We start from the raw sequence: 109030 nt of genomic DNA, 5'->3' as shown, positions 1-109030 counted from the left end.
CTGGAGAGGTATCCCTGTTTTCAACTACAGCAGAAAGCATGAGGAGTATGCAGCCCACCTCTTCTATGCTTGGCCCAGTGGTGATATACAGTATATTTCTTCTGCTTACAGCCCACTGGCCTGAAATGGTCATGTGGTCCCACTCAAGGGGGAAGGAGGCTGGGAAATGGAAGCTTCTATGTGTCCTGAAAAGAAATGATTGGCATACTGCTGAGCACTACTTATGTTTAAACACACCCATACAATTTTGGAGAAGCTTTCCTTTATTTTTTATCCAGTTGGAGAGACTTTGGTCTCTAAACTTCAGAGCTGCGGGTAAGACCTGATCCTCATTCTAGAGAAAGTAGCTCTACTGTCCCAGCAGAAAGAAGCCTGACTTGAAGCTCCACCACTTTGGCTATCTTCAAAAGTGTTGGGTGTTCTTCAAAAGTGAGTGCCAATTCACTGTGGTACCCGGCACCTGGCCTTCCATGCTTTCATGTATTAGGGAAACTAGATATGTAGCACAGCTACTAGAGAGTACTAGGATCCTAGTAACCTGGCTTTACAAACATGGTGTGTACTGCCTAGTTTTGCTTTTATTTCAGAAAAAATAAAATGTAAGATAATAAGAACAAATACATTTGAACTGCTGGACAACTATTCAAAAATGGTTTGCTAGAGTAACTTGTAAGCCTGAAATCTGTGTAGCCATGAAAGGGCTCATCATCAGCTTAATTCTGAAGCAGAACTTCGTGAAACACGTGGTAGTTATCTTGGAGGTAAAATGCTGGCTTTCCGATGGGAAGTGAAAGTGTCAATCAAGTTGTGTTGGGAGATGCAATAAAGGCTGAGGCAGTCTTGCAGCCCATGATTGTATGCACGGGCTAAGATGAGAAGGATGTTTCAAAAAACCAGGGGATATTATTGTAGCTTTTGAGCATGAGACAGCCTCAAAGCACTGGGAAAACTAGCTGCTAGCAGGAGGCAGTAGAAGTGCAGGTGTGAGAAAAATAAAGGCTGGGCCAGCGTGCTGGCAGGAAATGGATAAAAAAGACAGGTTTGATAAATGTTTCAGAAAAAGAGAGCTGTCAGGATGAGGTAGAGTGAGCTTGGCAGCCTGGGTGTTGGCATGCCATTGATGGTCAAGACCAAATGCTGCTTCTCCTATGCAGCCAGAAATTTTGCTTTAGAAATGATACTAGGGTTTTGCTCACAGCAACCACTGTCCTCTCTCTCATTCTCCCTGTCACTGGGTTACCTCCTCCTTGTCAATGACCTCTTCTGTGATACTGTCTCTTCAATCCACCATGGGCTTTTTCTCTGATTTTTTAAGAATAAGTGGAAATACCTAAATTGTTTGTTCTTTCAGTTGTAGAAAATATTGAAAACCAAAAGGAAAGAATTTAAAAGCACTGTAATTGCACTACCCACCAAGAAGCACTTATGTTGGTATATGGTCATGTGTTGCTTAATGGTGGGGATATATTTTGAGAAATGTTTTATTAGGTGACTTCATCATTGTACAGATATCATAGAGAGTATTTATACAAACCCAGATTGTATAGCTGACTACACACCTGTGATAGATGGTACAGCTGGCTGCTCCTAGTCTGCAAACCTGTACAGCATGTTACTGTACTGAATAAGGTAGGCAATTGTAACACAATGGGAATCATTTGTTTATTTAAATATATCAAAACACATTTTGGTACAGTAAAAGTACAATATAAAAGATGAAAAAATAAAAAATGGTACACCTGTGTGGGGGCACTTACAATGAATAGAGCTTGCAGGACTGGAAGTTGCTCTGGGTGAGTCAGTGAGTGGTGAATGGATGTGAAGTCCTAGGACACGGCTGCACACTACAATTCACAAGCACTACACTTAGGCACCTGACATTTATAACAAATATTGTTCTTTAACAAGAAATTAACCTTAGCTTACTGTAATTTGTTACTTTACAAACTTTTAAACTGTTAACAACTTTTCGATTGTTTTTTAAGCAACATTTAGCTTAAAACACGAACTCATGTACAGCTGTACAAAAATATTTTCTTTTTAAATATCCTTACTCTATAAGCTTTTTTTATTAAAAAATTATTTTTACTTTTAAAACTTTTTGTTAAAAACAAAGAGACAAATACACACATTAGCCTGGGTCTACATGGGGTCAGGATCATCAGTATCACTGTCTTCCACCTCCACATCTTGTCCTGCTGGAAGGTGTTCAGGGGCAATAACCCACATGGAGTCGTCATCTCCTATGATAACAGTGCCCTCTTCTGGGGTACCTCCTCAAGGAACTGCCTGAGGCTATTTTAGAGTTAACTTAAATAAATAAGTAGAAGGAGTACACTCTAACAATAAAAAGTGTGTAAATACATAAGCCCAGTAATAGTCTATTATGATTAAGTGTTATGTACTATACATAAATACATATGCTATACTATTGTAAGACTGGTAGTGCAGTAGGATTGTTTATGGACAACATCACCACAAACGTGAGCAATGCATTGTGCTGTAACGTTCTGATAGCTATGACATCATTAGATGATAGGAATTTTTCAGTTCCGTTATGATCTTATGGAACAACTGTTGTATCTGTGGTCCATTGTTGGCCAAAGTGTCATCAGGAGATGCATGACTGTATCTCCTTCCAGACTTGTGTTTATGTGTGTGCTTTTACAAAAATAGAATATACACACTATTCTGGGAACTCCTTTTCTCATTTAATACTCTGTGAAAAGCTAGACTTATTTATGAATGCTTATGAGACGTTTTACTGGCATTTTACACTCAATGTGACAACACCATCCTTATCATTTCTAACCTATGCCTCATTTTAAAAAATTTTTCATTTCATTAACTTATCCAACATCTTTTGAGCCCACAATAGGGGCCTAACCACTTGATAATTGTCTTAGTTTGTTTTCTGTTGCTCTAACAGAATACCATGGACTGGGTAGTTTATAGAGAAAAGAAGTTTATTTAGCTCCTGGTTCTGGAGGCTGGAAAGTCCAAGAGCATGTCACCACCAGCATCTGGTGAGGGTTGTCCCATGGCAGAAGTGGGGAAGGACGGAAAGTGGAAGCAAAGGCACAAGACAGAGAGAAAATTTGGTCAAATTCATCCTCTTTATAAGGAGCCCACTCCCGTGATAACTAACCCACTTTCACGATAATGACATTAATTCATTAATCCATATAATCACCTCTTAAAATTCCCACCTCTCAACACTGTTACAATGGGGATTAAGTTTTCAACACATAAATTTTTGGGAGGACACATTCAAACCATAGCAATGGTTAAAAATAAGCTCAGATACTCTCTTTTTTCCTTACCCTTCTCACATTTAATTATCTCTAAATCACTCATTCATTCAATAAATATTTTTTTCATCTGTCCTTACATGGCCTGTATGCAGGCTGTGCCCTCATGATTTTCTCATTCAGTAAAATTGAGCACCTACTATGTGTCAGATTTTGTTTCTGGCTCTGGGCATACCAAAGTGAACCAAATGGGGAAGGTACCTTCTATCATGGTGCTAGTATTCTAGAGGGGGAATAAATAATACTTCAATGTATTAGTTATCCATTATTGCATAGCAAATCACCCCAAAACTTAGTGACTTAGAATAACGACATTTACTATTTTGCTGTGTTTGTGGGTTAGGAATTGGGGCATGCTTTAGTAGGTCCTCTGCTTCAGGGTCTCTCACAGGCTGCAGTCATCTCAAGACTCGACTTGGGGAGAATTGGCTTTCAACGTCATTCATGTGGTTGTTGGCAAGATTACGTTTCTTGCTGTGTTGGCTACAGGCTACTGTCAGTCCTGGCCACATGCACCTCTCTGTTAGGGCAGCTCACAATGCAAGCAAGAAAAGCCAGAGAGAGACAGAGAGAGAGAGGGAGAGTGCTGGGAAGACAAGAGTCATGGTCTTTTATGACCGATCTTGAAGTGACCTCCCATCACTATGCCATCTCCTATTTGTTAAGAACAAGTCCCTAGGTGGCCCACTGAAGGGGGGGGCATTACCCAGGGTTTGAATACCAGGGAATGGGGATCATTGTGAGCCATTTTAGAAGGCTGCCTCCCACAGTCAAGAAACAAGACAATTCCAGATCATACTCAGTGCTAGAGAGAAAATAGGATGGGGATAAGACAAAGAGCATCTGGGAGTGTTGGGGAGGTAGTCTTTAGTGAGTGTTTAGAGAGGACCTCACTGAGGAGGTAACAGTGAAGGAGAGAACTAAAGGGCAAGAAAGGGCCCACCTGGAAAGATTCAAGCCTTGCAGACAGAGGGAACAGAAAAGGCAAAGTGGCAGAATGAGCTCTGCCTGTTTGAGGAAGAGCGTGGAGCCCAGTGACATGGAGTGAATGAGCATGAAGGAAGTGGGTGCTGCTGAGATGAGGCCCTGGTAATGAGCACATGAGTGCATACCGTCTGTGTTTTGAAATACTGAGCAACTTCCCTATGTCACACCTTGTAAGTGACACAGCACATACAAGGATTTGAACCCAAGTCCATCTGATGCTAAAATCCATGTTTTTGCCACACTAGTGCCTTACAGAATTTACTAGAAGGGGATGCTGCTGGGTGGTGGTCAGCCACTCCAGGTGCCCACCACGTAAGTAAGACTTTCAGGGCTAAAACCAGGATAGTCTTGAGGAAATTGGGATAGCGGGTCACCCTCAAGACACAACAGGAGCACTGAGTTCTCTGACGTGATATGAAACCCAGCATGAGCCGGCAGCCCAGAGTCAGCCTAACGAGAAGTTGGCTGTGTCTTTTGTTACCAAGAAAACAAAACTGTAGCATAACCCCACCTTGTTGAAACAAAATGTTTACATTCTTCTGTTCCGCTTTGCTTAAGTCATTCCTGTGGGACAAGCCGGCCTAACATACAGGTGTAGTCAGGGGCTAGGAGAGACCTAGACGGCCCCTGTACATTCTCAGTCACTGAAGCGAGACCTTCCTCAGGAAGGACTCCCAGCTCTCTTAGTCATCATTCCCTCTGGGCATCCTGCTTTTGGCATAATTACTGATACGAGCACTTCATGTCCCTTCCTGAATTATACCTACCCCCCCGCCTCCCCACCCCCTGTACACACTTTGCACAGTATCTGGCCCACGGAAGTGACTTCATGGAAATTCAACGGATGAACGACTGGACAATGAACAATGCACAGCAATGTGTGGTGTGGCAGAAAAGACTGCACTAGCAAAAATTGGAAGCTGAGCTTTGCGTATTTCCTTGCCTTGGTCACTTTGCAATTTCCTGGGTGCTTGAAACAGGAAGTCACTGATTCTAAGCCCCTGTGGGATCTGGGACCTCCCATCAAGGTGTCTGGAAAGTCCTCATTCTTCACTTCTCCATGCGATCCTACCCTGCAGACTAGCCCTGCTTTCGGAACCTCTCCTGTTACACATTCTGTGACCCTGAGACTCTCTTTTATTTTATTTTATTTATTTATTTTTATATTCCCATGTTTCCAAAGGCATAATAGGGCAGTTAAGTATAGCTATGACTATGCCTTTCCATAGCCCAGAAGAGTCTGGAAAACTGGGAATACCCAAAGCTCAGGATGATATTGCGTACACAAAGTACTAGGTGGAGTAATGTTTAGATAGAAAGCAGACTCAGTCATATAAAATATACACATGATAGCATGATCTGCATTTCTGTGATGCTTCTGAAGTACAGAAGCATTCAGCACTTTCATAACTCTTATTGCAAGTTACCTCTTCAATCATTTTTAAAAATGCTTTAAAAATTTTTAGCTTATTGAGGTATGACTGACAAAAATTGTATATATTTAAAGTGTACAACATGTTTTGATATATGTATACATTGTGAAATGATTACCACAATTAAGCTAATAAACATATCCATTATCTCACATTACATTTGTGTGTGTGTGTGCACGCACACACATAGTGAGAACACTTAAGATTTACTCTCAGCAAATATCAAGTATTTCAAGTATATCAAGTATGCAATATATTATTACTATACACTCACCATGCTGTACGTTAGGTCTTCAGAATTTATTTATCTTATAACTGAAAGTTTGTACCCTTTGACCAATGTCCCCGTTTCCACCATTCCTAGTGGCCACTGTTCTACTCTGTTTTTATGAGTCTGGCTTTTTTTAGATTCCACATGTAAGTGAGATTATGCGGTATTTGTCTTTCTGTGACTGGCTTATTTTACTTAGCATAATGTCCTACTGGTTCATCTATGTTGCTGCAAATTGCAAGATTTCCTTATTTTTTTGAGGCTGAATAGTATTTCATTGTGTATGTATACACTACGTTTCTTTATCCATTCATTCATTGATGGACACTTACATTGATTCTGTATCTTGGCTATTGTGAATAATGCTGCAATAAACATAGGAGTGTAGACAGCTCTTTGATATGCTGATTTCATTTTCCCTGGGTATATGCCTAGAAGAGGGATTGCTAGATCATATGGTGGTTCTAGTTTGAATATTTTGAGGACCCTCCATATTGTTTTCCATGATGGCTATACCAATTTACATTCCCACCAATAATGTGTAACAGTTCCCTTTCTCCACATCCTTGTCAACACTTATCTTTTGGCCTTTTGGTACTAGCCATCCTAACAAGTGTGAGGTGACATTTTATTGTGGTTTTGATTTGCATTGCCCTGATGATTAGTGATGTAGAACACCTTTGTATATACCTGTTGGCCATTTGTATATCTTCTTTGGGAAAATGTCTATTCAGATTCTTTCCCCACTTTAAAATCCAGTTATTTGTTTTTTTGCTATTGAATTGTATGAATTTTTTATGTATTTTGGATAGTAACCATTTATTATATGTATAGTTTACAAATTTTCTCCCATTCTATAGGTTCTTTTTTTAATTTTACTACAAAGTTTAAAATTTTGTTTTAATTTTTGTGGGTACATAGTAGGTGTGTATATTTATGGGGTGTGTGAGATGTTTTGATATACGCAAATTGTGTCACAGAAAATGAGGTATCCATCCCCTCAAGCATTTATCTTTTGTCTTATGATACAATTATACTCTTAGTTATTTTAAAATGTACAATTAAATTATCAAATAGTAGGTCTTATTCATTTTTTCTAACTATTTTTTTAAGTACCCATTAACCATCCCCACCCCCACCTCCTCCTTACCCCCCTCTATAGGTTCTTTTTATTTTGTTAATTTTTTTCCTTTGCTATGCAGAATAACATATGTTTTCAAAGCAAGTTAAAGCTGCTCTCTACTTAGATTAAGAAATCAAAACATCTGAAGTGGCTCCAGCAGAAGGAAAGGCAAGATGGGAATCAACAAAGTTTAATCTACATTCTTTCTGCTTCTCCTTTTTTACCAACACTGTATTCAACTGTATAACAATCGTACCAATAAGCACGAGAATGATAGTTTTTAGTTTAAAGACTATTTCAGTTTTAGTTAGACTACTTCAGACCTCAGACTCCACATTTCAGACTCCAGACTTTAGACAACAGACTTCACACTCCAGACAACAGACTTTTAGACTCCAGCTTCAGACTTCAGACTCCAGATTGTACACTTCAGACAACAAACTCTAGACAACAGACTCCAGTCTCCACACTTCAAACAACAGACTACAGCCTCCACACTCCAGACAATAGACTTTTAGACTCCAGAACAGACTTCGAACTTCAGACTCACTCCAGACTTCAGACTCCAGAACAGACTTCAGACTCCAGACCCAGATTTCAGACTTTAGAATTCAGACTCCAGACTTCAGACTCCAGACCAGACTTCAGATTTCAGACTCCAGACCAGACCTCTGACTTCAGACCTCAGACCCCAGACCCCAGATTTCAGACTCCAGGCTTCAGAGTTTGGATTTTGGACTACTTCAGCTTTAGTCAGACAGACAACTTCAGTCAGACCACTTTTCACCTCTACTATCTAATCTCATCTTTTAAACAACCCTCTAAAAAGGTGACATTCCCAAGAAACTGAGGCCCAGAAACACTGAATGACATACTCAAGACTAACCACCTAGTAAGGGGGAGGCCACAGTTTCCCGTGGCTTTCTACTCTACCATTCATGGTAAATATATCTATTTACCTCTTCACCCTTTGAAGGCAGGAGACAATTTGAAAAGCCTAGATTGTTATTCAAGCCCTTACCCTGGCAACATGCACACGGTAGACCCTTCACTTAGCTGGTAGAAAGAACACAGGCTTGGGAAGAAGATGTCTGACGTTCACTCTCTGACGACACTCTTGCTTGCTTGTCTGATCTCTCTGAGCCTTGGGTGGCCCATCTACTAAACAGGGATAAGTTATTTCCTGGGGATGCTAAGAGCCTTCTGCCTCATGCCTGCAGTGCTGCTCATGTTGCCCCCTTGGAATTACTTGTTCAACTTCTTTCTTCCCCACTAGACTGTGAGCTTCTTCAGGGCAAAGACCAGGACTTTGTTGCTGTTAACCCCAGCAACTATCACCATGCCTGACCAAAGGGCATGCTGAATAAACACTGATTGTTCAAAACCACATGCCTGGTCCCTAGTAGGCACTTGCTGGTTACTGCTTTCTTCCCACCCTCCCTCTGCCACCCCTACCTCTCTGAGTCTGGAGAGGATAGCCATGTACTTGGCAGGAGGCAGTGTCCATAGGAAGTTCAGGTCCTTTGCAGCAGTCAGTTTCATTTCCTATGATTAAAATTTCTGTGAAACATATTATGCAAGAGCAGAATTTTAATATAGTCATTCCCTGGACGGTCTGGGCAAGACAGACCTACCCTGTACCAGTTCCTGGCATGGCTGGTGTTGGCCCAGTTATGCAAGTTTCTGAGGTTTAAAACCGAACAACAAACTTCCAGTGTTGCTATGAATACCAAAGCAAACTTTCTCAGCAGAGTGGTTCCTCATTCTTGGAAAAGAGAGGAATGTCCTTTTCTTTTCCCTGTCTCCTCTTCTCTGAGAGAAAAGCGATAATTTATTATTGAGATTGCAGATTGGGCCTTGACCCCTTCTCCTTTGACAAAGAGGCAAAACAAAATAAAATAAAATTTTCATTAATGCATTCCTCTTTCCCCTTTCTCTGTCCCCTCCCCTTTCCTGTTCTCTGTATCTCTGCTTCTGAATGTAGCCCCAACTTGTTTCCAAATACTTCCTCCTGCACTGTCCCACCTGACCCTCTGCTAGGTAATGCCCTCTGCTCCCTTTTTGCCATCAACAGTCTCATTTCCTGAGAGACACTTAGCTCATCTAGTTGGTTAGAAGAAAACATTATGATTGATCTAATTCATATTGAAGTGTGAATGACTGAAAGCCCAATATATTTACATTCCTTCATATAATTGCCTTTTAACCAAAGGGGCTTATTAATCCAAGTGAACACTTTCCACGTAGAATTCCTGTAAAGAATCTTGGGCTGGTTATTCCTCTGAGTGTCCCTCAGGGAATGACAATTTCTTCATAACTTCTGTCTTTCTCTTCAAGAGTAAAATGAAGGGAATTGTCAGTGATCTCATATTGGGTCTACATTGGGGATTATACCCTCAGTGAGCTAGAGATGGGACAAGTTTAGGGACTGATTTTCTTAGAGGCAATCATTACCTGGTAATTTTCCTGGCAATTGAATTATGATCTTAGAAACAAATGCTTTTAAATAAAAGGTCAGCTGGGTATGGTGGCTCATGCCTATAATCCCAGCACTTTGGGAGGCCAAGGCAGGCAGATCACTTGAGGTCAGGAGTTCAAGACCAGCCTGGCCAACATGGTGAAACTCCATCTGTACAAAAAAAAAAAAAAAAAATACAAAATTTAGCCTGGTGTGGTGGTGCACACCTGTAATCTCAGCTACTTGGGAGGCAGGAGAATCGCTTCAACCTGGGAGGTGGACGTTGCAGTGAGCCGAGATTGCACCGCTGCACTCTAGCCTGGGTGAAAGAGCAAGACTCCGTCTCAAAAACAAACAAATAAACAAACAAACAAACCTTCTGGTCTTGGTGGGTGGTAGTAGTAGCCCCAAGTTCTCAGAGATCTCAGTGCTGATCTGGGACGATGCCCGGGAGGGCAAGGACTCCAAAGAGAAGCTGGTGCTGGAGTTCACCTTCACTAAGCCAGTGCTTTCTGTGCTCATGCGCCATGACAAGATCGTGATGGTGCTGAAGAACCGCATCTGTGTGTACTCCTTCCCAGACAATCCCCGAAAGCTGTTTGAGTTTGATACCTGGGACAACCCCAAGGGGCTCTGTGACCTCTGCCCCAGCCTGGAGAAGCAACTGTTAGTGTTCCTGGGACACAAGTGTGGGAGTCTGCAACTTGTGGACCTGGCGAGCACAATGCCTGGCACCTCGTCTGCTCCATTCACCATCAATGCACACCAGAGTGACATAGCCTGTGTGTCTCTAAACCAGCCAGGGACTGTAGTGGCCTCAGCCTCCCAGAAGGGTACCCTTATTCACCTCTTTGACACACCATCCAAGGAGAAACTGGTAGAGCTGCGCCGAGGCACTGACCCTGCCACCGTCTACTGCATTAACTTCAGCCACGACTCCTCCTTCCTCTGTACTTCCAGTGATAAAGGCACCGTCCATATCTTTGCTCTCAAGGATACCCGCCTCAACCGCCGCTCCGCACTGGCTCGCTGTGGGCAAGGGCCTATCACTGGGCAGTACGTGGACCCTCAGTGGAGCCTGGCGAGCTTCACTGTGCCTGCTGAGCCAGCTTGCATGTGCGTCTTCTGTCGCAATACTTCCAAGAACGTCAATTGTGTCATTGCCATCTGCGTAGATGGGACCTTCCACAAATAGTCTTCACTCCTGATGGAAACTGCAACAGAGAGGCTTTTGACGCGTACCTTGACATCTGTGATGATGATGACTTTTAAGGACCCTGGGGGCTGTGCTAGGGACCTGCGGTGGCAGACTGCAGAGCTGAGCCTTGGCAGTGGGGCGTGCTTGGAAGCCACCAGCCAGCAAGCGTTAATGGGGCCGGTGCCCACTTTCCACTCAGCAGAGCTATGTCTAAATAAAGAGCTCACTTCCCCCCAGCACTTCTTGATGACTGTGTGCCCCAAGGGCCAGGCCAGAGACCTAGGAAGGCAGCAACCCCTTGGGATCCCTAACCTGGAGAAAATTGTCAGGGACCTAGAAGGAGTGCCCTAATCCAACCTGGGGATTTTTAAAAAGCTTCCTAGGAAGAGATGATCTCTGATGTGATGAATACAAATAAAAGACCCTTAATGGCAAACAACAACAACAACAGAAAAACAACAAAAAACAGACAAACATCAGGTACTGTTGGTAATTTACATGTGCCATCTCACCAAATTTTCATAACAACCCTATGAAGTCCATTTCACAGAGACGATAACTTGCTCAAAATCATGCAGTTAGCAAGATGGCTCGGAATCTCTATTCATAACCACTATACACACTGCCTTTGTTATGTTTCATGTTATCAGAAATGTTATCACTTTGGAATGTTATTTATCACAACAGACAAAACCTAATCAACAGGCATCATCCTAACCTTCTAAAAGTCAATCTGAACAGTTTGACAAAATGAAAACTTAATGTAGACTAAGACCCCATTGTACCCAACCTTGTATACTCAAGGTTGATGAGGTACTATGCCTGCTATTCTCTAGTTACTTGGTGAGGCCATCACTAATCTCAGTAGATTCTGGGGATTTGAAGGCAGTGACCACTTGAATCAAAAAATAAAATGTTGACTACAAGCAGAGCAAGTAACTGTATGATATTCCTTTTCCCCAGGACAAATGTTTCCACTATTTTCATTCTGATCCATCAACAATGTGATTAGACTTCCTGGTCCCACTGCAAACCAGAGATGGAACTAAGTTCTCAGTTTAAATCCTAAGGCCATTCTTGAGAATAATAGCTAACACTGAGCATTTAACCAGGTTCTAGGCACTATATTCTGGATAAGAATTACCTCCATTTAATAAATATGAAAACTGAGTCTTGGGAGATCTGCTCAGTTATAAAGATAACATGTGGAAGAATTAAGATTTGAATCCAAGTCTGTCTGACTGCAAAACATTTGCCCTTGCAAACCACACTACATTGCTCCCATAATGTGGATGGTAGGCATGACTGAATTGTGCTGAGCCCGGGGAATCAGTGGACATAACTTTGGATTTGAGGCACATGGGCCAGAGTTGATGGCTGCCTTGAGACAATCCAGAAGCTGATTTATGGCAGTGATTCATAGTGGGTCCTTTACAGCAGGAGTCCCCAAGCAGGTACTGGTCCGTGGCCTGCTAGGAACCAGGCCGTACAGCAGGACATGAGAGGCAGGTGAGTGAGCATCACTGCCTGAGTTCTGCCTCCTGTCAAATCAGTGGCAGCATTAGATTCTCATGGGAGCATGAGCCCTATTGTGAACTGGGCATGCAAGGGACCTAGGTTGTGTGCTCCTTATGAGGTTCCTTATGAGAATCTAATGCCTCTGAAACCATTCGCCCCCACCTCCCTGGTCTGTGGAACTGGTCCCTGGTGCCAAAAAGTTGGAGACTGTTGCTTTAGAGCCAGTATAGCATATTTTTAAGATACTATATTTTAGTATTATGCAATAAATAAATGAAAAATTTGCAACGAAGAGTTCTTGCTATGTTGCAGGTCAGGGATGATGATGATGATGGTGATGACGGTGATGATGCTAGCTAACAACGATTGAATTCCTTCTTTGTGTCAAGCATTCTGTTAAGCACATTATATGCATAACCTCATTTAAACAGGAAAGAAAATCAACTGTCATTTGAGTGGTATCCTGTACTTGAGCCATTACTCAATCATCATTTGACTTCCTTCTTGGACTTAAAATAGTATATGGCATTATTTCAGGCAAGATTTGTTGTTCCTTAAAATTCTCATTTGAGGCAATCGTACCTGAATTGTGCAATGCATTTGGGCAATATTTGTATGAAGAAACCATGTGACAAAATGGGAACATGCACACACACACACAAAACAAACAACAAAAAATAAATAAAAATAAAGAATTCAGCCTTTTCAGGAGAATTGCTTAAACCCAGGATGCAGAGGTTGCAATGAGTCGAGATCATGCTACTGCACTCCAGCCTGGGTGAATCAGCGAGACTCTGTCTCAAAAACAACACAAAATTCAGCCTTTTGTATTATTTGAGTGTTTGGTTATGCTCTCATGGAATAACAAGATTATGAAGAATGGGAAGTTGGTTTATGGAGATCTAGTGAAATGCATGGCATGTGGGCTTTGAAATCAAGTGGAGGTTCCAATCCCAACTATGTTACTTGGCAAGTTTGTGAACTCTTCTGAGCCTCCTTGACTAAAATGCAGATAATACCTGCCTCATAGACTTCTTATAGGATTAAACAAAAACACTTAAAACAACCAGAAGAGATCTTAGCTCAAGATAGGGTCTCAACAGAAGTAATTGACTTCCACTCCTCAACCTTACTTTGGATTCTACCTGCCAAACTCTACAATGTTTACTGACTTCTCCTTCCTTCACCCTCTGTTCTAGGTCCCATTTTTACAGTTTTGTATTTCCTAATTACTTTTATTTACTCATTTATTTATTCGAAGGTATTTACTGAACAATTGCTATATATGAGGTACTAGAACAAGCACTGAGGAGGCAATGGTAAGCGAAACCAAACAAAATCCCTGGTTATGGAGAGAGACAGGCATTAATCACACAAGAAGGAAGAAAGCTACAAACTGAGCCGCATGCTTTGAAGGAAAAGATCACATCTCTAGACTGAAAAGTGAGGGAAGTGAAGTTGGGTGGGGGCCTGAAGAGAATGACCATGGTCTATAATAGGTGGTGCTGGTGCTAGTGGAGGTGGTGGTCATGGTGGAGTTGATGGTGGTGATGGAGGCAGTGGTGATGATGGAGGTGATGGTGATGATAAGGTGGTGGTGATGGTGGAGTTGGTGGTAATGGAGGTGGTGGTGATGGTGGAGTTGATGGTGATGATGGAGGTGGTGGTGATGGTGCAGTTGATGGTGATAAGGTGGTGGTGATGATGGAGTTGGTGATGATGGAGGTGGTGGTGGTGGTGGTGATGGTGGAGTTGATGGTGATGATGGAGGCGGTGATGGAGTTGGTGGTGGTGATAGAGGTTGTGGTGGTGATGGTGGAGTTGATAGTGATAAGGTGGTGGTGATGTTGGAGTTGATGGTGATGATGGAGGTGGTGATGATGGTGCAGTTGATGGTGATAAAGTGGTGGTGATGGTGGAGTTGGTGGTGATGATGGAGGTCGTGGTGATGGTAGAGTTAATGATGGTGATGGAGGTAGTGGTGGTGGTAGAGTTGATGGTAATGATGGAGGTGGTGGTGATGGTGGACTTGATGATGGTGATAATGTGATGGTGATGGTGGAGTTGATGGTGATGATGGAGGTGGTGGTGATGGTAGAGCTGATGATGATGAGGAGGTAGTGGTGATGGTAGAGTTGATGGCAATGATATGGTGATGGTGAAGTTGATGATGATGATAAGGTGGTGGTGATGGTGGAGTTGATGGTGGTGATGGAGGTGGTGGTGATGGTAGAGTTGATGATGGTGATGGAGGTGGTGATGATGGTGGAGTTGATGGCAATGATGAGGTGGTGGTGATGATAGTGGAGGTACTGGTGATGGTGAAGGGAATGTGGTAGAAAGTAGCATTCAAAACAGAGGGATTGGTATATTCAAAGAATCGGTAGAGGTGGAACCTCTGCATGTCTGAGAAGCTGAAAGACTAGTGTGACTGGCATGTGGATGGTGAGAGAGAAGGAGCAGAGATCAAAAGGAAAGTAGAATCCACACCACAGACCCTGGAGGGCCTTGTAGAATATGTTAAGCATTTGAATCCTAATCCTAAGAACTAGATGCCACAGAAAAGCTTAAACCTGCGGCGAGGTGCGGTGATCAGTTTGCATTGTGAAAAGATCATTCTAATTCTTTATGGTCCAATAATGGTAGCTACTAGCTACACATGGCTACTGAACACTTGAAATATTGCTAGTTTTAGTAGAGATGTAAAATATTCACAGGATTTCAAAGACTTAGTATAAAAAATGTAAAATATCTCATTAATTTAAAAATATTAATTTTATCTTGAAAAAATATTTCAGATTAAATGTAATTAAAATAAATTTTAAAATTATTTATAAAAACAATTACTTGGCCAGGCGTGATGGCTCATGCCTCTAATCCTAGCACTTTGGGAGGCTGAGGTGGTAGGATTGCTTGAGCCCAGGAGTTTGAGACCAGACTGGGCAACATAGGGAGACCTTGTCTCCAATAAAACAAATAAAATAGTTAGCTGGATGTGGTGGCGCACACCTATGGTCCCAGCTACTCGGGAGCTTAAGGCAGGAGGATCATTCGAGCCCAGGAGGTCGAGACTGCAGTGAGCCATTATCATGCCATTGTACTCCAGTCTGGGTGGCAGAGAAAGACCCTGTCTCAAAAACAAACAAACAAAACCCATTTCTCTCACTACCCCAAAAACCAATTACCTGTTTCTTGTCAACCTTTTAAAATATAGCTATTAAAAATTAAATTAAAAATTGGGGGTGGGTGTGGTGGCTCACACCTATAATCCCAGCACTTTGGAAGACCAAGGCGGGTGGATCACTTGACTTGATGTCAGAGGTTTGAGACCAGCCTGGCCAACATGGTGAAAACCCTCCTCTACCAAAAATACAAAACTTAGCCAGGCATGTTGGTGGGCGCCTGTAATCCCAGTTACTCTGGAGGCTGAGAGAGATTTTCTTGAACTCAGGAGGTAGAGGTTGCAGTGAGCCAAAATCATGCCACTGCACTCCAGCCTGGGTGACAGAGTGAGACTCCATCTCAAAATAATTATAATAAAAAAATTAAAAATTGCATATGTGGCTCCCATTGTATTTGAACTAGATGATGCTACTCTAAGTGCAGTGTGGAGAAGGTGCTACAGAGAAGGCACAGTAGATGAGAACATTTAGGAAGTTGTTTTTATACTCCAAGAAAGAGAGGAGGAGGTAGCTTGAACTAAGATGATGGCAGTGGGAATAAAAAGAGTTGGATGAATTCAAGGTAAAATCAGCAGGACTAAGAGCTGCAGCAGATGCATCTGGATGGATGGGGAGCTTCATGTTGAAATACAGAACACCAGAAATAAATCAGCCTTGGTGATATGATTTGGCTCTGTGTCCTCATTCAAATCTCATCTTGAGTTATACTCCCACAATTCCCAGTTGTTGTGGGAGGGACCTGTTGGGAGATAATTTGAATCATGGGGACAGTTTCCCCCATACTGTTCTTATGGTAGTGAATAAGTCTCATGAGATCTGATGGTTTTATAAGGGGTTTCTGCTTTTGTATCTTCCTCATTTTCTCTTGCCGCTACCATGTAAGAAGTGCCTTTCACCTCCTGCCATGATTCTGAGGCCTCCTCGGCCACGTGGAACTGTAAGTTCAATTAAACCTCTTTTTCTTTCCATTCTCGGGTATGTCTTTATTAGCAGTGTGAAAATAGACTAATATAGTAAATTGGTACCAGTAGAGTGGGGTGCTGCTGAAAAGACACCCAAAAATGTGGAAGCAACTTTGGAACTGGGTAACAGGCAGAGGCTGGAACAGTTTGGAGGCCTCAGAAGAAGACAGGAAAATGTGGGAAAGTTTGGGACTTCCTAGAGACTTGTTGAGTGGCTTTGACCAAAAGCATGATAGCAATGTGTACAATAAAATCTAGGCTGAGGTAGTCTCAGAGGGAGGTGAGGAACTTGTTGGGAACTGGAGCAAAGGTGACTCTTGTTATGTTTTAGCAAAGAGACTGGTGGCATTTTTTCCCTGCCCTAGAGATTTGTGGAACTTTGAACTTGACAGAGATGATTTAGGGTATCTGGCAAAAGAAATTTCTAAGCAGCAAAGCATTTAAGAGATGACTTGGGTGCTGCTAAAGGCATTCAGTTTTATAAGGAAAGCAGAGCAGAACATTTGCAGCCTGACAATATGATAGAAAAGAATAACCTGTTTTCTAAGGAGAAATACAAGCTACTACAGAAATTTGCATAAATAATGAGGAGCCGAATGTTAATCCCCAAGACAATAGGGAAAATGTCTCCAGAGGTCTTCACAGCAGCCCCTCCCATCACAGGCCCAGAGGCCTAAAAGTAAATGGTTTCGTGGGCCTGGTCCAGGGTCCCCATGCTGTGTGCAGTCTAAGGACTTGGTGCTCTCTATCCCAGATACTCCAGCCATGACTTAAAGGAGCCAAGGTACAGCTTGGGCTGTTGCTTCAGAGGGTGGAAGCCCTAAGCCTTGGCAGCTTCCACGTGGCGTTGAGCCTGTGGATGCACTGAAGTCAAGAATTGAGGTTTGAGGAACCTGCACCTACATTTCAGAAGATGTCTGGAAATGCCTGGATGTCCAGGCAAAAGTTTGCTGCAGGTGCAGGGCCCACATGGAGAACCTCTGCTAGAGCAGTGCAGAAGGGAAATGTGGGGTTGGAGCCCCGACACAGAGTCTCTACTGGGGCACTGCCTAGTGGAGCTGTGAGAAGAGGGCCATTGTCCTTCAGACCCCAAAATGGTATATCTGCCAACAGCTTGCACCATGCAACTGGAAAAGCCACAGACACTCAACACCAGCCCATAAAAGCAGCCAGGAGGGGAGCCATACCCTGCAAAGCCACAGGGGCAGAGCTGCCTGAGTCCATGGGAACCCCCCTCTTGCATCAGCGTGACCCAGATGTGAGACGTGGCATCAAAGGATACCATTTTGGAGCTTTAAGATTTGACTGCCCTGCTGGATTTCAGACTTGCAAGGGGCCAGTAGCCCTTTTCTTTTGACCAATTTATCCCATTTGGAATGGCTGTATCTACCCAATGCCTCTATCCCCATTGTATCTAGGAAGTAAGTAACTTGTCTCTGATTTTACAGGCTCATAGGTGGAAGGGACTTGCCTTGTTTCAGATAAGACTTTGGACTGTGGACTTTTGAGTTAATGCTGAAATTAGTTAAGACTTTGGGGAACTGTTAGTTTTGAAATGTGAGGGCATGAGATTTTGAGAGGCCAGGGGCAGAATGATATGGTTTGACTCTGTGTCCCCACCCAAATCTTATCTTGAATTGTACTCTCATAATTCCCACATTATGGGAGGGACCTGGTGGGAGATAATTTGAATCATGGGGACAGTTTCCCTCATACTGTTCTCGTGGTAGTGAATAAGTCTCATGAGATCTGATGGTTTTATCAGGGGTTTCTGCTTTTGCATCTTCCTCATTTCCTCTTGCTGCCACCATGTAAGAAATGCCTTTCACCTCCTGCCATGATTCTGAGGCCTCCTCAGCCATGTGGAACTGTAAGTCCAATTGAACCTCTTTTTCTTTCCAGTCTCAGATATGTCTTTATCAGCAGTGTGAAAATGGACTAATACACCTGGCAAAAAATATTTTGAGCTCAGATTGGGACATATTGAATGTGCATGCTCTGAGACACCCAAGCAGACAAATGTCTCAAGTAGGCAGTTGCCTATCTAGATCTGGAGCTCAGGTGAGATATTTGGGCAAGAGATTTAAATTGGAACGTTATTGGGTTATGGACAGCATAAATGAGATTCATTAAGAAGAAAGCAGCCCGTGAGAAGTGGTCTCGGACCTAGACTTGGGAAATGGGGCAGGGAAGGATAACCTTGAAAAAGAGGGTTTAAAGGAAAGACTAAGTATATGGGCTCATACAAGCAAAAGGAGAGAATGTTTAAGAAAGGAGTGGCCAGCTGGGTGCAGTGGTTCACACCTGTAATCTCAGCACTTTGGGAGGCCAAGGGGGGTGAATCACCTGAGGTCAGGAGTTCCAGACCAGCCTGGCCAACATGGTGAAACCCCATCTTTACTAAAAATACAAAAAATTAGCCAGGTGTGGTGGTGTGTGCTTGTAATCCCAGTTACTTGGGAGGCTGAGGTAGGAGAATTGCTTGAACCTGGGAGGTGAAGGTTGCAATGAGCCGATGAGCCAATCAGCCTGGGTGACACAGCAAGACTTTGTATCAAAAAAAAAAAAAAAAAAAAAAAAAAAAGAAAAAGAAAAAGAAAAAAGAAAAAAGGAAAAAAAAAAAGGAAAAGAAAGGAGTGGCTAATCACATCTGCTCTGAGAGGTTAAATAACATGAGGACCAAAAATTGTCTGGGGGAGTGAGCAATGCAGTGGTCCCTGGTAACCTTTGCAAGTGCTGTTTGGATGGAGTGATGGGGTGGAAGCCAGACTGGAATAGAGGGAAGACTGGGTAAAAGGAGAGGAGATAGAGACTGTAGGTACAGAAAACTCTTTAAAGGTGTTGGGCTCTGAAGTGGAGAGAGAGAGAAAGAGAAAAGCCTGAAAGAGACCAAAAAGATTTTTTGCTTGTTGTTCATTTTAAAAATAAATATGGAAAATTTGAGCATGTGTGAATATTGGTAGGAATGGTCTGGATAAGATGGAATATTAGAACACAAGAGAAAAGGGAGGGATAATAAGCAGAGCATCTAGATAACATCTACATAGGACAAGTGGGTACCAAGCATCCTGGGAGGTCCCCTCTTCTACTGTGGTAGGAGGGTGGAGGGGGTGTGTGGGTAGAAGTTCAGGTCTGGGAAGTTAGAATTTCTCTAGATGGCTATAATTTTCTCTGTGAAATAAGCAATAAAATCATTCCTGGAAAGGGTGTGAGAAGGCAGAGGCTGCTAGTGGCTGGACAAGAGTGGAGTAAGCTTGAGAAAGCATTGCAGGAATTGCAAGAGAGCTGGCTCAAGAAGTACAGTAAAGTGCCTGGTCTCCTCTAAGAAGGCAGGTCACAGGGTTCTTTTAGGTTGGGGGTTTTGTCATATAGGGACATAAGGAAAAGAGACAGTGGTGGCTCCAGAATTTCTATTTGGTAGAGCTTTAGAAGAAGCAATCTGATTTGGGTATAGGAGGGCTTGAAGCATCTTGTACAGTATTTTACGTTAGGTATATTAAGAAAACATCAATTGTTCATATAGAAGAACAGGGAAGATGTAGAAAAATTGAGAATGAGGTAAAGCCCTCTCCTGCAATCTTGTGTTCACCAACACCACTGGAAAGAGAGTTTCTGGTTTTGGCAAGGGTGATATGGAGATTCTGAAGCCCGGGAGCTCTTCCAAAAGTCAGTAGGAAGGGCTGTGCACTGTCTGAACTTCCCTGAAGTAGTTCATTCCAGCATACCTGGCAGCTGGCATTCATGTTCAGACCATCTGGTGGCAACACTCAGGATGTTTTTTCCCCTATAAAAAGGGGTCAGATATCTCTTTTGCAATTAGCAATTTGGGGGCCAAGTATGACTCCCTATAGTATGCTATGAGAATGGGAAACCCAGGGATCTGCTGATTCTTCTGCTGTGAGCTCTAACTTGAACCAAGTGTTTGAGAAGAATGGAGGTAATAAATGGATTGGAGAGAGGAGGGATCAGTGGACTCTGATCAAGATGTAGGAAGTTTGAATGAGTCGTTTTGAAGGCTGGTTAACTGTAGGTAATGACAAAGTCCAGCGCGTGGCTGAAGTGGCATAGAGGAGAAGATCCCTGCAGAGGAGGAGGTAAAGGAACTGAGCAGCCAGGGTGTTGGGTAGGTAATCTTTGGGAACACTGAAGGCATCGGGTCTCCTGGAAGATCTTGAGAAGAAGAAGACTCTGAGCAGGTCTTAAAGTCTTCAAAAAGTAAGAGGAGTAACTAGGAGGTCAGCAGATGGTGACAGAGGTTGAAGGGCATGAGGACAATGTGGTCCAATGGCATGAGACCAGAGCCTCATGGGAACTGGTTTTCTTACACCATGTTGCCCGGGCTGGTCTCAAACTCTTGGCCTCAAGTGATCTGCCCAGATGGACCTCCCAAAGTGCTAGGATTACAGGTGTAAGCCACCACACTTGGCCTATTTTTAGTTAATTTTTTTTTTCTAAGACAGAGTCTGGCTCTGTAACCCAGGCTGGAGTGCAGTGCCATGATCTTTGCTCACTGCAATCTCTGTCTCCTGGGTTCACGTGATTCTCCTGCCTCAGCCTCCTGAGTAGCTGGGAATATAGGCACCTGCCACCGTGGCTGGTTAATTTTTGTATTTTCAGTAGAGATGGGGTTTCACCATGTTGGCCAGGATGGTCTGGAACTCCTGATCTCAGGCGATCCACCCACCTCGGCCTCCCAAAGTGGTGCGATTACACGCGTGAGCCACCGTGCCTGGCTATTTTGAGTTTTTAAAGGAACCTCCATACTGTTTTCCATAGTGGCTGTATTAATTTACATTCCTACCAACAGTGTACAATGGTTCCCTTTTCTTCACATCCTTACCAGCTCTGATATTCTGTCTTTTTGATAAAAGCCATTCTGACTGGGTGAGATGGTATCTCATTGTGGTTTTAATTTGCATTTCTCTGATGATTCATGATATCGAACATTTTTTCCTATACCCATTGGCCATTTGTATATTTTCTTTTAGGAAATGTCTATTCATATCTTTTTTCCCATATTTTAATCAGGACTTTTTTTTTTTTTTTTTTTTTTTTTTTTTGCTATGGAGTTGTTTGAGCTCCTTATATATGCTGGTTATTAATCCCTTGTCAATGGATAGTTTGCAAATATTTTCTTTCATTCTGTGAGTTGTCTCTTGGTTGTTTTTCTTGCTGTGTGTAAGCTTTTTAGCTAGATAAAGTTCCATTTGTTTATTTTGCTTTGATTGTCTGTACTTTTGAGATCTTATGGAAAAATTCTTTGCCCAGACCAATGTTCTAAAGTGGTCCCTAAAGGTTTCTTCTAGAACTTTCATAGCTTCAGGTCTTAGACATAAGTCTTTAATCCATTTTTATTTGATTGCTGTATATGGTAAGAGATAGGAGTTTAGTTTCATTCTTCTGCATATGGATATCCAGTTGTCTCAGCACCATTTATTGAAGAGACTGTGCACTCCCCATTATATGCTCTGGTGCCTTTGTCAAAAATTAGTTGGCTGTAAATGTGTGGATTTATAGCTGGGTTCTCCATGCTGTTCCATTGGTCTGTGTGTCTTTTTTTTAATGCCAATATCATGCTGATTTTGTTACTATGGCTTTGTAGTATATTTTGAAGCCAGATAGAGTTATGCCTTTGGCTTCATTCTTTTTGCTCAGGACTGCCTTGGCTATTTAGAGTCTTTTGTGGTTCCATATAAATTTTAGGATTGTTTTTCTATTTTCATGAAGAATGTCATTAGTCTTTTCATTCATAAGGATTGCACTTAATCTATAAATTGTTTTGGGTAGTGTTGTCATTTTAACAATATTAACTCTTTCAATACATGAGCATGAAATATCTTTCCATTTTTTGGTGTGTGTTCTCTTTAACTTCTTTTTCCAGTATGTTATGATTTTTCTTGTATGGATAAATGAAATTGCTTTCTTTATTTCTTTTTCAGATTGTTCACTGTTAGTATATATAAATGCTACCTTTTTTTTTTTTTTTTGGAGACAGGGTCTGGCTCTGTCATCCAGAATGGAGGGCAGTGATGTGATCTCAGTTCACTACAACCTCCACCTCTGGGGCTCAAGCAATCCTCCCACTTCAGCCTCCCAAGTAACTGCAGGTGCATACCACCATTGCAAGGTAATTTTTATATTTTTTGGTAGAGACAGGGTTTCACCATGTTGCCCAGGCTGGTTTTGAGCTCAAGCCATTTGCCTGCCTCTGCCTCCCAAAGTGCTAGGATTATGAAGTGAGCTACCGTGCCCAGCACCACTGATTTTTTGATTTTTTGATTTTGTATCCTGCAGTTTTACTGAATTTGTTCATTAGTTCTAATAGCTTTTGTGTGTATGTGTGTGTGTGTGTGTGTGTGTGTGTGTGTGTGTGTGTTTAGTTTTTCCTAAATATAAGATCATGTTATCTATGTACAAGCCAGATTTGATTTCTTCCTTTCTAACTTGGGTGCCCTTGATTTCTTTCTCTTGCCTAAATTCTCTCACCAGTACTTCCAGTATTATGTTGAATAAAAGCTGTCAAAGTGGGTATCTGTGTCTTGTTCCAGGTCTTAGAGAGAAGACTTTCCATTTTCCCCCATTCAGTATGATATTGGCTGTGGGTTTGTCATATATGGTGAGTTATATTCCCTCTATACCTAGTTCATTGAAGCTTTTTTATCATAAAATGATGTTGAATTTTATCAAATGCTTTTTCAGCATCTATTAAAAAGATCATATGGTTTTCATTCTTGGTTCTGTTAATGTGACAAATCACACATATTGATTTGCTTACGTTGAACCATTCTTGCATCCCTTGGACAGATCCCACTTGATCATAGTGAATGATCTTTTTAATGTGCTGTTGGATTCAGTTCGCTAGTATTTTGTTGAGGATTTTTGTGTCTATGTTCATCAGTGATATTGACCTGTAGTTTTTGTTGTTGTTGTTGTTGTTATGTCCTTCTCTGGTTTGGGCCTCAGGACAATGTTGGTTTTGTAGAATAAGTTTGGGAGAATTCCCTCCTCATCAATTGTTTTTGAAGACTTTGACTAGAATTAGTATTGGTTCTTTAAATATTTGGTAGAATTTAGCAGTGAAGCCATCAGGTCCTGGGGTTTTCTTTGAGATAAACTTTTTATTATTACTTTGGTCTCATTACTTGTTATTGGTTTATTGAGGTTTTCTATTTATTCACAATTCAGTCTTGGTAGGTTGCATGTGTCTAGGAATTTACCCATTTCTTCTAGGTTTTTCAATTTGTTGGTGTATAATTGTTCATACTAGTCTGTAATGATTCTTTGTATTCTGTGATATCAGTTGTAATGTCCCCCTTTTCATTTCTAATTTTATTTATTTATTTCTTCTTTTTTCTTAGTCTAGCTAAAGGTTTGTTGACTTGATCTTTCAAAAAGCCAACTTTTTTTTTTGTTGGTCTTCTATATGGTTTTTTTTAGTCTCAATATTATTTATTTCTGCTATGATCTTTATTATTTCTTTCCTTCTATTTTTGGTTGGTGTGAAAGTTAATACTGAGTGTCAACTTGATTGGATTGAAGGATGCAAAATATTGATCCTGGGTGTGTCATGAGGGTGTTGCTAAAAGAGATGAACATTCGAGTCAGTGGACTGGGAAAGGCAGACCCACCCTTAATCTGGGTGGGCATAATCTAATCAGCTGCCAGTGGGCTAGAATATAAGCAGGCAGAAAAATGTGAAAAAGAGAGACTGGCCTAGCCTCCCAGCCTACATCTTTCTCCTGTGCTGGATGCTTCCTGCCCTCTAACATTGCACTCCAAGTTCTTCAGTTTTGGAACTCAGACTGGGTCTCCTTGCTTCTCAGCCTGCAGACAGCCTATTGTGAGACCTTGTGATCATGTGGGTTAAAACTTAAAAAACTTCCCGTCATATGTACAAACATAATTTAAATATATATATGTGTGCATATATATACAAATATTCTATTAGTTCTGTCCCTCCAGAGAACCCTAATACAGTTAGTTCTTGCTTTTCTAGTTCCTTGAAATGCATCATTAGGTAAATTTATTTAATGTATATTTACTTTCTTGATGTAGACATTTATTGCTATAAACCTCCTTCTTAGTATTGCTTTTGCTGTCTTATAGATTTGGATTTGTTATATTTCCATTTTCATTTGTTTCAAGAAATTTTAATTTTTTCTTCTTAAGTTCTTCATTGTCATTCAGAGCATGTTTCATTTTTATGTGTATGTGTAGTTTCCAATATTCCTCTTGTTATTGACTTCTAGCTTTATTCCATTGTGGTCAAAAACAATACTTGATATGATTTCTCCTTTTTTGAGTTTGTTAAGACTTGTTTTGTGGGCTAAAATATGGTAGACTCTGGAGAATGTTCCATGTACTGATTCAAAAGAATGTATACTCTGCAGCAGTTGGGTGAAATGCTCTGCAAATGTCAGTTAGGTCTATTTGGTCTAATGTGTAGTTTAATTCTGATGTTTCCTTGTTGATTTGCTGCCTGCATGACTTGTCCATTGAAGTCCCTTACTATTACTGAATTGCAGTCTATCTCTCCCTTGAGCTCCATTAGTATTTGCCTTATATACTTTGGTGCTCTGGTATTGGGTGCATAGATATTTATAATTGCTATAGCCTCTTCCAAAATTGACCCCTTTATTATTATATAGTGTCCTTATTTGTCCCTTTTTATAGTTTTTTACTTTATTTTATCTAAGTATAGCTACTCCTGGTTTTTGGTTTTTTTTTTTTGGTTTTTACTTACATGGAATATCATTTTTCATCACTTCACTTTCAGTTTATGTGAGTCTTTATAGATGAGGTGGGATTCTTATAGTTGGATCTTGTTTCATTATCCAGTCATTTTATGTCTTTTAATTGAAGAATTAAATCTATTTACATTTAGTGTTATTGATAAGGGCTTACTACTGTTATTTTGCTGCATGTGTTCTCCTTTTTAAACTCCTTTCTTACTGTCTTCCTTTGTGGTTAAGTGATTGTTTTGGTAGTATGTTTTAATTTGTTGCTTTTTATTTTTAGTGTATCTATTATAGGTTTTTGCATTGTGGTCACCATGAGGCTTACAAAAAATGTTTTATAGATATAACAAGTTATTTTAAAGGGATGACAATTTATCTTAGATCAGAAAAAAAGAAGAGAAACAAAGAACAAACTATCCTTCTATACTTTAACTCCAATATCCACCACATTTTGACTTTTCTTTTCTCAATTTACATGTTTTTATATTGCCTATCTCTAAATAGGTTGCTATAGCTATTATTGTTTTTCATATACTTGCCTTATAGGTTTCCTACTAGAGTTTGAGTGGATTGCATACCATAATTATAGCACTGGAGTATTCTAGGGTTGTCTTTGTACTAGTGGGTTTTATACCGTCAAATGTTTTCTTTTGGCATGTTATTGTTTTTTTTTTCTTTCAAATTGAAGAACTCCCTTTAGCATTTCTTGTAAGACAGGTCTGGTGGTTGTGAATTCTCTTAGCTTTTGTTTGTCTGGGAAGAGTTAATTTCTCTTTCATATTTGAAGAACAGCTTTTCCAAATATAGTATTCTTGGGTGGCAGGGTTTTTTCAGAACATTGAAAATGTTGTTGCACACCCTCCTGGCCTGTATGGTTTTCGTTGATAAGTCTGTTGCCAGATGAACTGGAGTTTCTTTATATGTTACTTGCTTCTTTTCTCTTGCTGCTTTTAGGATCCTCTCTTTATTCTTGACGTTTGGGAGTTTGATTATTTTATGCTTTGATGTAGTCTTATTTGGGATGAATCTGTTTGGTATTCTCTGACCTTCCTCTACATGGATATTTCTATCTTTCTCAATTTTTGGAAAGCTTTCTGTTACTATTTATTTGAATATGCTTTCCATCCCTTGCTCTTGCTCAACTACCTCTTGAACAACAATACATTTTAGATTTGGTCATTTCCATGTTTTTTAGGTAATCTTTATTCCTGTTCAATCTTTTTTCTCTTTTGACTGTGTGATACTGAATAGCCTATCTTCAAGCCAACTGATTCTTTCCTTTGCTTGATCTATTTTGCTGTTGAGAGCCTCTAATAAATTTTTCATTTCAGCAAACGTATTCTCAGTTCCAAGATTTCTGTTTGATTTTTAAAATTATTATTCAGTCTCTTTTTAAAATTTCTTTGATAAATTTCTGAATCACTTTTCTGTGTTATCCTGAAGGCCACTGTGTTTCCTTAAAATTGCTATTTTGAATTATTTGTCAGAGAGGTCGTGTATCGCCATCTTCTTAGGGCCTGTTACAGGTATCTTGCTTTGTCCAGTTAGGGAGGTTTTGGTTCCCTATTTGCTGTTGTTTTTTGTGGATATACATCTATGTCTTTGCATTGAAGGATTTGTTATTTATTCCAGTCTTTTCTGGCTTGTTTTGGTTTTTACTTGGTATATTTGCCTAGAGATTCCTTGTAATTTACTTGTTAATTTCTTATTTCCCCCACCACTAAGTTGCTCCCTCCTTTTTGATGCTAGATGATGCCTTAAGCACAGGTTTGCCTCAGCTCTAGCAAAGAATCAGAGTGCTGTGAGTCCCAAATGGAAGACGTCCCAGTGGGGATATCTTGCCAGTGTGGGAAGGCTGGCTAGAGGTTCATGCCCAAAGGACCTGTGGAAAATACTTCCTACAGTTGGTGCTGCTCAACAGTCACTCTGATTTGGCATCTCCTTAGGCTTAATTACAGAACAGAGTTTCCTGGGCTAGGCAAGGTAGTCCCACCTCTCACCTTGTCTTTTGCTGTTTGCAGGGATATTTCTCTCTTCAGGCACTTGTGATGTTTTCTGTGGGTTGAGGCAGGTACAGGTCTCCTGCTAGGGAACTCAAGGTGATGGGGAAGCTGATTGTCTACCTCTATCTCACTTTTTCCAGGGTAGAAACTGAGTTGGGAGGAATTTTTCCCATGCTTCATGACAGGCAGATTGTGGGGAGGGGCATCATGGATGTAGAAATCTGATTCTCTTAGTCTATTCCAGGCTTTTTCACTTGTCTGTGGCCCCCGGAACTGACTCATCCTCATATTTGAGTTCTGGGGTACTGCTGGTGATAATCTCTGCACTGTCTATTTGTTTTGAGTTTTCTGTGGACAGGAAAATGAAGCCAGTATGCCACCATTTTGGAACTGAAATTCTCCAAAGTATACATTTTAAGTCGCTATGATAAGCAACTCTTATAGGCCAAATTCTTTTAAACATGACAAGTTTTAAAAATCAAGTATCCACAGATTCTTTAACACAAAATATTAATATAAATACTAATTATACATCTTCCAGAGGTTGCACCTGGAAACTTTTTGGAGTGAGTAAGACTGTCCATATAATTGCCCAATAGGATGGCAGCCTTGCAGGCTTTGAAAGATTCTTACGCACCCATAGGAAACGATTACATCATTGTATGTAATTTGGGGAATTCCTTCTTAGATACTTGGCAAGCGATATTGGGTGAGAAGCTGACAGGACTCTTCTCTATGACCCTGACCAGTCCACACTGAGCTCTAGTTATACTTAATAATAGGAACTGAATGAAAAGAAAACAGTGGCTACACAGCTTGTTCCTGACTTTGAATCATATCATGACTCATTGTTTTTCCATCTACATGGAAGTTGGCAACCCCTACACAGACTGGCATACCACAGAGAGAGAGAGAGAGAGAGAGAGAGAGACAGACAGACAGACAGACAGACATGCGGAGTCTTGCTGTGTCTTGCTCAGGCTGGAGTGCAGTAGTGCGATCTCAACTCACTGCAGCCTCTGCCTCTCAGGTTCAAGCGATTCTCCTGTCTAAGACTCCCAAGTAGCTGGGAACACAGGCCTGCACCACAATACCCAGCTAATTTCGTATTTTTAGTAGAGATGGGGTTTCACCACGTTGGCCAGGCTGGTTTCAAACTCCTGATCTCAGGTGATCCACCTGCCTTGGCTTCCCAAAGTGTTTGGATTAAGGCGTGAGCCAGGCTATTTAAACACATTTTCAAGGCGCTCCAAATAAGTTAGAACTTGATAAAATTCTGCTTTCTTTTCATGTTCTTCTCTGAAGTGGTCTGAAAGGCCATATAACCCTTATAGATATTAAAATGATACCAGTCACTCATGGTTTTGCTTGACTACGTGGGTGAAAATAGTGCACTATATTTCTTCATTCCCATCTTTAAATGAAGTCAGCTCTTGTGCGGTGGAGGCAAGATGTCAGTCAAGGGGCCTGGTCTAGGCTTCTCTCCCCTGAAGTCTTGTCTCTGCAATGGCCACTTCAGATGTTTATACTCCATTCCTCCAGGCCTAGCCCATATTCTGAAAAGGCAAGGCAATCCACCACTCAACAAGTATTCATTGAGTGCCTGCCATGTTCTTAGTGATGAGAATAGTTCAGTGCATAAAAGAAAACAAAATCCCTGCCCCCATGGGATTTACATCCAGTCACACTTAGCAGATGTGTGTGAATCTGGAAGGACCTTTTCTATAGACTGATAGAATTCTTACAACAGGTGAAAACTACTTGCCTTGTCTTTGGAAGTCTTGTGCATTTGGATCTATCCCTTAACAACTAACCTTGTCTATCATCCTCACAGTCTGGCCCTTTACTTCTGGGATAGTCCATCAGAGACTTGAGGAAAAGTTTCTTTCTCTTTCTTTTTCCATTTTTCCAAATTTAAATTCATGAAATATATACAAGTTCTCTAAATTAAAAGACAACAGGATATTTTACCGACTTTCTGTTCTGAACTAACTTAAAATTTGTGTTTCTAATCCCCAGACATATGAACTAAAAAGGCTGAAATAAATATAGATCAGTCATGTGAGCTGACATATGAAGCAGTCAGCTTTACTCTGAGGGGTTTTGGTTGATCTTTCAAGTTTCTAAAAGTATTTGGAAGTGGAAAGCACTGTTCTTCATATGAAATAAAAGGAAGAAAAAAGGACCTTACAGTTGGACTCATTGTCAAAAAACTAATATTAAGATAAGCTGAAGCAATCAAACAAGAGCATTTGCAAATCACTTGTTGGAGGTAAAGCTGGAAGCCTGTGCAGTTCAGGAAAATGGAAGATGAGATGGCTGAGATCCCATGAACAGACCAGGCCCAGTAGAAACTATAATAACAACAGAGCTCAGTTACAGGAATATTCGATGATGACAGAATTTTAAAGACATGCTTCTTCCTTTGTATTGACTAAAGATCTTCAGGTTGAAAGTGTCAGGATCTGCTTAATTGAATATCCTCTGTTGCAGTATTCAAAATCATCAGGATACTTAGATCTCAGTGAAAAATTGATGGTTGAAGAATAACTGAAGTATTCAGTCCATAAGGAAGCCTGAAGCTCCCTACACACCTTGAATTTCATGCTGAATAATCTACAAGTTCTGGAAAATGCTGCTTACTCTAGAAAAACTGACTAACCTTGATCTTGGTCAGCATATACTTGGTTCTTTACATATCACTTATCAATGTTCAGAAAGGGAAGAATACTTGAACTTATCCAATACAAAAATTCACAATTTAACCAATTGTTTCCCAGATACGAGGCTTACTAGATGTGAGCATTGTAAACTTTTATTTAGCTGCAATTTAAAGAACTTTACATTTTCAGATACATGTTGAAGACTCTCCCAGATGCTTTCTCCCTCTTTGAGAAGAAGCAGGAAAAGAAAACTTTCTCTAAAGGGCAACTTGACTCTTTTCACACACTGAAGACTTTGGAAGCTGGTGGCAACAACTTCATTTGCTCCTGAGAATTCCTCTCCTTCACTCAGGAGCAGCAAGCGCTGGCCAAAATTCTTATCGGTTGGCCAGAAAACTACCTGTGTGACTCTGCATCCCATGTGCACGGCCAACAGGTTCATGACATCCGTCTCTTGGTGTTGGAGTGCCATAGGGCAGCACTGGTGTCTGGCATGTGCCGTGCCCTGTTCCTGCTGATCCTGCTCATGGGGGTCCTGTGCCACCGTTTCCAAGGCCTGTGGTACATGCAAATGATGTGGGCCTGGCTCCAGGCCAAAAGGAAGCCCAGGTAAGCTTGCAGCAGGGACATCTGCTATGATGCGTTTGTTTCTTACAGTGAGCGGGATGCCTACTGGGTGGAGAACCTTATGGTCCAGGAGCTGGAGAACTTCAATCCCCCATTCAAGTTGTGTCTTCATAAGCGGGACTTCATTCCCGGCAAGTGGATCATTGACAATATCATTGACTCCACTGAAAAGAGTCACAAAATGTTGTGTTTTCTGAAAACTTTGTGAAGAGTGAGTGGTGCAAGTATGAACTGGACTTCTCCCATTTCCGTCTTTTTGATGAGAACAATGATATTGCCATTCTTGTTCTTCTGGAGCCCATTGAGAAGCCATTTGCCTTAGTCAATCTGGGCTGCTATAGCACAAATGCCAATAGTCTGGGTAGTTTATAGATAACAGAAATTCATTTTTTACAGATCTAGAGGCTGGCAAGTCCAAGATCAAGGTGTTGGCAGATTTGGTATCTGGTGAGGAATTCTTCCAGGCTCAAAGATAGCTGTGTTCTCACTGTGTTCTTACATGGTGGAAGGGGTGAGGGAGCTGTCTGAAGTTTCTTTTGTAAGGGAACTAATCCTGTTCAGGAAGCTTCTGCCCTCATGACCTAATCACACACCAAAGGGCCCGCCTCCAGTACCTCACATTGGGGGTTAGGATTTCAATAGCTGAATTTCAGGAGGACACACGCCTTCAGTCTATGGCTAGGATCATTCCCCAGCACTTCCGTTAAGCTTCAGAAGATAATTAACACCTAGACCTTTCTGGAATGGCCACTAATGAAGCTCAGCAGGAAGGGTTTTAGTTAAAGAAAAATTCTAGTTTTTAAAAGGAAGATATATACAACATGAAACATTCTCAGTTTTCAGAACTAGGTTCTATGTTAATTTAGAAGTTTACTACTATTATTTTGCATAGGCAGTATTTTTGAAATGTCTTCAAAAATTACAGACATACTGACATCTGTTCAGAGTAAAAAAATTTTGAAGAATGTATGTTCATGTATAAAGATCTGTAAAATAATGCAGGATTTCTGACATATTTTCATTAAGTGGTTTTTGGTGGATGAGTTTGTTATTATTTTATTTGACAATTACAAAATACTTTATGTGAAAAATACTTGGACTGTGTGTTTTGTTTTGTTTTTTCGAAACAGGGCCTCACTCTTATCTCCCAGCCTCAACCACCTGGACTCAAATAATCCTCCCACCTCAGCCTCCTGAGTAGCTGGGGCTACAGGCACAAACCACCATGCCTGGCTAATTTTTGAATTTTTGTAGAGATGGGGTCTCCCTATTTTGACCAGGCTGGTCTCAAACTCCTGGACTCAAATGATCCTTCTGCCTTGGGTTCCCAAAGTGCTGGGATTACAGGTATGAACCACTATGTTTGCCTTGTGTTTTTGGATAACTTTCGGATGACAGTTTAGGATTTCAGTTAGATGCTCAAAACTATGAATATATACAATGAAAGTTACCCTTTCCACAAATGTTAATACATTTCATATGCTGTGTTGATTTTCTAACTTTAATCAACATTTTTTTTTTTTTGGTAGAGAGTTATAGGAGGTGTTATATCTAGATACAGAAGGAGATTTGGAGTCTAACCTGGGATTTGCCACATGTTAACTGTGAGCCATGCAACTCTGGGCAAGTTCTCTAATCACTTTAACCAAAGGAATAATAATATCAGAATTATTTATTGCATGTGTTATTGTAAGATTCAGATGAAATAACAGATGTGAAGGTGCTTTGAAAATGTCAAGAACTAGGCTGGGTGCGGTGGCTCACACCTGTAATCCTAGCACTTTGGGGGGCCTAGGCGGGTGGATCACTTGGTGCCAGGAGTTCGAGACCAGCCTGGTCAACATGGCGAAACCCTGTCTCTACTAAAAATACAAAAGCTAGCCAGGCATGGTGGTGTACGCCTGTAATCCTACCTACCTGGAAGACTGAGGCAGAGATCTGCTTGAATCTGGGAGGTGGAGACTGTAGTGAGCCAAGATTGCACCACTGCACTCCAGCCTGGGTGACAAAACGAGACTCCATCTCAGAAAAAAAAAAAAAAAATATGTCAAGAACTGAACAAGTATAAGGACTGTGTCTGAGTTGGATGTGCTAATAGCCTTGTGGACTGTGTACAACTACCTTCAGTATACGCAGAGGACACTGATAATAATTTGTGGCTAAATAAATGATTTCTACTTGACTTTGCCAGAATATTCTAATTGACTTTGGGATTATAGAGCAATAGCATCAAAATTCATCTTAGGCAGTTCAACTAAGGAAGAGAAATAGAGAAAAAACAAATTTTTAGTTTCAGGAGAAATAATTTGAAGGAAGTTTTCTTGTGTCAGAAATCATAAGGTAGAGAGCTGGAGATTTGGAATTAATAAGAAAGCATTTTCAGCCAGCTGGACAACCTGATGGTCAGGATAAAGAAAAATAGTAACATAGTGACCTGTATACAAAAACCTCTCAATTTCATGTTTATGTCTGTTGATTAAGTTTCCCTGATGTTCCAACCATCAGAGAGGATTAGGGATGTGCAACAGAGTAGGAGAAGCAGCCCTAGATTTAAGGTAAAATTCTGGTTTCAAATCTCAGTTCTGTCATACATAATACAATTCGTATGACATTTTCTTGTGTAAGGGAGGAACAAGGATGCTTGCTCTGCTTCATATCTCACTTTGTGAAAATCAAATGTAATTATGAATATAAAAGGTAGATTATTAATATTAAGGCAGTTGAATTTTAAAAGCTTGTTTTCTTCCCTTATACGTATTCCTAACCGTGGAGACAGCTAGGTTCTGTGGCAATGAAGAAAATTGATCGATGACTGTGTTTGGTATTACTTCGGGAAATAGGGATGGAATGGGAGCAAGGAAAGGACTTAGCTTCAAACTGTAGATAGAAGTGGGAAGCCCAGATCTTTTCATGATGAGAACTCGGATGGAATGTACGTGCTAGAGATGGTGCACCAGTAAGGACTGTCACAGGATTGGGGAAAAAAAATCCGGGGCTGTCCTTATCTGTTCCCTTAGGCAAAATCATTCTGTGTTAGTCTGGAGGGTGACTGGTGAACCTATTTTAATACAGGAGAGCACAGACTTCTGGGTGGAAGTGGACCCTGGAGATGTACTGGCAGGTGAATAGAGTGTGGAAAAGCGGGGAAAGGAGAAGTGTGATTCACGAGCCTGAATTTGGGCTTCCATGGATGGAGAAGCATCAGGAGTGGAGTTTAAAGACGGTGTGTTTCAGGTGATGTGAGGTCCTGGATACCTGAAGCTTCAAGAAAATACTGGTTGGGCACGGAGCCTTCCCTCTGATTGCCATTCCCACACAGGCCTCCTGTGGCCTCTCGCTTCGCTTTTCCCTGACCGGAACCTCCGCCAAGCCCCCAGCTCTCTTCTTCGACCCAGCCTTCCACGGGGCAGCAGTCCGGGCAGGACCTGCCTCTGGCCTGTCGCAGCCTAGCTCACGGTCCGGGCGGGAGCCTGCCGGGAAGCGCCGCCGCGGTGGCTCGCTCTGGGCCACCTGCCTGGAGCGCGGTGCGAGGTCCAGCGCTCCCTCCTGCTGCGCGGCGGCGCGCGTGCCCCGTGGAAGGGGCGTTCCCGCACCCCAGAAGGAGGGGGCGCCCGGCCGCGCGGACTTTCCCTTTCGCTTACTTCCTAGTCCCGGGCAGGCCGGCTCGGAGGCAGCGAGAAAGCTCAGCCAGGCGGCTGCTCGGCGTCCTCCCAGGTAAGTTGCGCGCGCCGCTAATGGTCTCTCTGCACCCCTTCCTGGGGTCCGGTCGGGAAGAGGTGGAAGGGAACCGCGGCCCGGTCACGGACTCCGGGGACCCCGGGCTCCCGCTCGGTTGCACCTGGGCCCCTAGCTCCTGTCTGGGCGGGGACGGCAGGGAGTGCATCAGGCCCCCGGGATGCCGGTGCTTCTCTGCGCCGCCCGGTGCGGGAATGTGGACACTAGCGAAAACGGCTCAGGTTGGCCCTCGGGAGAAGCAGGAACTACACGGAAAGGGAGCCCGCAGGTCCTGCGGAGCCCGAGGTCCGGACCCCGTGAGTGCAGTGCAAATGGGCTGTGGCTGGGCGGAGCGCCCTTCTAGCCTTGCAGGCCCCTGGGGGTCGCCGTGGCGAGCTTCCGCCTGGGCTCCGGGCTGCTGGCCGCCACCTCCCTCGGGAGGCCCTGGCCCAGCCCTCCCGCTTCCCTGATTCCCGGTAGGGTCGCCCTCCCCGCCTCTTGGCCCCTCTTGGCTCTGAGCGTGGATGACAAAGATTGGGTAAAGGCTTTCAACGAGCCAGTGGAGTTGAATGCTAGCTTCTCGCGGGGGGTGTGTCCTCTGTCACTGGTTACTGCTAGGATGGAGCTTGGATTTTGGTCGTCGTGGCTCAGAGGTGGGAAAGGTTCCGTGCTCTGGGTCTGTCCAGGACCCTGACTCCCTAACCCAAGTCTGGCCTCTGCTCCCTGGCAGGCTTCACCCCACCTCTGCGTTCCTTCATTCTTAGGATGTGCGAGTTAGGTATCTGATTAGAAAACAACTTACAGCGTTTAAGCAAAGTCGAGTTCTTCAAGTAAGGATGCTTTGAAGTGCCCTTTATAACTTCTTCAGTTTCTATAAATACGAACTTGTATTTAGAGCTTAAATGCAAGCCAGGAAAGTCTTTTTCCTGTTTGAAAGAGAGAGAAAAAGAGAGAAAGAGGTGATCGGAGGTGGTGGGTGGGAGAGGAGAAAGAGAAGGAGAGTAATTGTTCTGGGTGTAGACAACTCAGTTTGCTGAGATGACTTTGATCTTTTGACTCTTATTAAGATTTTTACCAAAGAGCAACTGTAGATATGGTGGCCTGACTTGAAGGGACAGACCAAACAAAACACAAAACAAAACAAACAACAACAAAAGCAAGAGCAGAAAATATTGGAAAATGATTTATTCACCAATATTTTAAAGTTTCTTCCTGTTCTAAGCAAAGAACATCTTTAAGTTCTTTATAATGTACCCATTTTACATTTACAAAAACTGCCAGAAGTTGACAGCTTGTTTTGGGAGTTTCTAAGCTATCAGTTAATTTTTTGGGGGTACAATTTTATTGATAAACTAATAGAGGAAAAAAAATCTAATGGAATACCCCCAAATTTAAAAGAAGGCAAGAAAAGAGAGACAATAGAACATAAAACAAATGGGACAAGAATAAAGTACATAATTGTCACAGTCCCTTTGGTGCTGCTGTAACAAAATACCTGAGACTGGGTAATTTACAAAGAACAGAAATTTATCCATTCATGGTTCTGGAGTCTGGGAAGTCCCAGACTGAAGGGCTGCATCTGGTGAGGGTCGTCAGGCTACATTATAACATGATGGAAAGCATCACATGGTGAGAGAGAGCAAGAGAGGACAGAACTTAACTTTTATAACAAACTCATTCTGACAATAACCTGCTCCATTGGTGATAATGTTAATCCATTTCTGAGGGCAGAGTCTTCATGACCTAATAACCTCTTACAAGGTCCCACCTCTCAACACTGTTGCATCAAAGATGAAATTTCCAATACATGAGCTTTGGAGCACACATTCAAACCATAACAATAGTTCAATTACTTTAAAGCCCAAAATATCAGTAATTATATTAAATGCAATTTAATGTATCAGTAATTAAATGAAAAAGACTAAATTTTATGATAATCAGACTAATATTGTCAGACTAGACTTCAAAACAACCCAACAATCATATGCTGTTTACAAGAGACACATTTATGGATACTAAAAGGTATAAAGTGAACAGATGTAACCATTTATCAAAAGAAAGCTGTCATGGCAATATTACTATTAGACAAAATAGAATTAGGAAAAAAGTAAAAAAGTCATAACTGTAGATAAAGAGAAACATTTCACTAAGTTAAAGGTTTCACTGAGAAGAAATAAAAATTCTGAATTTATAAGTACCTATAATAACACAACATTAAGAAACTAGAAAATAGAAAAAGAATAGAGCCAAATTGACAGAACTAGAAAAATGTAGAAAAATAGAAAATTCATAGAAAAATCCACAATCATAGTGGGAGATTTTATCATACATCTCTCAGTAACTGATAGAAAAACCAGACAAAAGATCAGTAAGGATAAAGAAAGTGCGAACACAATGTAGTTGACATAAGGAACCTACACTACTTCCAACAGCTGCTGAAATCACAGAACGTACTTAAAATCTGACCATATACCAGCTCATAGAGTAAATTGCAATACATTTTAAAGAATTTAAATCATACAGAATATGTCTTCTGACCATAATGCAATTAAAATAGAAAAGAACAGAAAAACTTACAGAAAATTCTCATATATTTGGAAATTAGTAAATACATTTCTAAATAACCCATGGGTCAAAAAATAATCAGAATGAAAATCAGAAAATATTTTTAATGAATTATGAAAAAAATTACATATAAAAACTTGTCAGATGCCCTAAACTACTGCTTAAAGGAAACTTATAACCTTAAGTGCATATATTAGAAATGAAGAGTGACTAAAAATGAATGAGCAAGCAAATACCTTAAAAACAAGAAATGGAATAGTAAAATAAATCCAGAGAAATCAGAACAGGGGAAATAATAATATAACAACAGAAATTAATGAGCTAGAAAATAGAGGATCTATCAAGTCAGAAGTTGATTTTTTGAAAATGCTAATCAAAATGACAAACCTCTAGCAAGACAATAAAAGCTGGTACAAATAACTCATCTAAGGAATAAAATTGAGGACCTATCTTTTGTTAATGACATAAGCAGGAAGCCATTAGCCTGAGACTGTCTCTATACTTTTGGTTGTTACATAATAAACTGCAACCTAACTTAGTATACTACATAAACAAACTGAAACCTTACTTAGGAGTAATTTTTTTTGTAATTAATAGCCAAATTTCTACCAACCATAAATAGCCAAGCTTTAGCCAGTCACAGGCAGCCAGCTGATCAGACTATGCACAAACAAGGTAAATGCCTATTATACCATGTGCAAATAAGACAGACTTCTAGCTGAAGCAAATCAGGTGATTACTGTGCTCTTGTGTTTGGCCTATAAAAGCTCACTGCTCACACTGTTGGGTGCTCTCTGAAACTTTTGCGAATCTGAGTGCTGCCTCATTCATGAATCATTCTTTGCTAAAATAAACTCTGTCAAATTGAATTTGTCTGAAGTTTCTCTTTTAACTGTTGCAAGCAGGATCCAAAGGAGACCTATAGTGACCTTCAGGAGCTCGTAGTGACCACGTGAAGGTACCTGCGGGGCTCATTGTGCCCATTGCTCTTTCACTGCAACTGGTAGTTGTGGGTAAGTTCCTGCTCAGACTTGAGTGCTATACATTTGCGTTTTCAGCTCTCTGACTTTATTTGAGCAGTTATTTGACTGGATTGGCTCCAGAATTGGATTGGATTCAGTGAAGAAACTGAAACTGGACTGGTGCTCTAGGAGGCCTCCAGTAGATAAGGTTACTAGAAGACAGGGAATCATGGGCTTATCTGGATTTAAGGAGTCTACAACTCCTCTATCTGCAACTCCAGCTGATTTCATTTATAAGAATTATGGACCAAGAACCTGTGCTTTTCTAGAGAAATGTGTGAGCCTTACTAAAGGTAACTTAGAATTACAGTGGACTGCCGAGACCAGCTCAGTTGTGGAGACCCTAGCCCAGCAGCACTAGAGGAATTAAAGACACACACAGAGCAATATAGAGTGTGGAGTGGGAAATCAGGGGACTCACAGCCTTGAGAGCTGAGAGCCCTGAACAGAGATTTACCCACATATTTACTGACAGCAAGCCAGCGATAAGCATTATTTCTATAGAGTATAGATTAACTAAAAGTATTCTTTATGGGAAACAAAGGGATGGGCTGAAACAGAGGGATGGGCTCGGGCTAGATATCTGCAGCAGGAACATGTCCTTAAGGCACAGATTGCTCATGCTATTGTTTGTGGCTTTGGAATGCCTTAAGTGGTTTTCCGCACTGGGTGGACCAGCTGTTTCTTGCCCTCATCCTGGTAAACCCACAACCTTCAGCGTGGGCATCATGGCTGTCAGGAACATGTCACAGTGCTGCAGAGATTTTGTTTGTAGCCAGATTTGGGGCTGGTTTATGGCCAGATTTGGGGGCCTGTTCCCAACATGTCCCCCTTTTTTGTTTTGCAAAGCAATAAAAGCAAAGGCAACTTTGTCATGGTGGGCTACTTCTCGCAGGAGTCAGGATTCGCATCTGCGTACTATTCAAAGACAAACAACACAGATTAAAAGCACAATCATCATTGAAATCACAGAGCCTCCAAGTGTCTTTATCTATTTTAATGGGTTAATTGCTGCTAATCTGTCTGCAGCTCCTTCAAGCACTCCAGTTCCTGGCATTAAGGTCAGGTGTGCCTGGGATACTTTAAATATTTGTTCTTTTAATTTTGCAATATCCAAAGACAAGTTTATAGAGTGTCCTTCTAGATGCTTTTTTTTTTCTTTCTTGAATTTTGATCTTATTTAAGAGCCATTAATAGTTTCCACAAATCCTTATGTTTAGCTCCTACAGCGGGCCATATCATTTGAGAGTGAGGTGCCACTATACCTTCATGTTTCCAGATAATAGGAACTCTTGCCATATTTCTTACTATTTCTACCATCAGACCATTTTGTTTAGACCAGCTGAACATAGTGTGGCCATGGGATGCAGACTGAGAGGTGCAATTTAAGCTGAACATCCCCTTAGGGAACCAATCAATAATGATTCCAGAGGAATTGTTGCACAGCACCTCTGCCTGTTCTGCAATGCAGTCTTCCCAAACAAGTATGTTCATTATTTCTGGCCAGGTCCAATTCTGTTTACAAATAGGTTTTTGAGGACGGTATGCCTCAGTTATAGAAACAGATTTATTGTGGTAAATACTGAGATAAGAAAGCATGTGTAACTGTGTCATAGAGTGATTACATCCAGGCATTATTGCCAGCCAAGATTGATAAATATGGCCAATAAGTATAATTGTTCTCTGTGTCAGCCCTTGTTGAAGGAATACTCATGGCAATGGTGATCACCACTATCATAGCTATCATTAAATTACTCATTGTGACTGGTTGTCCTGCTTTCCTCAGGTTTTCTTCCACCATCTGTGACAGTTTCTTGCTCTGTCCCCAAGTAGGTGGCTGTGTTCGATGGTTGTTGCTCATGATAGTTGGGGTCCTCCTTAGCATCATTCTCGACATGGCTCCAACCAGGGGGTCCTCGGGATCCTCCCAGAATCTCTTCTTTGGCATCTGGCTCATGATAAAGTTTCAGGTGTCTTGATGGTGTCCAAATTGGCTGTTGATTCTGGCCTGGAGAAACACAAGCATAACCTCTACCCCAAGTTATTATTTTACGTATTTCCCAACTTTTTGTTATCAAGTCTCTCTGCCAAGCTAGTTGTTTTGCTTCTGTCTTTGCAGCTGGTTTCTATAGATGCTGTTCAGCTGCTGATAGCATCTGGCCTTTTAAAAAAATTTAAAGTCAATAATACTAGATTCAATTGTACATGGGGTGTCCCGTAATCCCTGTTTCCCCCTTTTTGCTTTTGCAACTGCTGTTTCAGGGAGAGATTCATTCTTTCTACAATGGTTTGTCCTTGAGAATTATATGGGATGTTAGTAATGTGTTTAATATTCCATATAGACAAAAATGTAGCTAGAGCTTGGCTAGTATAGCCTGGGGCATTATCTGTTTTAATAGAAGCTGGAATGCCCATTACTGCAAAACACTGCAAAAGGTGACACTTAACACAGGCAGAAGATTCTCCTGATTGGCGTGTAGCCCAAACAAGGTGAGAAAAGGTATCCACCGATACATGTGCATAAGCTAGTGTCCCAAATGAGGGAACATGTGTGACATCTATTTGCTAAAGATAATTAGGTTCCAATCCTCAAGGATTAACTCCTCCTGTAAAAGATGAGGAATGCACCATTTGGCAAGTTGGGCATCACTGGATAATAGCTTTAGCTTCTTTCCAGGTACCATTGTATCTGCATTTGAGACCAGAGGCATTAACATGTGAAATTGTGAAAGTGTCTAGCATTAGATATTGCAGCAGCTACTAGGCGATCAGCCATATGATTCCCTTCAGTTAAAGGTCCTTGAAGAGGCGTATGAGTGATTTAAAAAGGGTGCATTCTATTCCTAACTGCTGTTTGCAATTGGGTAAATAAAGTCGTCAGTTGTTCATCTGTATGAAATAATAACTGAGCATTTTCAATTAATTGTGTGGAATGAACCACATATGAAGAATCAGAAATCACAAAAGCAGTCAATATCTCAATTACAGCTACAAGCTCTGCTTTTTGAGGTGAAGTATAGGACATCTTAAAAACTTTACCTTTCGATCCAGAATAAGAGGCTTTACCATTACTAGACTCATCTGTAAAAACATTCTCAGCACCTTCAATGGGTTTAAATTTAGTTATTTTAGGGAGAATCCAATTAGTTAATTTCAAAAATTGAAATAATTTTGTTTTAGGAAAATGATTATCGAGAATACCTACAAAGTCAGCCAAATGGGTTTGCCAAGTAAGACTATTTATAAAAGCTTGCTGTATTTATGCTTTTGTGAGGACAATAATTTTTCCAGTATCATATCCATGTAATTTAACAATCCAAGTTCTCCCATTTCTTATCATCATAGCGATTTGATCCAAATAAGGAGTTAGAGTCTGTGAATTAGTATGTGGAAGAAAAAGCCACTCTACAAAGTCCTGCTCTTGTACAATAACACCAGTAGGTGAATGCTGAGTTGGAAAAATTAGCAAATCTAGGTTCTTTTCTGGATCTATTCTATTTAGTTGAGCTTTATGGACTTGCTTTTTGATTAGCTGCAGCTCTGCCTCAGCTTCATTTGTTAATTGCCGAGGGCTAGTGAGACTAGTATCTTCTCTAAGGATAGAAAATAGATTACTCATGGCATAGGTAGGAATGTCTGGAGCAGGTCTTATCCAATTAATGTCCCTTCGTAATTTTTGAAAGTCATTTAATGTTTTCGATTGATCCCTATGTATGGTTACTTTCTGTGGCACAACAGTAGTGTCATTTACTAAGGTCCCCAAGTAGGAGTAAGGAGGAGTAGTCTGAATTTGGTCAGGAGCTATAATTAAACCGGCATGAGAAATCAAGTTTTGCAAGTGATCATAACATTGGAGTAACATTTCTTGAGTGGGGGCAACACAAAGTATACTGTCCATATAATGAATAATGTAACACTGAAAATTTTTTATGAGTAGGTTCAATTGCTTGCCCTACATAAGTCTGGCAAATTGTTGGACTGTTTAACATGCCTTGTGGCAATACTTTACAATAAAAATGCTTTAGCAGGCTGCAGGTTGTTTACTGCAGGAATTGTAAATGGAAACCGTTCACAGTCTTGCTCGGCTAAGGGGATAGTAAAGAAACAGTCTTTTAAATCTATGACTATTAAAGGCCAATTTTTTGAAATCATAGCAGGAGAAGGCAGTCCTGGCTGCATGCCCCCATAGGTTGTATAACTGAATTAATGACTCTTAAGTCAGTTAACATTCTCCATTTACCTGATTTTTTCTTAATTATGAAAACTGGAGAATTCCAAGGGGAAAATGTTGGAGCTATGTGTCCTTTTTTAATAGTTCAGCAACTAAGTCCTCTAAAGCCTCCAGTTTATCTTTACTTAGCGGCCATTGTTCTATCCAAATTGGCTTATCTGTTAACCACTTTAAAGGTATAGGTTCTGCAGGCTTATCAATGGCCACCATGAAAAATGATATCCTAAACCTTGGTGGGAACTTTATCTTTCTGTTTGAAGCATTTCCTTCAAACCTTGCAAATTTTTCCTAGTCCCATACCATGGACGTACCCCATTTCATGCATCATATATTGACTTTGAGGGCTATATAATTATTCTGGAATTAGAACTTGTGCTCCCCATTGTTGTAATAAATCTCTTCCCCATAAATTTATAGGTACAGAAGTTATAATTGGTTGAATCAGGTTGTCCATTGGGTCCTTCACAATGCAAAATATAACTACTTTGATATACTTCAGGGGTTTTGCCAACTCCAACTATGTTAAATTGATCAGGTTGATTTGGCCATGAAGACTGCCAGTGCTGTAGAGAAATGATTGAATTGTCCGCTCTTGTAGCTGCCAAACCTTTAAATTTCTTTCCCTGAATAGTTATTTCACAGGTACGACGTTTATCAGTAATTTGATTCACCCAATAAGCTGCTTTGCCTTGTTTATTTGTGCTTCCAAATACTCCTGTTCGTTTAATTTCGCTTTTCCCCGTTTCCACATATGACATAATCAGGAGCTGTGCTATATGCTTTCCTGGCTCTGCTTTCTAGGGAACAGAAGTAGATATAACAATTTGAATTTCCCCATTGTAATCTGAATCAGTGACTCCTGTTTGTACTTGCACTCCTTTTAAATTTAAACTAGACCTACCTAGAAGTAATCCTGCCATCCCTGCTGGCATCATCTAACTGGAGACAGCAACCTTCTTTAACAGTCCCATTACAAAAGGAGAACCTGGTCCATATTGATTAATAGCTTGTTTAAATTCTGTGAGTAATTTAAAAGGAAAAGGCTCAAATGTAGCTATGACATTTCCCTGTTGATCTGGGGGGTGTATTCTAACAGGGAACTGCCAAGCCTCTATATCACCCTCTTCTAGCTTGCTGAATTCCTGGCTGAATAGAACTGAGAGTGGTCGCTCGAGGTGCTATTCAAACAGTCACTGGGGCAACTACTTTTTGCCCAGTGTCCTCTGGAAAAGAAAGATCTGGAGGGTCAGGCCACTCTTTTTCTTCAAAATAATGAGGGCATGCAGAAGGGTAGGGACAGACCTCTCCCTCTTTTGCCACTTTAGCTGGCAAACAAACCTGCTCTGTCACCTCTTCTGTTACTTCGTTATACTTTCCTTCCTCCTCATCATTAGTGTGAAAAGGTTCCAAGGTGGAACGAACCAGAGCCCACACTTGTCCCATTGTTACCCGGATGCTTCTGAGTTCCCCTTCTTACTCACCACAGGGTTTGCTTAAGAGTACTTGGGTGTCCTCCAGCTTAGTTCCATGTTTTCCAACTGTCGCTCTGGTGAGCCTTTGACCTAGGTTTGAGCCCCTACGTTGGGTGCTGCTTGATGAGACCAGCTCAGTTGTGGAGATCCTAACCCAGCAGTGCTAGAGGAATTAAAGACACACACACAGAAATATAGAGTGTGGAGTGGGAAATCAGAGGACTCACAGACTTCAGAGCTGAGATCCCCAAACAGAGATTTAGCCCACGTATTTATTGAGAGCAAGCCAATGATAAGGATTATTTCTATAGATTATAGATTAACTAAAAGTATTCCTTATGGGAAACAAAGGGATGGGCCAAAACAAAGGGAAGGGCTCTGGATAGATTATCTGCAGCAGGAACATGTCCTTAAGGCACAGATCACTCATGCTGTTGTTTGTGGCTTAGGAATGCCTTGAGCAGTTTTCTGCCCTGGGTGGACCAGGTGTTCCTTGCCCTCATTCCGGTAAACTCACAACCTTCAGTGTGGGCATCGTGGCCATCTCGAACATGTCACAGTGCTGCAGAGATTTTGTTTATGGTCAGTTTTCGGCCAGTTTATGGCCAGATTTGGGGGCCTGTTCCCAACAGTGGACAAAGAAGAAAAGCTTCTTAAGGCAAACAGGCACATCTTTTTTAAAGCTACAATAGCTAGACAAACCAAGAGAATCTTGTGTATGTTTTACTTTTGTATTTTTATTTTTAATATTTGTGGATACATAGTAGGTGTATATATTTATGGGGCACTTGAGATATTTTGATACAGGCATACAATGGATAATAACAACATCACGGTAAAAGGGGTATCCATTACCTCAAGCATTTATCCTTTCTTTGTGTTATAAACAATCCCATTAAACTCTTTTAGTTATCATAAAATGTACAGTAATTATTGTTGACTGTATAACCCTATTTTGCTATCAAAGAATAAATCTTATTTATTCTATCTAACTGTATTTGTGTACTCATTAACTATCCCAATCCCCCTCCAACTACACTTCCCAGCCTCTGTTAACCGCCATTCTATCTACTCTCTTATCTCCATGAGTTCAATTGTTTTAATTTGTAGTTCCCACAATTAAGTGAGAACATGGGATGTTTGTCTTTCTGTTCCTTATTTTATTCCACTTAACATAATATCCTCCAGTTCCATCCATGTTGTTGCATGACAGGATCTCATTCTTTCTTATGGCTTAATAGTACCCCATTGTATATATGTACCACATTTTCTTTATCCAGTCATGTGTAGACAGACACTTGGATTGCTTCTAAATCTTGGCTACTGTGAATAGTGCAGCACTAAACATGGGAGTGCAGATATCTCCTTGATATATTGATTTCCTTTATTTTGGGTCTATATCTAGCAGGGGGATTGCTGGTCATGTGGTAGCTCTTATTATTAGTCTTTTGAGGAACCTCCAAATTGTTCTTCATAGTGGTTGTACTAATTTACATTCCCACCAACAGTGTACAAGAGTTCTCTTTTCTCCACATCCTTGAAGCTTTTTTATTGCCTGTCTTTTGGATAAAAGCCATTTTAACTGGGGTGAGATGATATCTCATTGTAGTTTTGATTAGCATTTCTCTGATGATCAATGATGTTGATCTGTTTTCATATATCTGTTTGCCATTCATATGCCTTCTTTTCAGAAATGTCTATTTACATCTTTTGCCCATTTAAAAAATTGGATTACTAGATTTTTTTTCTTATTATTTTATCTCCTTATATATTCTGGTTATTAATCCCCTTTCAAATGGATAGTTTGTGAATATTTTCTCCCATTCTGTGTATTGCCTCTGCACTTTGTGGATTATTTGATTTGCTATGCAGAAATTTTTAAATTTGGTGTGATCCCTTTTGTTCATTTTTGCTTTGGTTGCCTATGCTTATGGGGTATGACTTAAGAAATCTTTGCCCCGACCAGTGTAATGGAGAGTTTTCTTAATGTTTTCTTTTAATAGTTTCATAGTTTGAGGTCTTAGATTTAAGTCTTTAATCTATTTTGTTTTTATTTTTGTATATGGCAAGATATAGGGGTCTAGTTTCTTCTGCATATGGATATCTACTTTTCCCTGTACCACTTATTGAAGAGACTGTCCTTTCTGCAATGTATGTTCTTGACACTCTTATTGAAAATGAATTCACTGTAGATGTATGGATTTGTTTCTGTGTTCTCTATTCTGTTCTATTGTTCTGTGTGTCTGTGTCTGTTTTTATGCCAGTACCATTCTGTTTTAGTTGCTATAGCTCTGTAGTATAATTTTAAGTCAGATAATGTGATTCCTCCAGTTTTGTTCTTTTTGCTTAGAATAGCTCTGGCTATTCTGGGTCTTTTGTGGTTTCATGTAAATTTTAGGATTATATTTTATTAACATACTTTTGTGAAGAATGTCATTGGTATTTTGATAGGGACTGTATTACATCTATAGATTACTTTGGATAGTAGGGACATTTTAACAGTATTGATTTTTCCAATCCATGAACATGGAATATCTTTCCATTTTTTGGTGTCCTCTTTAATTTCTTGCATCAGTGTTTATAGTGTTTCTTGCATCAGTGTTTATAGTTTTCATTGTAGAGATCTTTTACTCCTTTGATTAAGTTTATTCCTGGGTATTTTATTTGTAGCGATTGTGAACGAGATTACTATCTTGATTTCTGTTTCAGATTGTTCACTGTTGGCATATAGAAATGCTACTTACTGATTTTTGTATGTTGATTTTGTATACTACAGTTTCACTGAATTTGCTTATTACAGAGAGATTAAAGGTAGTTGAGTCTGTTAATAAATGTGTTTTCTGTCACATTGAAAAATTATACCATGAGAAGGCACATGCTTCTAGAAATTATAGCTCATAGATATGTCAATGTACAGAATGCTGGTGTGACAGTTCACAATTGTTTACTTTCTAGTTTTCACTGGAAATTAAAGTTACTAAGGGTAAAGTAATCCCAGCACTGTGGGAAGCTGAGGCAGGATGATTGCTTAATGCCAGGAGTTTGAGACCAGCTGGGGCAATGTAGAATGACCTCATCTGCAAAAAAAAAAAAAAAAAAAAGAATTCTAATTAATATATGGTACTAGAATTACCAGAAATAATAAGTGAAACAACTCTGAAAAGAAGGTAAGATGTGTTTTGGGTAAGAACAACTATAAAGTATGAGGGGATGTTTGTTTTGTTAAGGAAAAAATAAAATAATATTTGTCCCAAAGTAGAATGCCTGGTTGTTAAGACAATGAGAAAGAGAAAGAGTATAGAAGAAAAACTGAATGGATATTAGAAAGTTGTAGAAGGTTGTGGGATAGGAATACTGGGAAGGGAATTTTATATGTGATCAAGCTAAGATTTGAAGAAAATTGTAAGTTTTTTTTTTTTTTAAATTGAGCATTAATATCAAAAAAATACTGATACAGAACTAGAAATTTGTCCTCTATGTTAAAACAACAAGGTTTTCTTGGAGTATTGGTCTGTTCTTAATAAGAAATTGAAAGACTTTTCTTTACCTGCTAAGTAATTGGCCTAGGAAATGCGAATCTGTGTTTTAGCGAGATAATTTATTGTGCTTCATGTTGTCTTTATTAGATCTTTGACTGCCTCAGAGACCCGAGTCCACCCTATTAAAAGAGCAAGAGTTTCTACAATTATGTGGCTTTCTTTATTTGCCTTTGAAGTCTTTTACCAATCACTCTATTTAAATGAATAAATATTGCTTCATAGAGACTTGTGATCCTATTTTAATCAAATATTTTAAACCTTTTGATATTTTTGACATCTCAAAATCAAATTCTAAATTAAAACCTTTTGACGTTGAACAAACTTTGGAAGCTTCTAGATGGGCTTCTGGAATATCTCAAAAGAAATTGTTTTCTCTCCTGATTAAAAAAGAGAGATGTTAAACTAATTAGGCTTATTTGATATGTTATATTACATGGGAAGCATTGTCAAATTGTAAGTGATGCTGAACTTTCTTTAAGTCATATTGTATGGGTATGTTATTAATATATGCTTCAGAAATAATATAAAATTCTTAGAAACCAGATAGTCATGGTATAACACTATCAGCCAAAATTCTAATTATCATGAAATATTATATGTTGCAGAAGTAATACAATTTCCTTATCAATTACATTATTGTGAACTCTCATCATATCTTTAACCAAGTCCATTTTTAGCCTTGTCATCTACAAAGAGTTACTTTTTTTACACTGGTACTTTCCAGAACACTGTGAAAAACAATTATATAAAGTGTGTGGACCTATAGACAAACAACTAACCAAATCATAAAATGTTCTTTTAAAAGATTCATGGAAAGGACTCTGACAAGTATAGGTTTCTGATAACTTTAAGATCATACTACTGGACTGGGTAAGAATTTCCAGAACTCTAGTGAAGAAATGGATTGGTTCATAAAACTGCCAAACCAACATCAAGCAGAATCAGAATTAATTGAATACCAGGGAAATGCTGTGGCAGATTTTCATGCTAAGTCAGCTAGTACTGAAACTGTTAAGATATGCAATTAGAAAAACACCATAAGATTTATCTGAATTAAATTATCTATGATAACCTATTTAAACGAACAGCATCATGCACCTGAATTGGAGAAACAAAACTGATATTTAAAAGGATATAAATTTAGTGTTAAATGTGGCCTCATGGATCAGACAGCTATCTGGTCCTTTCTGAGTCCATATAGCTGCCATTATTAAAAGTTCTGCACTCTGACTCAGCATAGACTAGATAACATGAAATTATGAAAAAAGATTGGTGTTATGACTGTTCTAAAATTGCTAAAATGGCTTATAATCAATGTTTGGTTTGTCAAATCCACAATTTTTATAAGACAATAAAAACCTCAGTTGGTACATTTCTACCATCCACTGGATTATTTGAACATTTACAGATGGATTGCATTCAGTTGCCTCATTGGGAATCTACAGGAAACTTAGGCATGCTGGATATGTCATGTTGAACCAAATACTAATATGCTTTTAAAGATCTCCTAATTCACCCTATAACAGATTTCAACTGATATTCCAAGGTGACTGCCTATTCAGATTGAACATCTGGTCTTTCTATAGGGTTAGGCTTTTTGAGTCACATATTCAGATTTCGTGTTTAAAGCTAACAGTAGACAAAACATAGGAGAGGCTTTACAGTTAAATTCTTCCAGAAACTGAATAAGAAAACCAAAAGGAGAGATAATTAGATAGTTTGTAGACGAATTCATAACCCTAATTCTCTAATTGTTGGTAGCCTCCATTGATGACAATTAATAGTGGAGCCTTAGATAAATACGACTATTGCTTCCCTGTTGATGACCCCTGTAGCACACAGTGGGAACAGGGAACAGGGAACTGTCTCTTGTGCCCCTCCAGCATATGTTTTTATCTGTGAAGGATTTAACTGTCAGTCATAGGCACAGGCAACTCCATGTCCCAATCAGTAGGAAATAAGAAGTCAGTGTGGATTAGGGATTCTAACAGGAACACTGTCACTCCATAACCAACTGGAAATTTGACATTATTCTGTACATCTCAATTTGCACTATGGTATAAAAAGGAACTTTCTAGCAGGTGCAAATCCCTCTAAATGGGCATCTTTTGTTCAAATGCTCCTTCCCTGGCTTGGAATAAATGTAAATGAGGTTATTATTAGAAATCCCTTTCAAACATTAGCTATTACAGCTGACTCTACTGCAAAGGCTATAGTTGCCCAGTGAAGTTCTCTAAATTCTCTTACTAAAATTTCTTTAAATAACAGGATTGCCTTGAACTATCTGTTGGTTCATAGTGGGGGTGGGCGTGTGTGATAGGGGATACTGTGTATAATAGCTAATATATCCTACTGCACTTGCGTAAAGGAATCTGTTATAAAGAAAATGAAATAAGGTATAAAAGTTGGAAAGAAGAAAACCATCATTATGTCTTGAGGATGATTGGGGATACAGAAAATGAAAAGAATCCACAAACTATTAGAATTACTAAGTTAGTTAAGCAAGGGTACTCAATGCACAGTCAGTACACAAAATTTAATTGAATTTTGACATATATGTATATGCCATATTGTGTTAGATTGTTTTGCATTGCTATAAGGGAATACCTGAGGCTGGGTACTTTATAAAGAAAAGAGGTTTATTTGGCTCATGGTTCTGCTGGCTGTACAAGCATGGCACTTGCATCTGTCTGACCTTAGGAAGCCTTTACTCATGGTGGAAGAAGGGGCAGCAGGCATGTCATATAGTGAGAGAGGGAGTGAGAGGGAGGGAGCAAGAGTGAAGGGGGAGGTCCCAGACTCTTTTTAAACAACCTGAAATCCTGTGAACTAACAGAGTGAGAACTAACTTATTACCATGAAGAGCACACCAAGCCATTCATGAGGGATACACCTTCATGACCCAAACACTTTCCACCAGCTCCTACCTTCAACACTGGGGATCACATTTCAACATGAGATTTGGAGAGGAAAAATATCCAAACCATATCACATATATAAATATGTAAAACTATTTAAATGTTTTAAAAGTATCGAATAAGAATAAATCTTACAAAATATGCTTAAGAACTTTAAGCAAAAACCATAAAATACTACTGTGATAAGTTAAAGAAGACCTAAATAAATGGAGAGATCTGTCATGCTCATGGATTAGAAGATTCAATACTGTAATGATGTGAATAGTTCCCAAATTGTTCTATAGATTCAATACATTGCCAATTAAAATCTCAGTGGACTTTGTTTTTTGAAACTGACAAGCTGATTCTGCCATTTATAATAATATTCAAAGGAGCAAGAATAACAAAGACACATTTGAAGAACAAGAAGGAGGAAGAAGAACGTATTTGAGGAAGAATAAGGAACTCTATTAAATATATATCTCCTAGATATTGAGATATACATTTGAAATACATCTATTGCCTATATATTGAGATATATTATACATTTAATATAGTGTGTTGCTGGTATAGGGATAGACAAATGAACATTGGATCAGAATAGAGAGCACTGAAACAAGATCTACCCCTATATGGACATGTGCCTATTGACAGATAAAATACTGTTGATTATTTCCCCAAGATGGTCTGTAAAAAATAGGTTAATCGAACATCCATATGGGAAAAAAGTGAATCCTTCTGCTACCTCAAATATCAACCTCAGGTAGACTATAGATCTAAAAGTGAAAGGCAAAGCAATAAAGATTTTAGAAAATAACAAAGAGAATATCTTTGTGAAAATATAGGAAATATTTTAAAAATAGGCCAGAAAACTCACTATTAAAATATATGAAATATAAGAACATCTGTTCATCAAAGCACTATAGTTTGAATAGTGTGTCTCCTCCAAAATTCATATTGAAACTTAATCCCCATTGTAACAGTACTAATCCTAAAACTAAGTATTAAGAGGTGTGACCTTCGGGAAGTTACTAAGTCATGAGGGCTCTTTCCTCAGGTATAGGATTAGCATCCTTATAAAAGGGCTTGAGATTGAAGGTAGTGCCCCCTTGCCCTCTTGCATTCTCCCATGTGAGGACACAGCAACAAGACACCGTCTTGGAAGGAGAGAGAAGCCCTCACCAGACACCAATGCACATGCCTTGATCTTAGACTTTTCAGCCTCCAGAGCTATAGTAAATACATTTCTGTTTTTTATATATTACCCAGTCTCTGGTATTTTGTTATAGAAGCACTAATGGACTAAGACAAAAATATTCCATTATGAAAGTGAAAAGGCAACCACAGAGTGGCAGAAGCTTTTGGAGATGATGAATATATTTACTTTCTGGATTTTGGTGATGATACCATGAGTGTATACATATGTATGTATACATAATATGTACAAATTATGTACATTGATTATGTATAATGTACATAAGTTTCTTTGTATACCAATTATACCTTAATAAAGCTGAGAAAAAAAAAGAGTATCCAGAATAAATATGCATGGAATGGCCCATTTATTTAAAAAAATTAGAGGAGGGAATACGAAGCAGTGGTTTTGGTGCAAACATAAAAATTCTGGCTCCAACAGCATTTACATTCCCAAACCAAGCATATTTATGTTTTAATTCTTTGTGGCCATAAATTGTACAGCTCAGGCCTTTATAATCTCTCAGATTCTGTGAATGTGGGAAATTAGTTTTACCCATAAAAATGTTTTGTTCTTGGGGATAAATTTGAAAAAAATTTTTGCATAGTTAGCACACTGAGAAAATACAGACAAAGGCATACAGATGCAAGGAATGGGGTAGCTGAATAGAGCCAAAGAATCATATAGGGCCCGGAAGGTGGGCAAAGAGGAAGTTGTTGGATTTATGGTTACAAGTAAACTAGCAGTTGTGGTACAGATAGTTTTATTTCCCCCACATTCATCTAAACAGCCCATCCAGACTTAAACACTGCTTTCTGCATTTACTTCTAGGCAGTAAGACAGGGTTCTAATGGTGTGAGTCTCCTTCAACCCAACAAACCACCTAGGTCTGCCTGGAGTTTCCCACACCCCTCCTGCCTGCTAGTGATAGGTGTGAGGCAAGTCGATGCACATGCAACTTTTGTCTTTTGGTCCCAAAGCATGCTACTCCTGGAGTTTCCTTCAGTGAATGAGAACTATAGTTTGGTTCTGTGAGATCTGTATGAATCAAGCGGGGCATTGAAGCAGAGAAAAGAAATGCTTAAATGTTAAGAAAGTTTGAAGTGCAGAAAAAGGTGATTGTAAATCCATATGGTTAAGCCTAACCCATTTCTTAAAAGGCTTGATTGCTCATTCCTCCATTCATTGATTTACTCATTCTTCCAGTCTGTGTTATTGAGTCTTGCTCTGTATTTCCAGATGGTTGTGCTCTTAAGTACTGTATAGTGGTTGTATATCTGTGTTAGTGTTGCTGAATGTATCAGGGAATTAATTTTTTATCCCCATTCATTCTTTCCATTTGTCTGTTTCTCTCTCTCTCGAAAACATTTCTCAAGAATTAGAATTATGATATGCTGTCAAACACAATGACTCATTTGAACCTCTTTTATTTGTAGGTTGAATCACTGGACAATGCCACATACTTTGTGGATGGTGTGGGTCTTGGGGGTCATCATCAGCCTCTCCAAGGAAGAATCCTCCAATCAGGCTTCTCTGTCTTGTGACCACAATGGTATTTGCAAGGGCAGCTCAGGATCTTTAAACTCCATTCCCTCAGGGCTCACAGAAGCTGTAAAAAGCCTTGACCTGTCCAACAACAGGATCACCTACATTAGCAACAGTGACCTACAGAGGTGTGTGAACCTCCAAGCTCTGGTGCTGACATCCAATGGAATTAACACAATAGAGGAAGATTCTTTTTCTTCCCTGGGCAGACTTGAACATTTAGACTTATCCTATAATTACTTATCTAATTTATCGTCCTCCTGGTTCAAGCCCCTTTCTTCTTTAAAATTCTTAAACTTACTGGGAAATCCTTACAAAACCCTCGGGGAAACATCTCTTTTTTCTCATCTCACAAAATTGCGAATCCTGAGAGTAGGAAATATGGACACCTTCACTAAGATTCAAAGAAAAGATTTTGCTGGACTTACCTTCCTTGAGGAACTTGAGATTGATGCTTCAGATCTACAGAGCTATGAGCCAAAAAGTTTGAAGTCAATTCAGAATGTAAGTCATCTGATCCTTCATATGAAGCAGCATATTTTACTGCTGGAGATTTTTGTAGATCTTACAAGTTCTGTGGAATGTTTGGAACTGCGAGATACTGATTTGGACACTTTCCATTTTTCAGAACTATCCACTGGTGAAACAAATTCATTGATTAAAAAGTTTACATTTAGAAAGGTGAAAATCACTGATGAAAGTTTGTTTCAAGTCATGAAACTTTTGAGTCAGATTTCTGGATTGTTAGAATTAGAGTTTGATGACTGTACCCTTAATGGAGTTGGTGATTTTAGAGGATCTGATAATGACAGAGTTATAGATCCAGGTAAAGTGGAAACATTAACAATCCGGAGGCTGCATATTCCACGGTTTTACTTATTTCGTGATCTGAGCACTTCATATTCACTCACAGAAAGAATTAAAAGAATCACAGTAGAAAACAGTAAAGTTTTTCTGGTTCCTTGTTTACTTTCACGACATTTAAAATCATTAGAATACTTGGATCTAAGTGAAAATTTGATGGTTGAAGAACACTTGAAAAGTTCAGCCTGTGAGGATGCCTGGCCCTCTCTACAAACTTTAATTCTAAGGCAAAATCACTTGGCATCATTGGGAAAAACCGGAGAGACTTTGCTTACTCTGAAAAACTTGACTAACCTTGATATCAGTAAGAATACTTTTCATTATATGCCTGAAACTTGTCAATGGCCAGGAAAGATGAAATATTTGAACTTATCCAGCACGCGAATACACAGTGTAACAGGCTGCATTCCCAAGACACTGGAAATTTTAGATATTAGCAACAACAATCTCAATTTATTTTCTTTGAATTTGCCGCAACTCAAAGAACTTTATATTTCCAGAAATAAGTTGATGACTCTACCAGATGCCTCCCTCTTACCCATGTTACTAGTGTTGAAAATCAGTAGGAATACAATAACGACATTTTCTAAGGAGCAACTTGACTCTTTTCACACATTGAAGACTTTGGAAGCTGGTGGCAATAACTTCATTTGCTCCTGTGAATTCCTGTCCTTCACTCAGGAGCAGCAAGCACTGGCCAAAGTCCTGGTTGATTGGCCAGCAAATTACCTGTGTGACTCTCCATCCCATGTGCGTGGCCAGCGGGTTCAGGATGTCCGCCTCTCAGTGTCGGAATGTCACAGGGCAGCACTGGTGTCTGGCATGTGCTGTGCTCTGTTCCTGCTGATCCTGCTCATGGCGGTCCTGTGCCACCGTTTCCACGGCCTGTGGTACATGAAAATGATGTGGGCCTGGCTCCAGGCCAAAAGGAAGCCCAGGAAAGCTCCCAACAGGGACATCTGCTATGATGCGTTTGTTTCTTACAGTGAGCGGGATGCCTACTGGGTGGAGAACCTTATGGTCCAGGAGCTGGAGAACTTCAATCCCCCCTTCAAGTTGTGTCTTCATAAGCGGGACTTCATTCCTGGCAAGTGGATCATTGACAATATCATTGACTCCATTGAAAAGAGCCACAAAACTGTCTTTGTGCTTTCTGAAAACTTTGTGAAGAGTGAGTGGTGCAAGTATGAACTGGACTTCTCCCATTTCCGTCTTTTTGATGAGAACAATGATGCTGCCATTCTTGTTCTTCTGGAGCCCATTGAGAAAAAAGCCATTCCCCAGCGCTTCTGCAAGCTGCGGAAGATAATGAACACCAAGACCTACCTGGAGTGGCCCATGGATGAGGCTCGGCAGGAAGGGTTTTGGGTAAATCTGAGAGCTGCGATAAAGTCTTAGGTTCCCACATTTAAAGCCAGTCTTTGTCTAGTTGGGATCTTTATATCACTAGTTGTAGATAAGTTCATTCAGACATAATTATATAAAAACTACATGGATGTACCGTCATTTGAGGACTTCCTTACTAAAACTACAAAACTTCAAATTTTGTATAGGGTGCTGTTTTGTAAACATATGCCAGATTTAAAAATTGGTTTTTGGTTTTTGGTTTTTTCTATGAGATAACCATGATCATAAGTCTATTATTGATATCTGAATATAGTCCCTTGGTATCCAAGGGAATTGGTTGCAGGATCCTCGTGGATATCAAAATTCATAGATGATCAAGTCCCTTATAAGAGTGGCATAGTATTTGCATATAACCAATTTACATTCTCCTGTATACTTTAAATAATCTCTAGATTACTTATGATACCCAATACAATGTAAATACTATGTAAATAGTTGTACTGTCTTTTTATTTGTATTATTATTGTATTGTTATTTTTTATTTTCAAATTTTTTAAAACATACTTTTGATCCACAGTTGGTTGACTTCATGGATGCAGAACCCATGGATATAGAGGGCCAACTGTAATCTGTAGCAATTGGCTTAGTTCATTAGGAAATAGCACAAATGAATTTAAGATTCTCAATGACTGTGTCATTCTTTCTTCCTGCTAAGAGACTCCTCTGTGGTCACAAAAGGCATTCTCTGTCCCACCCAGCTGTCACTTCTCTGTGCAACTGATCTCAAGAGCAACAAGGCAAAGTATCTGGGGCACTCCCCCAAACTTGTTGCTATTCCTAGAGAAAAGTGCTGTATATTTCCTATTAAACTTTACAGGATGAGAAATACCTAGAGGGTGTATTTTCATGTGATCTGGATCTGTCTTTCTGGCTATTTGATGGGTTTCTCCAGCCATAGTTACTTGAGAGAGTGAGTACACAGCGCAAGGTACAGTAAATTATGTATTTCTGTAATTTAACAGAATAAATACTCAGTTTAGGAGAATTTGAAAGATAGTTCCCACATCTGGACTCTGGTCTTCCTCAGCCTCTAACTATCTTTTGAGTTCCAGTTATTGTCCAATCACTCTGACTCTCAGTTCCTGTTTTTTAGTCTATTTCCCCAGCATCTTGTTGCTTTTTCCTTCTTTGAAAAGTCTGGTTTTTAATTCTAAAAAGGCCTGCCCTTTTCCCCCTTCTGAATATTTTAAAAAGTACATGTGAGTTAAATAGATTTTTAAGCAAATATATACCTAGAGGTTCCTCATAGTGGCTCAAAAATAGTTTGATACACAATAATTTAAAGGTAGATACTATTACCATATGTTAATTTTGCAATCTAGGCATAATAATACCACACATTAAATTTTGATGCAACGTTCTTTGGTAAGAGCTATTTGCTGATTCTATGCAACTTTCTTCTAAGCTGGGAACCACGTGAAAGGAAGTGAGCCTTCTTTGACCCCTGCTCAATTCTCAACCAGAACTGGGTTTATGTGGTTAATTGGGCACTGGAGTCAGAAAGACCTGGGTTAGTAGATGTGTAATCTTTGGCAAGTCACTTGACATGACCTAAAAAGTTTTTCTGTCTTTAAAATAGGGAAGATGATCTCTATATCCTAAGGTACTGAGAGTATGGAATGTAGGAATGTAAGTAAACCATGAGCCTAAGCTCCTTGATTCCCATTTTCTCTGGAGGGGTGAGGAGGGCAAGCGTACCACGCCTAAGAGAATGGGCACCATGGGTTCGTGTGTGGGGTGAGGGGGATGTCTGTAGTAGATGTTAGCTATTATTATTATTTTCCAAGAAGAGATTTCATTCCCTGATATATTATGGCTTGTAAATGGATATTTTTCTGTTATGGATACTAGCAGGGATATAAGAGATCCTGCTGTTTGCAGAAAAATACCACTAAGAAATATGCTCATTAAGTGCAGAACAAGCTTGTCCTTGGGGAACTCACACAGGGCTGCTTCTGTGTCACGCAACCTCCCAGAAGAGTGTTATGGAGGAAACGGTAGCCAGCCTAAAAAAAAATCAGGCCCAGTGTAATCCCAGCACTTTGGGAGGCTGAGGCAGGAGGATTGCTTGAGCCCAGGAATCAGAGACCAGTGTGGAAAACATGGCAAAACCCTGTCTCTACCAAAAAGTACAAAATATTAGCAGGGCATGGTGGCAAGTGCCTCTGGTCCTAGCTACTCAGGAGGCTGAGTTGGGAGAATCACCTGAGCCCAGGAGGTCCAGGCTGCAGTGAGCTGTGATTGCACCACTGCACTCCAGCCTAGGTGAAGAGCAAGACACTGTCTCAAAAAAAAAAAAAAAAGTTTAGAAGAAGGAACCTTGAGGAGATTCCACAGACACCAAACACAGCAATGGACTTTCTGCTTTACTTCTCTGTTTCCTACATTAAGCACCATGTTAATTATGAGAACAAGGTGGATTTAACATCGACTTGATCTATATTTAATTTCAAGAACTTAAAATAGCACCTGAACTAGCTTCATAGTTAATTGATAGATTTAAAATAATCTTTAAAAAATCTTTAGGACAGGCGTGGTGGCTCATGCCTGTAATCCCAGCACTTTGGGAGGCTGAGCTGGGAGGATCACCTGAGGTGATGTGGTGCCTATTCACATTAAAGGTGGGTCTTCCTCTCCCAGTCCACTGACTCAAATGTTAATCTCCTCTGGCAACACCCTCACAGACACACTAGAAACAATACCAGCTATCCAGGCGTCCTTCAGTCCAATCAAGTTGACACCTAGTATTAGCCATAATACTCTCCAATCTTTTTTCAGTGTATATATACATACTACTTGACGAAATTGGGATTAGACTGTAAATACTTAAACTTTATAAAGAAAATGGCATCTTCATTTTTTTTTCTGAGGCTATTTAGTGATTATCTGACATTCCTGAACTCTGAGGGTCATTGTGAATCCCATTCAGATAAATACTGGCTTATTTGCCCAGAGTTCTAAATGGTTCTAAAAGCTACCATTGCGGCTATCCATAAAAGATAAATGGGAACTAAATTAGAGATCAGTTTAAGGGTTCTTTTTTTGTTTAACAGAAGAGAAACTAATTTTTTGTTAGTGCTTTATTCAAATCCAAAGTCTTTTATTTGTCAATAGACTACAAGCTCAAGAATCTTGTTTTATCTTCCTACCCCTTGGACATGCCTACTATATAATAAGTGTTGAATTATTGGAATGTTTTGAGAGCAAGAGAAATAATTAATAATTCTATAATCTGGATGCTGAATCAATCATAATGAGAGAGGAGAACATGAAAAATCAGTTGTGTAGACAGCTAAGGCTAGTCTTCAGAGAAGCAGCCTGCCTGAAAAATCACAGCTACAGGCAAAAATAGAGCAGCCTGGGGAAAACTGAGACTGCACCTGCACAGATAAGCAGGCAAGGTCCAGCATAGGAGCCTTTTTTCTTTGTGTGATTAGCAGGCTTCCAGGAAAATGTTTCCTCCCCTCTCAGACATGAACAAGGGGGACTCCATGGGAGATTGCACTGCAAACAGAGGGGGCTTACCTAAAACAAACCCACAGTTATTCAAATGAGAAAAAAAGCTATGCTTTGTGCTTACCTAGAGACATCTCACAGCTTTATAGACAGGTGGAGTTGTGAAGACAGGTTTCCAAATAAGAGAAGTTACTCAAACAGCTACAGAGATGAGAGGAGTTTCTTATATGAAAGCTTTTACATTCGACTGTAAAATGGCACCCCACTTGGACTCTCCTCTCCACTGTGGAGAGCTTTCTTCTTTCACTTATTAAACTTTTGCTCCAACCTCACCCTTTGTGTCCATGCTCCTTAATTTTCTCAGTTATGACACAATAAGTTCAAATAACACCTTAGACAATGAGACCATGGACCCTGACCTATTTCAATAATATTGAAGCATTGGGCAGTTTGAAAGAGGAAAGTTCTCAACAGTTAGAAATTGTAGTGTGAGTTATCTTAATGATGGACCTTTGAATAGCATTGAGTACAGTGCCAGTATCTGAACAAGGAAAATAATCATTGTATTTCCTTTCTACTTCATACAAGTGTAATGGCTTCAAGTATTGCAGCGTAGATGTGTATGCAGTGTTGGCTGTTTAAAAAATGACCAGTAATTTAAAACAAATTAATTTTGAGAATCTAACATACCATTCATGGGTTAATTCTTTCTGACTGGTCTTCTCCATTCAGTTAATTTTGTTCCTTTCTGCCAGATTAATTTACTCTTTCAACAAATATTTTTTGAGTGCCTATTATGTGCTAGGCAGTGCTCAAAGTGTAGGTGATATGGTAGGGAACAACACAGATAAAATTCCTTGTCTTCATGGAGGAGAAGACAATAAAATTTATGATAGGATTTCATGAATTGATAAGTGCTATGAAGAAAATAGAAGCAGAGTGCCACAATGGAATGACTGTGCACCTGTGTGTGTGCATGCACACGCACACGCACACGCACAGTGGAACAAAAGAAAAGTGACTCTTCTTCTTTAGTACAGCTGTTGCATGGGTTTGAGTACTTTTGGCAGCTCCAGGAAACCCAAAGTACCTGTGGCCCATTGAGAAGGTGTGGCCCCTGCTGCCAGAGGCTTTAGGAGTAACCTACTTTCTACAGAAGAGCTCTGTGGTGCAGAAGCTGCCACATGGTAACAAGCACATGGTGCAGAAGACAAGCACAATGTCCTTAACCACAGATTACTTAACAACTCTACCTACTTTAAAGATGTTGATCTGATGAGAAAGTATTAGCTACGGCTCGATGTTGTATGTGAGAAGTACTTTGCAAACCTCTGAAACACGTTACACATACTGTTATCAGTCAAACTGGAAGTAGAATGTCCACAGTGCAGTGTAACAAATGTGACATATGCATGAGTTAAGAAACAGCTGTAATTGGAAATATGAAAAAACATGCTTTATTTGTTTATTCCATTGTTCAGCTTCTCTTTAAATTCTTTCCACATAGACAAACTACTTGACAACAAAGTTTACTTAGTTTTCTAAACATTTGGGATCATCTCTAAAATTAAAAAAATTAATATTAAATGTAGGATCAAGGATTTCAACCATACAGTATATTGCTTCTGGGGTCTGCTGTACTATTCCAGCCCTAGTGAATAGTTAATGCCTTGAACTATTCCTATCACCACAGGTTGCCAGGCCACCAAATAACGAAGCCAATCCAGGATTTGTCCGTAGAGAAAATGTGTGCGCTCCCAGCTAAATCTCAGTTAAGGAGGTTGTTCTGTATACAGCCAAGTAGCAGAAATATTCATAAATATTCATAAATGTCATTTGAAAATATAATAATGTAATGAATGGTATTTCCTTTCTTGTTAATTCAATGTGCTCAATTAAAAGCCCCTTATGTGAGTTTTATAGCATTATCGTTATCATTGTTAACTTACACCACACCCAATTTCTGAAAATAAATTGAAGCTCTTTACAATAAAATCCCAAACTAGAAAACAAGAATCAAAGGCAAGGGTATATGCTAAAAGAAGGAAGAAGAGGGGAATGACTGTATTGGAAAACCAAGGATAGTGGAAGCTGCTCTCAATGAGCAAAAACAGCTCTAGGCTTTCCCGTAGTCATACACCAGAATGAACCCACTGTATATTACAAAGAGTAACACTGGTTCATCAGATAAGAAAGACCTTTTTCTGCTGTCTTTGATAAACTGTGCTAGGGAGCTTAATGAGTGCACAGTGTCCCTGACAACAATTTTACAAACAAAATGACAGCTTTTTCACATGTAGTTTTTTCTTATATTGAGTTTCAATAAAAGAGTAGTACATGTTTTGTTCGAGTTTACTTTCTCAAGACTACATAAAGAAATGAATTGCCCTTTGTTAAAGTATCATTTGAGGTGACATTTATGATCATATTATCAATTTTATAACAAAGATTTATGCACTGAGGTTTTATAAGTTAATAACCAAAAACTGTTCTGGATTTGGTATCCTCATTTTAGAAGAGGAATTCCGGGACAGTGGATGAACAGGAAGGTGGAAGGATCATCACACACCTTTAGCCTTGAGTTGTGCTTGAGTAGCACTGACTCACCAAGAAAGGCCAGGTCTGTGGATGGAGTGGGCACTGCAGAGCGTGGTCTCTTGCAATGGTATGGGCCTTGAGACCCAAAGATCCACTGATGCTGCCTCCTTCTCTGATGCCCTCCTTGAATCCCTCCCTGATCTGCATTGCCCAGAGATGTGGGCATTGCTGCCAGTAGCCACTGTTAAACCATATGTGTAGGGTTGGTGAGGAACAGGGGAGCAGAGAGCAAGGAAGGTGATTCCTTTAGCATAGTAAAATTTAGCTGACTGTTACTTAGAAAGTACAGAAAGGCTGTCTCTTAGAGAAGAGATAGTACTTGGCAGGTTGATGCCAACCTCTCAGGGCTCTTCTGCTTAAGGGAGGATATGTTTTAATTCCATTCCCACCCCGCTTCCTGAACAAGATATACTATGGTCTTGAGATAGTGAGGTTGAAGACTAAGTCTTTCTAGTTAGCGCCAGATGGGGGCCATTACCTTCCCGTGACCTTAATGTGACTTGACTTTATTCTGCTGTGCATCTCTGACGTCTATACCAATCTCAGCTGCTGCCAGAAGCTGACCAACTCTGTAGATCTTTATTTCTTTTCAATATTGTTATCACTAGTGTTTGGCCTAAGAAGAGATGATGCATGGCATGGAATTTAAAAAGCCAAAATCCAGACGGGGAAATAACTACTCATTTCTGGGAATAATAAAATTTGGTACACCCTAACATATTTAAAAAATAGTTTTCTGTACTCTAGTTCACATTTCAGCTTTTAAAATTTCAATTCCAATTTTTCTATTTATGCACCTATCCACCCACCCATCCAATTCACCCATTTATTCATCCATCAAATGTGATGCAATGTCTCATCACATTTCCACTACAGCCCTTAATGTGGAAAATATAGAACATAAAGAGTGGAATGTTTTCTGGCATTTAATTTTCTAACCAGAATAGTAATATAGGCACAGAGGAGAAAAGAGACCATAAATCATTTTGAAATAGATGGTTAGGGAAAACAGAAAATTTTCTACTAGAACTATACAAAAACACTGAAAGTTTTCATTGAAGAACATATCCCCAGAAACATTCAAGATAATCTCTTATAACCTTTTTGTTTTAAAGGATATGGATTACTGATCATCCTCTTCAAATCAACCTTCTCTTTGCAGTAAGGGCAAGTCTGCTTTTTCCCAACAATACACCAACCTCGGATGCAGAATTCATGAAAGCTGAAGCATCTTGTTAGGGAGGCTTCTAGATATGAAAAAGCAATGTCTGGTTCATGATGGTATGAAATGGTCCCATCTTCGGGGTCTAGTGGTGGAGTCAAGACTTGATGAGGCACGTCGCTTTTTTCGGGAGGTTCTGTAAGGGACCTGACAATGACAGTGAGCTTGGAGTCACAGCGGCATTCGCTTTATGACCCTGAGGAATTTACTTAGCTTCTTGGCCTTCTTGCCTCACTTGATTCTGGTAAGAATTAGATTAGATAAAGAATGTGAGTCCTTTTTTTTTTTTCCCTTTACAGTGATGTCTTCCATAAGTGTATTGTTGTATTTCCCCACCTGTTACTGTGCATTTCTCATGCATTTACTGAAGCATTTCTCCATTCTACTTTTTGTGCATTATTCATTAGCTTCATGTAATCAGACTTGTCTTAGACAGTTAGATAAGTTAAAATTATTTGTGGTCATAAAGTTACAAATATTTCTATTAACTTCATAATTTTTTTCTTGACTTTTAAAAGTACTAATAAGGAGCCAATTATTTTTAATAGAATATATGCCTACTAAACTTAACTTCTCAAACTCTAGGCATTTACAGATCCATTTGTATACATCTCCTGGTCCAGAAAGTCTGACCCTTTGTCCCCAAACTTGAGAGTGACCCCAAGTGTTCTCACAGCACCAGGGACTTACTCTAGTGTGGCACGACTTTTGGCACTTACATGTTTATCCTAGACCATGTGTTACTTGTAGGACTCTGTCTCATTCATTTCAGTGTCCTCAGCACCTTAAGCCATGCCTAAGAAATATTTATTGAATGAACATTTGAATGACTCCTTCAAAACTGATTATTTTTGGAAATATATATTTCCATGTTCCCTGATACTATGGATTTGGGCAAAATGAACTATAATGAAATCCATCCTATTGATTTGTTTATTTCTACAATTGCTGCTCCCCATGTGACTTTCTGGACCAAGATCACATGATCTGACTGGCCTGCTACACACCCAGGTGAACAGCAACGATGTAGAAGTTCCCTCCCTAACAAATGGAGGAGCTTGGAGGTGTAGCAAGTCAAGGCCATGTATATAACTCCTCAGTATTAAATTTCAGTGTAACCAGGAGTTTCCATTATTTTGTTCTTGGGATTGGGGTCATTTTTGCAATATGCTTTAAAATAAAGTGGTGTATTATAACAAAGATTTTGAACCAAAACTCAAACAACCTTTCATTCAAAAGGGCTGGAATACAGCTCCATCTTCCACAGAGGTACAGAATTCAGGAGCCACTGAGCCAGCACTGAAATGTCCACATTCTCTCTAATGTTCTTTTTCATTTTCAAAATCTCAATGCTGAAAAACTTCCACACTGGCAGAACTGCTGCAGAGCAAGACTCAGATAACCCATCCTTGTTAATATGACTCATATTTGCCCATTTTCTCACTAATATGACTCATGCTAAAATGGGCCATTAATAATACTCCCTGAAAAGCAAATTTAAAGGTGACTACATTTTAGATTATATATGCATACATGTACAACAATCCCTAAGGGCTTTTAAAGGTGGAGAGAGAAAATATTTCCATTTGCAAATGGCAGAAGGGGCTCTGTTCCAACATTTGAAAAATAAATCATATTTAAAACTAGGGCCAGACTTGGAAAATTGCTACAAAGAATGAGTTTTTTGGGAAAGGTATCACACTGAAAAAAACACTACAGAAATCCACAAAGGGGTATCTTCGTGTTTCTTCCCTTAAGATTTTAAGTCTTATGTGTTGGAGTAAAGGCTCCTATTACTTTTGAGATGCATTTGGTCCAGGTTTTACTCTCAGGATTGAATAAGTGGAAACTGTCCAGATTAAACAGAATTGAATCATAGGTACTGGACACTGAGGTATGAGTGACTAAATTAAGTGAGATTTAGGCAAAAGACAGATGGTTTAACCATCTCATAATGCCAGAGCTTTGAACTAACTGGCTACATAGTGAGGACATTATTAAATTGATACTGTACTATAAAATAAAGATAAATGATGCCCTTTTTTGTATTTAGGAAGAATTAAAATACTGGTGATTGGCCAACCTACGCCTAACTTTGGTATCCATAGCAAAAGTAGTATCCATACATGTTCAGGCAACACAGGTTGATTTGTTCAGGGGTCTCGATGCCAGCATTTTTCAGCACATTGCGGTTTTCCTTAATGGTTACTGGAGTCCCCATAGAATGCTGGTTTCCAAGCCCAGGCCATCTGGTTCCTATTATATGAAGATCCCTCAGCCAATGGATAGCTATTTGGGATAGAACCCTTTGGTAAAGGAGCCCAATGGTCCAAGAACAAATGTCCAAATTTTGGTCCCTGCTTTTGTAATCCAAGGTGTCTTGCTGACTGTGGCTGTATCTTCTTCTAAAGACTGAAGCTGAGAAGAAGGCTTGGTTTCCTCCCTTGGCTGTCCCCAAGACTACTGTTGCCACAGGTAGGTTCCTAGGATTATTTCTAGGCAAAGCACTCTTTGTATTTCTTGGTCTGCTAAGATTCAGACCTGGGGCTCCACTTGGATAGTCTTAAGATCCCCCCTGCACCTGATACTTCACTCTTTTTCTCACCTCCAAACCCCTTCTTTCCCTGATCTTTCTTGGCTATCTGCTTACTTATGACTTCAACCAATTTCCCCCGCTAGCACCCTGCTCAGATACCGCCTTCCTGTCTATGTGGCATTAACAGTCCTCTTTAAAAAGGAAATTACTGGAGGAGGAGGAGGTTCACCTTAATTGGCAGTTCATTATTCAGCAGAAAGACCCAAAAAGAAAGACCGGGTGGGAGGATAAAGGATTGGGGTTTGGGCATGGAAGGTAAGCAAGATGGAGGAGATGGGGACAGGAGGAAGAGAAGGAGGAAAGAAGGAGGGTTGGTGAAGGCCAAACGATTTCCTTTGAAAAGGATACACATGATTACAGGAAAGCTGGTAGGTGTTCTCAATGAGCCCTTCTTCATCAAGCTCCACAATGATCTTCTGCCCACAGACTGCACAGATATTGTCTGATAAGCTCCTTGTAGGCAACCCGCTGACACTGTAGAACTATCAGAGGAAATGGACAGAGCACAGTCGGAAAGGAGAGCACATGCCACTCTCTGAATGCCAGGCACTGGGACAGGCAGCCCTTTGCACATAGAATCTCCACTGTGGCCAGGCATGGTGGCCCATGCCTGTAATCCCAGCACTTTGGGAGGCTGAGGCAGGTAGATCACAAGGCCAGGAGTTCGAGACCAGCCTGGCCAACATGGTGAAACCCTCTCTCTACTAAAAATACAAAAAAATTAGCTAGGTGCAGTGGTGGGCACCTGTAATCCCAGCTACTCGGGAGGCTGAGTCAGGAGAATTGGTTGAACCCAGGAGGCGGAGGTTGCAGTAAGCCGAGATTGCACCACTGCACTCTAGACTGGGTGGCAGAGCAACACTCCATAAAAAAAAAAAAAAAAAAAAAGAATCTCCACTGCTTCTAAGATGGTTTAGAATGTGAAACACCATTTCCTGTAAGAAGAATGCTACAGAGGGGTTAAGGTTTCCAGGCAAAAACCCATTGAATTCCAAATGGACCCAAAGCACATGGCCAATTATAACCTCTCATCTAACCTCCACATTGAGGAATCCTTTCACAGGAATCATTTTTATCCAGGGCTGGAGTTAAGAGGAAGCTTCAGAGGAAGCCTTTGAGTTAATCCATAGATTGGCCCTTCCCTTTATTATCCTGGAGATTCTGACTCAGATCTCTGGAGTAAACCTAGGCATCTCTCTGTCATTTAAATCCCCATGTTTTAATTGGATGCATGCTGAGTAATCACCATTGGAAGGCAATGCATTTAGAACTTCACCTTGGGATATCTGCATCTTCCTGTACTGTGGATAAGGAGTGGTTCTCAATATTGGCAGCATATTAGAATCCCTAAGAAGCTTTTTTTTTTTTTCCCCAAAGAAAATTATTTTATAATAGTTTTAGGTTTAAAGAAAAGATACAAAAATAGTACAGAGATTGGCTATATACCACATATCTAGTTTCCCTATATTATTATTAGATTGATTTTAAGGAATTGGCCCACACATTTGTGGGCAAGTCAGAAATTTGCAGGGCAGGTTGGCAGGCCAGCAGGTTGGAAACTCTGGCAAGATTGATGTTGCAGTCTCGAGGCAGAATTTCTTTTTCTCTAGGAAGCCTCAGTTTTTGCTTTTAAGGCCTTTGACTGATTGGCTGAGGTCTATGTGGAATATTAAGGGTAATCTCCTTCATGTAAAGTCAATTGATTACAGATATTAATCATATCTGCAAAATATCTTTGCATCAACATCTAGACTAGTGATTTTACCAAACAAATGAGTATCATAGCATAGGCAAATTGACTCTAAAATTTAATCATCACAACCTCTTTAAGGGAGGAGAATTTATATAAATTATATGGAATTCTTCTGCACAGATTTGACTATTCTCTTCCACTTATTTATTTATTCAGTCATTTATTGATATCAATGTGGACTCATGGATATTTATTTTATGCTTTGGGTTATAACCCAATACTACTACTATTACTATTTTGTTGCTCAAATTCCAGCTTTGGCCATTGGGAGCTCTTTCAGTTGGCCCCTGTGTCTCTTTGATATATCCCCAATCACTGTGGAGTTCTTTTGTTTTGTTTTTAGCATTTTCTTGCTTTTGGTCACTATGAGACGCTCCAGGCTTATATTGTGTATTCTTCGCTCAGACTTATAATCAGCCATTTCTTCAAGGAGCCCCAGTTCCTTTTATTGTAAAATGGTATTAGAAAACAAGATCTGGACACTCTGTATGTTCACTGTTGCTGAGGTGTCATTGTCCCTAGGACCTCTTAGCTGACAGAGCAAGGAATTCATCTGTACATACTAACACACATACACACACACACACACACACACAGATACACACACACACATATATCTGTAAATATTTCTATATGTATCCATGTATATCTATATTAAGCTAAACAATTACAACTACAGAATACATGTATGGTGGTATCAAAATTGTTAACCCATAGCCTTGTCAGCAACAACTTTATCAACTAGAGTACAGTGCTTATGACACAGTTTCTTTTGTTTTTAGTCTTATGATCTCCATTCATTTCAAAGTTACTTAGGTCAGCACCTTTTTTTCCCACCCCTTTCAATGAGGTTATTTCACACATTTTTAATATGGTTAGATTCTTTTGGCATGATCTGAATTCTATCCTTGGATTCTCTGACTTCCTAAATTATTTTTTAAATTTTCATAAATTTAAGGTTCACACTTTCTACATTTGACAAATGTATAGTTGTTATGTATCCACCATTATCGTATCACACAGAAGAGTTTCACCACTCTAAATTTCCTGTGCTTCACCTATTCAACCATGCTCCTTCCCTAAAGCCTCGGCAACCACGGATCTGTTCAGCAACTCTATAGTTGCGCCTTTTCTAAAATGTCATATAGGATGCAGTTGTACAGGATGCAGTCACACAGGACGGAGCCTTTTCAGACTGGCTTCTCTCACTCAGCAACATGCGTTTAAGATTCACCTCATGGTTTGGATGGCTTAATAGCTCATTCCTTTTCCTAAGGACTTTTTTTTTTTTTTTTTGGAAGCAGATGTACTGGTTCTACTCCCAGAGATTCTGACTTACTTGCTCTGGTGTGGGGCTTAGGCACTGATATGGGAATGGAGATTGTATCTCCTTACCTCAGTCACAAGAACATGCGCAAGTGTCTGTGGACACACAAGCGTGCACACACACACACACACACACACACAATCCCTCATTAATCCAAGTCACTGGTGGCCGTACCCATGGCTTGAGGCAGTGGTTTTTGTAGATGTGGTAGCTGGAATAAACAGACAGGATGACAAGATGTTAAGAACTGGTCGGGTTGGATCAGGTGAGAAGTTTCCCAAAAGCTGGTGCTTACAGACTTGGTTGTCTTGCCAGGTAAAGTCTCTTCTTCCTGGTCCACTTGAGAACAGCCACATATAATTCTAATCTTCCTTTTCTGTCCATAAACACAAGAGGCTTTGGGAATTTTCCAAGGAGTATAACTTCTGTTTTTTGTTGGAGAAACTGGGAATTAAAATGCTCCTTCCTGTGCTCACATTAAACCTTATAAGAAAGGCAGTTGTATTGTTCCAGCATTTCACCACAGAATTTGGGTTGCAGGCTTTAGGAAAAGAGTAAGACAGAGCCTATGGTGGAGGGGAAGGACAAATGCGGTGGGGAGGAAGTCAAGGTCATAGCCACTTAGGTTCTGCTCCAGAAATGGACGGAACACTAAAAGTTCACCCTTTTCTTACTACTTACGTTTTTTTTCTTTTTTTAAAAAAATTTAATTTAATTTAAAGTTCTAGGATACATGTGCAGGTTTGTTGCATAGGCAAATGTGTGCCATGGTGGTTTGCTGCACCTATCAATCCATCAGCTAGGTATTAAGACCCACATGCCTTAGCTGTTTTTCCTGATGCTCTCCCTCCCGCTCCCCTGAGAGGCCTCAGTGTGTGTTGTTCCCCTCCCTGTGTCCATCTGTTCTCATTGTTCAGCTCCCATGTACACGTGAGAACAGGCAGTGTTTGGTTTTCTGGTCCTGTGTTAGTTTGCTGAGGATAATGGCTTCTAGCTCCATCCATGTCCTTGCAAAGGACATGCTCTCATTCCTTTTTATGGCTGCATAGTATTCCATGGTGTATATGTACCACACTTTCTTTATCCAGTCTATCATTGATGGGCATTTGGGTTGTTTCGTCTTTGCTTTACACTCATTTTCTACTTCACATCTGGCTGTGTACCAGGAGACATACATAGAGGACAGAGATGTGGAATTCTTGAAACTACTAAGTCATCCCTAGAGCTCTTAGTTTGTAAGTTTTTAGGAGATATGCATGAGTCAGACACAGATAAATGCCCTTGATATCTGAATCAGGAATACATCTAACTAGAAGGTATGTCCATTCTGAAGTTTAATCTTAAAAGAGTTCAAAAAAAGAAAAGAAAAACAACTGTTAGGGATTAAAAAAATTCTAGGTAATAGTATAGAGTCAGAATACATCTAGCACACTTTTTATATCTTGTACTTCTATGCTATATAATGTAACTTGTATTTATAAGTATTACCCAGAGGCACTGTTGATTCTGAACTGTTTTATGCAGCATCAAATATAGTTTTTATTTGCATTAGACAGTATTTCAGACAGAGCTAAAAGGTTTTAGTTATTGTTAATGTTTTACTAATCCTTAAATGTTGGCAATTGGAGTGTGCTAGATACAATAACACAAATAATTTGCATATTTTATTTTAAAAGATGCCTTATTCCACAAGTATCCTATATACATAAGACATGTATTTTCCAATTAATTAACAGAGACAATGTTTTGATGCAAGGAGAATTCAGGGAACAACTGGGCTAAGTGAACTAAAATAGTTCCAAAGGAAACGGTAATCAGTATATGGAGAAAGACTTATTTATTTCTGAAAATGGATACGACATGTAAGATGAGACCATTTCTCCATGTGTCACAAATGGTTTCAGAAAATGAAAGCAACACTTACCCCTATAGTGGAAGCCATGTAGTCTGAGCAGATCTCGGCAAAGTCTCTCCCCATTACTCCATAGTAGAGGCCGTAGAACAAAGACACAATGCCAAAATCCATGGAATCTCTAGCTTTGATTCTGTTGAAAACAACAGTATAAGGAAATAAGAATGTGGCATATTTCAAAACAGCTGGAGTTTGGAAAATATTTCCTGTTGATAGTATCTAAGAGAACCTTGTGAGTATTTTTTTTTCATTGTTTTGTTTGATTTTTCTTTTTTTAAATGAAATAATTTAAAATTCTCTAAATTTCCCTCAAATTGTAGCACTCAGTGCCAACTGGACATAGGAATTCTTGAGACAGCCTTCAAGCGCTTCTTAGGACTGCAGTGCCTAGACAAGCTGACTCTGACCAGTGGTTTCAGGCTCAGCTATAGGTAGGCCTCAGCAGCTTGTAACAGTTTCCATCTCCAGGCCACACCCCAGGTAACTCCAATGGGTAGATAACATTAAAAAGCACTAGAGCAATAGTTCTCAGCCCTAAACATAGATTAGAATCACCCGGGAAAATTTAAAAGCGCATCGACACATGGGCCCACCACCAAGGACTGGAGTTTAGTTGATCTGGGTTGGGGTCTTATTTTTGAACAGCTTGTCAGTGATTGATTCTTTAATACAGCAAGGATTGAGTATGTCTGCTGTATAACTTAGATTTTTGTAAAATGCTTTCCAAGTATCTTTCCTAATAAGTGCTTGAGATAGATATTATCACCCCCACTTTGCATGTGAAAACATGGAGACTTAGAAAACATGATTTGCTTGACACAACAAGTGGTACATCACAAAACCACAAATCAAGCTCATATCTTGAAGCCCTTGACTACCATGCCAGAGTTGCTATGTACTAACTGAAAAAAACTTTTTGCAAGTTAAATCACATTTCAATTATACCAGGATTCTTTGTGATCATCCCCCCACCCAGTTTTTTTTTTCTCTTAATGGAAAGATCTCTTTTAAAAGTGAATAATGTGCCCTAAATTTAATTTGTGAATCTAAATAATTGCACATTTGTTTTGCTCTATCTATAAAACAATCTCAAATACCAGCAGTGAGCCTTGGTGGTTCTGATTGATTCAGGGAAGGGAGGCAAGTGTGGACAAGAGTTGGGTAGTCTGTCTCTAAAACCTATTTCTGTTTTCTGTTCATTGCAGGAAGAAATGGTGAAGGCAGACAGCTTTGTAGATTTAGAAGGTACAGATTTTTGGGTGATATGAACTAAGGCTTCCAACACATGTGGTAGCTTCATCCTTTCAGGATTTGTCTGGGTATATCTGACAATTAGGACAGTGGGGGAAATGAAGAGTATCTTCCCTCCATGTCCAGGGAAATATGTATTTATAATTTTATTGATAAAAAGTACAGTAACACACTTGTGGCCCTAGGAAAAAAGCATAATACAATGATAACCATCAAGTAGTGAAAACAAAATAGTTAATTTTCTGAAGGGTTAAGTTTTTGGTATGCCTTACTGTAGGAAAATTCATGAATGAGGATCTTGAAATCTTATGAGGTAATAGTCTTGGAACAGCTATCGTTCCTAGTGATTTCAAAAAAATTCTTATGAGTATTTTTATGTTCACTAAAATAAACCAGTATAGAGAGTATGTTATAAAAGATATTACAGTGTCTTTCTATATCCTAGCCTAGCAATAATAGATCTGTACAATTACTTTCTACCCCTTTTCTGCTAGAAAATGTTAGATGCTCCCGCTCTGAAAGTTTTGTGAAATGCTTATAAAATCAGATTGCTACACTGCCCTAGGAAGAGCCCTTTCACCCAGGGCTGACTCTCCCTCCAACTACCTTCCCTATTTTCTGAGTAAAGGATTGATGATCTCTCCTTTTCGATTTCTGTTATGGTCCCAGAAGTTTAGAGTAATTTTGATGTGAGAGCTATTCTGGGGGATTTGTATTTGAGCTGCTTTCCATAGGTATGCTTTGCATACCATAGTGTGGTATGTCTTCAATCCCCTTTCCAGGACACAGGCTGGTTACTCAGCCTCAGTTGTGCCCCTGAGAATGCCATCCACAGCATGTCTCAGCAACCACCTTAAGTGGGAGCACAGCTCTAGTCAAAGATGTGGTTATCCCAACTTCCTTTATCTCTCCCTAGACTTTCTTGCTCTTTTATACCTTTACTTCTCTTTCAATTTCTTTTTAAAAACTCCCCATCTATTAAACAATAGATATTGACATGTTTTCTATCCTTCAAATCTTTTTTATTTGTTTATTTGGTTTCCCAGCTTATATTTTTTTCCAATTAAAATTATTTTTGAGACAAGGTCTGGCCATGTTGCCCAGGCTGGTCTTGAACTCCTGGCCTCAAGCAATCCTCCCACCTCTGCCTCCCAAGTAGCTGGGATTACAGGCACGAGCCACGGCACCCAGCCTCTTGCGATTTCTAAGCATTCACTTTTCCTCCTTTTCCAAGTATCCCCAACACAAGGCATTTCATGACTATCAGAAACCAAATTCAAGAGAGCAGTACTGTCCAATGGAAATACAGTCACAAATAAAATTTTAAATTTTCTGTAGGTGCATTTAATATGTCAAACAACAACAACAACAAAAAAAAACAGGTGAAATTAATCTCACTGATACATTTAAATTCTATCATTTCAAAATGTAATTGATATAAAAATGTTTTTTATGTAAGTCTTTGAAATTCAGTATGTATTTTACACTTAGAGTACATCTTATTTCATATTTTAGGTGTTCATTAGTCACATAAGCTAATGGCTACTATATTGGACAACATAATTCTAGAGGTTTTAGATAAGAAGATATATATAAAAGGAGATCTAGGTACTTGAGAATTTCGTAGAAGAGAAATTAGTTTAGTAAGAATTACTCTAGCACAATTGTAGGTCCACTCTTAATAGTAATCTTTTAAATTTGCAGACCAAATATAAATTCTCCTTAAAGCTCCTAATTTTAAAAAATTATTTTGTAGGGTGCTTCTTTCTTCCCTTTCTATTGGTTTTCCCCAGACAAGACTATGTGTGGATATGTACTATAAAACATGTGTGCATGGAAAATTGTAGGGCCAGATGCTTCCGGATTAAGAGAACATGACCAGGTGAGTGTGCCACGCAAGTGCTTGGAGATATTAATGTCTTAATTGGAGATACTTACTTGAAAAACAGATTGAATCCACACATTGTAAACATGATCGCCAAGTAACCCACAACACCAAATGCATAGCTGAGTTTGTAGATCAAAAGAAACCATTTGTAGACCAACCTGTGGAGTGAAAAATGGGGAGAAACACAGAACGTGGTATTATTAGAAAATATTTTGTCTTTTTCAAAGACTTATAAAGCAGCTTTTAGTTTCTAAAATTATATTTATAACACACAGAACAGATATGTATAACAATAAGCATTATATGAATAGAACTATCATGCTTATGTGTTTCTGTGTATATGCATATGTGAATTCTTTTTAAGTTTGTCTACATCCCTCAGATGCTTCACTTAAAAATAGCCTTCAGGAAAGGTTACTTTTCCTGGGACCCTGCCTCCCCACACCACCCCCTTCTCATTTGGTCCTAGGGTTAAGCTTGAGTGGTTTCAGCAGGAGTGCCTTGGAGGTGAACAAAAAGTGGGATGAGAAGTCAAAGGGAAGTCCAGACCTTCTTCCCCAGGAGTTTTTCTTCCCTCTTGTTCCGTTGCCCCTTTTCCCCCAGCCCCAGTGCAGATATCACCAGTAGTGGGCCCAGCCCTCATCCCATTTCCCCTCCACCCAAAGAGCCCTCCCCTAGCCCAGGGGATGAAATGACGAGTACCCCAGGCTACTTCCTTCTGCTGTGTGGAAGTGTCCTGTGTGTACCCCAACACCCTCTGTGACCTTCTAAGGCCTTTCCTTGTTCCCAAAGGGTCTAAGTGGAGAAGGAAAAGGATAAGGATGGAGGGTGATTGAAGAGAATATAGAAGGAAAGAAGGAAGCCCTCCCCTCTGCTGGTTTCCTTCTTCACCGGCAGTAAAGGCCCTTAGAAAAAAACTACAAGAAGGACCACGTGACAGCTTCATGTCTAGGAAGATGGGGGAAGAGGTTGGGAGCCCAGTTCCATTCTTGGAGGGCCACAGCAGAGGGGCTATGCCCACTGGTACAAGAGGTGGTGGATGGAAAAGCTGGGGGCTTATCTTTGTTGCTCAAAGAAAATGAAGAGGTGGCTGGAATGCTGCTTACAAGGGTGTGCAATGGCAGAAGGTCCTGTTTGCCTCACAACCCTTTCCCTGCACATCCTCTTGGAGTCTCTTTCCTGCCTTTCACCCCAAACTGCATTCAGAATCTCTTTCTAGAGATTTAGTCCCACCCTCTCACCCCCAAGCCCCGAGCCCCGTCTCTGACTCTCTCACCTTCCCCAGCTCACTCCCTGTTGGAGCCACTGTACCAAATGCTTAATATCTACGATATTACTAGCGTAAGGTTTCAATATGATTTTAATAGGTGCTCTATTTCACTGAGTTCCAGACAGAAGGGACCTTCTAAACATTATGGTTTAAATGGGTTTTGGGCTAGCCCATGAAATGAGTTGTCATATACATCACTTCTATGGTGAAATGCCTTCTGCACTTCAAGCAACTGATATTCAAGGACAGTCTGTGCTGCCACCTCCTCCACCAGGTGTGATCCTGCCCGGGGGGGGGGAGTAGGCAGGGGTGAGCTACATGGGGGAGCAGGCAGGGGTGAGCTACGTGGGGGAGCGGGCAGGGGTGAACTACATGGGGGAGTGGGCAGGGGTGAGCTACGTGGGGGAGCGGGCAGGGATGAGCTACGTGGGGGAGCGGGCAGGGGTGAACTACGTGGGGGAGCGGGCAGGGGTGAGCTACCTGGGGGAGCGGGCAGGGGTGAGCTACCTGGGGGAGCGGGCAGGGGTGAGCTACATGGGGGAGCGGGCAGGGGTGAGCTGCATGGGGGAGTGGGCAGGGGTGAGCTATGTGGAGACAGAAACTTGCATGGGCTGCAGAAGTTTGCTCAAATTACTGTGAGGTTGTGTGGCCTCAAAAGGAAGCCAGAGAAGGCTTTTGGGGTCTTTCTACCACAGTGACTCTCAAGCCATGGGTTCTTTTCATTTGTCAGTCCTGAGCAGCTTAGATCATTGCTCAGAGCAGCCAGATCAAGGCAGAAGTTTATGTTGCTAAAAGTGGTGATGATGGAGAAACAGGCAAGCTCTGAGAAGGTCCCCTCTACTGGGCCCCCAACACCTGCCAGTACCAGAATATGGTTCCTTGAACTCCACACACACTGGTGACCCATCCCCCTGCCTGAAGGGGCCGCTTTCGAACTTCTGCCAGCATTGGAGATGTTCTAGGACTAATAACCTTTAAACGGCAGGGTTTCTCTGTGCAAAGCGGTTTGTTGAGTTGATGAAGTCATAGCATGCTTTTGGGAGCAGGAGCTTTGCAGCCAAGTAGTTCTTTGGTCTGATCCAGGGCTTTGCTGCTTACTGCCCATGGGACTTTGGTCAATTTACTTGGCATTCCTTCCTATGATTGTCTAATTTATAACGTGAGGATGATAACACTAGCTCCTACAGTTGTTGTGAAGATTGTGTGAGCTAATGTATTGATGTTTATTGACTCGGCACACTAAATGCTCAATATGTCATATCACTGTTATGGATGTGTTCGATTTTCCAAATCTCAAGCCCCCCTTCTCCTGCCATTTTCATGCTTATTTGGGGAACCTATTTTCAGGAACAGTAGAGTCCAGAACTTCCTCGCTACCCAGACTTACACTGTAAGGCAGATAAGCCAGATAGGAGATTGTGTAACTGCTTCAGAGCAGCCTCCAAAAGGAAAGCTTGGTCTTGGGTTGGATTTGATGTGATCAAGCCCAGCTCTCTGTGGCTAGTGTTTGTGTGTGTGTGTGTTTGTGTGTGTGTGTGTGTGTGTGTGTATTTGAGGTAGAGTCTTGCTCTGTTGCCCAGGCTGGAGTGCAATGGCGTGATCCTGGCTCACTGCAGCCTCTGCCTCTGGGTTCAAGTGATTCTCCTGCCTCAGCCTCCTGAGTAGCTGGGATTACAAGCACCTGCCACCACACCTGGCTAATTTTTGTATTTTTAGTCGAGACAGGACTTCACCATCTTGGCTAGGCTGGTCTCAAACTCCTGACCTCAGGCGATCCACCCACTTCGGCCTCCCAAAGTGCTGGGATTACAGGCATGAGCCACCACATGTGTGGCTTATTTCTGACTCTGAACTGCACTGCTTGCCAGACAAACCAACTGTAGTTGAGAGGAAATTCACTTCCCCTTCTCTGGGCACCCTATCCTGAAACAACAGCTTGATGTGCTCTCAAAGAGGAACAGTAGGCTTTGAAATGCTGGTGCTCTCCAGCACTCCTCTCCACTGCTCTCAGGTCTGCCTTCTACAGCAATGCTGATTTCTTCACCCAGCTCCCCTCACCTGTAATGAAGTCCTCTGCTTCCAAACGGAAGATAGTTAAAATGTGACTCACCTGTAATACAATAAGTAAGCAAAGATCCATGATAATTCTGGGGCCTATTGCCTCTTATGTACAGGAGCTCCATCCTGACTGCTCTTCTAGAAGAGGCCCTACTTCACCTTGCTCACTGATGTCTCTTCAAATGGCAGCTGAGTTTGCTTTGTAATGTCAGTGGAGCCTCTTGACTCTAAGACTATCCTTTAGGGCTTGGAGTTGTGCAGGCAGGAAGAAGCTGAGAGGACATGCTTTGGGCATGGGAAAGAGAGTGGACATATGCAAGCCATAAAGGGTAATAAGGCAGCATTTGGGTATTTCTTGTAATAAAGTTCCTCTGCATTGCACGAACTGAAGTGCACAAAAACACTGCCTTTAGGTAGGGTAATTCATTATACACTGGATAGGCAAACCATTCTCACAGAAATACAACATAGATTATATCCAGGGGATGAAAACAAGCACATTTTGATTCATCCCAAACTCAGAGCACTTTCACAAATCTTAAATAACTTAGAATGTTTTCTAAGAAGGAGAAAGGTACGATACGTTCACTTTACTGATTGATAAGCCAGACACTACAAGGGCTGTCCGAGACCCCAAATTGGCCAGTTTATAAGGTCTCCTACCAGCACCCCAGACCTCTTCCTTTTTGGTTTAGTGGAACTAAACTAAAATACTCATAACGTGAATTCATGTATTTGGATTTCCATTTTTATCATCACATTTATTTATCTGATTTCTCACTGGGTATTTTTCCTTCTCCTAACTTGAAGGAAAAGTTGACATACGTGTTTCCTACTTTTTCAGAGGATGAAAACAAATGTCTAAATAATCATAGAAGTATTTCACTGGAGCTTATGATGTATTCTCCCAAAAGGTCAAATTTAGCATTGTTTTATTACTATTTTCCATTTTATACACTTTATCTCATTCCAGTTTTATCTTGATGAGGTTTTGGATTTTACCCACAGAACAGGGAGGGCAAAAGCAAGCCTGAGGGCGCAGTATGTGAAGATAAGCACTTCGGAAAGATTTGTGAACAATACAATGGAGTTATACACATCTTTGGAGGCTGACAATGGTCATTAAAGTGACCATTGGAATATTAAAGCATCATTTGTTATTAGAGTAATAAGTTGTCTATGACTTATGATTTATCATATATTTTCAGGTTGAAACACAACTTTCAACTCTTGCTTTATTTTAAAATGTGTGACACAACGTATAGTGGAATAAAGCAAAATGCTGAGGTAAAAATAAACTTGCAAATAATCCTCTAGAAATTTTAAACAATAGTTTCACTTCCCTTTCTTCTGCATTTCACTAGCTAATATCTGAAGTAATAAATTTTACATGAATATCTGAATTGCCATTAAATAATGAAGGCAAACTAACAGCAGTGTAGCTAATTTCTCAAGAGTTTTGCTACCAAAGGTAAAAGACAAGTAAAAGAAATGTAACGCCCCCACTCCCCAACCCAGGAAAATGGCTATAAAATATGCTTTTTAATATTTAAAATAAAGGGGCTCCTGGGGAGAGAATGTATGGAATACATACCGTGGTGTCCTTCCTGAGAGGGGTTTTCGGGTAGCTCTGAAGAGGATGTAACTGGTAATAACGGAGAACATCCCCCACATAGACAGAAACCGCCACCAGTATAGTTTTATCGTGAAATATAAGGGGACAATCCACATCTGCAACAAGGTCACCAGCTGTCATAGAAATGAACAGAAAGTCTCTTTCAATGACCAAGTGCCTGAATGGCATCTCCATTATTAAATGAGTCCGAAGCATCTCTGGGAGAACCACCTTCACCATCATGTCTGTACCATGCAACTGCTTCACCATCAAACTGTAAGCTTCCTTAGACAGGCCAGGCCATGGAAAGTACGGGCACAATTATCTGAAAATTCCAATGGGAAACAATCCAAAATCCCCGCCTTCTGTCACTTCCTTTCGTCTGACTATTTTAGATGAAAGGCCTTTGGGGCCTCCACAGAGATGTGATTTTGGACAACGGAGCCTCACTTTAGTTGTATAATTGGGGGTACTGATGCTTGCACTGCTTCCCTGCACTGACTGAGGCGGGGTTCAAACAAGATCAGGAATGGAAAGCACTCTGAAAACCATACTGCACTACACAGAGCCCAGGGACTTTGTTTCTGTCATGTGCTCATATGAAAGTGACAGCAATGTCAAAGGAGGAAGTGGAGGTCAGAGTTTCAGAGAAGCCCCTGGGAAGTCTTCTGCCTGCAGTCCCTGGGCACTCTGCAAGGTTTCCTGTTCATTTGTGCATAAACCCTTGGTGACCTATGCCATTGACCTGAGTCCAAGTAGCCTTCAGAGGGTCCTTTAATCTGGTGCCATTCCCATAGGTCAGGGAGCAGGGCAGAGTGAACTGTCTCTGGGTCACTGATGTGATATGGTTACCATAGCTACACTCCTACTTTTCAAACCAGGCCAATACCAGCTAGTCAACCCTCTTGGGAAAAGCAGACAGCTTTAATCAATAGCAATATCCTTTGGTCTTTTATGTTTTCTCGCATTCAGACTAACCACCTGTTATTTGCTCAGAATGAATATAAGGGGAATGGCAAAGAGGTTTTTGTTTCAAGGGTGTACGTTAACTAAGTTTTAGTGACAGCCTGCAGTGCTTTGTTGAGGATTCTGAGTCTGGATCCTGGTTTAGTGGTAGAGTCTTATGATCAGTTAATGAAGTCTGCCAGCAATGTGGGAAGAGTGGTTAGAGCTTGCTTATCGCATATTCATCATCCTGAGTATTAAAAAGGCTGCTGCCATTTGTTTTCTTTACCTTCTCAATCTTCGCAATAGAAAAGGGAGGCTTAGAACAAAAGATCTATGGATATATTGTTGGGTCCTTTAAATAGGTCTTGGTGATAATAGTCTAAGGTCAATAACCAAAGCTCTTGGACAGGACTTCAAGATAGAAATGAGAAAGGCAAGGCCACAGCCATTCTTCTTTCAGTGTCAGATAAGAAGACATTTCCCAGGCTCATCATTCTCCTTTGATGGCTTCATCCTCATAAATGATCTGCAGTCTTCTTCGAATTGCTCTGAATCTTCTTTCAGAGAACCCTAGAGTTGCTATCATAGATATGCACTTGAACAAAAACATACACGGAGCAAGTCTGAGGTCAGTATCTGAGGAGTTTGGGAGCAAATCCTATAACTTACATTTTTTTTTTTTTTTAACTTCAAGGAATACTTTCAGGGGAAAAAAAAACCTCTTTACTGTTGCCTCCATTTATCAGATAACTGCTTTAATTTTCCATCCTACTTTGTGGGTGTGGAAAATGAATGAGTTAGCACCTTTATGAAACTGACATAAATACACGTACATACATAGGAAAAACAAGCTTTACTTAAGGAAGTAGAATAGTTTTTAAGAGGACCCAAAACCACATGCTAAGTAACCAAGACTCAAGATGTGCTTACTTAAGCATTCAGCAACTTTGACCCTCTGCTATTGACAGTAAAAGTATGCAGCACCATGGCCAGGTGTGGTGGCTCACGCCTGTAATCCCAGCACTTTGGGAGGCTGGGGTGGATGGATTTCTTGAGCTCAGGAGCTTGAGACCAGCCTGGGCAACATGGCCAAACCCTGTCTCTACAAAAATTAGCCAGGCATGGTGGTACATGCCTGTAGTCCCAGCTACTCAGGAGGCTAAGGTGGGAGGACCACCTGAGCCCCTGAGGTCGAGGCTGCAGTGAGTTGGGATCGTGCCACTGCACTGGGTGACAGAGTTAGACCCTGTCTTAAAAAAAAATATGTAGCCCCTTAACAAAAATCTCATCAGCATATTGGTCATTTATTTTCTGTAGCTGGTTTTGGAGATAGTTCTCTATCATAAATTATGCATTTGCTGACTTAAAAGTTCACTTCTGGTGAACTTTTAAAGAAGGAAATGGACATGAACTTCATCTTTCAAAGTCTGATCATCTGTTATTTGCATTTGTCATCTATTTTAAGAATTTGATTCATTTTTACATTTCCCCATAAAAATCCTGGAGTTTTTTAAAATAAAAACTTGAGTTGGTTCATTTTAACTCAGTGGAACTATTATGCTCTTATTTTTGTACTTTAGATCTAAACCAAAATATAAGACTAATCAATTTCTTCTAATCTATGGAGTTACAATCCATGATAGTTTGGAGCTATAGCTGGACTATATTTTAATAAAACCAGTTCTCTTCCTATAGATCTATAAGTATGAACAATTTCTAGAAGATGTCAAATTTCTCTTGATGCCTAGATTTAATTAATAGTGAATAACAATATTCAATGCACAGACATGTTACTTTTAAAAATAGACTTTGGAGATCAAAAAGGAAAAGAAAGCAAAAAATCATTTGAATGTATTATGTATGCAAATATTTTATTTCTTAACTATCTTTAAAATGCAAGCCAGCACCATATTTTCTTAATATATGAAGGGAAAGTTCAGAAATTTGCTCTGTGAATTCAATGATTGCATGGGTAGTCATTTTGAAATGAGAGACACATTTCATATCAATTTAAAAGATTCTTTAACCATGTCCAGAGTAGTTAAAAGTTCTCATTTTAAATAGTAACTGCCATATGTGAAATGTAGGAATGCTGTCCCTCATAAACAAACACATGAAATACGTGAAATCGAGGCACATACATGGAAAGAAGGAAGCCTGGCATCTGGAACTCATTAATAATGCCACAGGGGTCACCATCTGGGCATGTGTGTATAAAACACATCTGCACTACTGGCGATGGGTAGCTCATGCATCTGGATCACATCACTCACATTCTCCCCAACCACATATCATAGCAGGAGGAATTTCCTGATGAATCAGATGCTGCCCAAAAGTACCATGTTTTTTTTTGGGTTGCCATGCACATAATGAATCTGAAAAGAATTACAGATCAAGCCAAAACAAAGATACCTTTCATTTGTCTAATTGTACAGAATGATGAATGGGCCGTGCAATATTAAAAGAAAGAAGGAAAGAGAAAGAAAGAAAGAAAGAAAGAGAAGAGAGAGAAAGGAGGGAAAAGGGAAGGAAGGAAGGAAGGAAGGAAGGAAGGAAGGAAGGAAGGAAGGAAGGAAGGAAGGAAGGAAGGAAGGAAGGAAGGAAACAAGGGAAAAAAATAAATAAATTATGTGTGTTCATTTCCTTTGCACTGCAAATCCCAAACTATCTGCAATCATTTGTGTGTGGAGGGTGGTGGGATGGTGGAGGGAGGGCAGAGGTGTGCTCAGAGGTAAGCAGAAAATTATCATAAAAATAAACAGGAAACAATGCTGCTATCAGTAAAAGACAATGAAGGAGAGTGTGAATATAAAGCAAGTAGGAAGAAAGTATGGGCGGGCACGTGGTGACTCATACCTGTAATCTAGGACTTTGGGAGGCCGAGAGGGGTGGATCAGTTGAGGCCAGAAGTTTGAGACCAGCCTGGGCAACATGGTGAAAGCCCATCTCTACCAAAAATACAAAAATTAGCTGGGTGAGGTGGCACATGCCTGGAATCCCAGCTACTTGGGTGGCTGAGGCGTGAGAGTTGTTTGAACCTGGGGAACGGAGGTTGCAGTGGGCCGACATTGTGCCACTGCACTCCAGCCTGGGCAACAGAGCAAGACTCTGTCTCAAAAAAAAAAGGAGAAGAAAGTATGGAAATGGAATGTTGGCATACAAAGATTCCTTAGATTTTCAGTTGGTTCACTTTTTTAATCTCCACATAAATCTAGATGGCTGATTTTGTTATTTAAAGTTTTAAAGGAGATTCTGCAATGTTATGTACATATGTATTTAAGTATGTATGTATTTTTGTCTTGCCTCATTTTAAAAAGATTTGAGCAGACACAATGCTTTATTGGCCCAGTAATATTTTCTAGTATTTCACAGCTATTAATAGGCAGGAAGTTTGATTTAAATAGATCAATGCTTCAATCTGGAAAATTATTTGCACTGTATTGAGGCAAGTGAATAGTGTGTCTGAAACCCAAGTTCTGGGGATGTAGTCATCAGGCCTTCTACTGATTTGTGGAGTAAGAGAAGGATTCTTTTTTGGCACTCTCCTGTCTACCTACTGCAGATATGGAAAGTAACTGCACATAAAGGAAGGTGGAGAGGGTGATGTTGAATGAAATTTTATTTCCAGTTAAATGCTGTTCAAAGCATTTGGAAATGATTTAACTTTGAGGCTTTGCCTACATCTATAACATATCAAGATTACCAGCTGGAAAGGGAAAAATTCAAACGCCCAGATGCTTGGACTATGCTGTGCTAAAAACGTGACTATTTGAAAACACCCAGGTATTTATAGTATCCCACATAAAATAAGAATTTTCTACCTTCTTTCCACTTTTGACATCACATAGGAGCAGTTAACATATTTCTATACTTTATTTTCTAAATAAACCGTTTCTTTTGCTTTAGGTATTTATAATAAACTGCTTTGATGTACACAGCTCCTACAGACAACAGAACATAATCTATCTACACAAATTTAAAGGACCACTTCAGAAGACGGGCATACTTGTTAAAAAGTTGTATCTGAAAATATTCTGAGCTTTTTGAATTAGTCCATGTCCTCTTTAAGTACATGATCTGAATTATGCATAAAAGAATGTGAAAATAATAATCCTTTATAATAAATAATACCTTCAGGGTAAAAATAATATGCATACATAATAATACATTAAGTGTACAAAGCTTTTACACATATTACTATAAGTGCACTTCCTACTTTTTTTTCTGATTTCCATCCCTTGCTTTTCTGTAAACTCCCATTCCAACAGTAAGTAACCTGGCTGCTATTTACTTAATTGTTCAATTCCTGTATACATACACAGCATTATGGTAACTGTTAACTTGTATCCCCATGGGGAACAATTTTATCAAGTGGAATACAGTGCTTTTGTGCAGTTCCTATTGCCTTCCTCCTACAGACTGTTCATTTCCAGTTACTTAGAGAGGGGATGATACTTTTTCCCTCTCTACCCTTCAGTGAGGTTGTTTTCCATATTTTTAAGGCAGTTAGATCCTCTTGCACAGTCTGCATTTCTCCCTGGAATCCCCCAACCTCCTAAATGATTCTTAAACATGTTCATATTTTAAAGTCCGGTTTTTGTGCTGTACAGGTCTATGACATTTGACAAATGCATAATATATTGTACCCACAAATACAATATTACACAAACTAATTTTACTACTCTAAAATTCCTGACCTATTTATTTTCCTCTCTTCCCCCCAAATCACTGATTGCTTTACTGTCTCTATAGTTTTGTGGTTTTCAGAATGTCATATCATTGGAACCATACAGTATGTAGCTTTTTCATACTGGTTTGTTTCACTATGACTTGTTTCACCGAAGTTCATCCACGTCTTTTCATGACATAATAGCTTATTTCTTTTTATTATTGAACAGTATTCCATTGCATGAATGTACCACAGTTTATTTATCCAGCTTTTAAAGGATATCTTGGTTGCTACCAGTTTTGGGCGATTATGAATAAAGGTGCTGTAAATATTTGTATGCAGGTTTTTGTGTGAATGTAGGTTTTCAATTTAACTGGGTAAATACCCGGTAGAGCGATTATATAGTAAGCCTATGTTTAGCTGTGTGGGAGACTGCCAAACAGCCTTCAAAAATAGCTTTACCATTATTTGCATTCCCAACAACGAGAGTTCCTGCTACTCCACATTGTCATCAGTATTTGGTATTGTCAATTTTTTGAATTTTAGCTATTCTAATAGGTGTATAGTGTTAACTCATTATTATTGCTTTAATTCTCTAATGACACATGACGAGATGATGAGCTCCTTTTTATATGCATATTTGCCATCTGTAAGTTTTCCTTAGTAGGAATTAATTACATGTGTAATTAATTACATAAGTTAATCCAGATCTTTTGCCTTTTTAATGAGTTGTTTTCTTGTGGTTGAGTTTTAAGTATATTTTAAATATATTTAAGTATATTTTGGATACAAGTCCTTTATCAGATATATGTGTTTGCAAATATTTTTTCCAAGTCTGGCTTGTTTTTACATTCTCTCTTTTTTTTTTTTTGGAGACGTTGTCTCGCTCTGTTGCCCAGGCTGGAGTGCAGTGGCGTGATCTCGGCTCACTGCAAGCTCTGCCTTCCGGGTTCACGCCATTCTCCTGCCTCAGCCTCCCGAGTAGCTGGGACTACAGGCACCCACCACCACACCCGGCTAATTTTTTGTGTTTTTTAGTAGAGACAGGGTTTCAACATGTTAACCAGGATTGTCTGGATCTCCTGACCTCATGATCTGCCTGTCTCGGCCTCCCAAAGTGCTGGGATTACAGGCTTGAGCCACTGCTCCTGGCTTCATTCTCTTAACAGTATTTTTTCCATAGCAGTTTTTAATTTCAATAAAATCTACCTTATTTATATTTTCTCTCATGGATCATGCTTTTGGTACCATATCTAAAAACGCATCATCAAATACAAGTAAACCTAGATTTTTTTCCTGTGTTATCTTCTCAAAGTCTTATAGTTTTGCATTTTACATTTAGGCCTAAGATCCATTTTGAATTAATTTTTCTAAAAGGTGTATTGTATGTTCTGGGTCTGTGTCTATTTTTTTTTTGCATGTGAAAATCCAGTCGTTCCACAACCGTTTGTTGGAAAGACTATCCTTTCTCTATTGAATTGCCTTTGGTCCTTTGTCATGGATCAGTTGACTGTATTTGTTTGGGGGTCTATTTGTGGGCTCTGTATTCTGTTCCATTGACCTATGTGCCTATTCTTTCACCAGTACCATGCTGTATTTATCACTGCAGCTTTACAGTAAGTCTTGAAATTGGGCACTGTCAGTCCTCCAACTTTGTCTTTCAGTGTTGTATTATCTATTGTAGGTCTTTTGCTTTTCCACATAAACTGTAGAATCAGTTTGTTGATTTACACAAAGTACCTTGCTGAGATTTTAGTTGAGATTGTGTTTAATCTATAGATCAAGTCAGGAAGACTGGACATATTAATGATATTGAATCTTCCAATCTATGAATATGGAATAATCTTTCCATTAATTTATATCTCTTTTCTCTGTATAGATCCTGTACATATTTTGATAGATTTATGCCTAAGTATTTATATTTTTCTGGTGCAACTGTAAATGGTATTGTGTTTTAATTTCAAATTCCAATGGTTCATTACTGGTAACAATCGACTTTTGTATATTTACTTTGTATCTTCCAACCGTGCTATAATCACTTATTATTTCCATGAGTTTATGTTGATTCTTTGAGATTTTCCATACAGACAATCATGTAAGATGGTTTTAATTTTTCTTTCTAATCCATATAGCTTTTATTTCCTATCTTGCTGCACTAGCAAGGACTTCCCTGTACAATGTGGAATAGAAGTGGTGAGAGAGGACATTCTTTCCTTCTTCCTCATCTTAGAGGGAAATCATCTAGTTTCTCACCGTTAAGTATGCTAGTTGTAGGCTTTCCATAGGCCTCTTTATCAAGTTGGGAAATTCCCTTCTATTCCTACTTTGCTGAGAGTTTTACATGAATGCATGCTGGACCTTGCCAAATGCTTCTGCTACGTCTACTGATATGATCATAGGACTTTCTCCTCTTGCCTCTTGATGAGATTATTTACATAAATTGATTTTTAATTGTTGAGCCAGTCTTTCATATCTGGAATAAATCTCACTTGATTGTGGTGTATAATTCATTTTATACATTGTTGGATTTGATTTGCTAATATTTTGATGAGGATTTTTGGATTTATGTTTTTGAGAGATTTTGGTCTACAATTTCCTTTTCTTGTAATGTCTTCATATGGTGAGTCTTGAAACTGGGCAGTGACAGTCATCCCACTTTGTCTTTCTGATTTTTTTATGAGGGTAATGCTGGCCTCAATGAATGAATTTGCAAGTACTCCTTCTGTTTCTATTTTCTGGGAGAGATTGTAGAGAACTGGTATCATTTCTTCTTTAAATATTTGGTAGAATTTACCAGTGAAACTATCTGGACTTGGTGCTTCCTTTTTTGGAAGGTTATTAATTATTGATTGAAATTTTAAAATGATATAGGCCTATTCAGTTCATCTATTTCTCCTTGTGCGAGTTTTGGTATAGTTTGCATCTTTCAAAGAATTAGTCCACTTCATCTAATTTATCCAAATTTGTGGGCATAGAATTGTTTGTAACCTTTTCTTTTTATGTCTATGGGATTAGTAATGATGATCTCATTTTCTTTTCTCTTTTTTTTTAGGGAGACAGGGCCTCACTCTGTGACCCAGGCTGGAATGCAGTGGCACAATCATAGCTCACTGTAACCTCTAACTCCCGGGCTTAAGCAATCCTCTTGCCTTAGCCTCCTGAGTAGCTAGGACTACAGGCACGTGCCATGATGCCTGGCTAATTTTCAAATTTTTGTAGAGATGGGGTCTCATTATGTTGCCCAGGCTGGTCTTGAACTCTTGGCCTCAAGTGATCCTCCCACCTCAGCCTCCCAAGTGCTGGGATGACAGGTGTGAGTCACTAAGCCTAGCCCAATTTTCTTCAATAATATTAGTAATTTGTGTTTTCTCTCTTTTTTTTTCTTGGTTAGTCTGGCTAGAGGTTTATTAAATTTATTGATCTTTTCAAAGAACCAGCTTTTGGTTTTATTGTGTTTCCTCTACTGATTTCCTATTTTTAATTTCATCGATTTTTGCCAAAATTTCTATTATTTATTTTTGTTTGTTGTAGGCATGATTTACTCTTCCTTTTCTAGTTTCCTCAGGCGGATTCTTAGATTATTGATTTTAGACCTTTCTTCTTTTCTAATATATGCATTCAATGCTATAAATTTCCCTCTAAGCACTGCTTTTGCTGCATCCCAGAAATTTAGATAAGTTGTATTTTCATTTTCATTTAAATTATTTTAAAATTTCTCTGGAGTTTCTTCTTTGACCCATGTGTTATTTAGTATTGTGTTATTTAATCTGCAAATATTTTGGAATTTTCCATACTATCTTTCTGTTATTAATTTCTAGTTTAATTCATTGTGGTTTGAGGGCATAGATTGTGTAATTCAAATTTATTTTGGAGTCTTTTACGGTTCAGCATGTCATGTATTTTGGTGAATGTTCCATGTGATGTCAAGAAGAATATATACTCTGTTGTTGTTGGATGAAGTATTCTATAAATGTCATTTAGAGCAAGCTGATGAATGGAACTTTCAGGTCAATTATGTCTTTACCAATTTTATGCCTGCTTGATCTATCAGCTACTAGAAGAGACGTATTAAAATCTTTAACTATATTAGTCAATTTGTTGATTTCTCTTTGCAGTTCTATCAGTTTTTGTCTCATGTATTTTGATGCTCTTTTGTTAGATGCATACATATTAAGGATACCTTCCTGAATAACTGACCCTTTTATCATTATGTAATGCCCTTCCTTCCTTCTTTCCTTCCTTCCTTCCTTCCTTCCTTCCTTCCTTCCTTCCTTCCTTCCTTTCTCTCTCTCTCTCTCTCCCTCTTTTTTTTTCAGGCAGAGTCTCACTCTGTTGCCCAGGCTGGAGTGCAGTGGAGAGATCATGCCTCATTGCAGCACTGACCTCCTGGGCTCAAGCAATTTTCCCATCTCAGCCTCTGGAGTAACTGGGACTACAGGAGCATGCTACTATGCCCGGCTAATTTTTAAATTATTTATAGAGATGGGGTTTCATCATGTTACCCAAGCTGGTTTTGAACTCCTAGGCTCAAGTGATCCCCCCTCCTCAGCCTCCAAGTAGCTGGGACTACAGGTGCAAACCACTACATCTGGCTATTTTTTTTTTTTTTTTTGTAGAGATAGGGTGTCACTTTGTTGCCCAAGCTAGTCTCGAGCTCTTGGCTCAAGCAATCCTCCTACCTTGGGCTCTCAAAGTGCTGGAATTACAGCTATGAGCCACTGTGCCAAGCCAAATGCCCTTTCTTATCCCTGACAATTTTCCTTGTTCTGAAGTCCACTTTGTCTGAAATTAATATAGCTGGTTCAGCTTTCTTTTGATTAGTGTTAGTATGGAATATCTTTTTCCAAATCTTTACTGTTGATATATCTGTAACAACATATAATTGCATCTTGTTTTTGAAAGTTAATCCACTCTGACAATCTTTGTGTTTTAATTTTTATATTTAGACCATTCACATTTGAAGTGATTATTGATATAGTTGGATTAATATCTACCATGTATGTAACTATTTTCTATTTGTTGCACTTTCCTTGCATCTCTCTCTCTCTCTCTCTCTCTGCCTTCTCTGGTTTTAACTGGGTATTTTATGAGATTCCATTTTCTCTCCTCTATTACTGTATCAATTAGGCTCCTTTACAATTATTTCTAGTGGTTTCTCTACAGTTTGCAAAATACATCCATAACTAATTCAAGTCCATTCTCAAATAACACTATACACCTTTATTGGTATTATAGGTACCTTATAACAGAAATCTCAATTCCTCCCTCCCATTTCTTATAATACTGCTATCATTCATTTCAGTTATCCATATAACATAATCACCCAATACACTGTTCCTATTTTTACTTTGAACAATTAACCTATTAGAGGAATTAAGAATAAGAAATAGGGCTGGGCGTGGTGGCTCATGCCTGTAATCCCAGTTCTTTGGGAGGCCAAGGTGGGCGGGTCATGAGGTCAGGAGTTTGAGACCAGCCTGACCAACATGGTGTAACCCTGTCTCTACTAAAAATACAAAAATTAGCCGGGTGTTGGGGCAGGCACCTGTAATCCCAGCTACTTAGGAAGCTGAGGCAGGAGAATCACTTGAACCTGGGAGGTGACGGGTACAGCGAGCTGAGATCACGCCATTGTACTCCAGTGACACAGTGAGACTCCACCTCAAAAGAAAAAAAAAAAGAAAGAAAGAAAGAAAAAGTTTTATTTTATCTCTATTTATTCTTTCTCTGACACTCTTTCTTTATGTAGATTATCTGAGTTTCTGGCCTAAATGACTTTACTTCTTTCTGAAGAACTTTTAAAAAACATTTCCTACAGGTCAGAACTACTGGTAATGAATTCCTCATTTTTTGTTTGCCTGATAAAGTCTTTATTTCTCTTTCACTTTGAAGTGAATTTCTCTGGATATAGAATCCTAGATTGCTGGGATTTTTTCTTTCAATACTTTAATATTTTACTTCACTTTCTTCTTGTTTGCATGGTTTGTTTTTTCCCCTCTCTGGCTGCTTTTAAGGTTTTCTCTTCATCTTTGGCTTTCTGTAATGTGAACTTGATATACCCAGGTATAGATTTCTTGGCATTTACCCTACTTGGTGTTCTCTGAGTTTCTTGGATTTGTGGTTTGGTGTCTCCTTAATCTTGAAAAATTATTGGTCATTATTATTTCAAATATTTTTTCAGTTCCATTATCTCTTTCTTCTCCTTTTGCTATTCCAGTATGTGTATGTTATGTTTTTTGAAAATGTTCCATAGTTCTTAGATATTCTGTTCTATTTTCTTTTCACTCTTTTTTTCTCTTTGCATCTTGTTTTGGGACGTTTCTACTGATATTATCTTCACGTTTACTGATTCCTTCCTCAGCTTCATCCAATCTATTGATGAGGTCATTCAAGACATTCTTCCTTTCTGGTACTATTTTTTTTTTGTTTTATTTTTAGCATTTTAAAAGGTTCTTTGTAAGTTTCCACTTCTCTGATTACATTACCCATCTATACTTGGATGTTGTCTACTTTTTCCATTAGAGATCTTAGCATATTAGCCATCATTAAGTTTTATTTTATTTTTAACTGAAAAATAATAATTGTATATATTTATGAAGTACAATGTGATGTTTCTGTACATGTATACATTGTGAAATGATCAAATCAGGCTAATTAGCATATCTATCACCTCAAATATTTATCATTTTTTTGCAGTGAGAACATTTAAAATCCTCTCTTAGCTATTTTGGGACATACGATACGTTAATGTTAACCCTATAGTCACCACACTGTGCAATAGAATACCAGAACTTATTCCTCATATCTAACCAAAACTTTGTACTTGTTTACCAATAATATCTCCCCTTTCCCCATCTACCCACCCTCCTATGGCCTCTGGTAACCACCATTCTACTCTACTTCTGTGAGTTTGACTTTTTAATCATAATTATTTTAAATTCCTAGTCTGATAATTCCAAAATCTCTGCCATATCTGAGTCTGGTTCTTTGTCTCTTCAGACTGTGTTTTTTTTCTCCTACTAGCATGACTTGTAATATTTGGTTGAAAAGCAGACATGATGTATTAAGTAATACAAGCTGAGATAAACAGACCTTTAGTGTGAGGTTTTATATTAATTTGGCTAGGAGTTGGGCTGTGTTTAATGTTTGCTGTAGTTGTAGGTGTCAAAGTCTTCAATTTCCACTAGTGTCCTTGTTTCTGTCTCTGCTGTTGTCTTTGGGTTTCCCTAAACATTCCTTCTTATATAGAGTCTAAGGCTTGCAGCTCTTTCAGCTCTAACCTTTGGCTATTACACTGGACACCTGTTGATGTGGTGGCAGGGTGTAAGGGTAGTGAGAGCATTCTGTTATCATATGGTTAAGTCTCTTTCAGGCCTGTGTCCCTGGGGTGGCCTTTACAAGTGTTTCTCAACTATTTTGTTTCCCCTTAGGTGACACAGGAAGGCTAGAGGAAGCTGGAGTTGGGTTATTTCTCTCCCCTCATATTGGACGAGGCTCTTATTAATCTTTTCCCTTGCTGTGGTAGGCCTTGTTATGGAGAACATTCTGGATCTGGTTCAAAGTGGTCACTTTTCCCCTCCCCTGCTGGAAGCATGAGAACACTTCTTGGGTTTTCATCATAGGAACCTGGTGGGGTAGCTGGAGGCAAAACCTCAACAAAATGTGGGGTCCCTGACTGTGGCTCCCAGGAGTTTTTCACTCTCACACTACTTTATGCACTGCTTCCAGCAATCCTTCAGAGTTACTACATTTGAATGTATGGCATTGTCGCTTCTGCTTTCAGGAAGGAGATCTCAGCTATGATTTCCTGCATTCACCTGTCTCTCTAGATTTTGAGGTGGTGGTTTTCCCTGTGACCTCAATTCTCTGACAGGTCTAAGAAAAGTCATTGATAATCAGTTTGGCCAGTTTTTTTCTTGTTGTAAGATAAAAGTGTTGACTTCCAAGCTTTTTATATGTTGGAGCTGAAACCAGAAGTCCTTCCTATTTTTAAAAATTTCCTCATTTTAAATATCAGGAAACAAAGGCTCCTTGTAGTTAAATGAGTAGCTAGAATCTTCCTATTTCTAAGCCAGTACTCTTTCCTTTCACCATCCTGCCACATTAGGTTGGTGCAAAAGTAATTGCTATTTTTGCTATTAAAAGTAATGGGAAAAACCACAATTACTTTTGCACCAACCTACTGTATCTCACAAAATCAGCCCAGGAAAATGTCCTCAGAAAAAGCATGAGACTGAATAGCTGGGCATGGTGGCTTACGCCTGTAATCCCAGCACTTTGGGAGGCCAGCCAAGGCAGGCGGATCACCTGAGGTCAGGAGTTCGAAACCAGCCTGGCCAACATAGTGAAACCCTGTCTCTATTAAAATAAAAAAATTAGCTGGGTGCAGTGTCAGGCACCTATAATCCCAGTTACTTGGGAGGCTGAGGCAGGAGAATCTCTTGAACCTGGGAGGCGGAGGTTGCAGTGAGCCAAGGTCGCACCACTACACTCTACCTGGGTGACAGAGTGAGACTCTGTCACGAAAAAAAAAAAAAAAAAAAGCATGAGGCAGAATAGAAGGGGTGGCAAGGCAGGATAAGCAGATGTACTGCTTTGTAAGTCAATATTTGAGCATTCTCTCTAGCTTTACAAAAGTGTCCAGGAAAGGATTCTTTTATTAGCAAACTGCTTTTACAGCATATGATTACGTTTGCACAAATGTTATATACAAACAGTATCTCTTGCATGCTTTTGGAGTCAACTAATAGTATTGAACATTTACTATGGATCAGTCGCTGTACTTGAAATTCAAAGATATTTAGTGAGCTTGTTCTTGATACAAGAGCAAATAACTAGTGAGGTTGAATTCTAGCCTCTCTGCAACTAATTAGTTATATGTCTTTGGCCAAGGTTTTTAATTTCTCTGAACTATATTTCACAAAGGGGATAAAAAATAATTACCTCTCAAGGTAACTGAGGTAAAGTACAGAAAGCACTTATCACAGCTGTAATAATAATAGTAATTTACATATAAATTTTATATAATAATTTTATGTATAATGAGTATTATAGTAATTATAATATATATTAATATGTTACTAATATTGATAGAGGTTACAATATCAAGTCATGGAGATAAATTTCACTATATAGCCCCTTGTAGAAAAGAGCCAGCAATGTTGTGAATCTTATAAACATGTTCAAAGCTCTCAGTAGCTAGTCTTATACATGCCAAGAAAAACAATTAAAAGCTAGGTTCTCTCTGGATGATAGGGCAATTTAGATCAGCATTTATGCACACATGTCTGTCAAATTCCATCCCAAAGACTTTAAATTCAGTAGTGTATTAGGCAGTGGGTTTTTTTGATATTGTTCACCCAAGTATAAGAAAGCTGGAAGCCAGTGTTAGAATAAGCTAGTGGTGCTCTAGGAACAATTTCCAGCTCAGATGGTTGCAAACATCACCAACAGTGCCTGAAATGGCTGTGCTCTGATGACCACTCTGGAGGTAAATCCCCAAGAAGGGATGCAAAGCGTGAGGCAAAGTCAAGGCTACAGCATGGGAAAGCCTGGCCTCTCATCTTGAGCTACAGATTGAGTAGCCCCTCAACAGAGACATGCAGGGGAATGGGGCTACTCAACCTGTTCCTTTGGGATGATACCAATAATTAGATGGATTGATGCGCAAAGACGTAGAATATATTCCAGAGACCAACCAAGTCTATGAGCTAACTCAGCAGTCTCAAGGCACCATGAGACCTGAATCTGTCCTTGACTATGGTGGGGGCGACTTTATGCAGGCTTCTGGCTTTGTCAAAGTGCTAGACAGGATCACCATGATCATTATCATCATGAGAGGCATGGTCACAGGCATCTGGTCACCTCCAAGGTGATCCTTAGGACTACAGAGCCCCACTGGGTAGCCATAAAACATAGAAGCTGTGTGACAGAGGGACATAGAAATAGCAACCTTAGAGAGCAAAAGTGGGGTGACTAAAGGAATCAGGGGGAGGTGGCAGTCAAAAGCAAGTCCCTGGAGAGGCATTGCAGGTAGCACAGCTTGTGCAGTTAGCAACAGGAAACAACTCAGATGACTCCAGCTAACCAACAGAGGTCAGGGTCCAGGGTGTCCACCTAGTCCAATGTAGCTGAGTCATCTACGGTCAGACCCTTCCATGGCCACAAGTCCTTAAAGGGGATTCTGAGGCATAAGCAGGTCTGTCTTTGGCCAGGTAGAGCCAAAGTGCTTCAATACAGGACAAGGATGGTCTTTGTGCATATGCCACCTCAAAAATCATCAAATCTGGCCAGGCACAGTGGCTCATACCTGTAATCCCAGCACTTTGGGAGGCTGAGGTGAGTGGATCACCTGAGGTTAGGAGTTTGAGAACAGCCTGGCCAACATGGTGAAACCCCATCTCTACAAAAAAATACAAAAATTAGCCGGATGTGGTGGCGGGCACCTGTAATCCCAACTACTTGGGAGGCTGAGGCTGGAGAACTACTTGAACCCGGGAGGCGGAGGTTGCAGTGAGCCGAGAGCACACCATTGCACTCCAGCCTGGGCAACAAGAGCAAAACTCCAACTCAAAGAAAAAAAAAATCATAAAATGAAAATGTTGCAGGAGTGGTACGACACAGTGCAAGTCAAGGGCTCTTGGGGCATTGTTTCCTTTCAAGGTCAGGGGGCTTCTTATGCAAAATCCACACCTGTGTTACTATGAAAAAAGAACATTTTTTTCTACATCAACCCAGAGATAATGATTAATTATAAAGAAAGAATGAATAAAGCTATGAACTGATTCCTTATGAATCCAGGTTTCTTCCTACATGAGGACTCTAGAAATTTTATCTTAGATACTTCCATTTTGCAGATAAGGAAACCATAGTTAAGATATATTTAAATAGCTTTTCTTTGATATGAGTGAAGTACTAGTGAGGTTTGATTCTAGTTTCATTTACTTAAAAACATTATCCAAGTGCAATATAAAGGGTGTTTATTATAATTGATAAGACAGTGGTGACATGGCAGAAATGGATACATTTGCTTTAAAACAATAAAATGAGATTCCCCTTTCTAAAGAAAATGTTCAAAATTGCCTAAACTTAAATATAATACAGAACTCAAAAGAATTCCTTTAGACCCTGTACTATATGGGAAATAAATTCTATGACAGGTAATAATAAAATAATATATTGGTCTAAGTCAACACTTCATGTGTTGCAGGCAAGTTGAGTCCCTCAGGCTCTATAATGGCCATTCCAAGACCCAGAACCATGTAGAATGTTAACTGAGGACCTTCTCCCTTTGCAACACTTCTCCATTTAGTCCATGTTTGAATCTAAACCAGAGGATTTTAAAGTGTAGTTCCAGGACTGGCAGCCTCAACATTACCAGCACCATGAGGGAAATTGTTAGACAAGCAAATTCTTGGGTCACTATTGAATCAGAAACTCAATGGACAGGACCTGGGAACTTGATTTAACAAGCTCTCTAGATGATTCTGATGCACCCTGCTCTAACCATTGAGAACTACTGCTGTAAACATTGCGATGGCAAGGTCTCAGGCCCAACAAGGCCCACAGTATGACTCTCAGGCCCTGGTGGTGAACATGCTTGAATGAGATTGGTCTGTGAAAATGAAATCTGGCTCCATGTTGCTGAGGTCAATGCAGTATGTGCATGAACACATTTCCATGGATATGTAAACAATTAATGCCAAGATAGTTTACTACTAATGAAACAACATTAGAGTGTCTTAGTCCATTTTGTGCTGCTATACTAGAATATGACAGATTGGGCAATTTACAATGAAAAGAAATTTATTTCTCACAGTTCTGGGGGCTCAGAAGTCCAAGATTGAATGGCTGGCATCTGGTGAGGGCCATCTTGCTGCATCATCTTATGGCATAAGACAAGAGGGCCAGAGAAAGCGAGAGTGAGAAAAGGTGGCTGAACTTATCCTTTTATAAGGAACCTACTCCTGCAATAAAGGCATTAGTCCATTCATGAAGGCAGAGCCCTCATGACCTAATTGCTTCTCATTAGGCCCCACCTCCCAACACTGTTGTATTGAGTATTATGTTTCCAACACATGAACTTTGGGGGACACTCGAACCACAGCATTCTGCCCTGGCTCCAAATTCATGTTTTTCTCACACATAAAACATATTCATTCCATCCCAATTGCTCCAAATTCTTAACTTGTTCTGGTGAAAGTCTAGGGTCTCATCTAAATCAGATATGGGTGAGACTCAAGGCATAATTCATCCTGAGGCAAATTCCCCTCTAGCTGTGAGCCTGTGAAATTAACAAGTTCTCTTCCTCCAAAATACAATGATCGGTCAGGCAGAGGATAGACATTCCCATACCAAAAGGGAGAAATAGGCAAGAAGAAAGGAGTAACAGGCCCCAAACAAGTCTAAAACTCGACAAGGTAAACAATACTAAATCCTAAGACTTGAGGATAATCTTCTTTGACTCCATGTCCTACTTTCTGGGCATACTGATGTAGAGTTTGGAACCCTGAGGCCTCAGGAACAGCCTTGCCCCCATGGCTTTGCTAGGCTTAGCCTACATAATTCTCACAGGTTGGAATCTCATGTCCATATCTCTTAGGCTCGAGTTGCATGCTGCATGCCCATAGCTCTCCTGGGCTGGAGTTGCATGCTGGTAGTTGTATAGTTCTAGGACTTGGGGGCATCCCCACCCTGAAGGACTCCCCTAGGCCTAGTGAGGACTCTCTGCTATGGCCGTGACTCCACACTTCTGCTGGGCATTGTCCTCCTAGGCGCTCTCTGTGGCAGCTCTACCCCAAGACAAATCTCTGCCTAGGCCCTCTGGTTGTCCGCAACACCCTTTGAAATCTAAGCGGAGGCTGCCATGCCCTCACAGCATGTGCCTACAGAATTAGCGCCACCAAAGTTTAGAGCTTGTACCTTTCAGAGCAGCAGGTTGAGCTGCACCTGGGCTCCCTGGAGCCACAGCTGAAGCATCCAAGGAGAGTGATGCTGGAATTCAAGGAGCAGAGTCCTGAGGTGGCTCTGCTCACTGGTCCTGTGTAGAGCACACTGGGGAGTCACCCCAAACCACTCTGCTCTCCTGGAGCCCTGGGCCTGTGATGAGAGAGGCAGCCTTGAAGGTCACTGAAATGCCTTCAGGGTCATTTTCCTGTTGTCTTGATTACTTGCACCTGGCTTCCTTCTGGCTGTGTTAATCCCCTTTATCAAAGGGTCACTTGGCTGCACCCTTGCAAACCTTTTTATTCTTTACGTAGCCAGGCTGTGAGTTTTGCAAATTTTATATTGCTTCTCTTTTACTTATAAATTCCATCTTTAAATCATTTATCTCTTCTTTCATTTTACTATATGCAGTTAAAAGAAGCCATGCAGGTCCTTCAATATATTGCTTAGAAATTTCTTTCACCAGCTATCCTGGTTCATTGCTCTTAAATCTGCCTTCCATAAAGCCCTCCAGCATGGACACAGTTAAGCCAAGTTCTTTCTGACTTTATAATGAGGATGGCCATTACTTCAGTTTCTGATACCTTGTTCCTCATTTCTGTCTGAGACCTCAGGAGAATGGCTTTTACTGTTCATATTTTCACTAATATTCTGACTATGACCACTTAAGTAATCTCTAAAAAGTTTCAGCCTTTCTCTATAGTTCTTTTCTTCCTCTGAGCCCTAACCAGACTCGTCTTTCATACTCCATTGTTACAGCAAGACCAGCTGTTTCTAGCTTGTTCCTTCAAACTCTTCCAGCCTCTGCCCAATTACACAGTTCCAAAGCTGCTTCCCCATTTTCAGGCATTTGTTATAGTAACAGACCCACTTCTTGGTACCCATTTTCTTTCTTAGTCTGTTTTGTGCTGCTATAACAGAATACTACAGACTGGGTAATTTATAATAAACAGCAATGTATTGCCTCATGGTCTGGAGGCTGGAAAGTACAAGACAGAGGGGTTTGCATCTTGCAAGGGCCTTCTTGCTGTGTCATCTCACGGCAGAAGGTGAGAGGGCAGGAGAGAATGAGAGAGAAAACGGGCCCACATTCATATTTTTATAATAAACCCACTCCCACAAAATTAATGGCATTAATCTATTCACAAGGGCAGAGCCCTTATGGCCAAATCACCTCTTATTAGGCCCCACCTCCCAGCACTGTTGCATTGGGGATTACATCTCCAACACAAGAACTTTGGGGGATACCTTCAAACCATAGCAGACAGCCTAAACCATTTCTTTTGGCTATTCCTAATCCTTCTTTTCCTGGACTATTGGCAGAAGTTGTTCATGCATGAAAGGAAAACTGGTTTACTTAAACCAGGATTTCTCAGTCTTGGCAACATTGACATTTTAGGCCAGAAAATTTTTGTTGTAGGGAGCTGTTCTGCATTGGAGGATGTTTACCAGCATCCCTGGCCTCTATCCACCAGGTGCCAGTAGCAACTCCCCTCCCCATCTACACCCCCCACAAGTCTTGACAGTCAAAAATGTTTCCAGACATTGCCAAATGTCTCCTGGTAGTGAAATTGCAGCTGGTTGAGAACCACTGACTTAAACCAAGGCAGTTCCTTCAAAGTGGTAACCAAGGGAGAATGTGTCCTGGAAAAAAATAGTCAAGCTGATACAAGCTGGAGCAGGCTCCCAGCAGCTACAGGGGTGACTCACATTGTAGGATCGACCATGCCTCTGTCTCCACTGAACCAGCACTATCTGGGCAATGACCAGAATGCAGAGGAAGATCAAGATCATTTCCATGTGCATGGATTCGTGGCCCCGGTGCATCTTGTACATCCTCTCCTGCTGCAGGCTGGAACCGGCAAATGAGGTCATCTGATAAAGCCCTCAACCTTGTGCATTTAGCCAAAAAACAACAACAACAAAAACAACCAACAAAAAAACAACAACAAACAAAAACAAAACAAAACAAAAAAACGGGTTTGGCTCACAAAAAGCAACAGGGGGTTTCAAAGGTAAGGGTTGGTAAGTTTTGATTGGAAAGTTTTTCTTGGTTTCTTCCCTTTCCCTAGATCTGGAGAAGGAGCAGCTGGGAGGAGGAGCCTGACTCTCTTAGTAAAACTAGTTCCTTTGCTTTCCCATGTGGTTGGCCTCAGCTTTGTCTTTTAAGTTAAGTGATGGGGCTAAAAAAACTAATGAGCCCCAGGAAGACCTGGGTTCCAGTCCCTGATCTGCCACTTCATTGCCTCACAACCTTGGGGAAGTCATTTATCCTCTCTGAGCCTCAGTTTCCTCATTTCCAAATTTCAAATAACCATCCTTCTGTAACTGACAAGGTTGTTGTAAGACTATAAAGCACATGTTATTGTATTTGTATCTACATGAGGAATAATTATTATTGAGCTGCATCATATGAAACATCAATTTTTGAAAGTCAAAAACAGTCCAATGTTGGTCATTTTAAATCATTTGCTACTATTCCAAGTAAAAGGATACCCTGCAGATGGTGCTTATGCCAGAGGAGAGAATATTATCCATGGGGCAATGGAAAGCTTTTGAATGAGTTGTATAAATTGTTACAGAACTATTATATAGAGAAAGAATAGGCTTAAGTATTATCTTAGACACGCACAAACGTTCCCGTGATGGCTGAACGTTACCATTTTAGTTGGATGCTTAGTTTTGCACAATTGTAGAGAAAATCAACAAAATACTTTGTCACCTGGTTTAACGTTCTGGAGTAGCCTTGATGAGAACCTAGAGCAGTGGTTCTTGACCTTGTCTGTAAGTTAGGAATCGCTGGGAAGCTTTAAAAAAACCCTTAACCCCCCATATCCAGATCAATTAGATGACCATTTCTGGGTGTTAGGGGGCTGAACTGCACCCTCTCGAAATTCATACACTGATATCCTGGTCCCCTGTACTTCAACATACCAACCCAAACCTGCCAGCACTTTAATCTTGGACTTCAGCCTCTAGAACTGCGAGAAAATAAATTTCTGATTTTTAAGCCACCTATTCTGTGGTATTTTGTTATGGTATTCCTAGCAAATTAATACAGATTTTCAGGATGGGATGTGACATCAGGAATTTTTCAGGCATCCCATGTGATTTTAAGGGGCAGCCAAGATTGAGAACCACGAGCCTAGAGGAAGAGAAAGAGGCCCAGGGTCAAGATGAGTGAACATGGGGAAAAACTATGAATGCTGTCAGTTACTTTCTGAATATTGGTTATCATTATCTTTCATCCCTAGTGTGGCACCATCAGTCACAAAATCTCTTAAAGTTTCCACTTACATCTGGTTACAGTATGCAGTTAGCTAGTGTACCACCCAGAAAACACCGCAGGGTAAGTCTGTGCCATGAGATAGTGACCTTTTAAAGGCACTTGATGGGTATGTGGGTTGGGTTCTCTCCCTCTGCCAGCATTTCTACAGCTACTCCAAAGAGCAGTGAATGTTTCAGAAAAGGGTCTCATCCAAATCCCAAGGGTGCCCCCTGCTGGAAAAGGTGTGGAAATCAGCCCACAGAGCCCAGTAAATACTACAGCTGAAGTTCAGTTTCTTTGAGAGGGATTCTCAGAATGTCAGTGCTGGAAGTTACCATAGATGGAATGAATCTCCTTCATTTATCAAATGATGAAGCTGAAATCCATATCAGGTAAGCAACTTGAATAAAATTACATGGCTATTAGTCTCTGTATTGGAAGCTGAGCTCAGGAGACAAGAATGATTTCTAGAAGCTCATTTAAACAAACAAACAAACAAACAAAAAACCAAACTTGTTCCCCTGAAGAAATGGGAAGAAAAATGAAAAACTACAAGTGCTTAGTTGTGGTTTATACAGCTCCAAATCTAAAATAGCTTTTTAATATTCTAAATAATTAACAGACTTTGAACTTAGGGCATATAGATAAAAGAGTGACTTCATCATCAGTCTAAAATAGGACTTGCATAGATATAAAATATACTTTATGAGATTATTAATCTGTTATATCAGATTAATCTATTATAAAAATGCATCTCAAATTGGTTAGCCTATGTTGAAGTACTTTGAAAAGTATATATTGGTGTACAAATGTAGTAAGTATTTTCTTTTTTGAGTAGGAATGCATCCAAAATTGACTCCTGTAATACAAAAAAGGAGGAGCTTTTCATTCTTATTTCACTTCATGTGGCACTCACAGGGCCCAATGGCCCTACAGTATGTACCAGAACACAGGGGCAATGTGTGTAGGAACAAAACCGGTGTATGTTGTGCCTAAAATAAATAGTAACTTGTGCCTAAAATAATAGTAACTTGACACAGCCATATTTTGAAGGATATATTAATCCAGCTTTGTGTGACTGCATGATCTTTTCCTATGGATCATGCTGTAGAAAACAGATGAAATCCATGTGTTTTGGTCTATAGTATTTGTGTATCCTACCCCATCTCTATCCTGGAAAATTTACAAATAAAATTATGACTTCATTCAATTTCTCAACTGTTAAGATAAAAATCTAATTTTTAGCAAAACAACTCTTAAAAAATACTAATTACTTACTTCCACGCATCTTCTGCAGAAAGCTTTGTATGAGAGATCTGAAAAACACAAAAAGGGCCCTTATCAAAAAACATCTTTGTTTTCTTGGTTTTTCTGTTAAAACCAAGACCATGTTGAAACTCAGACCATGAAAAATAACAGCATCACATAGTATTTGAATAATTTGGGATAAAAGTTCTAGTAAAATAATTTGCTTACAGAACTAAAACAACATGAAACAAACAAACAAAAAAAGAGTAATCAGGTCACTATTAATAAGTATTTGATCCTGTTCCTGGATCAGAGAATCAGATGAGGCTCCATTTCAATGGTTCTGTTTTGGCAAATCAGTCAAAGTTACAGAGAGTGGTCTCCCAACAGGCCATGCTACTCTGGCTTCTAGGATATGAAGTGTGAGTCTGAGCATCCCTAAAAAACATCTGTTTTGCTGATATCTTAAATGATTGCATTGAGTAAATATCTCCAATCTCAGTGAGTAAATATCATTTCCAAGTTCAAAGTTTCAGAGACAGAGCTGCCCAGAGGCTCCGCTGATTTGGAGCATTCTTACATTCTCCTGCTAAGAAGGCATCATAACTGACCCCAGGAAAGGGAGTAATCTGGGCTCGTTGCCTTACAAATTGAGCTGGAAAGCACAGAGATCATCTCCAGAACTGTGCTTTTTGGACGACCTACAGAGTCCACCTATGGACTACCTTTTCTAGATTATTGCTAACCCACTACATCTGGTCATTTGAAACCTTTAAGGCCAATCATTGGAAAGACATAATCGTGTAACTTTGATGGAGAGCACAGAAGAGCAGACAGCCAATGTTTTTGCCCCCAAAGTAGAACTTAGCAGAAAGGGACCTGTGGAACAAAGGAGGAGATTCATGCAGCTTGATTACCTGAGGTTGCTTCATTCTTGGAACTCAATACTTGAGCCCAGCTGTTGTGACTTCCATTTGAATATTAGGGACCCACCTGGTGGGACCACCTGGGGACAGGGAGCCATTGAGAAGTTGCCAGTATTATCCCCTATGCCATCCCCTTCTTCTTTCCTGGCATCACCCAGAAAGGTCCTAGCATTGTGCAAATACTGCCTAAACATATACTTTTCTATTTCATCCAAAGCCTTGTTCTCTCTTAAATGTGTGAAAGAAAATCTTAAAAGTACTAGAAGAAAACATGGATAAACATGTTTATAATTCTGCAGTGGAAAAGGCATTTTTAAGTATAATGTAGAGCCCAGAAATTATAAAGTTAAAAAAATGACAGATTTTGAGGACATTTAAAATAAAATGCATTATAGTCCTCAATATTTGAAAGACAAATTGAACTGGGGAAAGCATAACATATGTGAGGGGCAAAAAGCTAATAAGCATATGTGAAAAGGGCTTTTATAATTTAATCAAAAAGAGACCGATTGTCCAAAAGGGCAAGGTACATGAATGAGAAATTCACGAATTGAGATATACAAATGACCAATTTACGGAAAGGTGTTTAAACTCACTAGTAATAACTGTGTTTAAAAAAAAAAGTAAAAATGAGGTCTTTTATTGAAACATGTTAAATAAAAAAAGTGCACTTACCTCCTCTCCCTCCCCAAACACCACTAGAACAATAGCAAAAGGATATAAGCCTCCAAGTCCAAAGAGAATGAGAGAGGAGTCCAGAGCAGCCAATTCTGAAACTACCAGTAGATGGGCCAGCAGAAAGGGACACTGGGACACCATAGGGCAAAAGACACCGAAGCCCACCAGCATGTGGGCAGTGCAGAGCAGAATGTGTGTGCAAATACCCTCAGGAGGGCTGTGGCTTGCAGGGTCCTGGGGTGTCTAGAAGTGGGGGATGCAACTGGGATTAGTAAAAAAAGGTTCACCGAAAGTCAGTTTAAGGTTTGGAGGCCCCCACACTAGCAGAATACTAGTGGTTAAACCAGAGGCACCGGCAGAGAGGCACCAGGCATGTGGAGGGAGAGCAGAGGACACTGGCAGCCCTCACCTGAGTCTAGAGAGCCCTAGCACCATCCTCCCTGGCAGCATCAACTCTAGATCAGGCTGTAGGGGCCCTGCCTTGCTTTAGAGGACCCCAGACATCTCAAACCCTAAAACGCAAAATAACTGTGTTTTTATCTTTTCTTTCTCTTTTCTGTGTTTTTATCTCTCTCTTTTTTTCTTTTCGAGGTGGAGTCTTGCTTGAGTGTAAGACTAGACTCCAGGCTAGAGTGCAATGGTGTGATCTTAGCTCACTGCAACCTCCGCCTTCTGGGTTCAAGTGATTCTCCTGCCTTAGCCTCTTGAGTAGCTGGGACTATAGGCACCCAACACCATGCCTGGCTAAATCTTTCTATTTTTAGTAGAGACAGGGTTTCACCATATTGGCCAGGCTGGTCTCGAACTCCTGACCTCAGGTGATCTGCCTGCCTTGGCCTCTCAAAGTGCTGGGATTACAGGCATGAGCCACTGTGCCCGGTGTCTTTTCTGTCTCTTAAGAAAATATTTTGAAAGTCTGGTAATTGATTGAGTGAGTAGACCCTAAATGGAAAGAGATGATGTAGGGCTGACACCCCAGGGGACTGGCAGGTTGGGGAGAAGAAAAAGAATAGCCTGTGCTCTGGGAAACTGGAGATAAAGTTTTGAAATTTGGCCATCCCACACCATCTAAGTGGGATCTTGGTTGATGAGGCTCCTCAATTAACTGCAGTGAGGTAGTCTGGGAGCAGCTTGGAACTGCTTGGAAATCCCAAGTCTGAAAAGTGAGGTATGTGGTGGGAGATCCTATCTACCACAGCTTCCTTGGGAGTCACTGAGGTCAGTCCGCATCCCTGGTTTAGGCACTGTAGTGGGTTGAATTGTGTCCTTCCAAAAGATATAGTTTGAGTTATAACCCCCAGTACTTGTGAATGTGATCTTATTTGGCAATAGGGTATTTGCAGATGTAATTGAGGACCTCAGAATGAGATCATCTAGATTTAGGGCAGGTCCTAAATCCAATGACTAGTGTCCTTACAAGAGAAAGTAGTGGAAGGTTTGACATCCAGCAACACAGAGTAGCAAGGCAGAGTAGATGGCCATGTGAAGACAGAAGCAGGGACTGGAGTGATGCAGCCACAAGCCAGGAACACCTGGAGTCACCAGAGACTGGAAGGGGCAAGTAAGAAGTCTCCCCTACAGTCTTTGGAGGGAGCATGACCCTGTTGACACCTAGATTTTGAACTCCTGGCCTCCAGAATTGTGAGATAATACATTTTTTGTTGTTATAGCAGCCCTAGGAAACTAGTACAGGTACATTGAAACTTCCATCTTCCCTGTCCCAGCAGATCCTTGCTACCACTCAAGCCTGCAGCCAGCAGTGCAGGTAGGGAGAATGTGGCTACACGGGCCACAGGTGGACCTGCAGGCAGGGCTATGAGAGCAGATCAGTTGATAAAACTTAGACATGTGGCATGAGGCCCTCCATTTGTGCTCTTGGCCTAGGCATGTTAGACATGGGCTTGCCCACTTAGCTAGTAGCCAGACATGCCCCTTACGCACAGAATGAATCAATCTAAGCCAAGAGAACAGACCTATAGATATAGACAGTCCTTGTTCTCTCTATGAAAAGGCCCAGCCAGGTCACCCTCCACTGAAGACTGCCTGTCAACAAGCTTTCCCTGGTAGCAATAACTTAACAGTGCTGTACTGTCTCACCTTAGATACAAGTGGACAATCAAACATCACAAGACGTTTGAGACAGGAAAGAGTTCTGCACCCATGATGACAAGAACACTGTGCTTTAAAGAATATAGAAAAACAACCGAAAGCTCTTAGAAATTAAAAATAGGAAGACAGAAATAAAAAATCAAATGAAGAATTGAAGATAAATTGAAGAACTCAGAAATAATCAAAGAGATGGAAAACAGAAGAGAAAATATAAGAATATCAGAGAATTGGGCCAGGAAATCTCCTCATGTCCAAAAAAAAAAAGAGTTCTAGAACCAGAGAAGAAGATAACAGATGGCAGGAAGTTTAAAAGCAATTATACAAGAAAATTTCCAAGGACTGAAAGATACCTGTTTTAAAAATGAAATACCCACCTAGTACCCAGCCCGATGGATGAAAAAGACCCGTATTTTTGTATATCTACATAAAACAATCTGTAAGCTATAAAATAACACAGATTCATATTTACTGACATAGAAATATTTTCATGACATATTGTTAACAGAAAAAGCACGCTTCAAAACAGTTGTGTATAATCTGAACCTATTTATGTAAATATAAAGTTACATAAAGAGACATGTGGAATTAAAAAAGCCCAGAAGAATGGCTCCCAAGACATTAACAGGAATGTTCCATGGGTGGTGACACATCCTGGGCATTTACTTTCTTTTTTATACTTCTTTACATTAAGTGTATTCTACATGAACATATGTCACCAAAAAGAACAATACAAAAGTAAGCTTGCCTCTGTCCTCTCTTTTATTCCTTTCCTTGTCTGATCAGTTGCCATGTCCTTTTTTCCTGTTCCAGCACTGTATTTGTATCGATCTCTTATATCTTTCTTTTGGCTAGCTAAATCTGTGTGAGCTCCAGATGTTTCTGAATGCCTCCTACATAGCCCCACTTGGGAATCTCTCTCTCAGATATCTGAATTAACCTGCCCTAAAATGAATATAGTTGTTTGCCCCCAAGCTGTTCCCACTTCGTGTCCCCCCCACCCCTTCTCGGTTAACCGCATCCTGTTCTATCTATCCAATTGCTCAAAGCAGAAAAGCCTGGGGCATCATCCCTGCCCCTAACCAACTCTGTACCTCCATCCCACTACTCTCCTGTTGACCCTGCCTATAAATGCCTCACAAACGTGCCCCCGTCTCTCCTCCCCTATGGCTTCTATGCCATTCATTTTGTCATTCATTCAGCAAATATGGAGTGGTGCCTCCCGTGTGCCAGCCACTGGGTTAAGAGCTGGCATTCAAGGGTGAGAAAGACAAAGTACCTGTTCTCATGAATAGGACCTTGTGTTCTAGAGGAAATGATGCACAATAAACAAGCAAACAAAACAAATGCCTAATGAAGTAAATTCTATGAAGAAAATAGAATGTGTGATAAAGAATAACCAGCAGGGGGCAAGGGCTGTCACTCCTTAGCTAGGGTGGCTAGGGGAAGATGAGATGGAGGCCAGCATGCAGGGTGTTCCCCTCCTCTGAGGCCCTTGCCTTCACTCTCTTCCCTCTTCAGACAGTAAGAGTGCTCCCATTAAAGGTCGACTGATCCTATTGTCTTTCTGCCTGAAATCCAACATGGCTCACAAGGCCCTGTATCCCATTTCAGCCTCCCTTCTCTCCACTGCCCCTGCACACACCCTCTGCTCCAGCCAAGCAGAGCTTTTCTGTCCCTGAATGCTCTCCGTCCACTCCCAGCCTCCATGCTGGATTGCCTCATTTCTGCTCATCCTTGGATCCCACTTACTCCAGGACACCCTTTCAGTGAGGCCCCTCCCAGGATATCTACTCACCTTGAACATTGTTACCAGACTGCATTGTTGATGACTTATTTACTTACCTGAATCTGTAGGGGGCCGGGGCTGGCCTCATCCCCACACTGAATCCCCATATCTCGCACATGGCACACTCCATGTGTTTGGAGACTGCCACCCCACACCTGGAATTGGCTCTCATCATCTGTCACCTGAACTGCTGCCTCCAAACTGATATCCCCACTTTCAACTCTTCCCTCACAAAATCCACCTGTTAGAAAAATCTTTCTAACCCAAGTGGCAAAGCCAGAACAATGAACTCAGAAACTAGTGATGCCCCTGGGCCACATGTGAGTGCCAGGTAGGAATGTTAGGTTTAGAGGGCTGTATTCATTGGTAAGGAATTCATGTCACAAGGCAAGGCTGCATGCCTGTGGGTGCAGAGGAGGGGCTGTGTGTGGCCTACCCCAAAGCAGAGAGCAGTTTTGGGGAAGTGGTGGGTCCTCTCAGCTCTCAGGAGAGATCCGAGCCAGGAAAGCCAGCCTTAGACAAACAGAAGAGGGAACTCCTAAACCCATGCTCTCTGTTCTCTCACACTTCAAATTTAAGGAGTTTCAAACATACCTAACCAGCTGCAGGCTCAAAAGACCCCAGGGGTTGTAGCAGGGGAGGTGGGAGATGGGAATAGGGAGATGGTGTTTGTCCAGTAAGGTACGCTGGGGTTAGGGTCTCACATCGTAAGGTTGTATGTTACTGTTCATTTATTCATTCCATATTTATTGAGGCGCTGCCATTTGCTGAGACTGTTCTAGATCCTGGAAATACAGGAGCAAGCAAGGCAGACCACCTGGCTTGTCTGCTGGAGCTTTCATGCTGAAGGAGGTTCTTAGACAATCAAATACACACATAGATGTACTTCGGGTAGTAATAAGCGTGGTGAAGGAAAATAAAATAGTGTGAGGTTCAAACTAAAGGGAAGCTATCAGATAATAGGCTGGCCAGTAACTATCTCTATTTTCCCTTTCTTATCCCCAGCTCTAGTAAAGTCAAGAAACCAGCACTTCTTGAACTTTGATGTGCAGATGAATCACCCTGGGGTCTGGCTAAAATGCAGATTTCGATTCAGTGGGTCTGGCATGAGAACTGAGACTCTGCATTTTTAACAGGCTCCCAGGTAATACCTTGGCTGCTGGGCCCTGGACCACACTGTCTTGCCATAGGGATTAAGGGAAAAGCTGTGAGTCCCTCCTAGGGCAGCCTCAACAGAGAGGCCATACCTCCTGAGGGCAGCAGACTAGGCAGTGATGCCAGCCTTAAGGAAGAGCAAAGATCAGCAGCAAAGCCACCAGTACTAGATCCGCTGGCCCTCCTGGCATGCATTCATCAATTCAGAACCTCCCTTTCGATGATCTGGGTTTGAAACCAGCAAGAAAGTTATGGAGTTTCATGATAAGTTTCCCCATTTTGTGGTATACAAGTCCCTCCACAGCCTAGCCCACCCTTATTTTTTGCTATAAGCATTCCTGACCCCAGTCAGAGTGGACAGTCCCCTCTCTCTGCCTTTTCCCATGGCCATCCATCCCAACATTAAAAATAATCTCCAAGCCATTTGGTACTGCTGTTTCCTCCATCTAGAACTCTCTGGCCCATGAGGTCAGATCCTGTTCATTCCCCAAAACCCAGCTCGAATGCCACACCCTCACGGGTTGGAGGAGAAGAAGGGCAGTCAGGAGCAAGCCCTTCTCAGAAATCTTACAGCTCTTTGCCTGAACCTATTTTGGGACACTAATCTCTTCCTACCCGCTCTATGAGTGATTTTTGTTGTTGTTTAAGAGTTATTTTTGCCCTTAAGAGTTATTTTTGTCCTCATTTTACGGATGGGATTTGGGTTCCTCCAGGTAAGACCTACCCTCCGCCACCCCCAAATTCTCCTGGTACCTGGATGCAGCCTAAGAAGAATTGTCCTATGAATAAAGAATAAATTAAGATTGGGTTTGCAACTGACGCCAGCAGGAGCAGAAATGGGCTAGGTTGAGCACCAGGCAAGACAAGCTGACGATCAGGGTACACATCTTGAATCAGAAATCCTGGACACAGACCAGCAGTCTGCGTGGTAACAGGTCCTCCGAGTGATTCTGAAGACACTCGAGTTTGAGAACCAGAAAGGTCTACCCAAGAGCCTGGAGCACACCCCTTCCCCTCCCTAGGTGCTTATGACCTTGACCCTGGGCCCTGGGGGCTTCTGCCGAGGAGGGAGGAGGGCACGGGCGGTCACTAAGGAGGGCGGAATTGTAAGGGGTGAGCCTGGAAGAGAAAGTGCAAGGATGCGAGGAGAGGGATGGAGCGAAGGAAGAGGATCAGAAGGAAGAAAGGAAGGTAGCGGGGACCGCACAGAAGTGGGAGGGAGGGAGTGGAGGAGGGACTGGCACCCCTCGCGGTGGCATCTTCCAGAAGGTCATCTGTCCGTCCCCACGTCCTTCCAGGGCTGATTCTCCCCGGTGGGGCCCGGAGTCTCGGAGACCAGTCTGTGCAGCCTGCCCGGCACCAGCGTGAGCCTCGGGACCCCGGCCTGGCGTACCCCACGCCCGCATCCCCGGCGCCAGTACCTGCTC

The 109030-nt window shown here is 40.3% G+C and overlaps 2 protein-coding genes and 1 pseudogene across 6 annotated transcripts; 2 read left to right on the top strand and 1 right to left on the bottom strand.

Moving 5' to 3' along the window:
• Positions 1–9956: 9956 nt before the first annotated feature.
• On the top strand, positions 9957–11017 carry LOC105531461 (annotated as a pseudogene). The gene has a single exon (XR_001004805.1). The product of XR_001004805.1 is annotated as a WD repeat domain phosphoinositide-interacting protein 4 pseudogene (transcript).
• Positions 11018–34113: 23096 nt separating this feature from the next.
• TLR2 (toll-like receptor 2) lies at positions 34114–55106 on the top strand. 4 transcript variants are annotated; one of them, XM_011969373.1, is made up of 3 exons: positions 34114–34188; positions 37634–37766; positions 52546–55106. In XM_011969373.1, the coding sequence occupies exon 3, from the start codon at positions 52562–52564 to the stop codon at positions 54914–54916; it is 2355 nt and encodes a 784-aa protein (XP_011824763.1). In that variant the 5' UTR covers positions 34114–34188; positions 37634–37766; positions 52546–52561; the 3' UTR covers positions 54917–55106. The 4 variants fall into 4 exon arrangements, with proteins under 4 accessions (XP_011824763.1, XP_011824764.1, XP_011824766.1 ...); XM_011969374.1 differs by lacking the exon at positions 34114–34188 and adding an exon at positions 51941–52224; XM_011969376.1 differs by lacking the exon at positions 34114–34188 and adding an exon at positions 51941–52224 and having other exon boundaries at positions 37647–37711.
• Positions 55107–59817: 4711 nt separating this feature from the next.
• Positions 59818–101020, bottom strand: RNF175 (ring finger protein 175). Its single transcript, XM_011969372.1, has 8 exons — positions 100980–101020; positions 98144–98325; positions 77851–78005; positions 72979–73086; positions 69802–69922; positions 65146–65279; positions 62100–62201; positions 59818–60142 (listed from the first exon to the last, which is right to left on the bottom strand). Exons 2-8 carry the CDS (start codon positions 98306–98308, stop codon positions 60022–60024), a joined length of 906 nt encoding a protein of 301 aa, XP_011824762.1. The 5' UTR covers positions 98309–98325; positions 100980–101020; the 3' UTR covers positions 59818–60021.
• Between the last annotated feature and the right edge of the window lie 8010 nt (positions 101021–109030).

Source organism: Mandrillus leucophaeus, unplaced genomic scaffold (assembly GCF_000951045.1).
Source record: "Mandrillus leucophaeus isolate KB7577 unplaced genomic scaffold, Mleu.le_1.0 Scaffold888, whole genome shotgun sequence".
In the NCBI taxonomy this organism is placed as follows: domain Eukaryota; kingdom Metazoa; phylum Chordata; class Mammalia; order Primates; family Cercopithecidae; genus Mandrillus; species Mandrillus leucophaeus.
The sequence above is the reverse complement of the archived record's forward strand: the minus strand, read 5'-3'. Positions and strand labels throughout refer to the sequence as shown.

Bases quoted from the DNA above. Each gene is read 5' to 3' on its own strand.
- RNF175 (XM_011969372.1), bottom strand. From the start codon at position 98,308: ATGACCTCATTTGCCGGTTCCAGCCTGCAGCAGGAGAGGATGTACAAG. The intron at 78,006-98,143 runs GTGAGTCACCCC...TTTCTATGACAG, and splicing joins GGCATGGTCGATCCTACAAT to CTGGTGACCTTGTTGCAGAT. The intron at 65,280-69,801 runs GTAAGTGTTGCT...TTCCTCTGATAG, and splicing joins ACATGGCTTCCACTATAGGG to TTCTACAGTGTCAGCGGGTT.
- TLR2 (XM_011969373.1), top strand. From the start codon at position 52,562: ATGCCACATACTTTGTGGATGGTGTGGGTCTTGGGGGTCATCATCAGC.